At 50.0% G+C, this 116892-nt stretch overlaps 5 protein-coding genes and 1 pseudogene across 8 annotated transcripts; 1 reads left to right on the top strand and 5 right to left on the bottom strand.

The window, feature by feature from the left end:
- Nucleotides 1-5277: 5277 nt before the first annotated feature.
- CDC42EP2 (CDC42 effector protein 2) lies at nt 5278-11547 on the bottom strand. Its single transcript, XM_081240383.1, has 2 exons — nt 11322-11547; nt 5278-6763 (listed from the first exon to the last, which is right to left on the bottom strand). The coding sequence occupies exon 2, from the start codon at nt 6429-6431 to the stop codon at nt 5787-5789; it is 645 nt and encodes a 214-aa protein (XP_081096509.1). The 5' UTR covers nt 6432-6763; nt 11322-11547; the 3' UTR covers nt 5278-5786.
- Nucleotides 11548-26380: 14833 nt separating this feature from the next.
- On the bottom strand, nt 26381-51812 carry POLA2 (DNA polymerase alpha 2, accessory subunit). 3 transcript variants are annotated; one of them, XM_081239530.1, is made up of 18 exons: nt 51366-51812; nt 47760-47884; nt 47154-47245; nt 46908-46965; nt 43547-43653; nt 41151-41344; nt 40439-40527; nt 39038-39193; nt 38055-38117; nt 37303-37345; nt 33756-33880; nt 33136-33174; nt 32368-32441; nt 29293-29404; nt 28910-29016; nt 28023-28082; nt 27630-27756; nt 26381-26880 (listed from the first exon to the last, which is right to left on the bottom strand). In XM_081239530.1, the coding sequence occupies exons 1-18, from the start codon at nt 51442-51444 to the stop codon at nt 26731-26733; spliced, it is 1800 nt and encodes a 599-aa protein (XP_081095656.1). In that variant the 5' UTR covers nt 51445-51812; the 3' UTR covers nt 26381-26730. The 3 variants fall into 3 exon arrangements, with proteins under 3 accessions (XP_081095656.1, XP_081095657.1, XP_081095658.1); XM_081239531.1 differs by having other exon boundaries at nt 29293-29401; XM_081239532.1 differs by lacking the exon at nt 51366-51812 and adding an exon at nt 50967-51084.
- A 635-nt stretch (nt 51813-52447) lies between these two features.
- On the bottom strand, nt 52448-75509 carry LOC308620856 (solute carrier family 22 member 20-like; the record flags this gene model as incomplete). Its single annotated transcript, XM_081240746.1, is given in 4 exon segments — nt 52448-52483; nt 74996-75064; nt 75142-75404; nt 75407-75509. Coding segments are annotated over 4 exon segments (471 nt in total).
- A 1653-nt stretch (nt 75510-77162) lies between these two features.
- On the bottom strand, nt 77163-100155 carry CAPN1 (calpain 1). The gene is made up of 22 exons (XM_081241029.1): nt 99579-100155; nt 98563-98830; nt 98339-98408; nt 97955-98073; nt 96257-96390; nt 96001-96169; nt 95072-95155; nt 94637-94722; nt 94204-94278; nt 93905-94065; nt 83913-84094; nt 83006-83017; nt 82002-82213; nt 81864-81903; nt 81222-81287; nt 81078-81135; nt 80223-80287; nt 79755-79823; nt 79419-79497; nt 78685-78801; nt 78337-78395; nt 77163-77967 (listed from the first exon to the last, which is right to left on the bottom strand). Exons 2-22 carry the CDS (start codon nt 98827-98829, stop codon nt 77941-77943), a joined length of 2151 nt encoding a protein of 716 aa, XP_081097155.1. The 5' UTR covers nt 98830; nt 99579-100155; the 3' UTR covers nt 77163-77940.
- Nucleotides 100156-108547: 8392 nt separating this feature from the next.
- Nucleotides 108548-110440, bottom strand: SPDYC (speedy/RINGO cell cycle regulator family member C; the record flags this gene model as incomplete). The annotated part of the gene is made up of 6 exons (XM_081240234.1): nt 108548-108745; nt 108924-109266; nt 109350-109521; nt 109626-109711; nt 109974-110032; nt 110299-110440. 6 exons carry the CDS (start codon nt 110438-110440, stop codon nt 108711-108713), a joined length of 837 nt encoding a protein of 278 aa, XP_081096360.1. The 3' UTR covers nt 108548-108710.
- A 1336-nt stretch (nt 110441-111776) lies between these two features.
- LOC308620855 (small ubiquitin-related modifier 1-like) lies at nt 111777-113344 on the top strand (annotated as a pseudogene). The gene is made up of 2 exons: nt 111777-111927; nt 112357-113344. The product of its transcript is annotated as a small ubiquitin-related modifier 1-like (transcript).
- Nucleotides 113345-116892: the final 3548 nt, after the last annotated feature.

Raw genomic sequence — 116892 nt, 5'->3', positions numbered from 1 at the left:
GAAAGAATGTACTGTCATCCAAGGCCTCAAATTATTTCTAAAAATACTTTTTCAGATACAATATCCAGCTCTTAGTCAAAGATAATCAGGCACACAAAGAAACAAGAAACCTTGCACAAGAACTGACTGCAGGCCTTCCCTGATAGTGCAGTGGTTAAGAATCTGCCTGCCAACGCAAGGGACACGGGTTTGAACCCCAGTCCAGGAAGATCCCACGTGCGGCAGAGCAAATAAGCCCATGTGCCACAGCTACTGAGCCTGCACTCTAGAGCCCGGGCTCCGCAACAAGAGAAGCCACCACAATGAGAAGCCCACGCACTGCAACAAAGAGTAGCCCCTGTTAACAGCAACTAGAGAAAGCCCGCACGCAGCAACGAAGACCCAACACAGCTAAAAATAAATAAAATTAAGAAAGAAAAAAAACTAACTGCAAACAATATAAAGCACAGATTGACCCACACAGATTTAAGATGCTGGAATTATCTGATACCAACCGTAACATAACACTGCTTATTGTGTTTAAAGAAGATAAAGACAAGTGTAAAAATATCTGCAGGCCACAAATTTCCATTAAGAAGTGTCACAACAGAATTTTTAAAGAACCACATAGAACTCCTCCAACTGAAAAATACCAACACCAAAATTAAGAACACAATAAATTGGTGAAAAAGCGAATTAGGCACTGCTGAAGAGAGAATGAGTGAACTACAGGATACATAGGAAGACACTGTCTTGTCCTTAATACAGCATGGAAGACAAAAGAAAAGAAAATACAGAATTAGACTAGAAACATAGAGGATATATAGAGAGATCTAAGATACATTTAATTGGAGTCCCAGAGGGTAAGGAGAAAGAAAGGGGGTAGAGGCAATATTTAAAGAGAAAGTGATCAATAATTTTCCAAAAATAATGAAATACACAAATTCACACGTTGCAGAAGCCAAATAAAGCCCAAGCAAGCTAAAGAAAGACAATGGAAATAAATACTGAAGTGTCATGATGTCTGCAACTTACTTTCAGAAGGTCAGAAAGAAAGTTTTTATATTAAAGAGATAGAGCAAATGAGGCAAAATGGTAATAACTGGCAGATCTAGATGAAGGTGTACGGGTGTACACTGTACTATCCTTCTAATACTTCTATGGGTTGGAAATGCTCCAAAAGAAAAAGTTTGGGGGAAGTGTCTATACAGGGAGATCCTCCAAGAACTCAAATTCTTTAAAAAAGAAGGTTTAGGACATGTCACCTGGTAAAGAAGCCTGAACAGGCAAGATGCAGGTTGAAGGCAAAGGTATCAAGAACTGGGTAGTGAAGAAGGGAGGTTATTCATACCAGACAAAGCTTTGTTGTAGAAAAGTCTACATATATTTCTTTTCTTGTTGTGTCAAGTGTATTTTTTATATATTTTAATTCTCCCATTCTTCTCTCTTTCTCTCCACTCTTGTGTATAGGGTATATTGGTGGTAATTAACTTTACAGTGTAGTTTATAGTTTGCAAAATATTGCGATGGGCTGGTAAAGGAATTGCAGGGGGAATGGACATCATCTCAAAATCCTGGACTTGGAAGTGGATGTGATCATTGACAAGACTGTGAGTTGTCTCCCTTTGGGAAATGAGTGAATGTATTTTGGACAGAAAGAGGCATAGATGTATTATACCAGGGATGACATATATATATATATATATATATATATATATATAAAATAATACCTATGATATTTTTAAGAGTAAATACTGGACGTTGGACATCTAAAACAGTGGACTGTAGGGATATTTGTCTTTTTTTTTTTTTTTGGCTGTGCCGTGAGGCTTGCGGGATCTTAGTTCTCTGACCAGAGATTGAACCTGAGCCCGCAGCAGCGAAAGCGCAGAGTCCTAACCACTGGACCACCAGGGAATTCCCGTGGCATATTTGTCATGTTTTTGGCTGTCCAGCGACAACTTGTCCTCCTATTTGTGGGAGGTGGTACCTGTAGGATATGTATAACGCTATCCAAGTTGAAGAGGGAAAGTCCTTCACTCCGCCTCTGGCTGCCTTGGTGAAGCAGGTATCCCGAGTTTAGTCTGATGCTTCAGTTTCGCCATCTAGTCCCCTTTCTCCACCCAGACATGGCAACCCTGAGTGGTTTCCCAGGGTCCTTGGTCTGATGCCTGATGCAAGGTAGGTGGGGAGCACTTCCAGGGGACCCGGGACAAGAATGTCCCTCTTTCATGGCCACTCTGAGGTGCCTTCTTCCAGCTGGGTGAAGCTATAAGGAAGGTGTCCTTTTTCTTGTCTTCCCCTCCTGGGCAGATGGGGACAAGCCACTCAGGCACTGAGGGGGAACCTGCAGGTAAGACGGTGCTGGCCTTCAGCTCCCCACCCTTTGCCTTCACACTTTACCAGGGTCTGAAACTGAACCCCTGTTGGGGGAGAGGGTTGCAGTTGAGTACAGGCTTTGGGGTCTCACAGTGGGTTCTAAATCTCTAAATGATGGCAAAAATTTCAGATTAAAAACAAAAATTTTGGTGGAAACGTAAAATGGTGCAGCTCCTATGGAAAACGGCAGTTCCTTAAGAAATTAAATATAGAATGATCATGTGATCCAGCAATCCCACTTCAGTGTACACACCCAAAAGAAATGAAAGCAGGGACTCAAACAGATATGGGTACACCCACGTTCAGAGCAGCATTGTTCACAATTGCCAAAGACAGAAGCAACCCAGGTGTCCATTGATGGATGGATGGATAAACAAAATGTGGAATATACAAACAGTGGAATATTATTCAGCTTTTTAAAAAATATTTTTTATTTATTTATTTTTGGCTGCGTTGGGTCTTTGTTGCTGCGCGCGGGCTTTCTCTAGGTGTGGTGAGCGGGGGCTACTCTTCGCTATGGTGCGTGGGCTTCTCATTGCGGTGGCTTCTCTTGTTGCGGAGCACGGGCTCTAGGCGCGTGGGCTTCAGTAGTTGTGGCTTGCGGGCTCTAGAGCACAGGCTCAGTAGCTGTGGCGCACGGGCTTAGCTGCTCCGCAGCATGTGGAATCTTCGACCAGGGATCAAACTCGTGTCCCCTGCATTGGCAGGTGGATGCTTAACCACTGCGCCACCAGGGAAGTCCTCAGCTTTTAAAAAGAATGAAATTTCAACACATGCTACAGCACGGATAAACCTTGAAGACGTCGTGCTAAGTGAAATAAGGCAGTCACAAAAAGACAAATAGGGAATTCCCTGTGGTCCAGTGGTCAGGACTCGGTGCTTTCACTGCCCTGGTTCAATTCCTGGTCTGGGAACTAAGACCCCATAAGCCGTGAGGCTCAGGCAAAAGAATAAAACAAACCCCCAAACTCAATACCGTATGATTCCACTTGTATCAGTTCCCTAGAGTAGTCAAATGCATAGACACATAAAGTAGAAGGGTGGTTGCCAGGGGCCGGGGCAGGGGGTGTGGGGAAATGTGGACTTAGTGTTTAATGGGTACAGAGTTTCACTTCGGGAAGATGAAAAAAGTTCTGGAAATGGATGGTGGTGATGGTTGCAGAATAATGTGAATGTGCTTAATGCCACTGAACCATATGCTTAAAAATGGTTGAAATGGGGGCTTGTCTGGTGGCGCAGTGGTTAAGAACCCGCCTGCCAATGCAGGGCACATGGGTTCGAGCCCTGATCGGGAAGATCCCACCTGCTGCAGAGCAACTAAGCCCGTGCGCCCTAGAGCCCGTGCTTCGCCGCAACTAGAGAAAGCCTGCATGCGGCAACAGAGACCCAACACAGCCAAAAATTAATTAATTAATTAATTAATTTTTAAAATGGTAAATTTCGTGTTATATGTGTTTTACCAGAATAGAAAAAAACGCATCACCTTTAAAAAAAAAAAAATCAGTGTAGTCAAGAAAAATGCCTCCTGGTCTAATTCTGCCTCTGCCTCTGGTATGAAATCTCTGCCTAGAGGTAGAAAAGGCGGGGGGTGAGGTGGGAGTCTGAGATTTGTAGGGTCAAAAGGATGGAAAAGAACCAGCAGAGAATGGAAGAGGGGATCACCGAGGGCGGCATTGGCCTCCAGCTGCCCACGTGGTCTGTACCAGTCAGACACCAAGCCCCACCCCAGCACCTTCCCCTCCTCTCGGTCCCCACTGTCCCCACGCAGAGCCAGCCCTCTTCCTACAATGGCTCCTTCCTCTTTGATCTTTGGTCCGTCTCCCACTCGGCCTGGCTGGTGACCCTTCTAAAACCTGGGTCTGACCCCACGTCTCTCCTGCTTTAACTCTTTCAGCAGCTCCCATGGCCTCAGCTTCAGCCTTGCAAGCAGAACTGTTCTAAGCCAACTCCGACCCAGTTTTCCAGCTTCACAGTCCTGCCTTTCCCGAGCCCCGGGTTCCTTTATGTCTCACACCATGACCATGTTTGAATACCTTCCGTGTGCAAGCTAATAAACGTTATCCCTGATTTGCTTAACAACTCTGCAAGGTTGTTAGGTAGGTATCACTGACTGCATTTTAGAGACGGGGAAACTGAGCCTCACAAGGCTAGGTTGGACTCAGAGACCTTTGCTCTTTTTGCCACGTGTCACATCCTCTCTGTCATTCACTCTGGTGCCTCAGTGCCTTTGCTTATGCATGAGCATAAGTCCGTCAGCCCTCAGGTTTGGCTCAGAATCACGACACCACTGCACCCTTGCCCCAGACATTACCGATCTTGGTGTTTTCTTCATAGTGTTCAACACTATTGGAAATTTACTTGCTTACAGATTTGATATCCTTCCCCCCACTAGACTGTGAGCTCCGGGAGAGCAGAGGTTGCATCTGTCTGATGCCCCAGCACTTGGAGCATGTCTGATGCACTGCAGGTGCTCAATAAGCAGCGCTGATGAGATGGGTCTGCTGATGAGCAAGGCTGATCCCTCTCAGCCCCAGGCCCAGCCCGCCCTCCCGTGTGCTCCCTCAGTCCTCTGACGCCTGAGAAGCTGTTGGTTCCACTGCACCAGGCCTGTGGTTATTCCTTGGTTCTTGGGCCTCCCTGACAAAGCCCAGCCCCCGGGGCCAGCTCCTGGCCTACGCCGGTGCTTGGCCGCCTCTTGTCAAACACCCGAATTAACGTCAGAATATCCCCAATTGGCACTTGGTTCGTTCCTGCTTCATTCTCACTATGGGCTAGGAATGAGGTACCATCTTCCAGAAGGCAGGCCCCGCCCTGTTCAAGGCCCTCTGGGGCTGGGGTCTCCCCCAGGGTCAGCCCACAGCTCCCAGAGCCTGGCCTGACTTCAAGAGGAGCCTAGGGGCAGGGTACGGCAAGCACAAGTACCAGCAGCAGCAAGTTTTATTGCAACCAGAATCCCCTGGTCATGTGGGAGGGGTGGGACGGAGGGACATGGGTCACTGATGCCATATTCCCAGTTAAGGACACAGAGCCAAAGATCCAGCTGGCCGTGCCCCACGTCTTCCCTCACCCTCCGCCTCCTAGCAGGGCGTTGATGGGGCTGAGGCAGAGGGAGGTGAAAAGCAGAGTCCATTTCAGCAGAGCCTTAGTCCAAGGGGTCTGAGGAGCCGTTGGCGGTGGGGGTCCGGGTGGCCCAAGAGGCACAGGGCACTTTGGGCTGACGTCTACACATATCCTCGTGGGGCTTAGGGGAAAGCAAAGAGGCCACTCTGTCCACGGGGAGAGGGTGGGAGGGAGGGAAACAAAGGCTCAAAGTGAGAAATCACTGGCCAGCAACCACGCAGGTGGGACCTTGGGACCCCATCTTCTAGATCAGGGCCGTGTCCACCAACTGCCTCTGGCATTCACCCCAGCCTGGCCATTCTTGGGTCCTATGTGGGGATCTGCAGGTGGCCCAGGTCCTGGTCCATGATCTGGAGAACGTCGTCCAGGATGGAAGGCCCCAGGTCTACGTGCAGGGAGAGCAGGGAGCTGGCGTGGGACAGGAAGGGCTCCTCAGCCCCAGACTCGGGGCTCAGCCCACTGTGGGCCGAGGCAGCCTCTGGAATCCGCCAGATGTCCACACTCCCTGCCTCCTGCGGGGAGGGCTGTGGGGAAGGCTGAGGGGTCTCCAGGTGCAGGCGAGGGGGTTTGGGTGGGGCTTGGGCGGCAGGCAAGGTGAGCGCCTGGGGCCCGCCGATGACCGGGAGGGAGATGGCGTTCTTGAGCAGAGGGGACGGCCCGTCAGGGAGCTCCCGCCCGTACAGGGTGGCCGTGCGCGTGAACTGGAAGGGCAGCTCAAAGCCACCATCCTCCTCGGCCTCCTCGACCGCCGTCCCCGGCAGGAGGTGGAACTTGCCTTGCAGGAAGGAGATGTCACCGAACATGTCACTGCCGCCACCGCTGCCGATGTGAATGGTGTGGCGGAAGTCCCCCAGTGGTGGGCTGATCATGTCTGAGGACAGCAGGTCCCGCAGCTTCTCCTTCTTGCCTTTGCGGCTGCCGCGCTTCAGATAGATGGGCACCTTGGTGGACATCGCGACCTCACCACCCAGGCCGGGAGAGTCTGCTCGCAGGACCGCGGCCTCCGCTGCCTCCTCTCACCACCCTCAAGAAACACCTAGAGGGAGGTTTCCAGACACCAAACACTTGCCAAGTGCGTGTGGTGTGACCAAAGTTGGCCCAAGGAATTTGGAAAAGAAAGATAAACGATCAATGAAGTCAGAGGATCGAGATAACAAAAATCACTTTCTCCCAAGAGGGTTGAAAACTCGTCTGAAAACTGGAAGCAGGAAGGCTCAGAGCTCGTAGGCAGTGGTGCTCTCTGGGCTCGTCCTCGCCAGCTTCTCTCTGGTCCAGGGCTGAGGAGCTGAAACATCAAGGGTACAAGTCAGGGACGGACAAAGGCAGAGGCATCCGTCTCGTTTCTGGGTCTCTTTCATCAGCCCTGGGAGCCCACGTGGGGCTGCACTCCCGTGGGGAGCCCTCCTGGCCGAAGCCTGTGTTCACTCACGGGCTTGTTGCACCTCAAGGCCTGGATCAGCAGCGCCAAGCCCCTCCCTCCGTAAGTGGGGAACCGAAGCGACAGGACTGGAGTCACATACGAAGCCCTGGCTCTGGTCTCTTGCCCTGAATCCCCAGCTCTGCTCATTACTGTGGTCTGCACTCAACTGTGCCCAAGACATGACCAGTGCCAGATTGTCTGGGGGTCTCACAGATTTGTCTCAGCTCCCGACCTGACGGAGGATTGAGATCTTGTAACCTCTGTCTCGTCCTCCCAGGCCTGGCACAGCAGGAGTTCAGCCAACAGTGCCTAACGACCCACACCTCCCATTTGGCCCAATCACATCCTACTGGAAGTGAGGTCACCTGCTCAGAGCTTTCGTTTTCTCCTCCTCTCCGTTAGGAGTTCCTTATGGGCAGGGCCTAAGCTTAATGTAGTTTCTGCCCCTCCTCCCTGCCCCAGCGCCTAAGGGGAAGATGGAATGGGGGATACAAATATTTAGGGGGTGGCAGCTCTGCTCTGTGCCTGGAATTTCGTTGAGTTCTTTGCACACACATCTCATTTAATCATCACAACCACCCTCCTATCATTCCCATTTTAAAATTAGAGCTATCAGGGAACTCCCTGGTAGTTCAGTGGTTAGGACTCGGCGCTTTCACTGCTGTGGCTGGGGTTCAATCTCCGGTCGGGGAACTAAGATCCCACAAGCCACCAAATAAATAAATAAACAAACAAATAAATAAATACATAAAATTAGAGCTATCGGACAGTTTGGAGGGATTCCCATAAGGCATTGCAGAGAGAGAGAAGAAAAATGAAAAAATGCAGTCTAGAAGATTCCATTTTGTGAAAACATTGACCAGCTCTCCTCCCCACTCCCTGAACATGCATGTATGTGTACCTACATATACAGGTCTGCATAGGATTACATTCGATACAGGAACAGAGAAGAATATAGAAGGCTGGCACTAGGTTGTCATATGGGCTACCTAGACTGGGGTAGAGGGCAGGGATGGGGTGTGGGGCTTGTGACATGGGAGGAAAGTTGTCCTCAGAAAAAATTAATATCGGGGGCCCATTACTAAGAAACGATATATGTAAGCCAAATATGAAAGGAAGGTCACCAAAATGTTGATGGTGGTTCTCTCAAAGTGGTAGAATTTCAAGTGACTTCCCTCTCTTTCTTGTTCATACTTTTATAAGCTCAAATTCTTTTTTTAAATTTTTTTTAAAGGAACTCCTTTATTTATTTGTTTGTTTGTTTGCTTGTTTGTTTGTTTTTGGCTGCGTTGGGTCTTCGTTTCTCTGCACGAGGGCTTTCTCTAGTTGAGGCAAGTGGGGGCCACTCTTCACTGCGATGCGCGGGCTTCTCACTATCGCGGCCCCTCTTGGTGCGGAGCACAGGCTCCAGACGCGCAGGCTCAGCGGCCATGGCTCACGGGCCCAGCCGCTCCACGGCATGTGGGAACTTCCCAGACCAGGGCTCGAACCGGTGTCCCCTGCATTGGCAGGCAGATTCTCAACCACTGCACCACCAGGGAAGCCCTATAAGCTCAAATTCTTAATAAGAAGCATGTATTATTTATGAGCACGTATTATTCATGTAGTCAGACAAAATAAAGATATTTTAAATGTGGAAAAAGTAAATACACTCTGGAAGGGTGTCGTGCAGGTTTGACAGAAAAAGGAAGCGGAGCAAGCACTTCCTCTAGTTCCCACAGTGGGGGATTGGCCTGATGTGTAGAATCAGAGCAGGGAAGGCAAAGAAACTTGTCCAAGGTCACCCAGCAGGTAACTAGATGAGCCCACTCTCCCCAGGCCAACAGGGGCTGAGCAGGTGGGAAATCACTGGGGAAGCACCGGAGCAGCAGCAGGGAGGCCTCTGCCAGTTCCTCTGCCCCATTCTTCACCCAGGGCCAGGCCGGGCAGGGCGAGGGAAGTGTGAGGGAACTGGCAGGAGGGAGCAGGAAGGAGGAAAGAGGGTGCAGGAGAGGCTGAGTCCCAGCCACACCCACCCCCAGACCAGGCCCTTACTCAGGAAACCCCACCCCAGGACCGGACACCCTGGGTCAGTTGAGCTGAGCCACAGAGACCCGACATCTTGCCCCTCCCAGAGCACCTGCAGCTTAATAGGAAACAAAGGAATGACTCTCCCCTGGCAGAATTCCAGCTAAGCTTGGAAGGAGCTGGAGAGAGGGAAAGGGAGGCAGGGAGTGAGTGCTCTGAAGTTGAAGTCTTGGACTCCCATCACTCCTTTATCTAACAAACATTTATCTGTGCCCACCATGCCAGGCCTGGGGGCATGCTGACACACATCCTATCTGTCCCCTTGGCAGGAGAAGTCTTGGGGTAGCTTTTCCTTCTTTTTCACTCACGGAGAGGGGGGCTAACTGATGGGATCTGCCCAGAACTTGGGCCAGTTCCCTCCCATCATTCAGGGGTGCCAAGACAGCCTGAATGTTTCCACAACAAATCCGGCGTCCCTGACAGCTCTCTTGCTCTGAGCCAGATGTACCCACCCAATTCCAGATGTGGGGAGAACTGAGGCTGGGGGGAAGGGTTGGGCCAGCCTCAACCACCAGCGGGGAGCTGGGAATTGCAACCGTCAAGCCCCAAGTATTCAGATTTGGCAATTACAAGACCCCAGGCTCCAGCTACCCTTGCATGGTTTCCATTTTAACGTCCCAGGCACGGCACGGTGGGTGTCATTACTGGCCTTTACAGAGACAGAAGCTGAAACTCAGAGACGTTAAGCAACTTTGCTGAGGTCACCCAGCTAGTAAGAGGAAGAGTGGGCACTAGTACGTAGCTGGGTCCCAGTGGCTCCGATGCAGTGGGCCGTGTTAACCTCTGTGAACTGCTTGGGGAGCAGGAGAGAAATAGGCTCCCACCTGGGCTGGGGCCACCGGGTCCCCAGGCCTCCTCCATTTAAGTCCTACCTCTTGGTTGGCCCCCTCTCTCAATTTGCAAGCGTCCAGACATATGAGAATGAGTTCTCTATTAGGACAAGGCTCTGGGGGCCTGGGACGGGGGGCTTTCTGCAGCTTTGGGAGGAGCAGATGGGAGACATCCCAGCTCTGTGGGCTTGCTCTGGAAGGAGCCTGGGGCCTCCTTTAGAGAAAATGACTTCCTGGATGCAGAACCCCTCCTGTCACAAGGAATACTAGGCCACTCTCCACCAGGAGTGTTCAAAAAGCAGGCCTCTGACCTTGAACCCATCTCTACCTGGAACTCACCCTAATCTTGGGAAGACACCTTTCCTCTCTGGGCCTCACCTTCCTCGTCTGTGAAATGGGATGACAATAAAGCCATTACCAGGGGGCTACTGGAGACCCTACTGCCATACTGCAAGTGAGAGAGAGCGCTGATGTACAAAGACAGGGTTAGCGGGTCACTGTCAGCCCCGATATTTATTCAGCAAATAGCTGTAGGGCCTTCCTCAAGCATTTTGGTTCTCCGGGGACAGTGCTTCAAACAAGACCAAAAATGAACAGCCCCCGAGCGGAGGGGTCCGCCTCCGCCTGCCGGCCAGGACTTAGCCTGCCTGCGTAGAGTCCCCCTCGCTGGCAGCGGGGTCTCCCAGCGTCGCTGTGCGGAGCGGCGCTCGGCTCCGTGGCCATTAGGTGGCGCGCGCTCTCCCTCTACTGCCCCTCGTCCCGGAGGGGTTCCCGGCGCGCACCCGGGTCTCCAGAGCGTCTCCTGCTCCAGGCGAGCGTCCCCCAAGGAGCCGCACGTTGACGGACCAGGTGAGGATTGTCTGCAGGATCTTCTTCTCTTGGGGGGTTCTGGTCTCACAACCCGACAAAGCGGGGAAAAGGGAGAGATCCGGGACCCTGCCCGGGTATCCAAACTCAGGGAGGAGCCTCCCCCGTGCTTTCCGGCCTGGGCGATGTCCGAGTGTCCGCTCGGCTCAGGGCCAGAGCTCTGGCGTGCAGCCCCCGCCCCTGGCTCCCGTGGGTCCGGCTCCTCAGCCCCAGCTCGGGTTCCGGCGCCGACCCCTCCCAGCCCTCTGCCCGAGTGCAGCCCAGCGCAGTCCGGATCCGTTTCAGGACACTCGCGGCCACGGCTAAAGATAGGAGGACACCTCACCATCGACTAAAAATACGACCCTGAGCCCGGGCGGGGATGGCGGCGGGAGGGCACTCCCGGGTCCCGGGGTGGGGGGCGGGGGCTCTGGCGCAGTGTGGAGGGCTGGACCGGGAGTTCAGGTTCGGGATGCGCGGCGCCCCGCAGGCCGAGGGGGAAGCGGGCGTGGCCGCCGGGACCAAGGCGCGGGCGGGAAACATGGTGCAGCCCGAGGCACCCGGGAAAGGATCTACGTGGAGGTGAGTCGGGGGCTGGGGCGCGAGCTGGGATGGGGCGCCTCAAGGATGGCCCTTCCTAGGAGCCGCGGTCGGGCCGCAGAGTCCCGGCCTGAACTCACCTTGAGCGCGTTCAAGCGACTGACCGGCGGGCGGCGAAAGCTCAGGAGCTGGACCGCGCGGCGATGGGACAGACCTGGGCTGTGAACTTACAGTGCTGACAGTGGCCCCTAAAGCCCCGCCCCCTGCCGCGGAGCCAATGCCGGGGCCGCCCCAACCAGGCCCCGCCCACAGCCTCGCCCTACTCCCTGGGCCGCCTGGGCTCCCCCTTTGGAGGCGCAGCGCGGGGGTCCAGCAGCCGCGCTGGCCCGGGGGTCCAGTCCAAGCTCGGGCGGCTGCGGGCCAGGCGGCGTCGGGTGCCCGGGCTGGACTCCGCGGACTCTGGCTGTGCCCGTCGGACCCAAAACTCTCGGTTCTAGGAGGGCCAGGTCCGGGGAGGCGCCCGCACAAGTGTATTCAGTGACTACTAAGGAAATGAATGAGGCCTTAGAGGCGCCTATGTTAAAATATTACAGACTTCCGAGAGCTTTCAGGAGTTTGCCGCCCCTTAGAAAAGAGGGCATTGAGGGTGTGTGCGGGCGGAGTGGCCGGGCCATGCCCGTATTTGCTGTCAGGCTAAGTGGCTTCCGGGGCTGGGGTGGGACCCGTACTTAGACTCATTCCAACATTAGTTGATTGGCTGGCTGGTTGGTTCATTCATTCTTTCATTCATTCAGTACGAGCAACATTTACTGAAGGGCAGACCCTACACAGGAGCTGGAGACAGACTGAAGGGAACTCTGCCCTTGCTCCTTTCAGTGATTCGGCAGACACTTGCGCATCTATAGGTGCCAGGAGCTGTTCTTGTCGCTGGGGATGCAGCCCCCTCCGGACAGAGACCTACTGTCCAATGAAGGGAAATGGAGGAAACCCAAGTCCCCAAGTAGACTGTGATACCCTTCTGAGGGAGAAAGTGCTAAGAAGAGTGGGGCGAAGGAAGGGGGGATGGTAATGAGGTGAGGGGACCTTGCTTTCTGGAGGGTGACAGCTGTGACCGTACAATGTGACCAGGATGATGAAAACTTCCATACTGTAAATGTGGGAGGGACTCTTAGGGAGAGGGGGTCAGGAAGGCATCCTGAAGGAGGGAAGGATGCTGGGGGTGGAGGTGGGGATCAGCCAAGTCAGAAGGGAGGGAAAGATGGGGAGAAGGGGAGTGGAGTAGGCAAATGGCCCCTTCCTAAAGATGTCCATGTCCCAGTCTCTGGAACCTGTGAATATATTTCGTTACACAGCAAAGAATAATTAAGGTTGCCAATGGAATTACAGTTACTAATCAACTGACTTTAGAATAGAGAGATTATCCTGAATTATCTGGGTGGGCCCAATGTAATCATGATGGTCCTTAAAAGTGGAAGAGGGATGGGGCTTCCCTGGTGGCACAGTGGTTAGTTGGGAGTCCGCCTGCCGATGCAGGGGACGCGGGTTCGTGCTCCGGTCCGGGAGGATCCCACATGCCGCGGAGCAGTTGGGCCCGTGAGCCATGGCCGCTGAGCCTGCGCGTCCGGAGCCTGTGCTCCGCAACGGGAGAGGCCACAACAGTGAGAGGCCCGCGTAACACACACACACACACACACACACACACACACACACACACACACACACACACACACACACACACACAGAGTGGAAGAGGGAGACAGGAGAGTCAGAGAAAGAGATGTGATGACACAGAAATGCTGTGTTGCTGCTTTTGAAGATGGAGGAAGGGGCCACAGACAAAGGCATGTGGGTGGCCTCTAGAAGCTGGAATTGTCAAGGAAACAGATTCTCCTCCAGAACCTCCAGAAGGAACATGGCCCAGCTGACCGCTTGATTTTAGACCCATGTTGGACTTCAAATCAACAGAACCGTAAGTTAATAAATTTGTGTTGTTTTAAGCCCCCAAGTTTGTGGTGATTTGTTACAGCAGCAATAGAAAACGAATACAGGGAAGTTTCAGGTTTTCACCTTGAGCCTTCCAGGCCCCTCCTTTAACTCCCGGGGGAGCATCAGTCAGGTGGATTCTGCCAGGACTGGCCTGGTGGCTCGGAGGAAAACTGAGGCCTGGACAGTGGAGGAATGGGGCCCTGGGCCAAATTGTCGTGTGTGTGGATAAGTATTGTACCTCTCTCCCTTCCTGCCACCCAGGCTCTGCCAAGCATCCACCCACCCAGGCTTGCCTGTGCCCTTTACCAAGTGCCTCTTGCCCCTGAGCTCCTCGAATCCCCTGAGAGCCCAGCAAGGTGGGCAGAGCCAGCATCACTATCCCCCTTTACAGAAATGGAAACCGAAGCTCGGGCCGCGACAGTGATCTACTTAGCCTGAAAGTGGCAAGACATGCTGGCTCTGGGCCCTCGTCCCCACTCAGTCTTCTCACCCAGCCATTGTCACCCCCCCACCCTGCCTTCCTTCCCACACACAGCCAGGTAGGGGGACAGCTAGGTGCCAGGCCCTGAGCACTGCTTCTGAGCCACAGACCCAGGTTCTGAGCTGGCTGTGCTGCTGACTTGCTCTGTGGCCATAGACGAAGAAAGGACAGTCCCTTTCTGAACCTTCTTGCCTGTAAAATGGGAGTTACATGAGTCCCAAGCAAGATAAGGGACTTGCGCGTGTATTGTTGATGGGAACACACAGTCCCCGCAGGCAGGAGTTTCATGGAAACATAACAGGAGCTTTGGGGGGTGGCAACTGGCCTTGCCACCTGACCTGGAATGAGTCTAATGATGCATAGATGACTCTAATAATGACTCCCTTGAGCCTGCGAGAGTGAGGCTGAGGCGCAGCCCTGCCCATCAGCTGAGCGTCCTCCATTGGAGGAAGGGGCTCGGGGAAGGTCAGGAGCTCCATTCAGGGCTGGTGGCAAAACAAAGTTACAGGGATGAAAGCTTGCAGAGGCAAAGACCCTCATCCAAGGTCACTCAAAGCCAGGAACGAACTCCAGAGCACTTTGGAGAGGTTCTGGGGTGTGTGTGTGTGTGTGTGTGTGTGTGTGTGTGTGTGTGTGTGTGCAGTTGGGGAGCATTGGGGGATGGATAGAGAGCAGCAGGTTTGGCCCCCAAGCCTGACCCAACCCCCGGACCCCTCCCTCAGCGACTAGCCATCCTCCCAACCAGGACCCAAAGCCACAGGAACCGCGCTCTGGGGACTGTTTTAAGCCCACCTGGCTGTGACGTGGTTCCGCCCAGTGCCGGCTCCCTGTGCTGCTCTCCTGCCATCAGCCAGAGATCCGGCCCCCACAGAGCTACATTCAAGGCCCACGTTGTGCCGGTCACTGGGTTCTGTGCTTTACAAGCGCTCAGGTAGGTGGCTCATTCCCCCCATTCACAGGTGCGGCCATGTCACTTGGCTGGGGCCTGAGGAATCCCTGGGGACCCAGCTGCTGGCAACTCTCAGCTCTGCTGAATGGACAGGATCTTCGCAGAGACGCCCAGTGTTGCCATGGCAGCCCTGCAATTAGTGAGCATTTATAAAACAGGATTTCATTGACGGACACTGGCTTTTTTATGCAACTTCTCAGGCAGTGTGTAAAGGCCCAAGTATGGATGGTGAGGCTGGGATCCTGAACCAGAGGGCCAGGGTGTCCTGCATTTCTGACCCAGTAGACACTCAGGCCAAGTGCCCCCTGCCCAGCCTCACTGAGGGTCTGCTGCCCCAGCCAGGGCCTGGACTATTCTTGCTGGAAGGACTCCTGGACACCCTGGTGTCTGAGGGGGTAGGACCCTGAGGGACATTCAGGACAGGTTAGAGGCAAGGAAGCCTGGGTGGAGCAATGCCCCAAGGGGCTTCCCTGGAGGTCCAGGGGTTAAGACTCTGTGCCTGCAATGCAGGGAGTATGGGTTCGATCCCTGGTCGGGGAACTAAGATCCCACATGCTGTGCGGCACAGCCAGAAATTTTTTTTAAAAAGCCCCGAATGCGGTATGCAAATTCCTTCTCAGCCTGGAGCCTCGCCTTGATCCTGAGATAGGCCTAGTCCCCACCCCTCTGCCCCCCAGTCCCACAGCTACTCCCCCCCACACACAGGACCTGTAATCACCACACAGGGACTGACTCAGCCCTTCCTTCCCCGCCCAGCCTCTTCTTCCTGAAAATCACCCACGTCAACAGCCCCAGCCCCCAAAGGCTCTGGGAGATAGAGTCCAAGGCCCCCTTCTCCGAGGTTAGCCTGGAAGAACGGAGGAACTGAGCCGGAGGGGTAGGACTCCCAGGCCAGAGCCAGCTCTCCTCGGCCCCACCCACCCGGGGACCTAGGGAGGCAGGTGGGATGAGGGGGACCAGGAGTCTGGGGACAGATCTGAGAGCAGGGAGTCACAAGGGAAGGGTGGTGATACTCTTGGGGGCGTCTAGGGGGCAGTGCGAGGAGACAAGGTCTCTGGAAGGGCCTCAGCCCCCTCCATCCCGATCCCCTGCCACAGGGAGACAGGGAGCAGGGCAGGAGCTCCGTCCACCCCTAGGAAGCCTCCTCCGCCCCAGCCTGAGCTCAGCCTGCAGGGCTCCGTGGCCTGAGCCAACCCCAGGCCTGGTTTGGATTTTTCCTTGATTGTTTCTTGTTTCCTTCCTCCCCTGGGCTCCTGCCAACTCCAGCCCTGCCCTCCTCGCTTTTCACTTGCCTTCATAGAACTCTGACCCGGCAGAGGCTGGGATTCGAGATGAGAGTCCCTTGGAAGCTACCCCCAGCTTCTGCCTCTGCCTTGGACCCCTCCTTGGTAGTTGGGTGGCAGGGCTTTACTTGGGGGACTTTCCTTTGGGTCTGGATTTTTGGCCCCAGGCCCAGGGCCATGGGGGTTTCCAGAGTGGTGACAGCCCTGTCCTAGCAGGGACTGAGGCACTTCCTCCCAGAGGCCTCTGGGAGCATCCAAGCCACATGGCTGTCTTTTGGCCTGGGGAACACAGAGTTAGCAGGGATTGTTTTCAACACTTCCCACCCCTTCAAGGCACCTTGTCATTATTCATTTTGAAAACTCATTTGCATCTACCTTGTGCCTAGAGCTGTGCTGACTGGAGAAGACACAGATGGTCAAGGCTGGGCCCAGCCCTCAGAGAACAGATACCCTGAGTAAAACAAATAACCAATTCTAAAACAGCATATTCTGTGCCATAATGAAGGTCCTTGAAAGCAGAGGCCAATTCTGATTTTCCTCTTTCTATCCCAGGCAGCACAGATGAGGCTCAATGAACGACTATGGATTGAGTGAAGAACCAAAAAGAACAGCAGTAAGAAGGATTTGTTCTGTTAGAGGTGGGGAAACAGATGGAAGAGTTAGGAAGGCTTCAGGAGGAGGTAATATTTGAGCAGGGTATTAATGGATGAGTAGGAATTTGCCAGGCAGAGAAAGGAAGGGATATTTCAGGGGGAGCAGGCAGAGGCAGAGGCAAAGCCCAGAAGGAGTGCAAGTAGATGCATGGTGTGAGCGGGAAACAAGATACATTATGTCCAGCAGACCATGGCGTAGGAGAGGGGGAAAGACCAAGAGGGTAGTGGACGAGCACCGTTTTCCTTGCCCAGCTCCCATTCCTCTTATTCTTCCTACCACCCCTCAACTTTCCAGAGTCTCCAGTATGATTGACCTTGCCTCCAAGCTCTAAAAGTGGGTCTGAGGCCCCAGCCTACCCAATCTGAGTCATCGGGATGGTTTAGGGATGGGCATGTCAACAGTGGGCTTCAGCCTGGGAACTTGCGTTGACTATTAGGGTGACAGATGCCAAGATGTCAACTCACGGAAGAGCTTGTCCGAGAATAAAGCCAGCACAGAGAAAAGCAGAGCCAAGAGAATGACTCTCAATAACATTGCTTGTGCTTCTGGATCCAGCCATGCCTGAGTCAGACATCCATTATATGAACCAACAACTTACAATTTTGGTTTAGTCCTGTTGGAATTGGGTTTCTGTCACTTGCCCATTAAAGAATAATTAAAAGCAGACAATAGCTCACGATAGCTGCCGAATGCTGTGGGAGGGAATCAAGGATCTGTGCAGAAGTGCGACATGACTGGAATTGCATTTTTTTCATTTAAATTATCTTTTTGACATGGTAATGCTTTCGTGTGGTTCACAATTTAGAAATCACAGCAGGCCGAAGAGCCCGCGTGCCACATCTAAAGATCCTGCGTGTTGCGACGAAGATCCCGTGTGCTGCAACTAAAGACCCGAAGCTGCCAAATAAATAATAAATAAATAAAAATGTAAAAGAAGAAATCACAAGAGACAAAACATCTCCCTCTTACCCCTGTTCCCCAGGCACCAGTTCTCCTCTCCACAAACAACCAGTGTTATGTTTCTTGTAAACACTTCTAGAGATACTCTTTGCACACGCAAGCAAAGCCCCACCCATCTTTTTTACACAAATGGCAATATTTAGACAAGTAGAGCCATAAAGTACGGCAGACCTTGGTGGGAGTGGGGGGAGGACAGGCCCCCCTGCTGGGGGCGATGGGGGTGACTCTGCAGGAGCCATGGGAAGCCACATTTTATTGAGCCTCTGCTACTCACATTGTCCGGCACCTTCCTTTCTTCAGTTGACATTATATCTATGACCACTTCACGTCAGTTCAGAGTATATTGTCAGTTTCATTTTCTCACAGCTGCGTAGTATTTCACATGGGGTGTACCATAATTTATGCAAATTATGGCCTCTCTAGCCTCAAGCCCCCTCTCCACTCCCTCTGTTCCGGACAAGGGCCTTTCAGCCCAGCAGCCACCCCCATGGCCTCAGTTGACGGACGTTTAGGTTGACCCCAGCCCTTTCCTGTGACAAGCAGTACTGCCATGTGTCATCTTGCACAGATGCTGTTTCACACTCGTGTGAGCACAGCTGAAGAATAAGTTCATAGGGACTTGGTGGTCACAGGACACTCGCTGTTGTCATTTGGTCAGCTCTGTCCACTTGTCTTTCTCAGGTGATGTGCCAGGTCCAGGCCCCCATAGGGACCACAGGGCCCATTTCTCCTCAGCCTCACTGGCAACTGGTTCTCAGCCTTTTTGATTTGTGTCTCTCTGGTAGGTAAACACTAACTAAAGACAAAGGAGCCTCAGTGTGGCTTTAATCTGTGTTTCTCTTATAAGTGAGTTTGGCCATTTTTCATAGGCTTCAGAGCCATTTCTATTTCCTTTTCCATGAACTGGAAAAGGAATTAGAGAATTATGCTTAAGAGGGTTGATTCAGAGAAGGGGACGTGGAGGGAAGCCTGATTGGAGGCAGATGCCACTTTGGGGTGGATGGATCAGGAGAGAGACGGAACTTGGCTCTGAGCTGTGGTGTGAAAGACGGCGCTGGAGATGATGAGGTCAAAAGATTGGAATTTGGTGACAGATGGGCCACAGTGGCCAGGGAAGAAGGACCGGGGTCAGGCCGGTCCAGCGTGGTGACTTGGGTGATGAGCGGGGGCAGGGAGGAAAGGGAGGACAGTGGGGCCACCAAGGGAGATGGAGGATCCCAGCAGGGGCCCTGCTCACTCTCCACCCCACATCGTGACTGATGCAAAACACCAACCTGATGGCCACACGCCCCTGCTCACATGCTTCAGTGGCCACAAACCCTGGTCAGGGACCCTGCTGGCCTCCAGCCTCCAGCCACCTCTCGGCTCCCTCTTGTCCGGCCTTGAGCACACCCAGCCTCCAGGAAGGGCTCCTTACACGGCTCTTCCCTTCACTGGCCGCCTCCTGTGATTCCTGCAGGTCTCAGCCATGGTATCTCCCCTCGGGGAAGCATTCCGGACCCCCATCGATGTCGAGTTCACTCAGAGAAACTCCAGACCACGGTCCTCTCTGAGCCATCGTCATCTGATTCATGTCCATCCCCCACTGGACTGTAACCACTATTGCCTCCCCAGAGTGGATGCCAATGAATGTGAATGAATGAACAAATGAATGAATGAAGGGCAGGGTGTCATGGGTAGCAAACAGGGGGCAAATAGGAGACGAGGGTTTAGGAAGTAAAAGAGCCTGGAGTTGAGACTTCCCTGGTGGTGCAGTGATTAAGAATCCACCTGCCAGTGCAGGGGACAAGGGTTCCAACCCTGGTCTGGGAAGATCCCACATGCCGTGGAGCAACTAAGCCCGGGCGCCACAACTACTGAGCCTGCGCTCTAGAGAGCGAGAGCCACAACTACTGAGCCCACGTGTTGCAACTACTGAAGCCTGTGCGCCTAGAGCCCGTGCTCCGCAACAAGAGAAAGCCTGCATGCAGCAACAAAGACCCAATGCAGCTAAAAAAAAAAAGACCCTGGAGTGGGCCACCTCTGTTGGAGGCACAGTGGCTCTCGGTGTTTCCCTGGCGCCCCCTCTAGGCGGAGCAGGAATTCTGTCCATTTGGTGGTACACGTCTGCATCCCGACGCTGAGAAGAGATCCCCACACAGAGCCGGCACCCCTGCAAGTGTCTGCGAACAGGAGCAGGCGTGGGAACAGGCGTGGGAACTGATGGACTGGGGCCCAGGTGGATGTTTCATGACAAGGCATCCCTTCAGCAGGTATCTCTTGTGGGCCTACTGTGCGCCAGGCACTCTACAGGGACGGGACAGGGTCCCTGCCCTCAGGGAGCGGCATTGCGGAGCAGAGGGGCAAGAGAGTTGTGCGTATACACGCACACACACACACACACACACACACATCATTTTTTCTTTCTTTTAAAATAATCCATGCACATGGCAAAAGATGTCAAACAGGATGTGAGAATGGACGTGACAAATAATTCTCCGAGCCCTGACCCCTGGTTCTCCAACACCCATCCCCAGAGGTAAACCACTGTGACTGGAAATATTCTAAGGTCAGAACATTTGGGGCTTCTTTGTTCATTTATTTTGTTTTTAATTTATTTTACTGAAGTATAGTTAATTTACAATGTTGTGTTACTTTCTGGTGTACAGCAAAGCAATTCGGTTATACATATATATATATAATGGTTTGCATCTGCTAATCTCAAACTCCTAATCCATCCCTCCCCCACCTCCCTTCCCCTTGGCAACCACAAGTCTACTCTCTATGTCTGTGAGTCTGTTTCTGTTTCGTAGATAAGTTCATTTGCGTCATGTTTTAGATTCCACATATAAGTGATATCATATGGTATTTATCTTTCTCTGTCTGACTTACTTCACTTAGTGTGACAATCTCTAGGTCCATCCATGTTGCTGCAAATGGCATTATTTCATTCTTTTTTATGGCTGAGTAGTATTCCATCATATATATATATATATATATATATGTATATATGTATATATATATATATATATATACACACACACACATATATACCACATCTTCTTCATCCATTCATCTTTCGATGGACATTTAGGTTGTTTCCATATCTTGGCTATTGTAAATAGTGCTGCTATGAACATAAGGGTGCATGTATCTTTTTGAATTATCGTTTTGTCCAAATATATGCCCGGGAGTGGGATTGCTGGGTCATATGGTAGTTCTGTTTTTAGTAACCTCCATACTGTTCTCCATAGTGGCTGCACCAACTTACACTCCCACCAACAGTGTAAGAGGGTTTCCTTTTTTCCACACCCTCTCCAGCATGTGTTATTTGTAGACTTTTTAATGATGGCCATTCTGACCTGTGTGAGGTGATACCTTATTGTAGTTTTGATTTGCATTACTCTAATAATTAGCGATGTGGAGCATCTTTTCATGTGCCTGTTGGCCACCTGTATGTCTTCTTTGGAGAAATGTCTATTTAGGTCTTCTGCCCATTTCTTGATTGGGTTGTTTGTTTCTTTGTTATTGAGTTGTTTGAGCTATTTGTATATTTTGGAAGTTAAGCTAAGAAGAAGAACATTTGAAGAGGACTCCAGATCTCAAGGGAAAGTGGGCCTCGGGGGCAGCCCCCCAGGACTCAGGCATGGCTGAGCCTTCCAGACACTGGCCCAGGGCTCCTCCAGCTCCTGGAGCAGCGAAGCCGGAAGGGGCTGCTACGGGACTGCCTCTGCCCGCCCTGCTCTTCCCCTTCCCTTTCCTGGGGGTAGGGCCTGCTGACTCGGCCCTGCAGGCCTTCAGTTCTCTTTCTCAGTGAGAAATGCTCAGACCCTGGGAAGATCTGGGAGCCACGGGAGCCAGCAGGAGAGATGGGGCTCTGCGGGGCCTCGTCAGGCTCGGGGCAGATGCCCAGGCTCTCAGGGAGCAGTGCACGGGGACAGGGGTCAGCAGGGTCACGGACCAGCAGCTGTCCCCAAGACCCCCGAGGGGCCCTGGGCCCCGGCAGCTGCACGGCTCTCAGCTGTTAGGCGGGCTCCATGCTGACAGGAGAAGGAGGGTGGGTCTGGGTGGGGAGTCTGGAGCTGGCCGTGGGCCCAGTGGGTCCTAGAGCAGACCAGCCCTGAGGCCCATGGGGCCCTGGCATTTCCAGGGCAGACCCAGAGGGAGCAGAGATAGATAGGCCTGGCCGCTCAGGGAAAGAAGATCTAGCATGACGAGGCCAGGGTGACAGAGGGGCCCAAATGCCTGAGCGCGGGTGATTAAGTCCCACCCCAGCAACCTCCGGACTTTGAGGCCAGGCGTGTGAGCTCCCCCTCTGGTCTCCCCTCTCCTCGGCCAGACTCCCAGTGCTCCGGGTTCTCTTGAGCGTAATGAGTTCTACGCGGGCGACCCGACCCCTGGATCAACCCCTCCAATCCTCACGCCTCACCAGAGCCCGGATCTGTCATCCCTGATGTCCTGGGAGGCTGGGCCCACCTGGGTGCCCCCTTCATCCCAACCTGCCCCAACAGACCCAGGCACCCCCTCCTCCCACATGCTCCCAGGCACCTGGGTTGCTCCCTGGGACTCCTCTGAAGTCTGTCCTTGCTGGGTGGCCAAGCTGGTCAGTATGGCACAAAGGAGAGACAAGGGATTGGAGTTCAAATCCCAGCCCCATTGCTTACTTCAGCCGGTGATCCTGAACCTCTTAGAGCCTGCCAGAGGGTTAGATGTGATCTCTATGTCAAAGTACACACAGTGGGTCCTCAGAAATGGTAATTCCCTTTCCTTCCTACCCAAGCTGTGTTTTCTCCTCCTCAACTTAAACTTAAGAAAAAAAAAAGGGGTGTGGGGGGGAATTCCCTTGTGGTCCAGTGGTTAGGGCTTAGGGCTTGGCACTTTCACCACGTGGCCTAGGTTAAATCCCTGGGCAGGGAACTAAGATCCCGAAAGCCGGGCAGCATGGCCAAAACAAACAAACAAAACCCGGATGGTGGTGGTGGTATTTGCTCTTTCTCTTTTTGTTTTCTAAATGGAAGTATAGTTGATTTACAATATTAGTTTCAAGTGTACAACATAGTCATTCAGTACTTTTATAGATTATACTCCATTTAAAGTGATTACAAAACAATGGCTACACTTCCCTTTGCTGCACACTACATCCTTGTTGCTTACCTATTGTATATATAGTAGTTTCATCTCTTAATCCCATACCCCTATCTTGCTTCTCCTCCTTCCTCCTCCCACTGGTAAGCACTAGTTTGTTCTCAGTATCTGAGTCTGTTTCTGTTTTGCTATATACATTTATTTGTTTTATTGTTTAGATTCCACATATAGGTGCTAACATAGCGTATTTGTCTTTCTCTGACTTATTTCACTAAGCGTAATATTCTCTAGGTTCACAGACATTGTTGCAAAGGGGGGTTGGTATTTGTGCTTTAGGTTTGGGAGCAGGAGGCTCACTTCGCCAGAGCTCGGACACTGTAGCCTGGTGCTGACCTCTCTCCCCAGCTTCTGGCTCTCTGACCTCTGGTTTGATCCATACTCGGGAGGCATTTCCCCTCATGGTGGCAAGATGGCTGTAGCAGCTCCACCCTTATGGTGTCTTTTCTCCCACCTCCAGCAGAAGCCTTAGAGTCATTGTGTTTGGCATGTCTTAGGTTGTGCCTATACCTGGCCAATCACTGAGGCCAGAGAAATGCAACGTGCGGTTTGGTTTGGGCAAGGGAGGTGGGGGGAGGACAGGCAGTTCCTCCACAGGGGAACTGGGGTACTGTTTCCATAGGAACAGGGAGAGACTGCTGGGGGGGCTCTGTCCTCTGGTGGCTCTGAAAGTGCCTCCCGTCTCCCACCTCTCCCAGCTTCACTTTGCCCTTTGTGGCACTGCCAGCCCTTTCCTAAGACACAGATTGGATGTTGTCCTTCCACTACTCAGAAGCCTTCAAAGATTCCCCAAGGCACAAGAATCGATCCAAACTTCTTAGCAAGGCAGTCTAGACTCCTTGAGTCATCTGGCTCCTAAGCACAGTTCCAGGCCCATCACTTCTTTCCTTCTTTTCTTTCTTCTCTTCTCCCTCCCTTCCCTTGCATTCCCTTCTTCCATAAATCTAAAGCCCCTTCCCCTACCATACCTGGGTATATAATATACCCAAGAGCACTGAGAACATGTTCACACAGAAACTTGTACAGAGTGTTTATAGCAGCACTACTCGCAATAGCCCCCAAGTGGAAACAACACTAATGTCCATCAACTGATGAATGGATAAACAAAATATGGTCTATCTGTACCGTGGAATAGTATTCAGTCATAAAAAGGAACGAAGCACTGACAATGCTACAACATGGGCAAACCCTGAAAACATTATGCTAAGTGAAAGAAGCCAGACACAAAAGACTACGTACTGTATGATTCCATTTATACGATATGCCCAGAATAGGTAAATCTATAGAGCCAGAAAGTAGTTTAGCGTTTGACAGGGGATGGGAGTGGGGTGGAGATGGTGATTGAGTGCTAGTGGGTATGGGGCTTGTTTCTGAGGTGATGAGAATATTCTAGAAATAGTGATGTTTGCACAACATTGTGAATGTACTAAAAGCCACTGAACAATCTATACACATTAAAATGGTGAAATTTGGGAATTTCCTGGCGGTCCAGTGTTTAGGACTCCGCATTTCCACTGCTGGGGGCCCGGGTTCAATCCCTGGTCTGGGAACTAAGATCCCACAGACCTCGCCGGCAAAAAAAAAAAAAAAAAAAAAAAAAAAAAAAAGGTGAAATTCGTGTTATTATTGTATCTCAGTAACATTTTTTTTTAATGTAAAAAAAAAAAACAACCCCTACCTCACCCCCACCCGAGTCAGTCAGGACCTTTCACATCTACTTAGAGGGCCGTCTGGAGGGAGAGGCCACGTGTGTCCAACCAGAATTGGCTCTCAGGTGGCTCAGCCAGGAGCCCCAGGATCGGAGGAAAGGAAGCATGTATCAAATAGAGAAGAGAAAAATCAGCCCAAATGGCTACGCCCAGCACTAGGGGAAGCCACAAGGCTGGGCTGAGCCGGGCTAGGTGACCCTGAGTGAAGGGAAAGGAAACACCTAGGCCAGGGCTGGGCAGGGCTGGGGCATCGAGGCCTGGGAGCCAAACGTGGTAAGAGGGCAGGACTTTGCTTCTTCAGAACCATCTGCTTCATCCTTGGGCTTGTGTCTTGAAGGCCCAGGGCATGACCAGGACGAGGGAAGATGTCATCAAAGGGGATTCTGAAGGAGGTGGATCCCAGGAGTCCAGGCCCAGCCAGGTTCCTCCACTTCCTCCACCCCCGTCACCAGTGCCCCCTCCCAGAGCCTTATTTCAGAGTCCTGAGCCCCAGTGAGGGGAGGGGGGAAGAGATCCCCCCATGAGCAAGTGGGACGAGGCTTCAGGAAACCGGTGACCCAGGTGAAGAGGGGCCGAGGAGCAGTCAGCTGGTAGTCGCTGGGCACCGACTTCCCGCCAAGAGCAAAAGGGAAGCGTCTGGTGTCAGAGGGGCACAGGTCGCCAGACCTGTCTGCAATCTGGGGTTCTCATCTTGCTTTGTTTGTGTGTTTTAAATGCCCGCTTGGGTCCTCCCAGAGCGTTGCCAACAGTCACGCGACTTGTATCCAGGCAACGGGCTCTTGCTCCCATTCACGCGGAGCACCAGCTTTCTTTCCCGGGAAGCCGCACACCACCGCCTGCCTGCCCTGCACACGCCTCCCTCCCACCAGGATACAGGTCTTTTCTCCCCTCTGTAAACTGCCCCATCCCACTGGGGCCTCTGGATCATCCTTGACAAATGGGCACCAAGACATTACCATTCCCCACAAGCCTGCTTCAGCAGCAACAGAAGAAAAATTGCCAGAGCCGTGACACTCAAGGAGCCACACATGGGCTCAAACGGTAAGGGAGGAGCCTTGTCTATTGTGGCCAAAGGCTTGTAATCTTCCCAGGCAAGGGTTTTCCAAGGCACGGAGGGGTGGGTTTTTAGCTGATACGTGGCTTGATAGAAATACAAATGACATTCTCGAACTGCGGCAACTCTATCAGGTTGTGGAAGAGGGGCCCAGGCTCCAACAATGCCACATCCCGAGGCTGCTAAGTCACAGTGGCCCTTTGACTGTGGCTGGATGCTTCCTGTGTGGGGGATCCTGGGGAGGAGGGAAAATCAGCTCCCCAGGCTGGGGCTTGTTTCCAATTCCTGCCTTCAGAGGAGGCGCTTATAAAACGAATGAAACAAAGCAGCAACTGCTTGTTTTCAGAGGGAGACCAGTTTTACCCAAGCCCAGTCCGATCTGTTGTTGATTCCACTTCACCATCAGAGGAGGAAGGCACAGGTTGGACACTGTTAGGTTACCTATTTATCTCTGACTCAAGGCATCTGCACGGGCTGCTCCCTCGGCCCGACAGCTGCAGGTTTCCAGCCTTGGCTTTGGCGTGTGAGGCAGGACGGCCGCCAGCTTAGGGCAGGAACCCACTCCACCTTCAGCCAGCGACAGCCCCTCCCCAGATGCCAGGACACACAGGTGCGGGGACGTGTTGGGGATCCTGGAAGGCCTGGCCTTCCAAGTGTTCTGGGCTAGAGGTGAGCCCCAGGCTGCTGGTGACTCGGCTGAGCCAGCGCCAGGGCATACAGCTCTGGCACAGCTCTGGGAGGCCGCCTCCTCCCGATAGAGGGGTCAGGCTGGGACCACAGCGGGCTGGCCCGGCCCACAGCCAGCTGCTCGCTCCGTGGCCCGAGCCCGGCGCCTCCTCAGCACAGAGGCTGCGGGGGCCTTGGGAGCAAGCAGCCTTAGGAGGATCGGGGCTGGGGCTGGGCGGAACCCAGTGTGACAGACGCTCTGCCTTCTCTGCACAGAGGTCCAGGAGGGCAACATTCTTTGTTCACTACCAGGAAAAAGACGGAGCGGAAGAAAGATTAAACTCAGAAGTCACAGAATTTACTTTCATATCTCCAAAAGTTGTTTCTATGTCTGACTCAGTAGGAAATCGCAAAGCCTTGACCTTCCTGAGCGTACTGCGTCCACGGCCAGTTCTCGCTGGGCTCCTAGCGTCCATGAAGAAACAACAGCTTCCTTCCAGAGAAGCTCGATGCGGAGCAGGGATCCAGCTGCCCAGGGTCTTCCCGCTGGGCCCCCGGCCCGCAGCCCTGTCCTCCCCAGCTGGCTGCCCCCTCTCCTTCCACGGGTGGGATCTTGGCAGAGGTCTACTCCCGGGCTCTCGGTGTCTGGGAGGCCCGCACGACGGGGGATGACAGAGGACCGAGCCTCAGATCCTGACCACCTGGGCGGCAGTACATGGGCTCCGCCTGCCCTCGGTGCCCGCAGCCCGCCTCCTGAGGTAGAGTCGGCCGAAGGTGCCCCCCACCTGCCCTTTGGTGAGGCGCCCGGGATTCACACAGACGCAGCCAAGGATGTCCTGGGGGAAGGAAAGAAAGACTGTGGGTCTGGAAAGGCCAAAACCATCGGGACTGATGTGAAAAAGCTGGACTCATCTAACGATTAGACCCTAAAGAGGACTTTATAAAATGGAAATGCAGGCCAACAAAACGCATCTTAAGTCAAATATGTTAATTTATTATTAGAAAACTCAGAACCTTTTGAGTCTCTGACACAAAATAAAGAAGATGACTCGGCGGGGTGACAATCAGCTCCCAAACTTGGAGACAAACTTGATCTACTTGTTTCCCAACGTGAAAAAAAGTTTACCTCTCGAGGTTGGACTGGCTCTGGTTTGGCAAGAGGGGATTGATCAGGTGGATTCCCTGTGAGGGACCCGATCCCCGGGCAGGGCCTCAGGCGGCAGAGATGAGAATGACCAAGAGCTGCTTGGAGGTCATCTCAGAATTCAGGAGGGGGCAGGCAAGCCCAGGGCACCTGAGGTGGCCTCAGGTGTGAACCATGGTTTGAGGGCCTTCCTACCTGTCTCCGGCGCTCCCAGGCTGGGCTGACTGAGTACCATGCCCTGGGGCGGGGAGGGCAGCAAGGGGATGCTGCTTACTTATGCGTTTTACTAACAGATTTGGTTTCTAGTCCTACCCCCTCCCCCAAAGAAATGAGGCCACCGTCCCCATCAGCAGACCCGCGAGGTCTGAGTGCCCGGGGTCCAGAAGGGAAAGTCAGAGACTGGTTCTGGCGCTTCTGGGAAATGGTGGAGTTCAAACCTACCTTCACAAAGTATCTCAGCTCTGAAGGGGCTATGAAGACGTCGGGGGTGACGGGCAGCTGTGCATAGGCATAGAAATTCTCATAGTCAATGGCCATGTCCTCCTGGGGAGGGTAGAGTGGATAGTAGCTGCAGAGACGGAGAGAGACAGTCAGCAGCTGCTGATTCAGGGACCCCCCCCTCCCCAGATGGATTTCCTCTATGTCACTGGTTTCCACGGTTTCACAGACTGTCTCTCCCTTTCCTCTGTGTTTAGGGGACAGGACACAGGCTTGTCATCCCAGGGTGGAGTTCCCTGGTAGTGGCCTGGGGAAGGTCTCGAGGTCAGATCTATCAGAGCTCCCTGACCCCTAAGCACTCTCTTCACGGTCAGCTACTCCGTCGGGCAGGCTCACCTCCGCTGGGTCAGGATGTGCTTGAGTATTCGGCTGAACCTGTCTGAAGTTCCGGAAGAACTAGGGGAGGAAGAAAAGCAAGAAACAGAAAGTGGAACCTTGTTTATCAGTGCCTGTTTCTCCTCGGGGAGGATTTATTAAACTAGAGAGAAGCGACGTGGCCAAGGCGCGTGACAAGAAGGTACCTCTGGGGAAGTTTAAAGACCGGCCCGCAAGTGCTCGGTCTGCCGAGCAGGACACTGGGTTGAGAAGGGAAAGAGCAGGAATCCCTTGCGATCAGGGCCCAGGCAGGCTGTCACCAGCTCCACAACGTGCCAGAGAATGTGGAGTCTGTCCCGGCACGAGGCCAGCTGTAGCCGGGGTGACCCCTGCACCTCCAACCGGAGCCAACAAACACACACCCATTCTCGCCTAAGACGCAAATCGCTCCACACTCCTTCCCATCACAGCGATGCGAGAAGTGAACTGCTGAGCCTCAGCTCAACACATCTGGCTGTGTCTGATCCTCTGCAGAGCTACACACTGTTCTGGAAGGGGGAACGCCCTGCGGGGTAAATTCACAGTCACCCTCTACAAGCAGGGACATCTTGTTTAGGTCACAAATGTGGCAAACAAAGAAAAGTAGATGAACTTCTATGACTAGAAATTAAGTGCAAAGGCAGAACGGATGTGGTCCTTCAGGGTCTCAAACACCACAGAAACAAGCGGTAACAGAAACACATGCATCCCACCGCTCCCCTTGGGTGCAGAGAAACTCAGTGGCCAAAGGCTTTGGCAGGAAGTGCTGCTCTAGGGGCTGCCCTCTCGACCCTGCCAAGCAACCCCTTGGCCAAGGACAGGACCAGGATCCAGAGGAACTGCCTGCGGGACAGAAAAACCCTTCTCACCTACTGATCTCCTCAGCCCCCATGTGGAGCAGCAGATCGGTGGATGTCAAGCCAAAGATCATTCCATTTATGGAGAGCGTGCAGGGCTCGGACACAAACTGCACTCGCTAAAATGAGAAGGGTGGGACAGACGTTTGCACACTGAAGCTAGAAACTTCTTCCCCATGAAAATGGGGGGTCTGCAAGGGCTGGGGGAACCAGTGAAAGGGGGACCAACCCAACGGACAGTAAATCACACGTCTGCCTGTTACAAAGAGAAGCTTAAGACGCAGGCAACCACGTGTGCCTCAAAAAGGCGCCCCTGCCCTCTGCTTCTGGGACAAGCTGGGTCGCCTTGGGCACGTTCGACTATGGCTGCCTGGCCGAGGAGGGGACGCTGGTACCTTTCTGTCCTCCCGAGGCAGGTCGGGGCAGCTGAAGGGCGGCTGTGGGTACACGGGCTCGTGGTGCACATCTCGCAGCGATGGGACGAAGATGAGGTGTGAGCCGGAGCTACTTTGCCAAGAAAAGCATCAGAACAGGAAGGAAAATGAGTGCAGCTGAGTTGGCATAGCTGGGCGACAGGCTTAAAGGGTCAGAGCTGGATACAAGAGCCTACTTCCAGGGAAGGAGTTCCGAATGGAGCTCTCCTACGAAGGGGGGGGTGCCGTTCCCCACGGGACACCAGGAACGAGAGACGATCTGTCCTAATTTACACACAACCACCTCGATGGGGCTCATGGCTCTCTCCCAGGACATGCTTTCTCCTGGCTTCGTATGATGCTCTACTCGAGAGAGGAAGAGGACTACTGTTTCGTAGAAAAAGGGGAGAAGAAACGGAGATCTAGGAAATCAGGAAAGACAAGGATTTGACTGAAAATCCTCAGAGCCAGATCTGAAGCCAAAGTTCTGACTCTTCCCACTGTGTGAACAGACGTGGCTTTTAGGCGTCACGTAGCCTCCCTGGCTGGGGGCCTCTTCCCTCGGGAGGGACCCAGCAGGCTGAGCAGATCTGGGAGGGGAAGGCACGGCAGGTTCTGGTTTGCCAAGAGCCCACCCGGCCCTCCCCTCCCACACAGGGAATCAACACCCTTGGTTTTTCTTTCTCAGCAGCCTGTCTTACAAAGATGAAAGAAATATCTAACAGCAACAGTAAAAGCAGAGATGACAGACGTTTCCTTTGACAGAGGCAGGAGAATCTCTAGGGTTACATGATGTGAGTGAAGAAAACCCCCGTAACTCTAGGGGCCAACTCTTTAACCTCTCCAGCCACGCAAAAGAAGAAAGGGGGAAAAAAAAAACCTGTCCTTGGCGGGGTGGGGCCTATTGTAAAGACGGAAAGTGTTACTTTGGGGCGAGTTTAACAGCCACCAATAGCTCTCACTTCTAGCACCCTCTCTTGCTTAAGACGCAGTGGCTTCCCAGAGGCAGGTACAGGCACCTGTGCAGGTATAGGGATGTGGCTGCCTCTCACACGGGATAAAGGTGTTGGTGATGGTTGTCACACTTGTCACTTGTTTGTCATGCCCACTCAAAGCGTGAACTGAGACTTCTGCAGCGGAAATTCAGTCTTGAGACCAAAGGCACTTTGCGAATTAGTTATAGCCCCTTTGACATTGAAAGTTAAGTCCCTGTAAGTAGCCAAGTGTACCGATTTGGGTGCTGAAGTCTGGCAGACAGGCCGGGGGGTGACCCGAAGGGGACAGTCTGTGTTTCAGATCCCCGGGGCTCAGTCCGTAATGGACACGAAGGGCGGAGGCACGGCTGGCCGCCGTTAAGAGATGGACTTGCTCTGCTTCTGTGCAGGCTCTGGCAGAGCAACAGTTAAGGAGGAAACGGGCCTCTGGCTCAGGGTTATAGGCTGGCTGTAGGGGGAGGGATCCGAGAGAAAATTCCAACTATGCTGAGCATTGCACAACTTCATACATCACGGTGGGGAGGGGCCTTGCAGCCGCTCCCTCCCTCAAGCTCCCTCAAGCTCCCTCAAGCTCCCGGGGCTCTGCTGGGCTCTTGCGAGGGGAGGTGCTTCCTCACTGGCTCTGGTTTTCACTGATAAATCAGCTTAATGCTCTGCGTTTCTGACCTCTCAGAATAAAAATAAATTCCCCCCAAAGGAGGGCCATTTTTATACTGTTTTGGGAAGGGTGGGGCAGCCCCGCTCCCCCGAGGCACACACTGGCCTCAGATGAAAGTGCCTGGTGGTGCTGGGAGCTCACCCCCAGGGTAACAATGCCTGGTTTGTTCTTTGTTTGTAGCACTGCTGTCAATACCATATGGGGTGAGGAACCAAAAACAGAACCCCATCTCAAATTGAAAGCACCCAGCCAGCGCAAGGGCACTGCCCCACAGTCCCTGCCTATCCCGGAGGGGACCTGAGGGCTGATAAAACAAGGACACCAGCCCTGAGGAGTGCTAGGAGCCTCCAGGTCTGACAACTCATTCAGGGTCACAACAAACCTGGGAGGCAGAGGGAAGGCACCTATGTTATCTCACTTGGAGGGAGGGAGGGGCAGATCCAGCTGCAGGCTGTCACCCTCACGATTCAAGCCCCCTGACTCTGGGGCAATTGGGGGTGTTTTTCCCCAGTCCGGGAGGCCTACGACACTGGCCCGTGCTGCCGGTACAAGAAGGTAGAGTTACAGCTAATCAAGCCTGAGATCAGTTCTCACGGCCAAGGGGCAGAAGATTATACATCTTGTTTTAAAAACCACCTTTGTTACAGACTTATTTTTAAAAGCTTAGCCTCGGGAATGTTTGTTTTTGATGAGCTCAGCTACAGGGAGGCAGATCCCCAGAGGAGGAGATCCACCACCAAGGGCCATTTCTCTCAAACCCTGGCACTGGAGGGAAGGGACAGGAAGTGGAGGTGTCAGCTTCCTGAAAAACTTTCTACTTCTAGCTTAGACTCTTCCTGGAATAGAGGCTTTTCTCTCAATTTAGAACTGCCCATCTCTCATCATGGCTATGACCTTTCCCAGTGCCGTCCCTAGGGTCTGGGGCAAGCATTCAAGATCCCCACCCTCGTGAGTTTCTACGATGGCTCATACAAGCCGGCGGCGGCGCCCGTGAAACGGGGGAAGCACTGACTCGGGAAAGGACTTGGGCTCACCCCAAACTCTCACTCACACAAGGGATTTTGTGGTGTAAGTCATCCAACACTCCTCAGCACCACCCTGGGAAGATTCCCGTGGAATGAGTTTATACAAAAGGGAGTGGGAGGAGGAAGGAAGTAAAGAAAGAGCAAGGGAAGAGCGAAAGTCTGTGCAGCCTTTTCAAGTGTGTTTATCTTTGTGTTTTACAAAGATGCCTCTTCACTCAGCATCTGTGCACTTGAAGTTCAAGGGTTCTATCTGATCTTTGTAGTTCAAAAGGATATAAGGATGGGAGCTACCACGACTTTTGAAGTTTCAGTTTCTTAACGAGAAGCCCTGGAGAAACTTAAGAAGCGTAAGGTTCTGCCCAGTATTTTGAACTCTGACCTTCGTGTGCCTTCAATAATCGTTCGTAGACATTGCTTGAAAACTTCTTCAAATGGGCTTGTCAGTAGACAGCTCTGCAAGAAAAGAGGAGACAGGTTTACAGGGGAGACGTCTGGCGTTTATTCACTTGTTGAGCGCTTGTCAGATGACCCTGGGGGCCGGCCCCTGAGCGAGGAGCTGAAGGAGTCACAAAGATACACTAGACGTGGTCTCTGGGCTCCAGGAGCTGAGTCTAGCTGGGGGCAGGAAGGAGGCGGGGGAAGATCAGTCCTCCTGAAAGTGAGCCGAGGGGAAGACTAGGAAGAAGAGCGTTTTGAAATCTTTTCTGTGGCAGGTAAAACCTCCTGAGACAAAGGGAAGAAATGTCCTCAGAGGGGTCATTCGTGTTTTAAGTTCAAAGGATGGCAAGATGATGTGGGTCATGGAGCTGAGGGTAGCAGTCAGGAAGGTACTTTCACAGGCGCACGTCTGGGACCCGTGGGCACCTGCCTCAGCACCAAGGGTCGGTCGCGCACGAGGAGGACTGGGACGCGGATATCTGGACCCCCCTCCCCCAGCTTCCAAACAGCTCTGTATTCTGGTGAAATGAAGCCCTCAAATTCAGTACCTTCATTTAAAATGCCCTGTGATAATGTTTTCCTGATCAGCCACAGGGATTCATTTAGGTTGTTACAGATGCAGGATAAACTCCAAGAGACGAAAGTAACAGTGGGGGCTTGACTGAATGTGAGTATCCGGTACCTCCCCCTCCCAACCCCAGTCACTCACCTCTACCTGTTCATGCTTAGCATCCAGGAAAGGTCCAAACTGCAAATAAGCCCGAGGGGGGGAAACAAAGGTACCAAAAGAACAAATCAGAACCACACGTGTCTGTGAGTGCCCTCACATATCCTCTCCTAGCAGTTCTCTGTCCAGGGTCCATTGTCCCTCCGAGCCATCTGTACAGCCTGGGACAGGCAGCAGATGGGGCAAGGGCGTCCAGCTAATATCACAGGCAGAAGGACCTGACTCCTGGATGCTAGCTGTTTTACCTCCTACAATACTGGGCTTTTTTCTTTCTCAACCCAGCAAGGGAAATCTACCTCCATGCAGTTGTATTTTGAGTTTTCAGAAGAGGTGAGTTCACAAACTGGAGTAATGAGACAGAGGCGAGAATACTGTAAAGTCAACGCAGGGTGGCAAGACAGCTTGGGCTTCTGAATTAATTCCATGCACACCTCACCTCGCCAAAGATGTAGGCTGAGCACTAAAAAATATTTTTAAAAAGGAGGAGAGCCCCACACTCTTCCTAAAAATTTAGAACCTCATCAGACCTTTTTCTAAGACTGACCCCCCAGTTTTCCCGTTGGCGCCTCCCCCGGTGCAGCTGTCCCAGGAGGGCCTCCTACCAGGATGCAGACGTCGGGCCGGTCGCGGTTGATGATGGTGATCAGGTCGAGCAGGGGGTCAAAGGTGATGCTGTCAGATGTGGTGTATGGCCCACAGGCCACCAGGACCATGATCTGCTCAGAATCTAAGAAAGAAAAGGTGGTTAAGATGCTGATGAGAGGACACTGGGATGGTGGGAGAAAGGACAATTAGGGAAAGCTGCCACAGGACTCAGTTCACTGAGAGTCTCCTTACGTGTGCTACTCCAGGAATCCAGGAGGAGCAAGACCTCATCCTGCCCTCAAAGAACCCTCCATGGCTGGCAGAGACAGGTAAGTATGCAAACAACTAGAACTCGATAGATACTTAGCAGCAGTGCACGAGGCATGGTAGGGAAGTGGGAGTCTGGAGAGACTTGATCAAAGTGGCATTTGCTTACATGGTTTTCCTCCCAACATTTACTTCCGGGGGGTGGGTTGGGGGTGTGGTAAAATACATATAACACGAAACTTACCATCTTAACCTTTTTTTTTTTTGGCCACGCTGAGAGGCTTGCGGGATCTTAGTTCCCCAGCCAGGGATCGAACCCATGCCCTTGACAGTGAAAGAGCGGAGTCCTAACCACTGGACTTCCAGGGAATTCCCTCACATCTTAAGTAAACATTTCAGTGGTATGAAGTAAACTCATAACGGTGTGTAATTCTCACCACCACGCCTCTCCACAACTCTATCCCGTAAAACCGAAAACCTGTTCCCGTTAAACACTAACTCCTGCTCCCCTCTCCTGGCTCCCACCCTCCCACGGTCTGTCTCTATGATTCCGACGGCTCTAGGAACCTAGTCTGAGGGGAATCTCGTGGTATTTGCCTTTTTGTGACTTTGCTTACACTTTTAAGTAGAGTGTGCCGGAAGCCAGGGCAAGGCAGGGTCCCGATGGCCCTGAGATCTGAGTGCTCAGTGTAAGGGATCATCCGGTGGTGAGTGCAGCTAGAGAATCTCGTACCTCGAGGAGTCCAGAAAGACAGGCTGGGGTGCAAGGCTTGGGACGGGAGACTCTTGTGTGATGGGGTGCAGGGCCATTGTTTTGGGGCACCCTTTTCCTCATAGCGTCTGCTTTCCTTTCGGAGAATCAGCCTCGTCCTCCATAAGCGCCCCCCTCCACCAGGGGGCGCTGTAAATTAGGTGCACTGTCCTCCCATAGCCAAGGAGCAGGTACGGGACCCAGCTTAAGCCATTCACACTCTCCTCTGGATTCTGGAATCTCAAGGTGAACTATCCAAGGACAGAAGAAGACTGGCGCTGACCCATCCCAGCAGAGGTGCCTGGAAGAGACAGCGGGGGACTCCCTGCTACCTGGACACCTAGAGTTACTAAGCCCTAATCCGGGTTGTAAGCCTGTTCCAGCCACCTGTCCAGTCTGTGAGCTACCTGGATTTCCCCTAACAAATTCTCTTTTTCTTAAGTTAGTCTGAACCTGGTTCTGTAGCTTACAACAACAAAACCCAAAGATCCCTGACCTCTTTTTTTTTCTTTTTTTAATTAATTTATTTTATTTTTGGCTGCTTTGGGTCTTTGTTGCCACACGTGCAGGCCTTCTCTAGTTGCAGTGAGCGGGCGTTACTCTTCGTTGAGGTGTGTGGGCTTCTCATTGCAGTGGCTTCTCTTGTGGCAGAGCATAGGCTCTAGGTGCACAGGCTTCAGTAGTTGTGGCGCACGGGCTCCAGAGTGCAGGCTCAGTGGTTCTGGCGCACGGGCTCAGTTGCTCCACGGCATGTGGGATCTTCCCGGACCAGGGCTCGAGCCCGTGTCCCCTTCATCAGCAGGTGGATTCTTAAACACTGCGCCACCAGGGAAGCCCCCCTGACCTCTTAACAGGCAGTTTTATTAGTTTCCTATGGCTGCTGTAACAAATTACCACAAGCTTCGTGGTTTAAAACAATACACATTTATCATCTTACAGCCCTAGATGTCAGAAGTGCTAAAATCACGGGGTGGGCAGGGCAGCATTCCTTCTGGAGTCTCTGAGGCGAATCTGTTTTCTTGCCCTTTCCAGCTTCCAGAGGCTGCCTGCAGTCCTTGGCTCACGGCCCCTCCCCCACCTTCGAAGCCAGCGGCCTAACATTTCTAATCTTTGTGACTCTCACCCTCTCCTGCCCTCCCTTATCAGGACCCCTGTGATTACACTGAGCTCACCTAGACAATCCCCATCTCGAGAGCCTTAACTCAGTCACACCTGCAAAGTCCCTTTTGCCATATAAAGTAATATGTTCAGGAATATATTCCAGGAATGAGGACCATTGTTCGCCTACCAGAGCGGCAATAACTCAACTGAGACAGAGAATTCAAGGGGAAGCGTAACACTCGCAACACCCAGCAGTGCCGTGCTGGGGCGGGGGACACAGCTAATGGCTCTGAGGAGCCTACAGGAGACGTCAATCCCAGGTAAACGGTGAGAGCCAGGAGGGCCAGGCTCATGTCCTGTTCTGTGTGTCCACACCCAGGGTGCTGTGAGCCCAGACGCTGCTCACAAACTGTCTGTTAACAACCTACTCAACTGCTTCCAAAGGCTTCCCTGGCACAGCTCAGGCTCCGGGCATTTCAGCCCTGTCTGTTTTCTTCGTTACCTGAAGTCGATCCAGTACCAGCACCCTTGCTTCCGTAAACACTTATTTTCTGAGAGAATGTGCAATGTCACAAACTCCTAGATTTCGTTCCTGATTCCAGGCCGCCTCTAAGAATGACCTCACACGATATTAACGTGGAGGGGGTGTTGACAATGTGCTAGTGTCAGCCGTCTCCCTGCTAATCCTCAGCAGTCTTCTGCTTTGCTTACAAAAATGCTTGGAACTGTTCTGAAGCAAAGTTTATTAAAATGTTCGTCTTTTCCCATCTGGGTTAGTGACCAAATAACTCTAGGCTTCCTGAGAAATTTGTCTAATTTTTAAATACATTTTTTATTTTGGAATAACTTTAGAATTGTAGAAAAGTTCCAAACGTAGTCCAGAGTTCCCACATGTACACCTTCCACCCAGCATCCGCTAATGTTAATGCTAACGTCTTAACATAACTATGGTACATTTGTTGAAACTAAGGAATTAATGCTGGTATATTACTGCTAACTCCTGACTTTATTTAAATGTCACTAGTTTTCCCACTAATGTCCCCTTTCTCTTCCAGGATCTAGTCCAGGAGATCACATGGCATTTACAGAAATTCTTTTAAAAATGGCTGCTCTTTAAAAAAATTTTTTAAATTTAAATAAATAGCTGCTCTTTTCCCTTTTCAAAGCTACCTTCAAATACCTGTTAAACATTAGTCTTTAAACGACAGGCCTTGTGGAGTCAGAGCACAGGCGATAATGCTGACAAAGCCATGTAGGCTCAGACCCCTGGCCTTCCACAAAGGGCCAGTGAACCCACCAATTCACAGTCGCCCTTGGAGCTCCGGCATGGTGCTCTCAAACAGCTTGTGTAGCTTCCCTGGGGCCTGAGGAACTGCGCTCCTGTACCCTTGTCCACCACCCTCCACCCGCATTGTTAGCAAAATAATGTTTGACGCAAAGTTTACCTCCATCCTCTTCAGTGGGCTGATGGAACGGAAGTGGCACGCCCTTCAAACAGGAGAGAAGCTACGGTGAGGTCTTGCGCCCGGCACCGTCTTTGGTCAGGAATGGGGTGAGCACTGAATGGTGGTGTGTTTGCAGGTGTCTTGCCCCTTGGAGCTAAAAGCCCACAGAGTTGATGGTCCTGCCATTTTTCTTTACTGAGTGGCAAAGAAACCTGGGTAGCACAAGGTCACGGCTAAACTCATAAAACACCCAGCGAAAAGCAGGAGCAAAACAGGTGCCTGTAGGATCAGGGTCCTGCTAGGCGAGGATGGGAGAGTAGGATCCTGCTACTTCTCCTTGCATCCTCTGGAAATCTGTGGAGGATTATTGCTAGAGCAGGGACTGCTAAGCTATGGGCTATGGGCCAAATCTGGCTACCGCCTGTTTTTGTAAGTAAACTTTTACTAGCACACAGCACACTCGTTGGTTTATGGGTTGCCTATGGCTGCTTTTGTGCTACGATGGCAGAGCTGACATTGTGACAGAGACCATATGGCCTGCAAGAGCCTGAAATATTTACTGTCTGGCCCTTTAGGGGAACAGTTTGCGAGGCCCTGACCTAGAGGTAAGTCCCACTCTATAGACAGAGAACTGAGAAGCAAATAAATGGGCCATTACAAAGGACGGGCTCTAGGACAGACAGAACTGCACACACTGTGCCTGCAGCAAACCGGGGGGGGGAGTGGGGGGGAAGGTGAGGGGACACCGGTACCTCGTAGAGTCTGGTGGCAACAAGTTTTCTACCAGTGGTGTTGATTCCTTCCATAACCACAACCTGAAAGACAGGCAGCAGACAGGCTTGCATCACAGGGGAGATGAACGGGAGGTCTGGAATAAGTTACTCTGATAGAGTTAAAAGTATGTCCAGGACTTCCCTGGTGGCACAGTGGTTAAGAATCCGCCTGCCAATGCAGGGGACGCGGGTTCGAGCCCTGGGCCGGGAGGATCCCACATGCCGCGGAGCAACTAAGCCCATGCGCCACAACTACTGAGCCTGTGCTCTAGAGCCCGCGAGTCACAACTACTGAGTCCGCGCACCGCAGCTACTGAGACCATGTGCCGCAACTACTGAAGCCCGTGCGCCTAGAGCCCGTGCTCCGCAGCAAGAGAAGCCACCGCAATGAGAAGCCCGCGCACCACAAGGAACAGTAGCCCCTGCTCGCCACAACTAGAGAAAGCCCGCACGCAGCAACGAAGACCCAACATAGCCAGGAAAAAAAAGAAGTACTGTCCAGCTACTCTCATTCTGTAATTGTAAACTTGGAGGTATTTTTCTAGAAAACAAATCAAGGGGGTTATGTTGGCGTAATAATAATTGTACTTTACACGAGTGACCTCATTTTACCTCTCTCCTGTGAGGTAGGAATTATCATCTCCATTTCACAGGCAAGGACACTCTGGTTTTGAGAGGTCAGTAACATCTCTGTAATCACCCGCCTTGTGGGGTGGAGCTGGGGTTTGAACCTGGCAGCAGATCCCAGAGCCAAGGTCCGAGCATATGGGGGAAGATTGAAATCCCTATCCTGGTGTCCCGTCTTGGGCCTGAGCTCCAGCTACACCTCACGGCATCAGACGTCACAAGCGAGGGGCAGCTGGCCAGTGACGGAATGCTCACTCTTGGAGCCACAGCCCTCTACGCACACTACGGAGCAAACAAGCACGCCCGTGCCCAGTGGGAGACACCCCTGATCTCACCTGTCCAGGAAACAGAGAATACTCTTTGAGCTCAGATAGATCCACTGGAATCTGAGCGCCTGAGGAATGTTCCCGATCTCCCTCAAGAATCACCGACTTGTGGTTCAGCTTCCCGTTGCTGTCACAGCCGATCTGGCCCAGCAGGGTGACGGGCTCCTGCCAAAGGTACACATAAGAATGACAGTCTTTGGGACAGGAGCTCAAAATCTGGTCAAAGTGATGAAGAGCAAAACAGACCTTTTCAAACAACAACACACATTTTTTTTGTCGGGGCATCATTTTGAGCCTGAGGCGACCACAATCATCACTGGCTCCTTGGGGTGGAAGGACCCTTAAAGGGCATCTAGTCTGCCCACCACCTAATGCCTGAGCCCCTCTAAGTGGCTGCCTGAGCCAGAGCACCTCTAGTTAAGGGGAACTTGCCCCCTCGCCCCCCCAGCAGCCCACGCACCGCATCCCTGGATAACCGTTAACAATAGCTCTCATTTACTGAGCTCACTAAACACCAGGCACCGTTCTAAAGGCTTATGTGTATTAACTCATTCAATCCTCACAACAACCGGAGGTGGATGCTATTACTGCATCCATATTACAGATGAGAAAAACCAGTAACAGAAAGGTTAGATAATTTACTCAAGGTCAAACGGTGGGAGAAGCCTGGGTTTGAAGCCCAGAAGTTTGGCTCCAGGGCCATATCCTGAACCACACACCAGAGTGCCTCTTAACAGGAAGTTCTTCGTTAAACTGAGCTGAAATTTCTCTCTGTGGCTTCCTCTATCCTGTTCCCACTCCCGGGGGCAAACTGAGGAAGTCTAATCTTTCCCCACGAGACCGTACATCCCAGCCTCCCCTCCACTACTTCCTCCCAAATTCCCCCAAAACTTCCTTATATGACATGGTTTTGCCTATCTTCCCCAACTGGCCATTCTTCTCTGAATGCAAACACATGACAGAGGTACCATAAAGAATCTTTGAGAACACGTCTCCCCTTAAAGTACGTTCTAGAGAGAAAGCACTGGTGCACGTGCCAGATTAAACTATGACATAAAGACACGGTTGACAACACTTGGTCCCTAATGACAGAGGCCAGAGAAGGGGAGACACTGTGAGTCACCGTTTCTGGAGATGCTCACCTTGCTGTTGTCCTCATATCCTGACACTTGAATGCTTGAGGCCCTCAATCTTCGTTTACATGCAAGACTCTAATCCAAGTGCAAAGGAAATGACTTTCTCTGGTCACAAAACCAGAGAGCACGTATAACCCATTTTACCAAATTCATCCCAGATAGATGTTCTAACTAGAAGGCAGACGATTAGTGAAAAGGAAGCAGGAGGCTGCTTTTTCATCATTGATTTAAAAAAACAATATCATTCAGGAGAGATTATGAGAACAACTCTTACTTGTGCTGTGACTAGAACAGGAGTAAAAGCCTCAATCTTGTAATGCTCCTTGAGTTCACTGCCAAGTTCTTCTATCTTACAGGTCAGAACTGAAATCCCAGAGGGCAGAAAGTGTGTTTAAGACATTTTACTTGCCGAGGAGAGAAAACATAGCACCTCGTAAAACATTAAAGTCAGTCATTTTACAGAAGCAGGAAGGGTACCTAGGACACCGGCCGGTTTGTAACTTTCTGAAGGCCGAGCCGATATCCTGATATCGGGCTGCTGAACCCGGCCTTCCACTTGGCCACAGGGGGTCACGCAGCACAACCCCAGAGTCAGTCCAGCTCCCACCCTAGCCTTCCTCTCACTCAGGTCGTCAGGGAGGCATACGGGAAGCCAAGCCCAACCTGGAGAGCCTTCCATTCTTCACAAGGAAGAAGCCATAAATGTCTTTGCTTCCTTTAACACTTTAATTGGCTTTCTTTACACAGTTCAAGTGGTTGTTACTGGGAAATGGTTATGTGCTTTCTCTTTAGCAAAGTGATGTGATTTGGGAGAATTATTGAGAGTTATCATCTCATATCCTTTTACTAATAGGGGCACCCGGAGGACATCTATCAAAGGCAACCTTGAAACTTGTTTTACCAGCCTAGCTGAAGCTTTGCTACTGACTCGAGACCCTTCCGGGTGGTTTTATATCCTCCAGAATTTCAAAGAGAAAAACAATTACCTTCTCGAATGTCTGGGAGCTTCTGAAACATGGATTTGTAGCTCCCGGTTAGTGGCTCTGGATACCCCAAGACCTTCAGGCTGATGTTACTGGCTCCTTCTCTCCCGGACCAAGACATCACCTGTGCTGAGCCAAAGGAGGTAACCACTTCTCCTCGGTTACTTCTCGAGCTGTATTTCTGAGAGGGAGTAGCACTAATTGGAAGCAAAAGACATTAGTGTTAGTGTGTTCATATCTAAAAGGAGAGAGGAGTAGGATGAGGTTACCTTTTGAAAATGGAGATTTGGAGGAACGTCAGGCTGGCCTCACATTTTATAAATCTAATCAGCTTAATGGGGTTGGACATTCTGGACCTTTAAGGAATTTCAGGAATGAGGGGATTGAGGAATACCAAACGTGTTCAGAGAAGTTTAGATGCAAGGACACATTTTAAAAGGGCTTCTCCTGGCTTAAAACTAAACAAAGTAAAACAAAACCCAAACTCTGAATTGATTAAAAAGCAAGTTCCGAGTACTATTTTCTTCTTATGAATTTTTAGCATTTGTTAGAACATCATCAGAGCCTGGAACTGTGGATAAGCCAAAAGTTGCTGTGCATACACATAAGACCTCGTGATATAGTGCAAGGTAGAAACAGCAATGAAATGAAGTTAAATGAAATGAATCAGCTTTCCCCAGTGTCTCTGGAGGTGGACGCATAATGAGTTCTGTCAGCTGGTGAACAAACACTCCCATTCTCCGAGTCTCAACCGACAAGTTCTCATATTTCCACTCAGTGACTGATAAATTCCACCTCCAAGGGCACACGGGTATTGCTGATCTGCTTAGAGGACAGCAAGGTCTTCTAACCCTTCGGTCATGAACACAGCGTACAGAGAGGTCCAATTAAAACAGGCTTCATTTAATGTTCCGAAATTCTGCAGGAACAAGTTCTATGGGGGCACCGTTGCAATGGGTGCCGCCAGTTCCTCCTTTCCAGGGAGGCTACAGAAAGTGAGCTTGATTAATTACCTCTATCTCCAATGCTGCCTCTACCTGAATAATTTAGAAGTTACTTTCATAAATTACAAAGCCAGTTTCTAATGTCAGCTTCATTGGCGTGCATTAAAAAATGACTAGGCGGCACATCGCCTACTGCTCCAAGCTCCTCCCTGTGAAGCTCCACGGGGTGGGTGTTACAGCCGGCCCTTTAATGCAGAGGGTCACTCACAGGGGGTCAGCTGTAGACAGATCTACGAGTTGCAAAGGCTTGCTTGTTGAGAGGATAGAACTGCTGTCGTGGTGCCAGCACCTATGAGAACCATCTCTGTGCATCCAAAGATGCCCTTCTAAGTCTGGAAAGCTCACTTCGGAAGGCAGTTTGAGAACTCCCGAAAGCAGGAGGGGACCACACTAAAGTCACATCATCCCTCAGAACCCAACCACCGTTCAGCTTGAATGACGGCTAACACCTCGTTTCTTTTTTTCTTTTTTTAATATTTTTTGGCCATGACGCGTGGCTTGCGGGATCTTAGTTCCCCGATCAGGGACTGAACCCAGGACCACGGCAGTGAAAGCACCGAGTCCTAACCACTGGACCACCAGGGAATTCCCTATCATCTCCTTTCTAATGTGACAGGGCTAGAAAGTCTTAAGCTCTGCTCAGTCTAGAAGAAGTGACCCCTAGCAGCCAAGTGTTTCCCTAACTGGTTAACGTTACTGTTCCTTTGCCTCATCCTGATGTGGCTGGCAGTGCCTAGAAACCTTTCTTCTCCTCAGTAGAGCTCTCATCTATGGAATTCTCTCACAGAAGACATGTCATTTATGAATTTCCAAAAGTCACATGTGATCTTTGTGGATTTACGTGCAGAGGTGGCAGAGATAAAATACCAATTAAGTTGGTGTAGATTCACAGTGACAAGAAAACTCTCAGAAACTAGTTGTAACCCGAGTGAGGGACAAAAAACAGGTTACGCAACATTATGAACAAAGATACGTGCTTTTCTTTTTTAAAAATAAATACTTCAGATGAAAGAAAAGAAGAAACCCAACAACACACGAACTAACAGAAGCAGGTGGAAACCTATTCGCCTCTCCTGGCAAGACTCGAAGGCCTCCCAACTTCTGAATAGACAGGTTGTTTTCAGTAGAAGGTATCAGTTCCTGATCTAGGAAATGAGCCCCAGAAAAGCGGGTGGAAAGTGAGTTTCCTTAATTACCGTAAGAAACAGTAATTTTCCACACAGGACAAGAAAGCGGGGAGGGCAGACAGCCGTAGGCTTTCCAGCCAGCTCACTGCAGAGGTAACCGTCCACTCATATTCATTAAGTCACGCTGTAGAGTCAGCCGCCACCAGATAACCAGAGAAAGGGAAGGGCAGGCCTGCTACCTGGCAGCTGAACTAATGATGAGCCATACCTTGGAGAGAAACTTGATGGAGACAGGAGCTGATGGGGGCTTCGAGTAGACACACTCCTTTTTGTGAGGGGGGTTTCCGGAGTGGTGATAGCTCGCTTCTGAGAACCCTAGAAACAAAACAGGAAAAGGGCCCAGTCACTCTAGATCCAGGCTGCTAATTAAGTGTACAGTTCCTTAGGAAGAAAGGGAGAACGGTGCCCGAATGAAGGGCACAGATAGGATAGGGTTGGTTTTCTTCTTAAGGCCCCATTTTCCAAGTAAAATCTCAGAGAGAAATCCTCATCAACTGTAACCCAGTATTCATCAGTACAATGTCTCCATTTTGGAGGCAATTATGAAAAAAATGGCAACATTCCCCAAAAAGGATTGCCAAGCAGGCGATCTGTCCTCTCAAATCACTCACGTGTTCACTTTCCTTCCCCACCTCTCTTTGCTTTACAACAGCTGTGAGTTTTGCTATGCATACGGTTCTGACCTGCGTGGACACATTTTCCTGACAAGGGATGGGACCACGTTACTATTTATTTTGGCAAAGTCTACCACGCATTTTCAAAATTAAAGAAGGGAGTGACTCCAGGCAGATAACATGAGTGAGCTCACATTTGGAGAGGATTTAGCAAATGCCTCACTGACGGTCACTTCTGTTTTCTGGGTTTTGCTCATCAAGAATCCAGAGATGCCCAGAGTAGAGGGTGAAACCCGCAAGTCCCTAGATCCATTGCTCCCCAGAGTCTGGGACGACCAACTGTGGCTGAGGAATGACAAAATCCTCGCCTGGACAGCAACCAGGCGGCCAGCTAGTCTGCAGACATTCCCCTACCCTCGGGCTCCTCCTGGCTGCAGGTTTAAGTTATGCCACCAAAGCTGCTTACAGGGGTGACGACAAACAGATGGGAGAGAAAGGATTCAAAACCACCATTAAGGAGCTGGAATGGAAACTAGACCCTTATGCTACCACCCTTATACAATAGCCATTTAAAAATATTCCTTCCTAGGGCTTCCCAGGTGGCGCAGTGGTTGAGAGTCCGCCTGCCGATGCAGGGGACACGGGTTCGTGCCCTGGTCCGGGAAGATCCCACATGCCGCGGAGCGGCTGGGCCCGTGAGCCGTGGCCGCTGAGCCTGCGCGTCCGGAGCCTGTGCTCCGCAACGGGAGAGGCCACAACAGTGAGAGGCCAGCGTACCGTGCAAAAACAAAAACAAGAAACCTTCCCTAGTATTTCAATATTTTTCCAATTAAAAAAATCCTAATAGCTGTAATCTTATTTTGAATGTGAACCTTCACTTAAGTAATACATACACTGAATTTTTTGCTCTATATTAATTATGAGCATTTTCCCACATTGTCACAATCTTCATCCTTTTTAGTAGTTGTGTTGATTGAACTGATATACAATAATTTATTTAACTACTTCTCTATTGCTGGGTGCATTTGTAATTTCTGTTGACTATAAATAATGCTGAGATGCCCATTTTCACACACATAGCTTTTCCTAGAATTTGGATTATTTTTTTAGGAGAGACTCTTACTAGGGATGATTATTGGGCCATAGGATGGTAAAGACTGTACGGTTTTGATGTATTTTCTCAAACTATTTCCCCCAAAGACCCTTCTAATATACAGTGGGCTACAGAACTCTAGGTCTCCCAGGACATGGACAGAGGATGGGACTCTGGGAGAGAGCAGAGCCTCGCGGCTCTCATCCTCAGACCTTGAGGTGAAACCTGATTGTGTCAGCGAACCAGCTCCAGCTACGCTCCTCGGGGCTGTGCTCACTCTAACCAAGCTTAGGAGACTCACTGCTAATACTACGTGCCAGTTCATTCACCTGTAATGAGAAATACCGAGGGACCACAGTCTCATATCCTGGGGTGAGCATATCCTCACACCACACAGGAACCCAAATTATAGCCAAGGATGCCAGCTTATTCACTTATTAGAAACATAATGCCGACATCATGGGAACTCAAATCCTCAGGCAAACGCATCTCCCCCTGTCAGGAAGGACACGTGGAGAGCCAAATTATAACCAGAAGATTTATGGTGAGCATGGGAGCAAAAGTGCAGCTGTCAATTGCACGAGCCAAATATTTAATGGTGACAAGCTAAGACCACTGACATATGCACCTCTGTAACAGGGGCACTCCTGCCCCTAAGACCTGACACTGGCACTGTTTGGGTGGGAAAGGCCAAGGTTTGGCTCTGACTCTGTCATCATGCTGCCACTGAAGCCACACAGTTCCCGTGTGATGGGCACTGTTTTAAGCATTTTTCCTGTTTCTAGCCCAGCCCCATTCTGCCTCTCCTCTGAGCTTTGGACACATATTTCAAATTGTTTGCTCATTTCAACCCAACTCTCTCAGCTCTGATTCCATGGTCACAAATTTTAATCCGTGATTGAGCCTCCTAGGTACTTTTGTAGCAGGAATGGGGTGTCCTCGATATGGTATTTCAGCCATCAGAAGGGTGTATACTTCAACAGTAAATTAAGTAAATTTGCATCTGACTTATGCATCAGTCTACTGAGAGTTGAATTACCATAAGTCAGTCCTCCAAAACACTGTGAACATTTTAGCTTTCTTGCTCGGCATAGGCACACCTAAACTACTCACCTTCTTTCTTACAATGTAATTTACTTTGAAAAATTAAGGCTTACTCCCTGGTTAAGGATTTCCACAAATGTATTTTCTATAAAGAGTGACTACTATTGATATTACTGAATACATTGCTTTGGGCTTGGCGCTTTACACATTCGTTTAATTTTCAAGCCCTCTGAGATAGGAGATATTATCGGCGCTGGCTGCCAGCTTCTTGAGGGCAGAGCACACCCAAACCTGTTTCATTCACCAGTTCACCTAGTGCCTGGCACATAGTAGCTGCTCAATAAATGAATGAATGGATCCTGATTTTAAAGGAAAGGAAAAGGCAGCTCAGAGAGATAAAAGCAACTCACTCAAGGTCACTGAGGTCTCTGACTCAGGCGTGGAGGGCAACGCTTTCCACTGCCGTACTCCACCTCTCACAATGGGGTCCAACACCCAACTTGGATCATTGAGTTACAGTCCACTTGATACAAAACTAGGCAACCATTAAAGAAGAGTAATTATGGAGAAAGTGCATTTATAAAAATTTTATATGTTAACTGAAGAAAGCAGGACAACCATGTGTCCACAAGGACTGCCATGATGCAAAAACATCTATGCATGTGATTGGAAAGGAAGACGCATACATGCAAGTAGAGCAGGAAACTGTATGAGCGGTGAATTTTCTCCCTTAGACCTTCAAATGCTGTGCTGATATTTTTAGACTAAAGAAAAAAATGCTATGTGTAGAATGTAATTTCCAAACACGGTACACGCACCTTAGAGGGTGTGGTGTAAGCGTTCAAGAGGGTCTCCTCTTCCTCCTCCACTTCAATTCTAAGAACACTGGTTAAGAGAAACAATAAACTTCCACCCGAAATCTAAGGCAAGGGTTGATCAAATAAGAAATCTAAGTATTAGTTACCTTTGTTGCTCGTTTCTAAAATTATTCACGCAACAGATAACCATAACGCAACAATAACAATAGATAACAATAACGATAAGATAAATGATGAAGAGGATACAGCTCTTGTATGGAAACAATGTCTCTGGCTCCCGCATGCCCACTGTCCTTGGAGGCACCGAGCCTGGCTTTGGACAGTCTTTTGCTCAGAAACTGAGGAAGAAAAGATAATGAATATATTATTCCATAGTCAAGTAATAGAGGAGGCGTTCCCCACAGCCATGAGGTAATAATGGGCATTTGAAACATAATCAAAGATACAAAATTCCTCAAAGGAAGAAGCAGAAGATGCACGATAGACCAAAAATGAAAGACTTCACCTGTGACTGTTTCCCTACAACACATAACAGTTCTAATATTAACACCAATTATTTGTTGAAGACACAGTTGTAGGTGATTTACGTCCATTCTCATTTCATTCAATAACCATAAAAAGTACAGATCCAGAGAACCACTGAGAGGAGAGGAAACTGAGGCTCGGAGCCATTAGGTTAGTTGGTCCAGGCTCACACTGGGACTGAAATCCAGGCCCGACGTCAAAGCCCACACTCTTCTCAATACAGCGCACTGTCTTCCGACTGAGTAGACACGGAGAGTTACGTTATCAGTTTGCCTACAGTTTGTTCTTTTTTCTTCTCTTTTCTTTTTTTTTACAGTTTGTTCTTACCTCGTGCTCAAAAGAGTTCAGGGTCTCTGAGGTGAGGCAGTCTTTATGTGTGCTGGTGCAGAAGGCTATAAGCTCGCCAGCCATTCCCTCCTCATCCTGTCCATACAGAACACACAGCTCTATCACTGCAGGGGGAAATTGGACACGTAAGAACTTAGTTCATTGCTTGCAGCTTTCATCTTGAAAAGTGAAAACAGTCCTCTACTTAAATTCAATCGAAATTTATTCAGCACCTACTAGGGACAGGCACTGTTCTAGGCCCAAGGACACAGCAGTGAGTAAAAAGAGACGCACCCTTGTCCTTACGCAGCTCACTATGGAAGGGAGACAGAAAACAAATAAGTAGGGCTTCCCTGGTGGCTCAGTTGTTGGGAATCTGCCTGCCAATGCAGGGGACATGAGTTCGAGCCCTGGTCCGGGAAGATCCCACATGCCACGAAGCAACTAAGCCCGCGTGCCACAACTACTGAGCCTGCACTCTAGAGCCCGTGTGCCACAACTACTGAGCCCACGTGCCACAACTACTGAAGCCCGCGCGCCTAGAGCCCCTGCTCCTCAACAAGAGAAGCCACCGCAATGAGAAGCCTGTGCACCGCAACTAGAGAAAGCCCGCGATCAGCAACAAAGACCCAATGCAGCCATAAATCAATCAATCAACAAATAAATTTTTAAAAAAGAAAAGAAAACAAATAAGTAAAAGACGTACGTTAGATAATTAAATGTGCTTTGTAGGAAAATAAAGCTTGGACAGGGATGGGGGAGTGGGGGGAGGAGCTGGCAATTAAAAAACATTTCTTTTCCCTGCGCCACCAGGGAAGCCCTGGGCTGGCAATTTTAAACCCAGTGATTAGGGCAGGCTTCACTGAGGAGGTGACATTTGAGTAAGGACTTGAAGGAAGTAAAGGAGCGAGTCAGGCAGTGTTGAGGGGAAGAGTTTTCAGGCAACGATCCTGAGGGAGGAGCAAGATCAGTAAGGCCTCTGGGGCTGGGAGGCGCTGAGGAAGGAGGCGACAGAAGATGAGTGGAAAGGGTGGGGGGTGCAGACCGTTGGCCACTGTAATTATTCCGAGCAAAAGCTAGGAAATCACCAGAGGGTTTGAACAGAGCAGTAACACGATCTGACTTCCACTCAACAGGGTCGCCCTGGCTGCTGCGTCAAGCAGATTGAAGGGGACAAGGGCAGAATCAGGGGGACCAATTAAGAGAACCACGGCAAAGCCCAGGTGAGAGATGCTGGTGGCTTGGATCAAGGTGGTGGCAGTGGACAAGGGGGAGAAGTGGATGGGCTCTAGGTGGGAAACACTTTTTGTTTTTTTGTTTTTGTTTTCTGCAGTACGCGGGCCTCTCACTGCTGTGGCCTCTCCCGTTGCGGAGCACAGGCTCCGGACGCGCAGGCTCAGCGGCCATGGCTCACGGGCCCAGCCGCTCCACGGCACGCGGGATCTTCCCGGACCGGGGCACGAACCCGTGTCCCCTGCATCGGCAGGCGGACTCAACCACTGCGCCACCAGGGAAGCCCATAGGTGGGAAACACTTTGAAGGTAAAGCCAGTAGGATTTGCTGACTGGATATGGGGTGTGAAGAGAGAAAGGCGACAAGGATGATGCTGTGGGTTTAGCCTGAGCACCTGGAAGGGGGCAGTTAACTGAGCTGGGGAGGCAGCAGGAGGACCTATGAGGAGAGGAAGCAGGAGCTTAGCTTCAGACACGTGGAGTTTCGATGCCAATCAGACACCCAGCTGGAGACATCTAGGAGGCAGACCAGCCCGCAGATCGGGCAAAAAAAGGTCTGGGCTGAGACATAATTCGGGAGTCATCAGCAAGCACACGAATGTAAACCCAGGAGACTAGGTGAGATCACCAAGGAGCCGAGTGTATCTCGGGGTTCGGGATGCGGGTGAATCCGCAAAGGCTGAGAGGAGAACATGGTAGAGAACGCCTGGGAGGAGCATCCAAGCAGCTATGAGAAAAAACGTGTTCTAAAGGAGAGGACACGACAAACAGCATCAAATGCTGCTATTCATCCAAACGAAGACTGAAAATGCATCCCTGGCTTTAGCCAGGTGAAGGTCGTCGGTGACCTTGAGAGGAGCAATTTCAGTGAAGTGGTGGGGATGAAAAAGCTGACTGAAATGGCTTAAAGAGGAAAAATTTGAAGAACAGGTAATCCTGAGGACGAGGTCTGTTGTAACTGGGAGAAAATAACTGGAGTGGGAAGGCGGGACAATGGAGTATTTAAACGGAGGGGGTAAGGGTCACATTCCTAGGCTATTAGGAAAAAAAACCTTATAGAGAGAAAAACGGAAAATAAGTAGGGAGAGAATTACTGGAGTGATGTCCTTGAGGAGGAGAAGGAATGGGATTTAGGACTCAACTGGAGCATGTGGCTTTTGCTAGGAATATGGAGAATTTATTTACTGTAATGGGAGGAGGCAAGGAATATGGCACAGACACAGGTCAGTGGGAAGAAGTAATGGGGGTAGCTTAAAGAAGTTTTCTAATTCCTTCTATTCTTCTCAGCAAAACAGGAAGTAAGTTCATTGGCTGAGAGTGAGAGTGGAACAGAAGGTTGTTAAAGGTGCAGAAGGTGACGAATAATCATAGGAGACTCAGGGTGAACAGACCAGGGAAATATGGTATGACTGTCAGGCAATATTAAAGTCCCAGCGAGGTCAGCAATTATGAATTCCAAGTCTAGAATTCCAACAGCACTGCCAATATAGTCCTACCTGAGATGGAAGCCTTTATAAATTCTCTTGTTTTGATTTCAGGCTCACCAAATAAATTTCTGACTATGATGGGCTTTCTCATTCAAGTCTCCTGTTAGGAAGAGAATGCCCTGGAGATAAAAACTTGGAGTATTCTGGTCTCTCATAAATTACCATGTTTGCGTCCTGGTTTTATATATTAAAAAAGAAGTTCAATATGCTGATGAATGATTAAGACAAGTGCACAATCACCCTGATTCTAAAACTGAGACTGTCCACACCTCCAAAGGCTTTGCTTCCAACAACTCCTTACACTGCCCCAGACCCTGACCGATACGATGGACCAATACAATGCAGCACCGGACTCGGGCACAGGAGACCTGGTTCACAGACCAGCTCAGGCAATTAATTAACTCTCCTCATTTGTTTCTCCATCTGTAAACAGCTGACAAGCTCCTTAAAGTTCCTTCCAAAGCTAAAATTCAATTTTAGGAACCCACCTCAAGGGGCTCATATTTGCACAGACCACCAACAGTTTTGATGAGAAGTGATGGTTCAGCAGAAGTTTAGGTGGAGGCTGGAGGCTGGGAAGGGAGGAGCCAGGAATAAAAAGCTACTTTTCAAAACCCCAACATCTCTTGCTTTGTTATTGAGCTTTAAACATGTTCCAAACTCGGTGAAACTGCGCCGATTTAAAATCGCTCTTCATATTCTTATTTTTGATTTGGGAATCCAAGCAGTACCCTGTGAGCGTTTCACAGTCCTCACACCCCAAATCTCAACACTCAGTTTAACTCATCTCACAAACACCGAGAAGCCCCACCTAGGGGAGGTGAACCTCGGAACCGAGCGGGAGCGTGAACCTGGGCTGGGGTCCGGGGAGGGGGCAAGGGACTCACACTTCTCAACCAGAGCCTCCTCGCATTCTAGGCCGAAGATCTCCAACTCCTCCACCAAGAGCTGGGCGGACACGGCCATGATGACCCAGGAGGGGGGCCGGGGCCGGGCCTACCCAGCTCCGACCTGACGCCAAGAAACCCACAGGCGTGGAGATCGATGAGCAGGACGAGGTCCCTCTGATCCTTTCACCTTCCGAGGGACCGAGACGGAGAGTGACCAAATGGCCCAAGACCTCAGGCCGTCAGAAGGCCCCAGCGGTCAGTCACGGAGAAACACGTTTTCTTTTTCTTTTTTTTGAGGCCCCCAAACGCCTGAAGGAAGAGAGCAGAAATCTTGAGAAGTCGTTCTCCTGGGGAGAACGTCCAGCTTCCTAAAAGCCACCACTGAACATCTCAAGGACGGGATCAGAGCAGAGCAGCCCGGAAAAACCCGCCAAATGCTTTGTATGGCGCCCGCATGCGCGAGACCCGGGTTCAATCCCACCCCTTCGCCTCTGCTTCCTGTTCCCAGTTCCCGGACCACACGCGCGCGCGCGCGTCCGAGGGCGCGTGCGCACAAACGCCTGCGCGCCCGCTCGCGCGCCCGCGCCTGGCGATCGGCCCGCCCTACGGCGGCTGCGCAGTTATCCCCAGCCGGGCGCGAAAGCAAGGCCTGGGTGCACGAAAACCCGGACTCCCAGAACCGAAACCGCGGCTCTGCACCAGCTGCCGATGCCTTGTTTTCCGGGCTTCGCGAAGCTCCGTGACGTACGTTCGCCACCCTTTCGTCCCGTGCCATGGTGCGCAGGCGATGTCGTGTATATGCCCTTAAATGTCCCATTTTTGTGCCCAACGCGGGAGAGGACAAGCTTGTCGTCCCTCTGTGTCTCCTGCTTCATGTCTGCACTCCATGTGACTTCGTTAGGGAATCTGGTTGCCATGGTTATCGTCATGGTTACCACCGTGGTCCCAGCCACAGCGATAGGTCAGTTTTCTGGATCTGGAGCATTTCAGTGGAAAAGAGGTGGAAAGGTGACAGAAGTGATCTGGTTTTGGACACATCAAGTTTGGGTACCTTTGGAATTTCCAGGTAGAGGTTCCCATTAGGCTACTGGAAGCTTGAGCGTGAAGATGGGTCCCTAAGGGGGAGAGAGTTCAGAGGTAAAATGAGAAGAGGGTCTTCCCCCGAAATATCTCCTAATTCTTTGACCCAAAATCTCCACTGGCTCAGCTTAGATAAAATAACCTTAGGCATCATACTTGACTAATGGGATGGTAGATGGGTGGAGTCTCTAGAAAACTTTGGCGGTGTATGTCAGGAGCCTTAAAAATGTTCATCCGCTTTGACTCAGCATTTCTTATCCTAAGAAAACCAGCCAAAATTCAAAGTTTTATGAACAAAGATGCTCTTCGTTTTTAAATTTACGATAAAAAAGTACAATTAAAAAATGGAAACTGAGGGCTTCCTTGGTGGCGTAGTGGTTGAGAGTCCGCCTGCCGATGCAGGGGACGCGGGTTCGTGCCCCGGTCCGGGGAGATCCCACATGTCGCGGAGCGGCTGGGCCCGTGAGCCATGGCCGCTGAGCCTGCGCATCCGGAGCCTGTGCTCCGCAACGGGAGAGGCCACAACAGTGAGAGGCCCGCGTACCGCAAAAAAACAAAAAAAGGAAACTGAGCATCCAAAGGTAGGAAAGTATAGGGTATCACTAGAGCAGTAATTCTCACGACTGCACTAAAGAGACCAAAGACTTTTAGCGGGCACCTCAGGACATGAGATGAGCCAGGCAGAGCCCTGTCTTGTCCTCAGTCCGGCCGTGTGAAACAGGGTGTAGTCTGCATACTAACCACAGTTGGGGGAGGGCTGGAGAGGGAAAACCACCTTACATTCCCCTAAGGCTTTTTACTGGTGGGTACCAAGGGCAGAGGGTGGGAGCAGTCCACCTGGGTATGGGCAGTAGAGCGTATATTTGTTTTCTATTGCTATGTAATAATTTATCACAAATTTAGTGGCATAAAACAACATTCATTTATTAGCCCACAGATCTGTAGGTCAGAAGTCTGGGCACAGCATGTCTGGGTTCTCAGTAAGGCTGAAATCAAAGTGTCGGCTAAGTTGCATTCCTTTCTAGAGGTTTCTTCCACCAGCCAGAGACACTGCTTTTAATGGGCTCATGTTATTAGGTTAGGACCACATTGATAATGTCGCTTTCTTAAGGTCATCTGATTTGGGCACATAACTACATCTGCAGAATCCCTTTATAGCATGTGAAGAGGGCACTGTTCCAACAGGAAAAGACATTGGCCCAATAGAGCACAACAAAGAAAAAAAGCAAAAGAGGAAGTTACTGGAACAATGACATGATCTATTTTGAAATATGTAATGTCTTCAATATTGGGTATAGCTTCATTTCATGATAATTACCAAAATAATCTCGTAAAGTGGAGAGAGAGTTTAAAAATCATCTGTTCTGGGTGTCAAATAGGCTAAGTATGACACTGACCCCCTTCTCTTTCCTTTTCTGAATCATTAGCTGTCTGTTATTATCTGGAGGTGGGTGATGGGGGTTGATAGTCAAAGGACTGGTTCTGGCGTCTTCTAGAAAGCTTTCAAGAGCATGTCAAGACCCTCCCTCTAGAATGTGGGATTATTTGTCATATATTTACTCTGTTAACAGGAAAAAAATCTCTCCATATCCTGTTACAAATGCTTACTGACCATTTGGATTTCCTTTTCTGCAGGTTTACATCCTTTGTCCTTTGCCTTTCTTACCAAGTAGCAGGAGTTTTTGTATATCAAAGATCAGGGGTTGTAAACTACGGCCGTTAGGCCAAATTTGACCAGGTACCTGTTTTTATGAGGCCTATAAGTTAAGAATAGTTTTTACATATTTATTCAGTTATTTATTTATTTGGCCACGCTGGGTGTCTTGCGGGATCTTAGTTCCCTGACCAGACATTGAACCCGGGCCCATGGCAGTAAAAGCGTGGAGTCCTAACCACCGGACTCCAGGGAATTTCCAGTTTTTACATTTTTTAATGGTTGGAGAAAAAAAGAATAATAATATTCCATGATGTTATGATGTATGATGGAAATTATATGAAATGCAAACTTCAGTATCCATAAAGTTTTCTTGGAACACAGCCATGCTTATTTGTATATGAATGGTCTATGGTTGCATTTGTGCTACAGAGACAGACTTGAACAGTGGTGACAGAGACCTTGTGGCCCTCAAATATTTACTGTCTGTCTCTTTACAAAAAATGTTTGCAGACCCCTGCCATAGACAATAACCACTGTCCATCAAATGTGTTGCACACATTTTTTTTTCCCAACCTGTCTTTTTTTTTTTTAGCAGAGGTATTTTTATTTTATTTTCTTCCAATTTTATTGAGATATAATTGACATACAGCATTGTATAAGTTTAAAGTGTACAGCATAATGATTTGACTTACATACATCATGAAATGATGACCACAAGAAGTTTAGTGAACATCCATCTCTCCTAGAGATACATTAAAGAGATAGAAAAAAAAAAACCCCACCAAACTTGTGTATGTGATGAGAACTCAGGATTTTCTATCATAACAACTTTCATATATAATGTACAATGGCGTTAATTACATTGATCATGTTGTTCATCACATCCCTAGTACTTATATATCTTAACTGGAAGTTTGTAACTTTTGACCACCTTCATCCAATTCCGTATCACCCCACCCCTGCCTCTGGTAACCACAAATCTGATCTCTTTTTCTATGATTTTGTTTGTTTTTGAAGTATAGTTGACCTACAACACTATGCCAGTACCTGTTGCACAACAGAGTGATTCGATATTTCTGTACATTTCAAAATGATCCCACGATAAGTCTAGTTACCATCTGTCACCATACAAAGATATTACAAAATTATTGACTATATTCCCCACCCTGTACATTTCATTCCTGTGACTCATTTATTTTGTATTGGAGGTCTGTACCTCTTTATCTCCCTTACCTATTTCTCTCCTCCTTCCACACCCCTCCCCTCTGGCAAATGCCTATTTATTCTCTGTATCTATGACTCTGTTTCTGTTTTGTTATGTTTGTTCATTTGTTTTGGGTTTTTATTTTATTTATTTATTTATTTGGCTGCATGAGGGCTTTCTCTAGCTGCAGGGAGCAGGGGTTTCTCTTGTTGCAGAGCACGGGCTCTAGGCTTGTGGGCCTCAGTAGTTGTGGCTCACGGGCTCTAGAGTGCAGGCTCAGTAGTTGTGGCCCATGGGCTTAGTTGCTCTGTGGCATGTGGGATCCTCCCGGACCAGGCCTCGAACCCATGTCCCCTGCATTGGCAGGCGGATTGTTAACCTCTGCCCCACCAGGGAAGTCCTGTTTTGGTTTTTTAGATTCCACATATAAACAAAATCATACAATTTTTGTCTTTCTCTGTCTGACTTATTTCACTTAGCATAATATCCTCTAGGTCCATCTATGCTGTCACAAGAGTTCATTCTTTTTTATGGCTGAGTAATACTTCCTTGTGTGTGTGTGTGTGTGTGTGTGTATGTGTATGTATATGTATCTATATCTGTCCATCTATCTATATATATATATCACATTTTCTTTATCCATTCATCTATTGATGGACACTTAGGATGCTTCCATATCCTGGCTATTGTAAATGATGCTGTTATGAACATAAAGGTGCAGAGAGCTTTTTTAATTAGTGTTTTCCTTTTCTTTGGAAAAATACCCAGGAGCGGAATTGCTGGATGTTATGGTAGTTCTACTTTTAATTTTTTGAGTAACCTTCATACTGTTCTCCATAGTGGTTGCACCAATTTACATTCCCACCAACAGCGCACAAGTGTTCCCTTTTTCTACATCCTCGCAAACGCTTATTTGTTGTCTTTTTAAAAAATTTTATTTATTTTATTTATTCATTTTTGGCTGCGTTGGGTCTTCGTTGCTGCACACGGGCATTCTTTAGTTGCAGAGAGTGGGGCTACTCTTTGTTGCAGTGTGCGGGCTTCTCATTGCAGCGGCTTCTTGTTGCGGAGCACGGGCTCTAGGTGCACGGGCTTCAGTAGTTGTGGCACGTGGGCTCAGTAGTTGTGGCTTGCGGGCTCTAGAGTGCAGGTTCAGTAGTTGTGGTGCACAGCCTTAGTTGTTCCGCGGCATGTGGGATCTTCCCCAGACCAGGGATCAAACCCATGTCCTCTGCATTGGCAGGTGGATTCTTAACCACTGCACCACCAGGGAAGTCCCTGTTGTCTTTTTGATAATAGCCATTCTGACAGGTGTGAGGTGATATTGTGGTTTTGATTTGCATTTCTCTGATGTTTAGTGATGCTGAACATTTTTTCATGTGTCTGTTGGCCATCTCTATGTCTTCGGAAAAATGTCTATTTGGGTTTTCTTCCTACTTTTAAAATTGGGTTGTTTTTTGATGTCGAGTTATATGAGTTCTTCATATAGTTTGTATATTAACATCTCATCAGATATATCGTTTGCAAATTTTTTCTCCCATTCAGTAGGCAGCCTTTTTGTTTTGTTGATAGTTTCCTTCACCATTCAAAAGCTTTTTAGTTTGATGTAGTTCCATTTGTTTATTTTTGCTTTTGTTTCCCTTGCCTGAGGAGACATATCCAAAAAAAAATATTGCTAAGACCTATGTCAAAGAGCATCTTGCCTGTGTTTTCTTCCCCAATCTACCTTTTAACCACGTTTCTTCATCCAAAGTTTTACAACTTTTATGTCTATCTTTTCCCTTATGACTTTTAGGTTTCCTACTTTGCTTAATAAGATCTTCCCAACCTAAGCGTATGCAACTATTCTTCTAAATTTCTTTAGTTAATTTAATTGCTTTACCTTTTACACTAATCCAAACCTTGAAAACATTATTGAATCACAGCGGACATCCTTGTCTTCTTCCTGTATCTGATGGCAGTGTTTTCAGGATGACCTCATTTGGCTTGATGGTTGCTACTGGTTTGTGTTAAGAATGCACAATCAGAATTTAGTTATTTTCTTCTAGTTCTATTTTACTTAGAGTTTATTAGGAACGGCTGCTGAATTGTACTCAATACCACAAGAGAATGATTTCCTCTTTTAGCTAATGGATATAATAGCATGTCAGTTTTAAAATGATAAAATATTCACTTTAATTTAAAAATTTGTGCATCAAAGGACACTATCAAGAAAGTGAAAAAATAATCCACAGAATAGGGGAAAATATTTGCAAATCATATATCTGATAAGTGTCTATTTTCCAGAATACATAAAGAACTCATAACTAAATAACAAAAAGACAAACAGCCCAATTTGAAATGGGCAAAGGACTTGAATAGACTTTTTCCTAAAGAAGATATATAAATAGCCAATAAAACATGAAAATATGTCTAACCTCATTAGTCATTAGAGAAATGCAAATCATATTACTTCACAATAGAATGGCTATAACAAAAAAAGATGAACAACAGCTAATGTTGTTGAATTTGTGAAGAAATTGGAACCCTCAAACATGCTGGTGGGAATACAAAATGGTGAAGCAAACAGTCTGGTGGTTCCTCAAGTAGTTAAACATAGAACTACCCTATGATCCAGCAATTCCTCTCCTAGGTATGTACCCAAGAGAATCGAAGGCATATGTGTACACAAAATGCTTCTATAAAAATATTCATAGCAGCACTATTTATAATAGCCCAAGAGTGGAAACAACTCCAATGTCCATCGACATGAATGGACAAATAAAATATGGTATATCCATACAATGGGATATTATTCAGTAAATAAAAGGGAATAAAGTTACTGATATATACTGTAACATGGCTGAAACTTGAAAGCATTATGTTACATGAGAGAAGACAGAAACAAAAGGCCACATATTGTATATTTCCATTCATGTGAAATATTCAGAATAGACACCGGTGGAGACAGAGAGTAGATTTGTGGTTGTAGGGGCTGGGGAGGGGAGAATGGGGAGTGATTGCTAATCGGTACAGGGTTTCTTTTTGGGGTGATCAAAATATACTAGCTGTTGATAGTGGTGATGGTTGCACAATAGTGTGAATATACATCATTGTGAATATACTAAAAAACATCAAATGGTACCCTTTGAAAGGGTGAATTATCTCAGTAAAGCTTTTATTTAAAAAAATTCATGTAGCTGTGTTTTGTAAGCAATATAGTCCAATATAAGTGCTCGTTATATAGTATCTCACATTAAAGAAAATAATATAATTCCTGTTAAGCCATAAAAAACCTTCATATCCTGAAGGACTGAGGTGGGTAGGGTTTATCGTTATTTTTTCGAGTGGCTTGTCATCTCAAAGGAACAGTTTGGTCAGGGAATAAAATACAATGTTTCATGCAGTGACATGCTGTTCTCTCAATATAAAGTCTGTCTGTGGGCATAAAACCCAGGCTATCTATGGTGGAGAGAGGCGCAGCTTCTGGCCCACGTGGCCGTGTGGCCAGTCAGGGAACAGCCACTCTCTGGGGGGCCTTCCAGACCAGCCTGTGCTCTAAGAGAGCCCTTGGCTACCAGGTACTGCACACCTGCTCTGGGACAGCTTTGACCTTCACTGTGTCATGTAATGATGATGCAATCCCTGAGTTATTGGTGTTGTTACCTCTGTTTCCCACATGCAAATAAGGAAACTCAGAGAGGGAAGTGACACGTCTGGAGAGAGTTCTAGCTTAAAGGTTGAGGCAGATCCAGCCCAGCCCAGGTCTCCAACACAAGTTTATGTTTTAACTGCAGCCCCAAACAAACAAAACCCCCCAAAACCAAAAAAGCAGAGAGAATCCCATCTTAACATAGGAATACAATATTTGCATAGTGCTTTACAGCTTATAATGCTTTTACTATACCTTATCACTTTATTTTTTGCACATTTTTAGCACATGCATGGAAGACGTTGTTAGTCCCATTTTACTGATAGGGATTCTACAAACTTGGAGAGTTTAGGTAATTTGCTGGAGGTTGCATTGCTGATAAGGAACAGACTAAACTGTGGGCCAGTTCTTTTATATTGCAGCTGTGAGTAGGTGTAGCAAAACTATTGTGGGGAACTCCCAGGGAACAATGAGGTGAGATTTCAAACCATCTCCTGTCACGGATCCTGGACTTTGATTGCAAATGGGGACCTCATGGACCTCACATTTGCTAGAAATGATTGAAAGCCTTAAGGTCAGGGCCAATTGTACACTGCTGTTGGCACACACAGGGTGGATAGGTCACATGTATTCTGTACCCCAGCAAGAGCTGACGCAAAGTGGAAATCATATGGGACACGATGCTGAGAATCTGTTTGGAAAATGCAAACTTAATAAAGGGTGGCTTTTGAGCCAAGAGCAGCAGTATATATAAATATAGCATATAATATTTTATATACTATATAGCATAATTAATAATACATGTATAATAGTATATAGTTATATACACCCCCCCGAAGTTTGCCAAATAAAATTTTAAAGAGCTTGAGGGAAGTGTAGAGATAGGACAGAAATACTTTGAACTGTCATGTAATAATGTAATTTATAATAATGAGAAGTAAATTTTGAGACTACAACATAATCCCAAGATTAAGCAATGTTATATCCTAAGTCAAGTGAGAAAGGACTTATTTTACACTTTTAATTTATTAAAATTTTTTTATTCCATTCTATATATAATAATTTTATTTATTTTATACTTTTATCATTTTATTTATTTTTATTGTGGTAAAAAACATAACCGAAAATTTACCATCTTAACCATTTTTATTTGTACACTTCATTAATGTTATCTTTTATTTATTTTTGACACTAATATTGCCTGGCGGGCACTGCTCTGCAGTGTGGACATGTTACCACCAGGTGGCGGTAGTGTGGTACAGTCCCAGGGACTGCGCTTCTGCAGGATTGTTATTCAAACCCTTCCCAGATTCCCCATGCTGTTGCTATGGGAAACTAAGGCTTTCTGGAGAGGGGGAGGCAAGATTTTAAAAAACAAAGCTATGAACCTTGAACCAATTAACTACAGTTTATTGACTTACTACCACGTCTGAGGCGCTGCGTTGGCCCCGTGGTGCGGAGGTGGTGGGAGGGGGAGGGGTGTTACAAAGACTGTACATCCGCGGAGGACTGAGGGCCGGGGCCATACCAGCAGCTGATGTCTAGTGCGCACTCATCCTACTGGGTGCCTCTCCTGTGTAGTCCTTACTCCTAAGGCAACCCGGTGTGCATTACTGCGACTAGCCTCTACTGCCCAGATCGTTTCCTTATTATGGCCACTGCGATCTGTCTGAAATTCAAGTATGGTCATGTCAGCCCCAGCTCCTGCGTAGAACCCTTTCAGTGGGTTCCTCTCACCTTTGGACCCCCAAGGTCCAGCCTTTGTTCTCCTGTCTCAGGCCACACTGGTCCATCTGCCACAGAGCTTTAGTCCCTGCTGTGGTCCAGCTCCTCTTTTTCAGGCCTTCTTCCTTGACCTCCAGAGTCTCTCCTTCATGACCCTTATCACAGCTTTAATTTCACATTTTTCCTTCTTGGATTCATATCTCTCCAGCTCATTTTACTGTAAGCTCCCTGGGGCAGATTACATGTCTGTTCTTGTTTTTTAATGTTTTTTTTTTTTAATTAATTTTTGGCTGCGTTGGGTCTTCATTGCTGTGTGCAGGCTTTCTCTAGTTGCAGTGAGCAGGGGTTACTCTTCATTGTGGTGAGCGAGCTTCTCACTGCAGTGTCTTCTCTTGTGGAGCACGGGCTATAGTCACGCGGGTTTCAGTAGTTGTGGCTCGCGGGCTCTAGAGTGCAGGCTCATTAGTTGTGGTGCACGGGCTTAGTTGCTCTGCGGCATGTGGGATCTTCCCGGACCAGGGCTCGAATCCGTGTCCCCTGCACTGGCAGGCGGATTCGTAACCACTGCGCCACCAGGGAAGTCCCACATGTCTGTTCTTATATTCTGGTGCCTGACGTGTGGCAGGTAGATGCTCTCAGGACGTGTTTATTGACCAAAGGAAAGAAGTGGAGGTTGGAATGCCTTGCTTAGGGTCCAGCAGCCAGTAGAGATGCCAGCGTAGACTGGGTGCAGATTTCCACTCTGTCCATTCAAGTTGGCTTTGAGCCCTTCAGTTTCCCAGTTTGTCAAATGGGTATAAAACCAGGTGGACTCCAGGATGGCTGTGAAAATGAAATGAGTTGACACATGTGAAGGAAGCATCCGGGCATTGGAGTGTTGGCTAGAGACCAACGAAAGAATGTAAAATATCTCATTAATAATGCTTTATATTGGTTACATATTTAACCCAAAATATTGGGTTAAAATGTTATATTTTACTATAATGTATATTATAAATTAATTTCTTTTAAAAAAATAATGTGCCTATTTATTCATTTTTCTGACAAGTCACAATAGATTAAAAAAAATATTTATTTGTTTGGCTGCATTGGGTCTTAGTTGCAGCACGTGGGCTTCTTTCTAGTTATGGCACGCAGGCTCCAGAGCACGCAGGCTCAGTAGTTGTGGCACGCAGGCTCTAGAGCGTGTGGGCTTAGTTGCCCGTGGCATGTGGGATCTTAGTTCCCTGACCAGGCATCCAACCCGTGTCCCCTGCATTGAAAGGCGGATTCTTAAGCATTGGACCACCAGGGAAGTCCCTATAAATTAATTTCTTTTTACTTTTTTTAATGTGGCCACTAGAGAACTTTAAATTACACATGTAACTTGCGTTATATTTCTACTGGTGCTGTTCTAGATCATGGTTCAGATGTGGAATATTAGCTGGGTGGTCCAAATGCAGGCTTTGCTTGCACTATTGGGTGGACTGGAAAAATTTGCCGATATTCCTGAATCTCAGTAAGTGTAAGGCTTGTGAAAATTGTGTGATAATGTAAGTGAAACCCTTGCACAATGCTTGGTGCCTGGAATGCTCTTGATAAATGTAAACTATCCTACTTATGCGCGTGGCAGGGATTAGACAGAACTCTGATGGTGGGAACAGCTAGTTGCCCCATATCCATATTTTTCTTCTTATGCCAAGACACTCCTGCTTTTTAGCTGGGCCCATTGCTCCCCAGAATCAGGACTGCATCTCCCAGCCTCCCTTGCAGCCAGGTGTGGCCATGTGACCAGGCTCTGTCCGATAGCATGTGAGTGGGCATCCTCTGGGCTGTGCCCTTAAGAGGAAGAAAGGGCATGCCCGCACTTCCCCTTCTTTCCCTTCCCTGTGGCTGGAATGGGGACGTGGTTGTAGCCATCTGGAATGGGGACTCTGAGAACAAAGGAAATGCTCAAGGGACGACAGAGCTACAAAGAGAATAACCTTGGGTGTCTGATGCTGTAGAGACATATTCTTCCCAGCCCTGAGGCTTATGCCTGGCTTATTACAGAAGAAATTAATTTTTTAGGGAATTCCCTGGTGGTCCAGTGGTTAGGACTCAGTGCTTTCGCTGCCAAGGGCCTGGGTTCAATCCCTGGTTGGGGAACTAAGATCCCACAAGCTTCCCGGCGTAGCCAAAATAGTGATCACAATAATAATACAATTTTAAGGCCACTATTATTGTGGCTTTCTGTGTACTCTAACTCATGCAGCTCTGGTGCCCAGAAGTTGCCCAAGCTGGCACCTTGGATATGAGGATTCCCATGCTCACCTTGGTCCAGATTGGTTCAGAACCAGGCAAGACTGAGCTTGTGTCTTGAGGTCCTTGGTGTGGCTGGAGGAAGCTGGGCATGGACATTGTTGCTTCTCCAAGGGCATCCATCTCTACTCCTTTGTCCTGCTTCCTGAAGGAAGAGCCCAGCAGGCTGGGTGTTTGGATGCAATTAATCCCTGGTGGCTGACCAGGTCCTCTTGGAGATGCCCAGAGTGGCTCCGTATGGCCCTAGGTGGACCTGCATTCATAAGGCCTAAAAGATTCCTGGGAGGCCACAAGCACAGAGGTGTTCTGGTTTATGAATTATTCTAAGTATTTATAAAGTAATCTCTCAAAAATGAGTTTAGCGGGGACCACTTCTCCAGATCCTGGTTATCTCTGAGGATGTGATACATGTTGTATGTTGTTTCCATCACAACAAACATGTGATGCATGTTTGTTGTTTCATGCAAAGCTGAGGACCAGAATCTGAAGGATGAAGGAGCTGTGAAGAACCAGTGTAGACAGTTAGGGCTTCATCAGTGTCAGTTCCCAGCTCGCAACTCACCTTTTGTGTTCTCAGAAGGACAAAATGAAAGCCCTGGGCTTAATTACAGGTGGTTACTGAAGAGCCAAGGAAATCAGTGGATATGGGTACAACAGCCACTCCCTCTGAATGTGGAAGGCCATGGAGAAACCCAGAGGAAGGAGTTGATTCTTGTCAAAGAATTTGACTGTGTAATTTCAGTTTAGAGGTTTAAAATATGTCCACAAGTTCGTTGATACTTCTCCCTTTAAAATGTGAAGCCTCGGGCTTCCCTGGTGGCGCAGTGGTTGAGAGTCTGCCTGCCGATGCAGGGGACACGGGTTCGTGCCCCGGTCCAGGAAGATCCCACATGCCACAGAGCGGCTGGGCCCGTGAGCCATGGCCTCTGAGCCTGTGCGTCCAGAGCCTGTGCTCCACAACGGGAGAGGCCACAACAGTGAGAGGCCCGCGTACCAAAAAAAAAAAGTGAAGCCTCATCCCCCTCCCCTTGTGTGTGGCCTGGACTTAGGGACTTGTTTTTAGTGGACTGAATGTGGTGGAAGAGCCCGTGTGTGACATCTGGAATGAGGACATAAAAGCCAGCCTCTCTCCGTTCACTTGCTCTGAGGGAACCAACTGCCATGTCATGAGGACACCCAAGCAGTCCTAGGGACAGATGTACACAGCAAAGACTGAGGCCTCCTGCCCATAGCCATGAATGAGCACCTTGGAAGCAGATTCTCCAGCCCCGTCCAAATTTCAGATGATGCCACCCCAGCCAACATTCTGTCTGCGACCTCATGAGGGACCCTGAGGCAGAAGCACCCAGCTCAGCTCCCCCCAGCTCCTGACCCATAGAATCTGTGAGATAGTATGTTTGTTGCTTTAAGCTGCTGAATTTGTTTCATGGCAATAGATAACTAACATAGGTTTTCTGAGATTTCTGTGCGTGGGAGCTTCCCTTGAACTCACATCCTTCTTGGCTGGATGAATTCTTATATTGTATAAAATCTTTAGGAGTAAAAAGTTTAAAATATTTATTCGGTGATTTGATTACAGAACAAGCATACACAAGAAGGTATATCATTTTTTTAAGTTTACAAATGATCCAAGTGGTGTGGAGGCAGTCTCACCCCAGGCGCCACCTCTACATGGATGACTCATGGAGTTTTCTTTTTTTTTTGGCCGTGCCGCACAGCTTCTGGGATCTCAGTTCCCCAACCAGGGATTGAACCTGGGCCACGGCAGTGGAAGCCTGGAATCCTAACCACTAGGCCATCAGGGAACTCCCAACATGGATTTTTATCTCTAGCTCAGACATTTCCTCTGAGGCAGAGATACAGGCACAACTGCTTTTTTCGTGCCTCTTTTAGAGAGGAAGCATCTTAAATTCAGCATTCCCAAAACTAAATTAGGGTTTCGCATATAACCTGGTCCTCTTCTAGCATTGTCTGTCCCAGAAAATGACACTAGTGTCCACCTAGGCCCACACATCAGAAGTCTGGAAGTCCCCACGACAAAGCTCTCATCCCCTCCCGCCACATCACCTATTCTGTTTATAGGCGTACCTCATTTTATTCCACTTAAATTGAAGGTTTGTGGCAACCCTTCAACAAGCAAGTCTATCGGTACTATTTTTTTCACAGCATTTGGTCACTTTATGTCTCCGTGTCACATTTTAATTCTCGCAATATTTCAAACTTTTTCATTATTGACATTTTTTAATTTAATTTTATTTAATTTTATTTTATTTTTTTGTGGTACGCGGGCCTCTCACTGCTGTGGCCTCTCCCGTTGCGGAGCACAGGCTCCGGACGCGCAGGCTCAGCGGCCATGGCTCACGGGCCCAGCCGCTCCGCGGCATGTGGGATCTTCCCCAACCGGGGCACGAACCCGTGTCCTCTGCATCGGCAGGCGGACTCTCAACCACTGCGCCACCAGGGAAGCCCTGACATTTTTTTAAACAAAATATTTATTTATTTTTGGCTGCGTTGGGTCTTCATTGCTGTGCACGAGCTTTTTCTAGTTGCAGTGAGCGGGGGCTACTCTTCGTTGTGGTGCACGGGCTTCTCATTGCAGTGGCTTCTCTTGTTGTGGAGCACGGGCTCTAGGCGTGCAGGCTTCAGTAGTTGTGGCACATGGGCTTAGTTGCTCCGCGGCATGTGGGATCTTCCGGACCAGGGATCAAACCCGTGTCCCCTGCACTGGCAGGTGGATTCCTAACCGCTGCACCACCAGGGAAGCCCCAGTCATATTTTTTATGGGGATCTGTGATCAGTGATCTTTGATGTTACTACTATGACTTGTTGAATGCTCAGATGATAGCATTTTTTTAGCAATAAAATATTTTAGAATTAAGGTATGTACTTTTTTTAGACATATGCTATTGCACATTTTTTTTTTTTTTTGGTACGCGGGCCTCTCACTGTTGTGGCCTCTCCCGTTGTGGAGCACAGGCTCTGGACGCGCAGGCTCAGTGGCCATGGCTCACGGGCCCAGCCGCTCCGCGGCATGTGGGATCTTCCTGGACTGGGGCACAAACCCATGTCCCCTGCATCGGCAGGCGGACTCTCAACCACTGCGCCACCAGGGAAGCCCCACTACTGCACATTTAATACACTACAGTATAAACAAAATTTTTATATGCCCTGGAAAACCAAAAAATTCATGTGACTCGCTTTATTGTAATATTCGCTTTATTGTAATATTCACTTTATTGGGGTGGTTTGAACCTGAACCTGCAGTATTTCCAAGATATGCTTATTTCACTCTTCTCTTCCCAATGAAACCGCCTTCCTCTTTCCATCACCACCATGCTAGTCCAGGCTACCATCCTATCTCACCAGGATGGCTGGAGTGACCTACCAATTGGTCCCCACACCACTCTGGCTCCCTTCCAATCTATTTTCTACTCTGCAGCCAGAGCAATCTTTTCAAAAAGCAATGTAATCCTGTCACACCGGCCATGTCTCACCTCTTGCCCCATCTAACGTAAGACCAATCTTTCATTTCCCATTGCTTATAGGATGAAGAACCACATCCTCACTGAGGCCTGAAGCCTCTGCCCAGTCTGGCCCCAGCTACCTCCCTCCAGCCGCCTCTGATATTACTCTTCCCCTTGATTCCTGTGCTCCAGCCCCAGTGGTCTAGCTTCCATGAATGAGCCAAGCTTCCTCCTGCCACAGGACCCTTGCACATGCCCTTCCCTCTACTTGGGTCTCTCATTGCCTGGTAGCTCCCACTCTTTCTCCAGATCACAGACCAACAAGAAACTCTCCTCGACCCACCTGACCAGGCCAATTACCCTTCATCATACTCTCTCATAACTCATCTTAATGGAAACTTTATACAATTTTTTTGTGTGTGTGTGGTCCGCAGGCCTCTCACTGCTGTGGCCTCTTCCGCCGCGGAGCAGAGGCTCCGGACGTGCAGGCCCAGTAGCCACAGCTCACGGGCCCAGCCACTCCACAGCACGCGGGATCCTCCCAGATCGGGGCACGAACCCGCATCCCCTGCATCAGCAGGCGGACTCCCAACCACTGTGCCACCAGGGAAGCCCTATACTATTTTTGACCCCATTCTAGATGGTAGGGTCCCTATATATATATTCACAGTTGTGTTTCAGTGCCTGGCATGTAACAAGTGCTAGTAAGTGTCAGTTGAATGAATGAATGAATGAATAAATGAATGTTACCTCCTTTAATCTTCAGAATAGCCCGATGAGGTGCATGTTATCATCTCCATTTTCCAGATGGCAAAACTGAGGCTAAATGACTTATCAAGCTCATGTAGCCATAATCTGAACTCACCTCCAGCTGACTCTGGAGACCAAGTCATCTATCCCTCTGTTGCACCTTTGCCCAAATATCTTTCTAAGTCTTGTCTCATTTTGTTCACTTTCTTTTACATAACCAGAAAATTTCCTGAGACTCTCTTGAGTTAACAGCCTCCTCTTTAAAAAAAAAAAAAAAAGAAAGTAGCTATTACTGTGAGGCTTTAAGAATTATCAGTAAACTGTACATGATAGGAATTGGGCCAGGCAAATTGCTTTCCGCCTATTGTAGAACAGCTTAATGTTTAGTGATTAAGCAGAACCTCTGAGTGCAGTTGTGCAGGCTGTTCACTGAGCAAGGAGGCCTGGCCAAATGGGTGAGGACAGGCTGCTGAAATTGGGCCTATGTTTTACTGGCCAAGCTGTGCATCCTACTGTGAAGCTGTATCTCCCTGGGAGTGGGGTGGGCACCATTCACCCACCAAGCTGGGTGCCCAGGATGCTGCATCTTCCTGGAGGGGGTACCTTTTTCAAGTTCACTCAGGTGTGGTGTATGGACTAGGTGGCCCTGCATTTATGGTCAGTTGTGGTCAGTCCACTCACATGTTTTATTTTTTAATTTTTTAAAAATTAATTAATGTATTTATTTGGCTGCACCAGGTCTTTAGTGTGGCATGCGGGATCTTCGTTACCACGTGCAGGATCTTTAGTTACAGCAAGAAGGATCTAGTTCCCTGACCAGGGATCAAACCCGGGCCCCCTGCATTGGGAGCGCGGAGTCTTAACCACTGGACGACCAGGGAAGTCCCCTCACATGTTTTAATTGAATCAAGCGCTTTGTACTGTGAGAATTTAGGAAGAAAAGGCAACGTGTTTGTTTGGGGAGTGTTGTGCATAAAAGGGAAAATACAGAAACGCCATCAATCTTTCTCCCCCTCACTGTCCCAGCCCTGCTCGGAGGTGCACGATCCTCAGCATCTAGACATTCTTCCTTAGGATGTGATGTGAACTAGAACCAGGGTTGGCCTGAGCTGGGCCCCAGGTTTGGCTGTTTATCCTGTTTATCCTGTCCTTACAGGTGGGAGATGAGTTGTGTCTCCAAGGATCATGTGAGCGTACAAGACGAACTGTGCTTCTCCCTTTAGGAAGCACTCACTGAAGGGAAGCCCGAGGCGACTCCTTTTTCCCCTGTGGTCCTCTGGCCTCCCCCCACCCCCACCCCCATTTATCAAAGAAGAACTGTTCCTCCCCGGCCCCTCTCCCTCAAGGCTGGCGAGTGGGTGGGGACAGCAGCCGAGGAGGAGTGCTGTTCGCCTTCTAAGGTGTTTCACCCCGAGGTCCAGCCAGAGGAGAGCTGTTGTCCCAAGCACTTCAGCTTCTTGGGCTGGAGGGGTGGGCAAGTTTAATGAGTCCAAATGTTCTTCTGGCTGGTTGTGGGCACAGTATAAGCTTTCAGGAAGCCACGCTGGGAAGATGGAGCTATGAGGAAGGCAAGTTTTTTTCTGTTTTGTTTTGTTTTTTAGAATTAGCTGATTTTTTTTTTTTTTTTTTTTTTTTTTTTTTTTTTTTTTTTTTTTTCAGTACGCGGGCCTCTCACTGCTGTGGCCTCTCCCGCTGCGGGGCACAGGCTTCGGACGCACAGGCTCAGCAGCCACGGCTCACGGGCCCAGCCGCTCCGCGGCATGTGGGATCTTCCCGGACCGGGGCACGAACCCGTGTCCCCTGCATCGGCAGGTGGACTCTCAACCACTGCGCCACCAGGGAAGCCCCTGAATTAGCTGATTTTTTATTAATGAACAAAGCAAAACAAATACCGAAATACCTGCGTGCATGTAGCTAGCAAGTGACCACAAGCTGTAGTGCATTTTTAGCTCCATTTATATGGAATTAAAACTACAGTTGTTATACATCCTCCAACTTTAGTAAACAGCAGATTTTCAATTTGTGTTAGTAGTTACAATAGCTTCCTCATCAAAATTAGCAGGCTGACTCTGACATTCTGTTCTTTCCCGTTTCTTTCTTTTTTTTTTTTTTTGTGGGCATAAAAGAAAAGTTTTATTTTTTTTTAATTAAAGTATAGTTGATTTATTTCCTGTTTCTTTATCTTGTTTTCTTTTAACTAATGTATTTACATAGTTTATTAGTTATTTCTTCTTTCCTAATCGGGCCAAAAGAAAAAAAAAATCTAGAACATTTTGAGTCTTTTTCAGATACAAGAGGACATTTAGCTATTTCTTCTTCTGTGTGTAATATTTAAGTATTCCTTTATGTTCTAAAGTCACTTCGCTGCTTTTTAAACCATCAAAAATGTATTGCATGTAGTATGGCTTGCTGTTAAATAGCAGTGTCTTGTTTGGCATATTGAATGAAAAATTATCCTTACAAGTTTGTTGGTTGAATTTCCTTTCAAACACTTCTTAGCTTTTACCTGTTAACATGAAACCAGGCAAAAGTTTGGGAAGAGAATAAACTGTTAACATCACGGTAAGACAAAGTTACAACATGGAAACCTTTGTTATGTGTCATTACAATTTCTCTGAAGAGGAGGTCCCTGGTGGTCCAGTGGTTAAGACTCTGCGTTTCCACTGCAGGGGGTGCGGGTTCGATCCCTGGTTGGGGAACTAAGATCCCACAAGCTGTGCATGTGGCCAAAAAAAAAAAGAAGAAAAGAAAAAGAATTTCTCTGAATAGTTATGTTTCTGCAACAAGCAAGCATTTACCCCTTAAATGCCTGGACCCCAGGGGCCCCTGAGGTGGCTCTGCAGCTCGCTGACCCCTGCTTGTCTCTCCATGGCTGCTGGCCAGCTCTTCACTCCCCTCATCTCCCTGCCTGGCCTGTCTCTTGCTCGAAGATTAATGCCTTCCATGGAAAAGGTCAGGACCAGCCACATAGTTTGCAAGGCTCAGTGCAAAGTGAAAATTCAGGGCTCCTCGTTCAGAAATGATTGAGAATTTCAAGATGGCAGCAGCAGAGCATTAACCCAAATGTGGGACCCTTCTGGGCGTGGGGTCTCAAGCAACTGCAAGGTTGCACACCCATGAAGTCAGCTGTGTTCACAGTCATTCTCGCTAATGCCAGAGCCTTCCTTGGCTTGAAGCCAGCACTGGGCCAGGACCACGTGGGCTGGCTGCCCTTCTCCTGACTTGGGCTTCTCAGCTGCTTCCTCTCTGCTTGATGGGCCTATTTTATAATCCTCACTAAGTCTTTCGGAGATGGGAGGCTGGTCTGTGAGAGGGGAGGGGTGTTCTGGGAGCAGCCCTGGCTGGGGAACCAGGAGACCTGGCTGGGTTCTCTCTCCAGGTAAGGCTGGGTTGTGGCTAGGATTATATGACGACTGACCTTGGGGTGAGTGCTTGATAAAGAGAGAAGTGGTCCTGGTGCCCCGGGAGCTGATGAAAGGCTGCCCCGAAGAGATAACAATGGTAGCATTATTTAAGGTTGTTTTTTTTTTCTTTTTTTGTATTTTGCACAGTCATCCTCTCTGGAAACTTTTGTCTAGTAGTTGGAAATCACCCAGGAAAATCATATTCTTTATCCATTACCTTATCATTAAAACTAATCAGGGGACTTCCCTGGTGGCGCAGTGTCTGCATGCCAATTCAGGGGACACGGGTTCGATCCCTGGTCTGGGACAATCCCACATGCCTTGGAGCAACTAAGCCCATGCGCCACAACTACTGAGCCTGCGCTCTAGAGCCCACGAGCCACAACTACTGAAGCCTGCATGCCTAGAGCCCGTGCTCCGCAACAAGAGAAGCCACTGCAATGAGAAGCCCACGTACCGCAATGAAGAGTAGCCCCCGCTCCCCGAAACTAGAGAAAGCTCGCTTGCAGCAACAAAGACCCAACACAGCCAAAAATTAAAATAAAAATAAATAAATAAATTTTAAAAAAAGTAATCAGGACTCATTAAAAGAGCTGCCTCCTTGCAAATGAAGGAGAATCTATGCCCAGTGCCCCTTCAACTTCCCAACAGTGATGATCCTGTGCTCTGAGACAGCTGGAGAGGAACTATCTAGAGCAGGGTCATGGTGGAAATTTCTAGCTCTGTGCCTCTTGATAGAGTAGCCACTAGCCACATGTAGCTACTGTGCACTTGGAATGTGGCTAGCGAAACCAAGGAACTACGTTTTAAATTTTATTTAATTTTAATTAATTTCAATCTCAGTAGCCACAGGGACCCAATAGCAACCACATTGGACAATGCAGACTAAATCTGGAGTCTAGATTCAGAACATCGTAACCCAAAACAACTTTAAAATATTTGTAAAGACCCAAATAATGTCCCAAGTGGTTATATTAAATGTTTTTTGTTTTGTTTTGTTTTTGTGTTACGCGGGCCTCTCACTGTTGTGGCCTCTCCCGTTGCAGAGCACAGGCTCCAGACGCGCAGGCTCAGAGGCCATGGCTCACAGGCCCAGCCACTCTGCGGCATGTGGGATCTTCCCGGACCGGGGCACGAACCCACGTCCCCTGCATCGGCAGGCAGACTCCCAACCACCGCACAACCAGGGAAGCCCATATTAAATGTTTTAAGCAGGCAAAACACAGTGCTGGAAACCAGAGGGACGGCTGCAAAGCAACCCACCGTTCCTGCTTCTAGAAGCTTGTATTGACAAGGAGACAGGATATGGAACATTAACTAAGATGTAAAAGTTATAGAATCTATGAGCTGATGGGATCTAAAATGTACTCAGTCCCTTTCCCACTGTGCTGTTAGAGTCTGTTGTATAACAGAAACAACCTTGCATCATGATGATGGGGGTAATGTCGTCAATGCCGTCCACCAAGAGTGAGCAAGGACAGTGGGCCTTACGGCGGAGTAAGGATCTGCAAAATCTTCTCCTGCATAAACCATGTGAACACTGGCAAAAGATGTTAAAATCAACTTTCCCAGAACTCTGAAAATTAATCAAAATTATTCAAAGGCTTGCAACAGATTAGTCATTAAGGACACGCAAATCAAAACGGCAGTGAGATACCACTTTACACCCACTAGGATGACCATAATTTAAAAAATGGAAAAGAACAAGTATGGGCAAGGATGTGAAGAAACTGGAGCTCTCATACATTGCTTCGCTGGCGGGAATGGAAAACGTTGCAGCCACTGTGCAGTTGCTCAGAGTTACCTGATGACCCAGGAATTCCCCTCCTGGGTATATAACCAAAAGAACTGAAAACAGGTATTCGAACAAATACTTGTACACGAATGTTCAGAGCCACGCTATTCACAATATCCTCAAAGTAGAGACAACTCAAATGACAGCTAACTGATGAATGGCTAAACAGAGTGTGGTTTATCCACGCAAAGGACTATTATTTGGGCATAAAAAGGAATGACACACTGATACATGCTACAGTGAGGATAACCCTCGAAAGCATTATACAAAGTGAAAGAAACCAGACACAACAGACCAGATTTTATATGGTTCCATCTATATGAAATATTCAAAATAGGCAAATCTATAGAGACAGAAAGTAGATAATTGATTGCCAGGTATTAGGAGAAGGGAGAAATGGGGAATGACTCCTAACGGGTACTGAGTCTCTTTTTGGAGGTGATGAAAATATCATAAAATTAGACAGTGGTGATGGTTGCACGCCTCTGTGAATACACTAAAAACCACAGAATTATGAACCTTAAAAAAGTAAACTTTATGATAGGTGAATTATACATCAATAAAGCTGTTATTAAAAACCATCACCTAAAGCTACCAATTAAAAAAACTAGTTTGTCCTTTAGCTTTTTTGTTTTGTTTTGTTGATTGTTTTTTTTTGGGTTTTTTTGGCAGCTTGTGGGATCTTAGTTCCCCAACCAGGGAATGAACCCAGGTCACAGCCATGAAAGTGCTGAGTCCTAACCACAGGACCGCCAGGGAACTTCCCTGTTTTATTTTTAATTATTTACTTTTAAAATTGTGATAAAATATACATAACATAAAATTGACCATTTTAAACATTTTTAAGTGTACAATTCAGTGGCATAAGTACATTCATATTGTTGTACCACCATCATAACCATCCATCCATAGAACTGTTTTCATCTTGCAAAACTGAAACTCTGTACCCATTAAGCAATAACTGCCCATTCCTCCCTCCCCTCCAGCCCCTGGCAACCACCATTCTACTTTCTGTCTCTGTGAGTCTGACTAGTCTATGTACTTCCTATAGGTAGAATGATACAATATTTGTCCTTCTGCAACTGGCTTATTTCATTTAGCATAATGTCCTAAAGATTCATTCATGTTGTAGCATGTGTCAGAATTTCTTTCCTTTTTAAGACGAAATAATATTCCATTGTATGTATGTACCACATTTTGTTTATCTCTTCACCCATTGATGGACACTTGGGTTGCGTCCATGCTTTAGCTATTGTGAATAATGCTGCTATGACACTTGGCGTACACATACATCTTCTTATCCCTGCTTTTAATTCTTTTGGGTGTATACCTAGAAGTGAAATGGCTGGCTGATATGGTAATTTTATTTTTAATTTTTTGAGGAACTACCATACTGTTTTCCATAGTGACTGCACCATTTTACATTCCCACCAGCAGTGCACAGGGTTCAAACTTCTTCACATCCTTGACAACACTTGTTGTGTGAAGTGGTATCTCATTGTGGTTTTGACTTGTATTTCCCTAACGATTAGTGCCTTAGTCAGTTTGGTCTACTATAACAGAAGACCATAAATTGGGTGGCTTAAAAACAAACATTTATTTCTTACAGTTCTGAAGGCTGGGAAGTTCAAGATCAAGGTGCCAAACTGGTGTCTGGTGAGAATCTTCTTCCTGGTTTGCAGGTGATGGCCTTCTTACTGTATCCTCACATGGTAGAGAGAGATGAATCTTGTGGTCCTTCCTCTTTCTATTAGGGCTTTAATCCCTTCATAAGGGCCCTGCCTTCATGAACTAATCTAATTACCTCCCAGAGGCCCTACCTTCAAATAACATCACATTGAGGGGTAGGGTTTCAACATATGAACTTTGGGGAGGGCACAAACATTCGGTCCATAGCACTTAGTGATGCTGAGCATCTTTCCATGTGCTTATCAGCTATTTGTATATCCTTGGAGAAATGTCTATTCAAGTACTTTGCCTGTTTTTTTTTTAAATTTATTTATTTATATTTTTGGCTGCATTGGGTCTTTGTTGCTGTGCGTGGGCTTTCTCTAGTTGCGCTGAGCAGGGGCTACTCTTTGTTGCAGTGCGCGGGCTTCTCATTGCGGTGGCTTCTGTTGTCGCAGAGCACAGGCTCTAGGTGCGCGGGCTTCAGTAGTTGTCGCGCTTGGGCTCTAGAGCGCAGGCTCAGTAGTTGTGGCACATGGGCTTAGTTGCTCCGCAGCATGCGGGATCCTCCTGAACCAGGGCTCAAACCTGCGTCCCCTGCTTTGGCAGGTGGATTCTTAACCACTGTGCCACCAGGGAAGTCCACCTTGCCTGTTTTTGAATTGGTTTGTTTGTTTCTTGTTGTTGTTGAGTTTTAGGAGTTCTCTTTAATCCCTTATCAGATATGTGATTTGCAAATACTTTCTCCCATCCTGTAGGTTGTCTTTTTACTCTGTTGACAGTGTCCTTTGATGCACAAAAGTTTTTCATTTTGATATGTCCTTTAGCTGTTAGGTTCAATTTACAAGCCTTATATAACTTATATAATTGTTAATTTAGTTAATTAAATTTACAGTTTAAATATTTTATAAATGTAAGCACTTAATTGCCTAACAAGTAGGATCTTAACAAGTTCTTAAGTAATTCTACCATCACCCCAGCCATGTAGACGGACTGAGCCAGGTCTCGGAGAGCGCGGGCCTCACACACCAGATCCCAGTGCGGGGAAGGGAGGGACGCTCTAGCCTCGGCCTCGGGCAGCAGCCCCACGGCCCCCCCCGCCCCCCTCCCCCGACCTCTATCACCATGGTGGACAGGAAAACACTGCGGTCATAGACCGAGTCGTCCTTGCGGCCCTTGGTGGCCACTCCGTGGACGGAGGTGTTGGGGTCCAGGAGGGCCCACTGAGGAAGTGTGAAGTGCTGGCATGGCTCGGGGGCCCCAAGCAGGTCCAGGGGTACGGTGGCCCTCAGCCAGGCCACCGAGCCATTGACAGTGGCCGCAGTGTGGTTGGCGGGCCTTTGGCAGTTGTGGCGGGGCACGGAGGCTGTGAAGTGCAGTTGTGGCAGGCCAGCAGGCTGCAGGGCAGCAGCAGCAGGGCTGTGTAGACCAGCTGGAAGCCACCCATGCCACCCAGGGCGTCCAGCGGGTCTGTGAAGGCCATGGCCACGGGCCTGACCTGAGGCCCAGCCTTGGAACCTTATGTAAAGGGGCTGGGACGGGCCCTGAGAGGTGGAGGAACAGGCCAGGGTTAGGACCTCAGATGCCCCATGTCCCGAAACTCAGAGGGGTCGGGTTATACCTCACAGGAGGCCTCAGGTGTCCCCAGGTCTGCAGGGCTCCCCCTCCTGCGAGGCCCTTTCTCCTCAGTTCTCCCAGCCTCTCACCTGCGGGTTAGAAAAGCGAGGGGTCCTAGAGGGCCGCCTCACATCCCACTGCCCAGATCTGCAGGCTCAGTCCCCTGCCCATGGCCCTCGCAAGGGGGACCCCAGCAGTAAATGTGGCACCATCACCACCCTCCCCTTTTCTCTGGAGGCCACTCTGAGGCATCTTCAAGAGCCCAATTCCAGGGGACTTCCCTGGCAGTCTAGAGGTTGAGACTCTGCGCCTCCAATGCGGGGGACGCGGGTTCGATCCTTGGTTGGGGAACTAGGAGCCCACAAGCCGAGTGATGCGGCCAAAAAAAAAAAAAAAAAAAGGCGCCGACCCCGGAGCCTTAAATGCTTGGAGGTCACATGAGGGAGTGCCAGTGATTACAGCTGCTTGCCCCTCCCCCACTTCCCTGGAAGTCTGAGGCTGCATAGGAGACACTTGGAAAAAAGTCCTTGAAAAATGCCCAAATAGGGCAACCAAGAGGAAGCCCTGCTCTCCCTGCCCCGATCCCAGGTACTCTCAGGCTGGGGGTGTGGGAGGGGGCAGGGTCTTCACTCATCCAGACCCACAGTGTTCCAACCTCTCATCAAAGGAAACCCAATACAGAGAACTAAGCGGGTGGGGCCTGGTGCACCAGGCTCCCCACCCCTCCACCTGGCCCCTCTCACAAACCAGCCCAGGATCCCAGGAAGTGATGGACCATTCCTCTTACTGATGAGGATGCTGAGGCCTAGCAGGACTTGCCCAGGGACGCCCAAAGGCAAAATGCAGATTCCAGGCCCTGTGCCCGACAGTCTGCCACTCGGGGCTCCACCTGGGGCTCCTAGTGGCCGAGGGCAGCCCCCACCCCCAAGCTGGGCTCCTTCAGTCTTTGCTCTGCAGACGCTGCCCCGGTTTGCGGCTCACCCCTCCCCACGCTGTCCCAGCCCCTCCTCTACCCCCACCTCAACCTACTCTTTGTCTTATCTCTGGTAAGAACAGCTGGGATCCCAGAGGGGCTGGAGCAGCTTATATAAGCTGCGGGTGTCTGGGTCACAGGGGCAACTCCCCTCCCCCACCCGAGAAGACTTAAAGGAGGCTCTGTGTTCTGGGGAGCTTCCTGGGAGTCAGGTTTGCGCTAAGTAGGGGTTTGGGTTTGAGCCAGAGCCACATGGGCAGAGTGTGCAGGGAAAGAAGGGGTCAGGGCTTAGAGGAGGGGGGCATGGAGGACCAGCAGGGCCATGTGGGACCTCAGCAGTATGGCCCTGTCCCTGCAGCGGGGGCCCCATCCTCCCCTCCCAGATGCCCAGGACTCCAGCAGAGGTGCGAGCCTCCAGGGCGATGGGGAAGGGGATGGAGGGCAGGGCAGGGGCGGGGGTGAGGCCCTGAGCAGTCCCTGCAGGACAAGGCTTGCTGTGCCCTCCTGGGCAGCAGGTTTAGGCAGAAACACACTCCAGAGTCAAAGGTGGGGCCGTTTCCTTTATTATTTGGGGTTTCTCTGCATGGAAACATGAGACTGCCCCACCCCATGCCCAGGTGCCTCTGGCACCCCCATAGGTGGTACATCAGTCCCCACAGAGGCCCCTTTGAAATCACCAATATAAAAAAGGAGGGAGGGAGGGAGGGAGGGAGGGAGGGAAGGCCTGACCACCCCGCAGGCCAGGCCGCTCCTGGTCGGCAAGTGGGGACAGGGCTGGGGGGAATGTGGGGCAGAGGGGGGCACTGGCTCCGGCACAGGAAGGAACAGGCATTCATTCCCAGCCCTGCGGAGGACGCCCCAGCTGGGAGGGTGCTCCGCACGGCTACGTGGCAGGTGTGCAGAGCTAGTGGTTATAGTTTAAAGGCTGCAGGTGGGGCATGGTGGGCTTGGGGGTGGAATGGGTGGCCTGTGGAGGGAGGGGAGGGGACACATCAGGATGTCCAGAGGCCTGGGGCTGTCTGCTCCCCCTGGGGCCTCATCCTGAGGCAGGAACTAGCAAAAGCTGCCTTCCCGGTTTGGCAACCAGAGGGGATGGGGGAGTCCATCTGAGCCCGTGGCCAGTGGAGGCAGGGAGGGCCACACAGCTCTGCCCAGAACAAATGAACCGGGGCGGCCGGGAGGTGAGGACGAGGAGGACGAGGCCGCCTCCTGCTCCAAGGAAGGCACTTGCAGCTGGTGTGGCCTGGTGTGGCGTGGCGGGAAGGCACGGCCCGGCAGACGAGGAGGGCAGAGAAGCACAGCAAGGGGCTCATGCAAGAGCCCCTCATGCGAACATGGTCAGCTGTAACCACTGCCGGGCAGAGGGCGGAGAGAGGGGTCAGCCAAGGCAGAAACCCCAAGTCCGGCCTCCCAGCTCCATGGCTCGGGAGTCGCCATCGCCTCACCCCCTTGAGGGTAGGTGGGAGAGGGACCCTCCCGGGGGAGGGGGGCGGGGCACCCTCTTACCTCCTTGACCCCTGGGAGCCCAGGCTGCTGGCTCCTGTACAGGCCTCCAGGGGTCTGGCCCATCCTTCCCAGGACCCAGACACCCAAGCGTGTCCTTGCAGGACCCAGGTGGCCGGCCTTAGGGCTGGCGCTGAGGCCGCAGCCTCCAGCCCAGGAGGGTAAGAAAACACTGCCCCTGAGCACCTTCCCCAACCCGACCGGAGGACAGCCCTACCTTAAACAAGTCAAAGGTCACGACTCCATCCAGATCCGTGTCCAGAGTCTTGAAAAACCCTGTGTGTTCAAGAAATGATGACATGGGGCTGAGAACTCAGTGGGACCTTCAGGCAGGGCCAGGACCGGGCCCCACCTCCTGCCTCACCCCCACCTCCCCAAAGCCGCAAGCTCTCTCACCCTCACAGCAGGGGAACAGCCCTTCCTGCTGCTCGAGAGCCCCCTCCAGAGTTCCCACCCAACTCCCTGTCGCCTGGCACTCAGCCTGCCTGGACCCCACCTCCCCGAGACCCTCGTTGGGGACGAGCTGGGGACCGAGCTGGAGGGGGGAGCCGACGGGGACACTCACGGAACATGGTCTCCAGCCGCACTAAGCAGCACACGAAGTTATCAAAGTCCACAGCCAGGTCGGGCTCCGAGTAGCGGGTGATGATGAGCTCGTAGAGCTTCTTGTTGAGCTTGAAGCCTGGCGCAGGAGAGCAGGTGAGGGCCAGGGAGGTGCAGCCGGGCCAGAGGGGGCGGAGAGGGGGACTGAGGCTGGGCAGGGTGAGCCCCAGGGCTGGGGGGCATGAAGACCTCCTGGGCAGGGCCGGGAGCTGGGCAAGTGCTGGTCCAGAGGGAGCTTGAGGACCCAGACTGTGCCAGGGAAGCAGGTGCTGGCCATCAGGGCCCAGGGTCCAGTTTCATTTGTTCTGACGTGGGACTGAGGATGAGCCCTGCACTGCTCCCTCTGGAAGCTCTGGAGGCCAGCTCCACTCCTCCCTGGCTGTGTGGCCTCAGGCCAGTCACTACCCCTTTCTGAGCTGCACTTTTCTCTGCTCAATGGGATAATAATTAAAGACCCTATCCTCATCAGGCTGCAGTCAGAACAAAAGGAAATGCTGATTAAGCGCTTGGCTCAGTCACCAGGAGAAAAAGGCAGTAGATGGCTGTTACTACTTCACCACCATTGCCATCACCCCCCCACCCAGGGACAAGGGCTAGTGGGCGGGCCACCGCCCTGGGTAGCTGTAGCTGTCAAGAGAAGCGAGCCAGGGCCATCTCCCTGGGGCTCCACGAGTGCCACCAGCCCTCAGGCCTCACCTGCAGACTCGATGGCCATCCGCATCTCGTAGGCACTCATGCTGCCCGACTTGTCCAGGTCAAACTTCCGGAAAATGGACTGGGGGGGTGGGGGTGGGGGGCAGAGGGTGAGGGCTTGGCGAGCATCCAGCCCTTCCCGTCTGCCCAGGGTGGAGGGCTGACGAGGGTGGAGGGGAGAGGCCCGAAGGGGGTCAGCCACTGGGATATGTGGGCTCGGAGAGGCAGACCCAGGGCAAGGGCCTAGTCCACACAGCTGGTCTGGGAGCCGGAGCCCGGCCGCCTGCTGTGACTGAGGCTGCAGAGGAGGGGAGGGTGCTGCCAGCAGGGACCACCTACCAGGTAATTCCGGATGCGGTTCCACAGGATGTTGAACTCCACCAGGCCCAGCTTCCCGTTGCCATCACGCTGGGCGGCCGTTAAGAAGAAAACTCCACAGCTTAAACCAGGTACTGGGTGAGTGAGCACCGGGGACAGCAAGACGAGGAGGGGGAGGGGAGAAGCGGCAGGAGCCCGCAGATGGCTGCCTGGGGCCAGGCCTGAATCAGGGTGGCTGGGAGGGGCTCAAACAGAGCACCAGCCTCAGGGTCACCTGCAGACGAGGCCCTGCCCGCCTCTCAGTGGACACGGGCCTGTGCCTCGGGCCCCGCCCCACCCCGATCAATGGGAAGATGCCAGGAAGGAACTGGTCTGTCCACACTTGTCCCTTTCTCTGTGCTGCTCCTGGGATGGGTCACCCAGGGCTCTCCCCATGCCTCCATCCCAACCCAAAGCCCGGCTCAGGGGGCAAAAGCAAAGGGAGGATACGTCCATGAGATTCACCATGCTGCGGCAGGACTCCAGGCTGAAGCCCTTGGTCCGCAGGTCTTTGTCTGCAAGAAAAACCAGCCCCGACACCTCAACCCAGCCGGCTCCCTGGGCCTGCCCCGTGCTGGGCACACTGGTGGGACAAGGGTCCGGGAGGCACCATTCCCGTCCCCTGGTGTGTAAAATCTAGGCCAGTAGGTGTGTAGGATTGTTTCCATCATCAGAAAGAAGAGTTTAAGGCATTTTAGCAGTCAAGCCGGTGTCCCAACAGGCACGGCAACACCACCATTAGACCCGAGTGAAAAGGAACAGTGCTAAATAGAAGTGAAAGAAACACAGTAGAAACGTGCAGCATAGGTGGTCACGGCAGGGGTGGGGTTTGCTGCAGGCCTCGAAGGCTGAGAAGAGCAAGAGAGGGGTTCTGGGCTGAGGGAACAGCATGGACAGAGGTCGGAGGTGAGAGGTCAGAGGCGGGGGCAAAGGGAAGGTTGCAGGGCAGTTGCCTTCAGTTTTGCACATTGGGGAGTGAAGCCGGCCACCTGCCTTCTGGGAGGAAGGGGCGCCCACACACTGGCCCTAAGGTGCTGTCAGCCGGCTAAGCTTCTAATTACACCAGGCACAGCGCTGAGGCACGGAGAACAGCAAGACGGCACGAGGAGTTTGGGAGGAAAAAGGGGGTGAGCAGGCCTCAGAAAGGTGGTGGAGGGTGCCCCACCCACGAAGACCAAGGGGTTGGGTTCAGCCCAGGGTGGGAGCCGAAGGCTAGATTCTGGAGTTTGGAGGAACGGAGGCGGGGGGGTAGGGGGGTTGGGAAGCAGGACATGGGGTGGAGGGCGGCCACTCAGGGATGCTCACGTTTGCTGATGATCCTGTTGAGGATGGTCTGCAGCTCCTTGACGCTGATCTCCATGTCCTGGGGGAAGAGGGAGGATGGCACCCACTCTGGGGAAAGGCTGCCCCTCGGTGCCCTCGAGCACCCGTCCACCACGCCCAGCCTACCTCCCCTGCCAGTTGTCTGAAGAGGGATTTGAAGTTCTCATCAATCTCCTCTTCTGAGAGCACTTGCTGGATGGAGAAGCGGGGGACAGCAGGTCAGGGGTACCCCAGCCTGGCCCCTGCATGGGCAGCTGCTGGAGGCAGGGCTGGGACCACTTATCAGCTATGTGTCACTTCACCTCTGAGCCTCGCTCTTCTCATCTGTAAAATGGGAACCTGGCCCCTACTCTATCCCTGCCCAGGCCTCTGTGGCCTAAATGTGGAGGGTGAAGTTCAGCTCAATGATGAACAGTGAGGCTTTGATTCCCTGCTGCACGACCTTGGGCAAGTTCCTTAACCTCTCTGAACCTGAGTTTCCCTCTGAGGGGGTAGTGACAGCACCGTGACACAGCTGTTATGGAGGAAACGGGGCGACCCAGGTAAAGAGCTCAGCACAGACCCAGCAGAGAGCAAGAACCCAGGGACCCTGTGCCATCATTACCACAAAGTCCTTTGCAAACTGTAAAGTGCGGGGCAAATGAGGGTTTAGTATTACTCTTACGGCTCCTGCCAGGAGGGGCTCTGAGCTGCCAGCCGGAGCCCAGGGCACAGGACACCCAGGGTGAGGGAGAGGAGGAGGGTGGCTGGTGGGGGCAGGGCACGTACCTCGTCAGGGAGATTGGCCTGGATCTGGTCGTCCAGCTCTCTGCAGAGGGTGGGGAGACAGGGGGCCAGTCAGCAGTGGCGGGGGGGCAGGAGGGGCGTGGGGGGGTGCAGAGAGCGGGGAGGGGGGCTTCTACTCACTGGGTCCCAGCGCTCTTCTCTGAGAAGAAACGCAGCACAAAGTCGCCCTCCTTGTTGGGCTCGAAGGTGGACGGCACCACCACATACTCCCCGGGTGGCAGGCGGAAGCGGGTGCTGACCTCCCGCAGGTTGATGAACTGCTCGGAGCGGGCCCGAGACGCGTTGGCCAGGAAGAAGTCCCGCTTCAGGTGCACGGCCGGCTGGCCCATCAGCTGGCGAGAGGGAAGGAGGGAGCGGGGGCCGCAGCTGCCCACTCAGCCCACCCTTAGGAGCTGCCCCCAGACCCAGATCCAGACCCAGACCCAGATCCAGACCCCAGGCTCCAGGTTCCGGCCAAGCAGCTGGAGAGCTGTGTCACGGCTCAGTCACCCAGAGGCTACCCGACCCTGACAAGTCATAGTACTTGTTGCCTCATCCGTAAAATGGGGGTAACAGCCCTGCCTACTGCACCAGGTGGAGGGGGAGGAGACACCATGAGGTGAATGTAGATACTGTGACACCATGAAATAACTTTTTCATTATCCTTACCCGGAGCTTCCCCTATGTCAGACACTGCAGGGCCTTTTACACATGTCACCTCACTTAACGCTCGTGACAACTCATTTTACAGACACTGACGCCAAGGCTTAGAGCCTAAGCGACTTGCTCAAGGGTACAGAACACTCAGCCCACTACCAACCTGCTCCGAACCAGCACCCCAGATGGCCTCAGCGTAAACAGTAAGACAGGAAGAGCCTCACGGGTGTGTGTCAGGTGGGGCTCTGAGGGCCAGGGTTCAAAGCCAGCTCCCTTACTTATTACCTGCTCTGACCCCCAGGAGGACAGTGCTTGCTCTGCCCACTGAACAGCGGGCAGGGGGGTGGGGGCACTGTGTTAGCCCCAAAACGAGGAGACTTCTTAGCTCTCTACGTGTGGGCTTGCCGCCGTCCTGCTCCCTCTGGGCACCATCGGGCCATGTGTGTTCAAGGGTGTGTAAATCCAGGCGAGTCAGATGCCACACCTACCTCCGGAGGGACCTGCCAGAGAGACGAGGGAAGTTAGAGATGCTTGCTTGGCCCAGGGGCAGACGCTGTGGTGTGTGCTGGGCAGTGGCCCTGAGTTCTTAAGATGAAAATGATGGGATGAGGAGACCAGGAGACAGGGTCCTGGACAGGGGCCAGTGTTGACCCAGACCTGTATTCATGCCAGAGAGGGACCCCAGCGACCCCAGGAGGGAGTCCCAGGCGGGGCCCTCTTTGTCTCTGGAATGCCCTGCACCTCAGCTCTGAACCAGAGCCTCCAGGACTGCCCCCCAGGGCGGCCAACTGCAGAGTCCTCCAGCCCAGGGACATTGGAGGTCCACCCCAATCTGCTGCAAGGGGCTGTGGGCCTGGGCTGAGGCTGCAACTGTCCTTTACCCCCACCAGGGAGATCCAGAAGTTTCTGTCTTGAATACAGTGCGTGAAGCAGGGCCCTCCATGGCCAGCCTCGGCATACATACTTCCAAGACAGGGAACTCACTACTCCTTCAGGGAAGACCACTTGCCTACTTCTTTCTGAAACTGAGTCAAAGTCTTCCTCCCAGGTGTCAGCTAAGGCAGATCCCTCTGCCCAAAAGCAGCCATGCAGCCTCTAAGGACAGGGGAGAATCCCAGAATCCTCCCCTCTCCTAGCTAAACATCTTCCTCATCCTCCATCTGCCCCACGGGCTGAATTTTAGGCCCCTGGCTGCCCCAGTCCTGGCGGAGGGCCTCAGCAGGTGCTTCCCGAAGGCTCTGTCTAGGGCTGCGTGCCTCAGGGGTGTGACTGGCCCCGGTGGCTCAGGATGGGTGGGCGCCGCCTTGTCCTCTGGCGCCCCTGGCGCCCCCTGGCGGAGCTCGCCGGGAGGCCGCTTTCTCTGCCGGGTGCTGGGCGATCCGCCCGCTCTCTCACCTCGTAGACAGCAAAGCCTATGGTCTCCATGTCGCGGCCAAATCGGCGCTCCCGACGGCGGTGCTTCTGCATGAGGGCGAGCAGGAAGCTGCAGCCTGACTCCCGACCTCTGTAGTCGTCGTCGTCTGGGTCATCCGTCTCCTCCAGCCGGATCTTGAACTGGGGGTTCACCCAGAAGGTGGCTGCAGGAGGTAGGGAGGCGGGAGCAGAGGAGAAGCAGAGCAGTCCCCTCAAGCCTCCCCTCCCCCATGTTTTCATTCATTCATTCATTCAACAAATATTACTGTGGCCACTGTGTGCCAAGTGACAGATGTGCCACAGGGACACACAGGGTCCCTGCCCTCATGAGCTCCCATTCCAGAATGAACCAGAGGCAAAGCATGAACAAGTCAGGTTAGTTAATGGAACAATTACAAAGAAAGCAAGCTGAAGTCGGGCAGGGAAGGAATCTTCGAGGTGACATTTGAGCTGAGACCTGAAGGGGAAGCCCTGGGAAGCCTAGGCAGAGGGAGAAGAAAAGACCCACACCTGGGGCTCCAGTGAGCACAGGGGATCCAGGGAGGTTGGCAGACGTTGGGGGAAGCAGGGTTGGTGATAAGAAGTATGGATTGAATCAAAGAGCAAAAGGACTCCCTGACAGGTTTGCACTGGGAGGGGCATGATTGGATCAGGATTTTAGAAGGTGGCTGCAGGAACTTCCCTGGTGGCGCAGTGGATTAAGTCTCTGTGCTCCCAGTACAGGGGGGCCGGGTGCGAGTCCTGGTCAGGGAACGAGATCCCACACGCATGCCGCAACTAACAGTTCATGTGCCACAACTAAGGAGCCCTCCTGCTGTAACTAAGGAACCCGCCTGCTGCAACTAAGGAGCCGTCAAACTGCAACTAAGGAGCCCTGGAGCCACAACTAAGGAGCCTGCCTGCTGCAACTAAGACGTGGCACAACCAAATAAATAAATATTAAAAAAAAAAAAAGAAGGTGGCTGCTGTGTGGACAGTGACTTAGAAGAGGGCGAAAGAAAGCAGGCTCTGAGAGGAGGCCACTGAGCTGCAAGGGCTGAGGGGGACTTGCATTTCTGGCAATTTAGTGATTCAGCTACCTGAACAATCCTCCTGACTAAAACAACCAAGTGCTGCAAAACTTCTTTTTTTTTTTTTGCGGTACGCGGGCCTCTCACTGTTATGGCCTCTCCCCTTGCAGAGCACAGGCTCTGGACGTGCAGGCTCAGCGGCCATGGCTCACGGGCCCAGCCGCTCCACGGCATGTGGGATCTTGCCAGACCAGGGCACGAACCTGTGTCCCCTGCATCGGGAGGCGGACTCTCAACCACTGCGCCACCAGGGAAGCCCCCAAAACTTCTTCTTAAAGGCACCAATAAGTCCAGCATTTCCCCCTCCCCACATACAAAATTAACATTAATCAAAAAGATAGATAATAAGCAAGGATGTGGGGACTTCCCTGGTGGTGCAGTGGTTAAGAATCCGCCTGCCTATGCAGGGGACATGGGTTTGAGCCCTGGTCTGGGAAGATCCCACATGCCACGGAGCAACTAAGCCCGTGCACCACAACTACTGAGCCTGTGCTCTAGAGCCCATGAGCCACAACTACTGAGCCTGTGTGCCACAACTACTGAAGCCCACACGCCTAGAGCCTGTGCTCCACAACAAGAGAAGCCACTGCAATGAGAAGCCCGTGCACTGCAACAGAGTAGCCCCCGCTCTCCACAGCTAGAGAAAGCCTGTGCACAGCAATGAAGACCCAATGCAGCCAAAAATAAATAAATTTATAAAAAATTAAAAAAAATAAACGAGGATGTGGAGAAATCAGAACCTCAGGCATAGCTGGTGGGAATGTAAAATGATGCAACTACTTTGCATAATAGTCTGGCAGTTCATCAAATGGTAAAACACAGAATTACCATATGACCCTGCGATTCCACTCCTCTGGGGGTGGGGTGTGTCTGTATATCCAAGATTAATGACAACATACACCCACACAAAAAACATGTGACTGTTCCAAGTAGCATTATTTATAATTGCCAAATGGTAGAAACAACCCAATTTAAACAAAATGTGATATAACCAAACAATGGAATATTATTCAGCAATTAAAAGGAATGGAGTACTGACACATGCTACATAACATGGATGAACCTTGAAGACATTATGCTAAGTGAAAGAAGCCAGTCACAAAGGACAACGTGCTGTATGATTCCATTTATATTAAATTATTGTTGGGAACAAGCAAATTCAGAGAGACAGAAAGTAGATTAGTGGTAGCCTGGAAATGAGGGGGAGGAGGGGCTTGGGAGTAACAGCCAGGGGGTACAGGTTTTCTTTTGGGGGTAATGAAAAGGTTCTAAAATTGATGTGATAATGGGTGCACAGCTCTGTGAATATAGTAAAGGCCACACTGGACTTTACACTATAAATGGGTGAATTATGTGGTATGTGCATTATATTTCAATAAAGCTGTTTTAAAACATGGAAACTGGGAGCCATGAAAGGTAAATAATGTCAAAGGATTTCTGCAGACTCCTAGAGGTCTTGAGTCCTGCCTGGGCTCAGGGGCAGGAGATGAGGTCCAGTAGGAGATCACAGCCATAAAACTGGAAGCTCCATGAGGAATGCCAGCAGCGTAAGTGTGAAAGAAAAATAAAACCACTGGGAGGAAGTGAAACATTCTCTGAGGATTTATAACCACAAGCCAGCCTTCTCATGAGCTTGCAGATTTAATTCAGGCTGCCCATGAGGTCAAAAAAAAAACCTTAAGGAGAAAACTTATTTTTAAGAGTCCTGGGTTGGGAGTATCCCAGGTGACTGGCAGAAACACTAGAGGAACTTAACTTCATCCAATAACTCAAACAACTCCTGAAGATAAACTTCTAGGTCAAAAAAGCCAAAAACCTCAGAAGGCTGAGAACCAGCAGCCACAATGGATGAACCTCATGATGGCTGAGAATGAGCAGCGATGAACAACAACTCACCAAGACTTCAGATACTGAAATTATCAGACACAGAATATGAAAGACTAGGTTTACTATACTTAAAGAAATAAATGAGATGCTTAAATATATGAGCAAGAATGAACAGATTAGAAAAAGAGCCATTAACACTTCCAGAAATAAATTTTTCAAGTGAAATTAAGTATTTGTTGGAACGATTAACCAACAGCAAAAAAGAAAATTAGTGCATTGAGAATGGATCTAAAGAAACTACCCAGAATGCAATCCAAGGAGATTCAGAGATGGAACATTTAAGAGATGTTAAGAGATCTGGAGGATTGACTGAGGAGGTCCAGCTTACATTTGATTGGCACTCCAAAAGGAGAAAATAAAGAGAGTAGGAAGGTGATATTCTAAAAGATCATGGCTAACAATTTTCTAGAATTGTTGAAAGACATCAATCTTCATACTCAGGGAGCTCGACCAATCCAAAGCATAATAAAAAGAAATCCCCACCTCAACACATCATGGTCAAATTGTAGAATATCAAAGAAAAAGAATCTTAAAAGTGAGAAAAGACAAACCATTTCAGAAGGCATGGTAGACAATCAGACTCCCGACTCACACAGTGACAGTGGAAGCAGAGTGAAGAGTAATAGCATATTCAGGTAAGTGAAAGTAATGTCAATTCAGAGTTCTATATCCAGAGAATTGTCAAGAATGAGCACACTATAAAGGCATTTTATACAAGTACTGAGAAAGTTTATCGCCAAAAGACCCTCAGTAAAAGAAATTCAAAAGGATATATTGCAGACAGACAGAAAATGATCTCCGATGAAAGGTCTCACCATTCATGAGAATAGTGAGCAAAAATACTGATATTATGTGGGTAATCAATCAAATACGGGCTATACCAAATAATGGGGATGATGATGGTGCTTAATTTAGGACAGGCAGAAAACTGTTAAGAATTAAAATACTAGCTAAAGATAGCAGATTGAACAAAGGGAGGGTGTGATCCAACTTAAATACTCTCAAGTCTTTACATTATTCAGGTGGAGGGTAAAGATACTGATCGACTAACTTTGGAACTTATTAAGCAAGCCCTTCTGTCTTCCAAACTCAGAGGGAAAAACTAGCAGAGGGAAAAGAAAAAATTCAATCCAAAAGAAGGCAGAGCAGGAGGGACAAATCAAAAATGCATAGTAAGTCTGCTGAAATAAATACAAATATATCAGTAATCACTATGAATGTAAATGGATTAAACTTTCCAATCAAAGGACAATGTTTTCCAAATTCAACTATTAAAAAAACCAGTTATATGCTACTTATGAGAGATAACTAAAACACTGAGCTATAGAAACGGTATAACAAGACATACCACAAAAGTACTAGCAGTAACTAACAGAAAACTGCAACAGCGTAGTAACACAAACTGAAACAGACTTGAAAGTACAAAGAATTATTAAAGATGAAGGTGGTCACTAGATAGTAAAAAAAAAAAGTTTAATTCACTAGGAACTTATAACAATTTTAAACTTGATGTACCTGGCTCAACATATGCAAAGAAAAAGAACTGACAGAAATAAAGGGAGAAATTGGCAAAGCTAGTAAGATGGTGTGAGATTTTATTATCCCTCTTCCAATAATGGATAGATTAAGCAGACAAAGTAATCAATAAGTTTGATATAATGAACAATTATAGAAGATTCCCCCTAATATTCAGAGAACAGTATACTGGTCAAGAGAACAGACTCCAGGTTCCCACTGACAGGGTTCAAATCCCAGCTTTGCCACTTATTAGTGAGTTTGGCAAATTACTTAATCACTGTGTCTCACTTTCCTTATCTGTAAAATAAAAACTCACCACATGCTGGGCCACAGCACCAGCTTCTGTTTATTTCAAACCTATGATCTCATATAGATCATATTTTCTGACTGCAAGGAAATTAAGTTAAAAATCAACAATAAAATAATAACTGGGAGGTTTGATTATTGATTCAATCTCTTAAGTGTTACAGGTCTATCCAGATTTTTTATTTTTCTTGAGTCAATTTTCGTAGTTTGTTTCTTTCTAGGAATTTGTCAGTTTCATCTAGGTTATCTAATTTGTTGTCATACAATGGTTTACAGTATTTTCTTATAAATCATTTATTTCTGTTGGGTTGATAGTGATGTTCTCTCTTTAATTCCTGATTTTAGTAATTTGAGTCTTCTGTCTTTTTTCTTGTTCAGTTTGGCTAAAGGTTTGCACTTCTTGCTGAGCTTTTCAAAGAACCAAATGTTGGTTTCATTGATTTTTCTCTATTGTTTCTCTGTTTCATTTATTTGGCTTTCTTCTGCTTGCTTTGGGTTTAGTTTGCCCATTTACTAGTTTCTTAAGGTGGAAAATTAGGCAATTGTTTTCAGTTCTTTCTTTTTTAATATAGGTACACAGTGCTTTGATTACTATTCTATGTGATTTCTCATTTACATTACTATTTCTTTTGATAAACTAACTCATTCTACGGGGCCAGCATTACCTTGATACCAAAGCCAGATAAAAACATCACAAGAGGGCTTCCCTGGTGGCGCAGTGGTTGAGAGTCTGCCTATCGATGCAGGGGACACGGGTTCGTGCCCCAGTCTGGGAAGATCCCACATGCCGCGGAGCGGCTGGGCCCGTGAGCCATGGCTGCTGAGCCTGTGCGTGCGGAGCCTGTGCTCCACAACGGGAGAGGCCAAAACAGTGAGAGGCCCGCGTACCGAAAAAAAAAAAAAAAAAAGAACTACCATGACATCCAGCCATTCCACTCCTGAGTATTTTTCCAAAGAAAATGAAAACATTAATTCAAAAAGACAAACACTGGATGATTTTGTTTATATGTGGAATCTACAAAAAACAAAACAAATGAAAAAACACAGCTAAACAGTAACAGAGTCAGAGATACAAACAGATGGTTGCCAGAGAGGAGGGGGAGAGAGAGAGAAGACAGATAGGTAAGAGAGATTAAGAGGTACAAACTTTCAATTACAAAACAAATGAGTCACAGATATGAAATGTACAGTGTGGGGAATATAGTCAGTAGTTTTGTAATATCTTTGTATGGTGACAGATGACAACTAGATTTATTGTAGTGATCGTTTTGAAATGTACAGAAATATCGAATCACTATGTTGTGGACCAGGAACTCACATAGCATTGTAGTTCAATTATCCTTCAAAAACAAACAAACTCATAGGAAAAGAGATCACATTTGTGGTGATCAGAGGCAAGGGGTGGGGGCAGAGGGAATTGGATGAAGGTGGTCAAAAGGTATACATTTCCAGTTTTAAAGTGAATAAGTGCTAGGGCTGCAATGTACAACATGATAAATAGAATTCACACTGCTATACATTATATATGAAAGCTGTGCAGAGAGTAAATCCTAAGAGCCTAAGAGTGCTCATCACAAGGAAAAAATACACTTTTTCTATTTCTTTAATGTTGTATCTATATGAGATGATAGATGTTCACTAAACTTACTGTGGTCATCATTTTATGATGTATGTGAGACAATTCATTATGCTGTGCATCTTATACAGGGCTGAATGTCAATTACATCACAATAAAACTGTAAAGAAAAAAAAGACGTCATAAAATAAAGTCTAAAAATAAATCCAAAGAAAGCAGAGGAATAAGATAACAAGCAAGAAAGCAAAGATTAATAATATAGAAAAAAATACTAAAAAGGATCAATAAAGTAAAAAAATCATTTCTATTTAAAGACTAATATTGACAAACCCCTCACAGGATTAATAAAAACAAAAGAGACAATGCCAACAAGCAACATTATCAATAAAAGAGATGATATCATTACAGAAGAGGTATGGTATATTAAGCATGACTTCACGCTAATAATTGTGAAAACAATATGCAAAGGATAAACTTCTAGAAAATGAAACTCATCAAAATAGTCTCAAGAGGAAATAGAAGACCTGAATAATTCAATCACCATTAAAGATACTCAATAACAAAAGTTAATGTTCACACAAATAAAAGAGCGGGCCTGACAGCTTTATAGACCAGTTCCACCAAACATTCAAGCAAAAAATCATACCCACCTTATGCAAACTCTTCTAGAAAACAGAAAAAGAGAAAACATTTCCCAGTTCACTTTACCAGCCAAATACAGCACCAATACCAAAACCAGACAAGGTAAGCATGAGAAAGGAAAACTACAGGCAAATCTCAGTCATGAACATGGATGTAAAATTATTGTATAAAAAAAGTTATGTCATGACTCTGTTGTTTCTATCTCAGGAATGTAAGGTTAATTTAATATTAGAAAAGTGATCAGTGTAACTTACCTTTTTAACAGATAGAAGAAAAAAGCTAATCTAATAATAAAGTATTTAATAACATTAAGCTTCATTAATCTGATAAAAGGTGCATACAAAAATGAAAACAAGGGCTTCCCTGGTGGTGCAGTGGTTGAGAGACCGCCTGCCAATGCAGGGGACACGGGTTCGTGCCCCAGTCCGGGAAGATCCCACATGCCACGGAGCAGCTGGGCCTGTGAGCCATGGCCGCTGAGCCTGTGCGTCTGGAGCCTGTGCTCCGCAACGGGAGAGGCCACAACAGTGAGAGAGGCCCGCGTACCGCAAAAAAAAAAAAAAAAAGAAAAGAAAACAAGGGGCTTCCCTGGTGGTGCAGTGGTTAAGAATCTGCCTGCCAATGCAGGGGACACGGGTTTGAGCCCTGGCCCAGGAAGATCCCACATGCCGTGGAGCAGCTAAGCCTGTGCACCACAACTACTGAAGCCTGCGCACCTACAACCAGTGCTCCACAACAAGAGAAGCCACCGCAATGAGAAGCCTGCGAACCACAACGAAGAGTAGACCCCGCTCACTGCAACTAGAGAAAGCCTGTGCACAGCAACGAAGACCCAAAACAGCCAAAAATAAATAAATAAATTTATAAGCAAAAACAAAAACCCAGAGTAGAAAAGTTTTTAGTGATGAAATCTACAGTCAACATTTACTAGTAAAAACTTTTCCTTTGAGAGAGGGGTAATACCAGGACATAGCCAGTGCTAGTCAGCATGCTGCAGGCCTGGCCAGCACACTAAACAAGAAAATGCAACAAAAATAATAAGAATTGGAAAAGAAACAAATTCATCACTCTTCTCAGGTTCTATACTGTCAGTTAGAAAAGCAAAAAGAATCTACAGAAAAATGAGTAAAGTTAATTACAGTTTAACAAGTTTGCTGGATACAGAATAAACTTAAAAGGTCAGCTGCATGCTACAGTATCAGCAACTACTTGGGAGAGGTAATTTTAAAGGAGATACCATTTACAACAGCAACAAGATGATAATGTATCTAGGAATAAATCTCAACAGATGTATAAGCCCTTTATGATGAAAGACATTAAAGAAGGCCTAAATAAATAAAGAGATATACCACATTCTTGGATAAGAAGACTCAAAATTGTAAAGATATCAATTCTCCCCAAATGGGTCTGCAGAGTCAATCCAATTCCAAAGTAAAATCTCAAAAGGGCTTTTTGTAGGACTTGGTTAACTGATCCTAAAATTCACATAGAAAAAACCAAAAAAAGCAAAGAGCACGAAGAGCTAAGAGACTCCTGAAGAAGGAATTCATCCTGTCCAATTTCAGGACTTATAAATCTATAGCTACTAAACCAATGCACTCTTGGCAGTGGGATAGGCCAAGGGACAGAAAAGCAACTCAGAAACAGACCCACACATACAGTGGGGACTGTATGACGGGGCTGGTGTTGCAGGGCAAGGATGGACTTCTCAATAATTGGTACAGGGAACAGTGGTCATCTGTTTGGGGAAAAACTGAAATTAGATCCCTGTGAGGGAGAAGAATGCTTGAAAACAGAGGGCTGTGAGCCAGCCTGAGAACTGCAAAGGGGGCAGGTCATGAGAGCAGAGCTGCAGTGGTGGACGCGGCACAGCCGAAGCTGGCCAGTGAGACGCTGCAGCACCGGGGTGGGGTGGAAGCTGGACTGGAGGGGGTTAAACACCAAACTGGAAGCGAGCAAGGAAATGCCGAGGGCTGCACTCCTGAGAAATTTCACTTTGCCGGGGAGCAGAGAAATGGGCCGGGGAGTGGGTCTGAGAGTGGGTCGCCGGAGAGACGGCGACTGTTCTGAGGCAGGCAGTTCTCTCATCACGACACAGAGTGAGAGGTGACAGATGAAGGAGCGGGAGGCGTTCGGAGTGAGGGGGAAGGGAGTCTGGGGCAGAGGTGGGGGGTCCCCACGAGCAGGGACAGTTCTGCCACTGTCCCAGGCGGCAAGGCAGCAAAGGCGGGCACAGGTCCAGACAGGCTGGGGGATTTGGGGGTGGGAACGGGACGGGTGTCCCATGAAGTCAGATGAGAGTGACAGTGGAGGCAGGTCTGAGGAGAGAGTGGGAACGTACTCATAGGAGCTGCTGGGGTCATGCAAAGTGCATGACTGAGGTTTGTGTCTGTGAATTTACAGGGAAAATGCTGCCCCAGGTGTGTAACTTCTCTCCAGGCACAATCAGCGGTTCTGGAGCCGGTGGAGAGCGTTCAACTAGGGTTATGGTTGTACCAGGGAAGAGGAGCAGAGGGACCCAGGGGCCGGGAAGCTCGAGCGTTTGCAGGGGGAGGATTAAAATGGTGACTCCAACCTGGTAAGGATGAGGACTCTAGCCTGGCAAGAAGAGAAGGCGAGATGGGAGAGGAAGGATACCCCACGGATCTAGACGCCCAGGGAAAGGTGACAGAGAATCAAGGAGGGAGACAGTGGGCCAGGAGGAAGGTCTCGGAATGAGGAGTGACAGGAAGGTGGCTGGACAGCAACGAAGCCTTCTCCCCTTGTCAGCACTCTGGCTCAGACCCCAGCAAGGGAATCAAATGTGGCTCTTTGGAATTTACAAGGACATTCAATATTTCATCCTCAAAGCAAACTCGCGAGGTCAGCACAACTACCCCTACCTTACAAGCGAGGAAACTGAGGCTCAGAGAGAAGACATGTCCGGGGCAGCACGGCCCAGACCCCGCCCCCCTGCGCCCTCAAGGCCAGGTCACCTGGGTAGTTGCGGCAGCCCCCCGCGGTGCTCCCCCGCCGCCAGGTGCCCTCGTACAGGGTGGTGTTCCAGTTGCGGAACCTCTGGCTCTTGAGTGTGTCGGGCGTCAGGTTGCATATCTCCAGGCGGGTGAACTCACGCAAGAAGTCTCGGAAGGACATCCTGGGGGGTGTCGAGGTGAGAGGTGAGCCAGGGCCCCCAGCCAGGGCACCGAGGGACGTGGCACGGCTGGGTTTGGGGGGATTGGGAGCTGGGGTGCCTGTCCCCAAGAACGGCCAGACTGAAGAGGGGGCTGCTCACCAGAACTCCCCGTCCTCCATCTTGACCCGGAGCTGCTCCCGAACATAAGGGTCTACGCTGCTCCACTCCGGGGAGCTGTGGGGAAAGGGCACTGCCAGGGGCTGCCGGCCACTGACCTGCCTAGCCTCTGTCCCCGAGGCCTGTCCTCCCCTGGCCCGGGTCAGGAGGCCTCCTCCAGGCCAAGTCCAGAGATCCCAGTCCCAGGGGTTGTCTTACAGGGGCCGGGTCAGATGCCCCGAGGATGCTCACAGGCTGGGCACAGAGGCCCACACAGCCTGAGCTCTGTCAGGGCAGCCCTCAGACCCAGTCACATGCAGATGGGCCCCTCTGTCCAATCCCGAGCCCACCCTGGGTTGGCAGAGCCCCCAGCAGAAATGCCAGTGGCACTGAACAGCCTCCCCCAGCCTCCCTGGCCAGTGTCGCGGCCCCTCACCCGTCACTCCAGGCTCCTGTCCACTCCACCTCGCCCCAGGGGTTCCGCATCCGGATCAGGTTCACCATCTGGCCCCGGTAATTCACCTGTTCCCCAGAGCTCCCATCAGTGCCTGCTTCTGGAACACACTTTTAGCACCCCTTCCCTCCACCTCACCCTCGCCGAGCCCAGCTCAGCACCCAGCACCCACCATCGGAAGAACAGCTGAGAAGCCTGATGGGGAATAACCTGCTGAGGAAGGCAGCTATGTGCACAAATTAGAGTAAGTCAGGGTGGCACAAGATAAACATCTCTGGATGAGAGTCCCCAGGAGATAGAAAAGGTGCTGCAGGAGGTCAAAGGAAGAGTCGGCCTCTCCCACAGCCCTGGCCACGGGCCAGAGAGACTAGGAAGCAGGAACGGCCCTGAAGGGAAGACCTCCACGTGGGGAAGTACCTGCTTGGCCCCAGTCACAGAGTAGGCGTGGCCCTTCACTAGCTTCTTGAAGGTGACAGCCTCCATATCCAGAATGCTGGAGATCTGCAGAAAGACACACATACTATGGCCAGTGTTCCCATCCCTGGTCAGGAGATGAGCCCCGAGTCTTGGCGTTCCCTTGCACACACAACAGCTATGGAAAGTGACAGGCAGGAACCCTGACCCCATCTCAGCCCCTGGAAGGGGTGCTTCCTGCTACTCCACCAATGTTACCACTGGTGGCAGGGCCTGGGCACCCCACTGACACTGCTTTTGGCCAGAGCTGGCCAGACCCTATGCAAACATGCATGAACACATACATGCAGGCATGCATAGCCCCTGGCCTCACCACAGAGCCACGAGGTCCTCAGAGGACCTCGTGTGGAGGGACACAGTGAGGAGGAGAAGAGGGCCGAGAACAGACTAGAGTCGGGTGGGACTGGGGAAGAGCATGGGGGCGGGGTTAGAGTGGAGGAGGCAGTGATGGTGGGGGTGGAGGCTGAGATCAAGGATGAAGGAGGTCTGAGGATGAACCGTGGCAACAGAAAAGCAACTGAGGGAGTGAATGGAGTACGGGAAGAAGCGGGGGCTCACGGGAGCCGGAACTAGAAAGGAGCTGAGGTCTGAGGCTGCAAACTGGAGAGCAGACAGGCAAGGCCTTAGACGACAGGAACAAGGAGCTGAAGTCAGGAAAACAAGCTGAGGTCTGAGGTTTTGGGGACCAGGGTGATGCCAGGCATGGAGGTGGAAGATGGGACTGAAGTGATGGGTGAGGCTGGGTGAGGATCCGGGGATGGTGTGAGGTGAAGGATGGGGTCTGGAGCCAAGCCTGCAGCGAGTCTGAGGCTGGGCTGGGTAGGGAGAGGGAACCACTAGGAGACTCAGGTCACAGGATGGAGCACACTCACATCAATGGAGCAGCCCAGCAGGGAACCTCGCTCCAGCGCCTTGAGGATGATGCTGTAGAGGTCGCTGGGCGCCTTCCGCAGCTCGTACCATTCGGTGACCCCACCTGTGAAGTCCTCAAAGCCCTCGGAGGTGCTGCCTCCTGAAAGGGCCTCGTAGCTGCCATTCACCCTGTGGGAGGCCCCGGTCAGCGCTCTGTACCAAGCGGGACCCCACACTCTGGGGGTGGCCTGGAGCTCTCGCTGGGCCCCTACTCACTTGGCATAGGCCTTCTCCAGCAGGGCACTCCAGAACTCGTTACCTTGGGCAGAGTGCACGAACACCAGCTTCCCGTCCTTGGTGGGCAGCAGGTCATCCACCACCACGTCCACCCAGTCCCCAAACTGCCACAGCTGGGGGAAGAGGAGCACAGTGAGTACCTGCTTTGAGATCCCCCGGGCCTGAGCTCAAGCCTCAGCAGCTCTCCCACTTACTAGATACCTGATTCTAGGTCATATAATCCTAGACACGGGATCTGAGCAAGTTATCCTCTCTGAGCCTCACTTTCCCTGTCCACAAAAGGGAACAGCAATGCCTTCCTCATGGGAAAACTAAAGAAGATTAGGAAGGCAGTTTTTAGGGCAGCATTGTTGATATTTTTTGAAACAGACCAAGGTGCCTTTTTAGGTATGGAGAGGTTGCAAAGCCCTTGGGCCTTGGCTCTCCCGGACCCTTTTAAGGCCATGACCCCTGCCTTTCCTCCTCCCCATTCTAGGCCATGGGGGTGGGGTGGGGTGTGTGTGTGTGTGTGTGTGTGCGCGCGCGCGCGCACGCGCGTGTGTGTAGGGGGGGTTGCGGATACCTATGTAAATTAGGTGTGGAATGAAAATGTGTCATCCTGATCCTTCAACCACAAGGTGGACAGCAAACCGCAGGGTTTGCTTCATAGATGCCTTGAGGGGCAAGTTTCCCAGAGAGGTAGGAGTCGGCCCACCCAGGCCAAAAGTGACTCAGTCCTACGGCACTGTCATTCGGGGCTGTGTGTGTGCGCGCGCGGGGAACAAGGGGGCGAAGGGAGTCGGTACGCCCACCGCACTGTCTGTGAGGGAGTGAACGGGCCAATCAGAGGCCGGGGAGGAGCAGATTGGAGGAGTGAGGGGAGAGGATGGGGAAAGGGCGGTGAGGCCACGCCCCGGTGGGCCAACGCTGGCAGGTGCCACACTTGGCCAAAGTAGTTGTCACCGCACGGTGGGTCCTGCAAGTCAAGCCGTAGGCGCCGAGGCTGGTGAGGACGAGGTAGGGCAAGGGGCTCCCTGGCTAGGTGGAAGGAGAGGACACTGGGGCCAGAGATTCTCATCCAGGCTTCCTGGGGGTGTGTCTCTCCCAAAACCAGCCTACTGAGAATTCATTAGTGTGATTCGAAAAATGGGCCCTGTGCTCAAACAACATCAGGAAACGCTGGTTTAAATAGGCTTAATCCCGAGTCTCTCTTTTCTGCAAGGCTCTCTAAGAGGCTGGCGATTGCCAAAGTGCAGGCGGAGTCGGGAGTGGGTGGGTGGGTGGACTGATGCCAAGGGTGTAGATGGCCACATGTGCTGGTCGATTTTCCCCGGCAGAACACTCTCTGTTTCTCAGATAGGGAAACTGAGACCCTGAGGAGGAAAAGGAGTTGTCCCACAGGATATAACACAGAGATCTTTCTACTCTTCTAAGCACTTTTTTCCCCCGATGTGCACAAGCATCCAGGAAAACTGCCAGCCGAAATACCTGCCCAACCGTTTCACACATGACAGATTTTCACACATGACAGATCAGAGATGGAATCAAGAGGTCAAATACAATACTTTCGAGAGGGAGGACTGGCCCTGCAAGGTGTGGCCCTGAGCCACCCTAACTTCAGTGTCCCCACCACCTCCAGTGCCTGCTACCCCTCTCTCCCTCACCCCCCTTGCCCAAGGTGCATGTGGGGCTCCTCACCTGGAAATGGAAGATGCCGACATAGCCATCCTGGAAGCTTTGGCCATGTGGAACTACTCGGTGCAGCAGGGTGTCATTGAGGGTAAGGGAGGCGATGGCCGCCAGGAGCCAACAGTCCCCTGGGATGGGAAAGAGCCACGTCAGGCCTGCTCTACCAACCTGCGCCCAATGGTGCACACGAGCGCCATGCTGGGGAGACGCTGGGGTTCCCTGGGCAGAGTGCCCCTCAACTTACAGAAAAGACCCAGGAATCTGGGCAAACCAGCCCCAGCCCTGATAGCCAGAGCCTGCTTGGGCTTGCAGAAGGGAGGGGCTGAGGCAGAGCAGGAGGAACGGGTACAGGGAACCACTTCAGAAAAATACTCAAAACGCCCCAGGGCCTACCCAGTGCTCCCTGGCAGATGTCTGTGCGGGTGGCTCCATCCACGATGAACTGGGGGTTTGAGAACAGCTCCTGCAAGAGACCCAGAGTCCTGTCTCTGGGCCAGCCCCTCCTAGAAACTGGAACCCAGGTATCCCAGACCCCACTCTAGGGACCTGGAGTCCTATTCCCACTCCTCGCCCCGGAAGGGTGTAAACTGAATCCCACCCAGGGTGGCCCCTCTCACCGTGGGACGCTTCCACTTGATGCCATAGGTTTTGGAGGAGTTAGGGCCCAGGTCCTTGAAGCCCAGGCTCTGGGGCACTGGGGGGAAAGCCTCATCACGGAAGAGGGCCCCACTCTGCAGGCAGTGAGCCCGCAGCTGATCATAATCCTGGCCCAGGTACTTGATGGCGTTTTCATGGCGGCCCAGGCCCAGCTCCTTGGCCCGCTGCTTTTGCACTTGTGCAGACACCCCGGTGCAGTACACCGGAATGATGACCTCCTCAGCCATCCTGTGGGACAGATGGGCCTGCTCAGAACCCAGGCCTTCCCAGGACTAGAGCTGGGGCTCCTGTCTGCTAACACTGCCCTCCAGCCCGCTGCCAGCCTTCCTCCCCACACCTGGGGTTTCCCCCCCTCACTGTTCCTCTCACTGAATCAGGGCTGCCACCTCCCTTTGCTCCCAGAACCCTGGAGAGGGGGCTTCCCATCCCCCCAGGTATGCTAGCCACCATCTCCCTACCCCCACCCAGTGCTAACCACCTCTCTTTTCCCAGATGCCCATTGTCCTGGGTCTGCAGTCCTGTGGTCGGCCAGTCAGGGTGGGGAAGGGCGGAGCCCGAAATAATAACACAAGGAACCAAGACGGTGGGAGACCCTAGGGAAGGCCTCTTTGACTGTTTGCCTGCCTGTAACCCCCCTCCCCAAACTAGCCGAGCTCCTGTACACTGGCCCCTTTCCCTGGCTTGGGGGCTGAGTACTCCAGGCAGTCGGGGTCCCCCTCCCCAAGCTCCTGAGACAGGTTGAATGATCAGGGTTGCTGCGCCTCAGTCCTTCCCCTCCGGCCCTCCTCCAGCCCAGCGCAGCCCGGCCCCTGCGGGCAGTGAGCAACGCAGGCTGGGGCGGGCGCCGGAGCTGTGCGGCTTCCCCAGCCCCCGCCCCAGTCCCAGGCACTGAGAGAGCCCGGGGTAGAGGTAGCCCCTCAGCCCGGGAGCAGTGGCCAGGCTCCGGAAACAGCGGCCCGGGCACCCACCTCCTTACCTGGGGGAGGAGTGTTCGGGGGGTCGCTGCGGTCCCTGCGGCTGGCTTCCCCGGTGGCAGCTGAGGACAGGGCCCAACCAGGAAGAGCGCTCCTCCCCGCCCTCCTCCCGCGGCCCCTCCGCCCTTCTCCCTCCCTCCCTCCCTCCTTCTGCCCCTTCTCTTCCTCCTCCTCGGGCTCCAACCCCGCTTCCTCTCTGCCCTTCCTTATCTCTCGGGCACCTTCTCAGACTATCTCTCTAACTCACGGCGTCTCCCCGCCCCTCCCTCCGCAGACGCCGGGCCAACTGCGCGAGAGGACAAATTAGTAAAAGGCAGAGTTGTCCCCGGGGAGGGGCCAGCCCCAGTCTGGGTGGGGAGGGCTGGGGCCCGGACAGAAGGGCACCGCGGGGGATGGGGAGGGAGAGGACAGGACAGGCGGTATTTTTAACCAGGGGCAACAGCTCGAGTTGCAGGGCCGGGCGGCCCCACCCCACGCGGCGCCCCCAGAGGGCATTCCCGGGAGTCCGGCCCGGCAGCGCCGCCGCCCGCAGCCCGGGTCCGTCCCCCCGGCGCCCCTCCTCCGCGGGGCCGCAGCTGTCCCTCCGCCCCCGGCCCCGCGCGCCCTAAGCGCGGGGCCGAGATTACCTCGGGCTGAGGCAGCTGCTCGGAGGAGGGGCCGGGCTAGCAGCGAGCCGACCCCTGCCGGACGCTCTGCAAAAGGCAGCCCCACCCTGCCGGGTCCTCGCCGCAGCCTGGCTCCTGGTCAGGGCCGGCTCCCCACCCACGCCACCCACGCCACCCCCGCGCCCAGGGGCGCAGGCTCCGGGCGCCGCCACCCCGCCTTAGCGGCTCTGGGCGCCGGGCGGGGCTCGGGGAACCGGTCGCCCACGCCCGGGCTGGCTGCGTGACCTTGGGTGAGTCCCTGCCCCTCTTGGCCTTAGTTTCCCCATTCGCTCAGCGACTGTGATGAAATGAGGAACTGTGGAAGCCCATCTTTCTCTTGCTCTCTGAGGTTTCTTGAACCTGGAAGTTGCGAGGCCGGCATCCCTGCCCTCTCCTCCAAGCCCTCCCTCTCCCATCCACCTGGGAATGCCCGTGTGCCGCTTTACCCAGGAGGCGGCGGGAGAGACTGCGAGCAGGACAGTAGGCCCACCCGGGACCGGAGAGACCCCACCTCCCGAGATGCAGAAGGTGGAGAGGCGAGAAGCAGGAGGGAGCGAGACTGCAGCGGTCCAGTCCCCCAACTCAGGGCTTTTGATTGACCTTGGGGGCCCCGACCCAGCAGGTCAAAGCCCTTATATGATGTACACACAAGCATTTTGTTGGGGAAACAGTGCATAGCCTTCCTAGGATTTGAGGGCCCATGACCCCAAGAAGGTTAAGAGCCACTGATCTAATCTGACTCCATTCTCCTACTTTACAGATGAGGAAAACTGAGGCCTAAGAGAGTGTGACTTGCTCAGCTCCTTCAACTGGTGAGTCAGGGCTAGAACCAGCTTCTGAGCTCTTTGCTGTTCACCACTGGGCATTAATGTGTCCAATCTTGACTAAACCCCCGACAGGTCTTTGCCTAACAAAGACCCATGACTAAGGCAGACCAGCTCATGCTAGCGGAGGCTGCTCTCCTGGTTCAGCTTTGGGGATTAAGGAAGGTGAATCCTATTGGAAAAGTCGGAATTAACTAGTCAGTGAGGTGCTGGAAAGGGCGTTCTTAGCTGAAAGAACTGCTTGTGCAAAGGTCCAGAGGCTGGGGGAACAGGCCAATAAGGGGAATTGCAAGTGTTCCTTGTGACTGGATCACAGGGAGCAGGGGCCTGGGAGAGGAAAGATGCTCTGGAGAGGTAGCAGAGGCCACCCCTCCCCTCAAAGCCCTCTGGCTCAACCTATGTGTCCCACAGTCCTCAGAATTACTTCCACCAAACTGTCACTCCTGCTGACTGCGTTTGACTGTTCATGGGCACTGACCACCTCCTGTATGCGCAAGGCACTGTGCTCACCTGGGCATATGATGGTGAAGACCTATGGCCTTGGCTCCTTCTGAAGGAAGCAGACATCGCCTCAACTTTTAGACCCACAATTAATTGGGAAGAAGAATGGTGTGAAGGAAGCCCATAACTGACGCCTTAGCTAATCTAGGTGTTAGAAGAGGCATAAATCAGACAAAGAGAGTTATGGCAGGGGTGGGCGAGATGCCAGTGAGGGGAATTAATTGCCTTGGCATATGGAGGAACTGAAATATTCTTAGTGTTGCTTGAGCACAGAGAGAGAGAGAGAAGAGTTGTGGCAGGTCTGGGTCAGGCACGGAAGATGGATTTTGTTCTACATAGAAGGCTGATCATATTTGTACAAATGAAGGAGAAGGATGCCTGGGAGTGGGTGGATCAAACCAGGGAGATGGTAGACACAAGTGGGAAATAGATGGATTTGATAACTATTTAGGATACACCATATCAAAATGTAACTCCAACTGGATTATATACCTAAATATAAACTCTGGGCCTATAAAACCGCTAGAAGAAAGCATAGGAAAAATCTTAGCAATCTTGGGCTTGGCAGAGATGTCTTAAATATGACACAAAAAGCTGAAACAATAAAAGAAAAACATTAAATTGAACTTTATCAAAATAAAACACTTTGTTTTCAAAAGGCACTATTATGAAAATGAAGAGACAAGCCACAGACTAGGAAATAATTACAAATATATATATGTGTATCTGATGAAGGACTTGTATTTAGAATATATAAAGAACTTTTACAACTTAAAAAAATAATCCGGCTTCCCTGGTGGGGCAGTGGTTGAGAGTCCGCCTGCCAATGCAGGGGACACGGGTTTGTGTCCCGGTCCGGGAAGATCCAACGTGTCACAGAGCGGCTGGGCCCATGAGCCATGGCCGCTGAGCCTGCACGTCCAGAGCCTGTGCTCCACAATGCGAGAGGCCACAACAGTGAGAGGCCGGCATACCGCAAAAAAAAAAAAAATCCAATAAAAATGGTTGAAAGATATGAATAGACATTTCCCAAGAAGATATTGGATGGCACATAAGCACATGAAAAAATGCTTATTCACTGGGAAAGTGCAAATTAAGTCAACTAGAAGGACCACCATTACAAACCTGGAATGGCTAAAATTAAAAAGACCGACCATGCCAAGTGTTGGCAAGGATGTGGAAGAGTTGGAACTCTCATACGCTGCTGGTGGGAATTCAGAATACCACCACTTTGTTAAACAGTTTGGTAGTTTCTTTAAAAGTTAAACATACATTCAGCAATAAATAGAAATAACCTATCAAGCTATAGAAAGATGCCAGAAGCTTAAATGCATATTGCTAAGTAAAAGAAGCCAGTATAGGGGCTCCCCTGGTCGCACAGTGGTTAAGAATCTGCCTGCCAATGCAGGGGACACGGGTTCGAGCCCTGGTCCGGGAAGATCCCACATGCCGAGGAGCAGTTAAGCCCGTGTGCCACAACTACTGAGCCTGCGCTCTAGAGCCCGCAAGCCACAACTACTGAGCCCACATGCCACAACTACTGCAGCCCGTGCGCCTAGAGCCCATGCTCTGTAACAAGAAAAGCCACCGCAATGAGAAGCCCGCACACCACAACGAAGAGTAGCCCCCGCTCGCCACAACCAGAGAAAAGCCAGCCAGCACGCAGCAACAAAGACCCAAGGCAGCCAAAATAAATAAATAAATAAATTTATTAAAAAAAAAAAAGGAGCCAGTATAAGAAAACTATATACTGTATGATTCCAACTATATGACATTCTGGAAAAGGTAAAACTAGAGACAGTAAAGAGAACAGTGATGGCCAAGATTTCAGGGAAGGTGGGGGAAGGGAGCACAGGGCATTTTTAGGGCAGTGAAACTCTTCTGTGTGATACTGTAGTGGTGGATACATAACATTATGCAAAACCCATAGAATGTACAACACTAAGAGTGAACCCTAAAGTGAACTATGGACTTTAACAACAATGTATCAATATTGGTTCATCAATTGTAACAAATACACCACACTAATGCAAAACGTTAATATGAGAAACTGTGTGCAGGTGGGAAAAGGGATATGGGAATTCTCTACATTTTCTGAGCAGTTCTTCTGTAAACTTAAAACTGCTCTAAAAAAATAGTCTATCTTAAAAAAAGAAAAATAAAGTTAAATACATACCTACGACATGACCCAGCCATTCCACTCCTAGGCATTTACCCAAGGGAAATAAAAGCATGTGTCCACACAAAGACTTGTGTGTGAATATTCATAGCAGTTTAATTGTAACAGCCCAAACTCGACACAACCAAATGTTCATCAACAAATTGTGAATGGATAAGCAAATTGTGGTGCGTATATATACAATAGAATACTACCCAGTAATGAAAAGGAACAACAATGGATGAATCTCAGAATAATTATATTGAGTGTAAGAAACCAGACAAAAGTACATCCTTCTATATAATTCCATTTCTATGAAAATTCGAGGAAAAGGATGGCAATTTAGTGACAGAAAGCAGACCAGTGGTTGCCTGGAGGGGCTGGCAGGTGGGAAAGGGTGGGAGGGAGAGATTACAAAGGGGCTTGAGGAAACTTTTTGGGGTGATGGATATGTTCATTACCTTGATTGTGATAATAGTTTCATGGGGGTATACATGTCAAAACAAAAATGTACCTTTTAAGTATACATAGTTTATTGTATGTCAACTATACCTCAATAAAGCTGTTAAAAACACCTATAGAACTTAGCCACTGATTGGATATGGCTCTTGGGAGATAGGGAGGAATCTGAGTGGATTAATGGTGTGGGGGACACTAATCTGGAGGGGATACTGGAGGATCAGGTTCCGGAGGTACCTTTGGGACCTACCCTCATCCAAGGGGAGATGCCTGGGGGTGGGACTAGCCCTCAGAATAGAGGTACAGATTTGGGAGTCACTGGCCATTGGTGCCACCTGAAAGAAGTATGTAGAGGCAAGGGACAGACACTTCATTCTGGACACAAAGATGCTTCATAAAGATGTCTGTTCTTAAAGTAATCTATAGATGTATTGAAATTAACAATTCTAGGGACTTCCCTGGCCATCCAGTGGTTAAGACTCCGCGCTCCCAGTGCAGGGAGCACAGGTTCCATCCCTGGCCGGAGAACCAAGATCCCACATGCAGCGTGGCGTGGCCAAAAAAATTTAAAATAAAAAATTCTAACAGATTTTTAAAAATTCTAACAGATTGTTTGAGGGGAAGAGGGACTAGAATAGCTGATTTAAACTTCATATGGAAAATTGAACAAGCAAGAATAGCCAAGAGGGACTTCCCTGGTGGCACAGTGGTTAAGAATCCGCCTGCCCATACAGGGGACACGGGTTCGACCCCTGATCCGGGAAGATCCCACATGCCGTGGAGCAACTAAGCCCGTGTGCCACAACTACTGAGCCTGCGCTCTAGAGCCCGCAAGCCACAACTACTAAAGGCCGAGAGCCTAGAGCCCATGCTCCGCAACAAGAGAAGCCACCACAATGAGAAGCCCACACACCGCAACTAGAGAAAGCCTGTGCACAGCAACGAAGACCCAATTCAACCAAAAATAAATAAATTTAAAAAAAAGAGAGCATAGCCAAGAGACTCCTGGAGACAGAGACTAACCCTATCAGATATTAAATCCAATCTATAATAATTAAATGTAATGAAGAGAGGTACTGATGCACAAAGATCATTGAAAGATAGAAAAACCTAGAAATAGATCCAAATGCATATAGAAATTTAGTATAAGAGCAGCAATTCAAATCTGTTGAGAAAAGATGAGTTTTTCACTAAAAGGCATTAGGAAAATGGGCAGGAATTTCGTATATGATAAATTCCAGATGAACTCATGATTTAAATGTAAAAAATGAAAACAAAAATACAGCCAGCAGCTAAGGGAGACATTCTTTTAATCATCTCAGTGTGGAAAAGGTCTTTTCAACTGTGACACAAAACCCAGCAGCCACAAAAATTTATTTACTATGCTAAAAAATCTGCATAGCAAAGTTAAAATGATAAACCAAAGAAAATACTTCCAGTTTATATCCTGAAAGGCTATTTTTCCTTATATGTGAGTCAGGTACCAAAAACAGTGGCGAAATGGGCAAAGACAAGGACAGTTCACAAAAAAGTAGACAAAGAGCTCTTAAACATATGAAACAATGCTTGAGCTCACTCAAAAGAAAAATACAAATTAAACCTTCACCAAGACACCATTTTCTATTTAGCAGTTTTGCAAACATAAAACAATCTGGTACCTCACTGATTGGTGAGTGTTCTGGAAAACGGCCTTCACATGCTCTGCTAGAGGTTGGGGGGGAAGGCGGTACAGGCATAGCCCCAACAGAGGGACATTTGGTGAAGTCCTTCAATTTTGACTTGACCTTTGGCTGGACAATTCTTCTAGGAATTCACTCTACAGATACCTTTTCACATTTGAATAATGCTGTTCTTACAAAGTCTTAGAGACTCTCTATAGCACCGTTTGGAATAGCAGAAGTGTGGAAACAAATGCCAATCAATAGGAAAAAAGAGGGGCTTCCCTGGTGGCGTAGTGGTTGAGAGTCCACCTGCCGATGCAGGGGACACGGGTTCGTGCCCCGGTCTGGGAAGATCCCACATGCCGCGGAGCAGCTGGGCCCGTGAGCCATGGCCACTAAGCCTTCACATCCGGAGCCTGTGCTCCGCAGCAGGAGAGGCCACAACAGTGAGAGGTCCGCGTACCGCAAAAAAAAAAAATAGGAAAAAAGATACATTATAGTACATCCACACAGAGGAATACCACAGCTGTCAAAAGGAATGTGCAGACAAGGAACCATCTTTAAAATACATTGATAAGTACACAGTAGGATGTATGGAATTCTCCCACTGGAGTGTTTTAAAAATGGGGATGGGACATATATGCATATTTGGTGTGGTATCTTTTTCCTGACACCACGTCTCACACCAAATATATTTTTTCCCGGATACCAAATACATGTGATGGGTCCACACCAACTCTCCAACACCATCTAGGTGCCTACAATTCAATTCGGACACTGATTGCCAGAGTTAGCACAGACCCCATGGGTTAAGAGCTCAGTTCCACAAGATGCCAGCCACAAATGGAATGCCCAGGTGACCCATACTCCTGTCTGGCCGACTACAGATTTGGGGATGCCCACAACACCCCTCCTCAGGCCTGATAATTCAGTAGAACACTCTCAGAACTCAGGAAGGTGCTTTACCTACTGTTAACAGTTTCTTATAAAGGATACTCAGGGTCTTCCCTGGTGGCGCAGTGGTTGAGAGTCCGCCTGCCAATGCGGGGGACACGGGTTCGTGCCCCGGTCCGGGAAGATCCCACATGCCGCGGAGCGGCTGGGCCCGTGAGCCATGGCCGCTGAGCCTGCGCGTCCGGAGCCTATGCTCCGCAACAGGAGAGGCCACAACAGTGAGAGGCCTGCGTAACGCGGAAAAAAAAAAGGATACTCAGGAGCAGCCAAATAGAAGAGATTCATAGGGCAAGATTGGGGGGGGCACCCTCCCCCCAAACTCCAAATCTCCAGTGCCCTGCCCCTCCTGCAGGAAGTAGGGAAGCTGAAAGTCCCCACCCTCTAGATCAGTTTTTCTGGTGATCAGTTTTCCCCCATCCTGAGTAACCTCATTAGCATAAACTCAGGTATGATCCAAAGGAGCTCATTATGAATAACAAAAGATACTCCTGTAACTCTGGAAATTCCAAGGGTTTTAGGAGCTCTGTGCCAGGAAAGACCAAAGACCAAATATGTATATTTTTATTACACACATTTGGTTATATACATTCAGATTCTTTCTCTGGAAGGACATGAATTATTACTTTCATTGCTTCCAGGAAGGGGAACCAGATGGCTGGGAGTCAGGTGTAGAAGGTGACACTTGGTGCAAAATTCAAAACATACATGTGAATATATTACCTATTTGAAAAACTCTTACAAATACTTTACAGTCCTTGTCTTGGCTTCTAATGTTTGCAGTCTCCAGGCTTTACCTCCTTACTTCTTGGGAGCCATTCATAGAGAGGCAGGGGAATCACGTCCAGATTCCTCTGCCACCTGACCCTTTAGACTTCTCTGTCTTGTGTTCCGGCCACTCCCCAAACATACATTCCCCTCTAGCCTTTCTCTGGGCAGCAGTTCCCTCTACTAGTAACACCCACATTTGAGCTCTACTCTTGAAACCTAGTTCTAACTCTTCTAGAATTAACTCATTCAAATCTCGGCCAACACCCTTTTTAGTGTAATACCCATTTTACAGATGAGGCAGTAGAGGAGATTAAATAACAGGCTAAAGTCACACATAAACCTGGACTTTGAACTTAAGCTGTCCGGCACCAGAGACCAAGTCTTAATCACTACTCTGGACTGTCTTTCCAAGAACACTGTTCCTCACCACCAGCACCCCAACACCACCACCCGAGCATGAGCAAACCTGACATTGTTCAAGGCCCCGTTCAAATGCCAGCTCCTCTGGGGAGTCTTCCCTGCTCCCCAATTAACAAACTTACTTTGGGGAAGGGAGAGGGGGTCTTGTATTATAATAATTACATTATATTCGATTGCCGCCCAGAGCAAGGACCAAGGCTCATTCCTAAACAGACCTGACCCTGCAGGCATTTCTAGACTGACAATGGAGCCGTTTTCCTTTTGAGCATTTTTTTGTCCAGTAGGTTCCAGACCCTCTTCTAAGGACTGCATATACCTCATCTCATTTAGTCCCATCTGCACTGTGTGGATCTCACCATCCACAAGGATGTTAAAAAGGGGAAACAGGCTCAGGATGACTGGTCACGAATGGGAGGAGAGGAGCCATTACAGGACCTGTGCTCATGGGTCTCCAACCACTGGTACCTAAACCTGGCAGATGCCCCTCTCCTGGTAGCTCCCTCCCTACCCCCACCCTGGGTCAGGGACCCAGACTAGGGCCTAAGCACGTTGGTGTCCTGTGGACATGAATTTATTTGAGGAGTCAGGTCAGAGTGGGTACAAGTTGAAGGTTGGGAGGAAGGGGCAGGGGGCATGGGCAGCCCTGCCAGCCTGAGGCCAAGAAGACAGGAGGCTGGAGGGGCCACAGCCAGTAGAGCACTGGGTCAGCAGGCGAGCAGATGGGCTGTTCTTCACCCTGCGAGTGTCAGCGCCGAGGGCACGGCAGCAGCTTTGAGAAGACTGGGGGAGGAAGGACGGAGAGAGGCTCAGAGGAAGCTTGCCAAGCCCAGGAGGCTAGGAGGTGGCAGGGCTGGACACATGCCCAGGAGTGCTGGACCCCAGGCCCCTCCTTCCCATTCTGCCGGCCCCGCACCTGCCCCCCAGCCCCTCCCAGCTCCCCCTACTGTACCCTACTCACTGTGGAGGGTGTAGGTGCCTGGCTCCAGTTGCAGCTGGGTGGGCAGGACAATGAGGAAAGCCCCACTCCAGGAGTCTCCAGCCACTGAGAGACAAGCTTGGGAGGGAGGGTGGTGCCGCTCAGGGTCTTGGGAAGGGCACTTGGATATGCCAGGCAACGGGCAGGGGTGGTGGCAGCGGTGGCTGCGGCAAGGGGGCAAGCCACATAGGGGACAGTGGGGTGGCGAGAGGCCGGGGCCCCGGGGGAGGGGGATCTGGGCCTTTGGGTAGCTCCTCTGAGCCCTGCCGTGGTGGGGATGCCTCTCCCGAGTCCAGGCCCAGTGGGTCGGCTCCTTGGCCATGACCTGGCATGAGAAGAGTGGATGGTAAATGGGAGGTGGGAGGTCCAGCCTCTTTCCCCCACCCCAGGGTGCTGGCGGGACCTCACCTCCTCACAGCTCTGGCGTCTCACAACGGCCCTGAAGCCCATCCGTGCCCACAGCTTGTCCCTCTGACACAGGAAGTCTGACACTCGATGATGCCAATCTTGGCCCAGGGCCCACAGAAAAATCACACTTTTGGGGTCCTCCAGGTCTTCCTCCATGTCATTTGCAAGGTACCTGGCCACAGAGGCAGGGGGCAGGGAACAGAGGCTGTAATCATCTGCCCTGCCCCACCCTGCCACTCCGAGTCAGGGCCCCCATCACGCGCCCGGGCCACTCACAGGGCCAGGAACAGGTTGCTGTGGGTGTACTCGCTGAGCTGCAGGTTGGCGCGCCGGAAGTAGACCAGTACCATGGCCAGGAGATACTGCAGACACAGAAATGGGGAGAGTTAGAGTGAGGCACTGGGTGGGGAGGGGCTGCGCCAGCCCCTTCTGCACCCGAGGAAGTTCTGGTGGGGCTAAAAAATCTGGGGTAACATGGTGGGGAGGGGCGTGCAAAGACAAGGGTTAGAAGGGAGGCGCTCCCTCCACCAGACCAGAGGACCCAATGAATTAGCAGCACCGGAGCCCCACTAATTCAATCTTCCCCAAGTGAGGCTGGCCTCTGCCCCCACTGTGCCCTCTCACCTTATCTGAAATCTGGAAACAGGGATCTTTGGAGAGGAAATCCTGGAGGAAACTGTGCTCTGGGGGGTAGAGAGGAGAAACGGTGGACTGGGGTTACCACCCCCCACACACAAGATAAGAGGGGCAGTAGCCGTTCCAAAGCCCAAGTCTCCCCTGATCCCACTTTCTGACATGACACCCCCCACCTGCCAAACTGGGGTCACCTGAGAAGAGAAGGGACACAGGCTGCAGGTGATTGCACGGGTGAGCTGAGATCCCACCTCCCCATACCTGCTCACGCTTGGTCTCCACGGCCCCTGCCGTGCCAGCCCCCAAGTGGACTCACCCAGAAGGCTGAGGAAGGCCTGGAGCTCCTGGTGCCGGCGGAAATGGAAAGACTCACCCCCCTCCCCTTGACGGCTCCAGCCCCTCAGCTTCACCTGGGTGCCAACCGCAGGGATTGTGGCAGGATCTTGGTCATCACTCATCTCTTGGGGGGTGGGGGTGGGTGAGGTGGGGTGGGACGGGGTGACCTGTAAAGGAAGCAGACCCAGGACTTAGCACCTACCCCATTGCCCCCCAGAAGTCAAGGGGACCAGTGTGCTGGCCTGACAGATGACCTCCAGGAAGTGGAGGCATGGGAAATGGAGAAATGGGGGCTCAGAACAGAAGGAAACTGAGATGTGGCGCGGCGGGCGGGGGGAGGGGGCAGGGATGGGGGCCAGAAAAGCAGCAGAGTTCCTGGAGGCGACAACACCCTCCCCCCTCCTCCTGGCACCCCAGACCAGGCCAGAGAGGAAGAACAGAAGCAACAAGCACCTCTGAGGGCTTCCTAAGTGCCTGGAGCTGTGTTAAACGCTTTAAGGACATTATCTTATTTCATCCTGGTAAGTAGACCCATTTTGCAAACACGGAAACTGAAGCATGGAGGTCTCACGGCCACTTCAAGGTGGAGCCTGTCTGACCCCAAAGCCAGAGTTTAACGGCTCCTCTTGTCTCCCACCTCACAACAACCTCCTCACGCTTCACCAAAGCGGCAGCCCTGAAAGAACCAGCAACCCTTTACCGCCCAGAGGGAAAACTGAGGCCCAGAGAGAGGAAGGTTATTGGACAAATACTGGGGTTTAGGGCAAGTTGAGGTGGGGCCACCTCAAACATTTTTAGCTACGAAGAGAGAGACTCCAACTATGGGGCTTGGGGGAGGGACCTCTCCACCACCCCTCAGTCAACCTAGGGCTCTCCATCTTGCTTCCCACAAGCAGCCCAGCCTCCTCCCTCTAGAAGAATTACCTGAGCTCAGGAGTTAACCTACAGCGTTAGCTCCAAGCCCTGCGAGCGCATTTATATAGCCCCAGGGCTGCCCCGCCCCCGCAGCCCTCCACCAATCAGGCCCCTTCCTGGGAAAGGGTGGGGCTTCTCACCATCACCACCCACCTCTACTTGGAGAAAATCCAGTCAGTTTCCACCACTCGCCTCCCAGCTGCGGCTCCCCAAGGTAAAAGCTCCTCCAAAGTCTCATCACCTACAAGAGGGGTGAAGGCAGGCTTGCTGGACCCCACAGCCTGAAAGGCAGCAGGAGCCCATCTCGGCTCTTTACAATTGCAGAGCCAAGGCGCGGGGCGAGAATGCGACCGACCTGGGCTGCGGCGAGCAGCTGATGAGTAAGATGTGATTCAGAGATTGGGCCTTGCTGGGGAAGGGTCGTTGGATGTGTCTGTGTTTGTTTCAGATCCAGGAATCCCCAAACCTGGGAGCCAGAGAGGAGATTGTCTTGGCGTGAGAATTCCCAGGGGCCACATCCCCCTCCTAAGGTCTTTTAGGGGTATGGGGAGCCCGGCCAGCGGCTCCAAGGTGGGGGAGGAAGGCTTTGCCCAGGACCACCTAGCTCATCCTCTCCACACCGCCACGCCCCGCCCCCGCCACACACAGCAGACCTTAAACCTCTTCATCTTCACTGGCTCAGTTACGCTTTACAGTCAGTTGTATTGGACAGTCAGCACCTGCATTACTTTCCACATGTGACAGGTGACATTTTTTCCCTATTTTTTTCTACTGTGATGAAATACACATAACATAAATTTAACAATATTTACTGCCTTAACTTTTTAAAAATAAATTTATTTATTTATTTTTGGCTGCGTTAGGTCTTTGTTGCTGTGCACGGGCTTTCTCTAGTTGCCGAGAGCGGGGGCTACTCATTAAGGTGGCTTCTCTTGTTGCAGAGCACGGGCTCCAGGCGCACGGGCTCAGTACTTGTGGCGCTCGGGCTTAGTTGCTCCGCGGCATGTGGAATCTTCCCAGACCAGGGTTCAAACCTGTATCCCCGGCACTGGAAGGCGGATTCTTAACCACCGCACCACCAGGGAAATCCCTCCCTTAACACTTTTAAGTTCACACTTTTAAGTACTCACTAAATGCCTCCCCATTTCAAAACCTTCAACTGAGGACTTGGGGGCTAAGAAGGAAGGAGAATATATAAAACTCAAAGTCATCGGACAGGATAGTAGTGAGATTCACTTCAAAGTGAAAATGACGACACATCTCAAGAAACTCAGAATCATAATGTCAAAGACAGGGAGTTCCCATGAATTCACTCAGGTTTCTCTTTGAAGGTCAGAGAATTGCTGATAATCACACTCCAAAAGAACTGGGAATGGAGAGAGCAGATGTGCTTGAAGTTTATCGGGAACAAACACGTGCATTCAACGGTTTCGATATTCTTATTTTTTGTTCTTTTCCCTTAATCCTTTTTTACTTTTTAAAATAGTTCCTTGTAACATGGTGTTCAAACCAGAATTGAAAACTGGCACCCCATCTCTTTAAAACATCTGGTAATTTGAATTCTAGGGCCCACCAGGGAAGTCCCTCATCCTTTCATTTTCTTTTTTTGTTTGTTTGTTTTTTTTTAAGAAGATGTTGGGGGTAGGAGTTTATTAATTTATTTATTTTAATTTTGCTGTGTTGGGTCTTCGTTTCTGTGCGAGGGCTTTCTCTAGTTGTGGCAAGCAGGGGCCACTCTTCATCGCAAGTGCGCGGGCCTCTCACTATCGTGGCCTCTCTTGTTGCAGAGCACAAGCTCCAGACGCGCAGGCTCAGTAGTTGTGGCTCACGGGCCTAGTTGCTCCGCGGCATGTGGGATCCTCCCAGCCCAGGGCTCGAACCCGTGTCCCCTGCATTAGCAGGCAGATTCTCAACCACTGCACCACCAGGGAAGCCCCTTTCCTTTCATTTTCTTAACATTGTTTTTCACAGAGCAAGTCTTTCATCTTGATGATGTGCAACTATCAATTTTTTTTTTTTGGTATGGAATGTGGGAGGGGTTTCAAAGGCAGGATTCTCCCATCCCCCAAGACCTCAAGAAGCCCCAGAGAGTAGACAAAACCCAAGAGAAGAGGCAGCCAAAGGCAGGCCACTGTAGAAGAAGGAGCCAGAGGCCTGGGGCTTCCAAGCTGCCCTGGTCAGATGTGTAGGAGGCCACGCTAGGGCAGAGAGGCCTGTGGGTGGGGAGGTGGGCAGGGCATGGGAGTTGTAGATGAGGGGGATGAGCCCTGAGTGGGTGTGGCCAGAGGACTGCCATAGATCACAGATCCAGGAGGCAGAGGGCAACCACCCTTTCAGGCCTGGTTCTGGCGCCCCTTGCCTCTGCACACCCTCCCTGATTTGCTCCCTGAATTGCCTCCTCTATTCCACTGGCATTGAATCCCTCCAGGCGTTCCAAAGTTTCTCGCAGCCCTAATGCTCCTCCAAGTCCACACCTGTACCTCCAGGTGCCTCTTGGACATCTCCATTTGTTTTCTCCGGTACCTCATTATCTGTCCCCACGAACCTGTTCCTTCCTCAGTTTCCCCATCTACTTATCAATAGTTGATCAAAAAATTAAAAAATAAACAAACAAACCTGAGAGTCATTGTTTTTAAGTAGACTTTTTATTACAGCACAGCAGCCAGACAGTAAAGTGCACAGATCAGAAATAACTAACTGGGGACTTCCCTGGTGGTCCACTGGTAAAGAATCTGCCTTACAATGCAGGGGACACAAGTTCAATCCCTGGTCAGGGAACTAAGATCCCACATGCTGAGGGGCAACTAAGCCCGAGCACCACAACTACTGAGCTCGCATGCCTCAACTAGAAAGCCTGTGTGCTGCAAACTACAGAGCCCACGTGCTCTGGAACCTGCATGCCACAACTATAGAGCTCAGGCGCCCTGGAGCCTGCATGGGCCACAACGAGAGAGAAACCTGCACGCTGCAACGAAGAGCCCACACACCGCAACTAAGACCCAATGCAGCCAAAAAAAAACTAAACTAAAATAAATAAATCTTAAAAAAAAAAAAAAACCTAACTAACTGGCTTGGGAATTCCCTGGTGGTCCAGTGATTAAGACTCTGTGCTTTCACTGCTGAGGGCCCAGGTTCGATCCCTGGTTGGGGAACTAAGATCCCACAAGCTGCATGGTACGGCCGAAAGAAAGAAAGAACTGGCTTGATGAATTTTCAGAACACTCCTGTGGAGCCAGCACCAGATGAAGAAACAGCACATCACAGCAGCCCCTCATGCCCCCTCCTAGGCTCCAGTCGTCCCCCCACCGCCAAGGTTAATCACCATTCTGGCCTCTATCATCATATTTAGTTTTGCCTGATTTTTTTTTTTTTTTTTTGGTTGTGTTGGGTCTTTTTTGCTGCACGCGGGCTTTCTCTAGTTGAGGCGAGCGTGGGCTACTCTTAGTTGCAGTGCGTGGGCTTCTCATTGAGGTGGCTTCTCTTGTTGCGGAGCACGGGCTTTAGGCGCACAGGCTTCAGTTTTGCAGCACGTGGGCTCAGTAGTTGTGGCTTATGGGCTCAGTAGTTGTGGCTTGCAGACTCAGTAGTTGTGGCTCGTGGGCTTAGTTGCTCTGCGGCATGTGGGATCTTCCCGGACCAGGGCTTGAATCCGTGTCCCCTGCACTGGCAGGCGGATTCCTAACCACTGCACAACCAGGGAAGCCCTCAATTTTTTTTTTTTAAACAGAGACTCTTGTTAAACAACATTTTCTCTAACTCCTCTAATAAAAAATAAACTTGTTTGTGAAAGCCACTGAGATTTTGGAGTTGGGTATTATTGTATTGGATTTCTATTTGCTGCTGTAACAAATTACCACAAACTCAGTGGCTTAAAATAATACAAATCTATTATCTTATAGTTCTGGAGGCCAGAAGTCCAAAGCGGGTCTCACTCTGCTAAAATCAAGGTGTCAGCAAGGTTTAATTCCTTCTGGTGGCCACTGCATTCCTTGGCTTGTGGCCTCCTTCCTCCATTTTCAAAGACAGCAGAATAGCATCTTCTGACCCTGACCCCTTTTCCACTTTTAAGGACCCTTGTGATTACATTGAGCCCACCTGGATAATCCAGGATAATCTCACCATCTCAAGGTCCTTAATCATATCTGTGAAGTCCCTTTTGCCGTGTAAGATAATATGTTCGTGGGTTCCAGGAATTGGGATGTGCACATATTTGAGAGGTCATTATTCTGCCTACTACATTTATCACAGCATAATTTCTACTGAGCTAACTAATATACTATTTGTAAAATAATTGCACTACAAGCTAGAGGCTTATGTCCATTTACAGCATTTTGCTTTATTGCACGTCACAGATATTGCATTTTTTACAAATCAAAGGTTTGTGACAACTGTCAACAAAAATAATGAATAAACAATCTATAATAGGAATAGAAGAGTTTGGGGTTTTTGTTGTTGTTGTTGTTTGTTTTTTTCTTGGCTGCATCACATGGCTTGCAGGATCTTAGTTGCCTCTGGCAGTGGAAGCGTGGAGTCCTAACCATTGGACCACCAAGGAATACCCTAGAAGAGAGTTTTATTTGAGCCAAACTGAGGGCTAGAGCCCGGAAGCCAGCTTTCCAGATTACTCGGAGCAACTGCTCTGGAGAAGCATGATTTTCAGCATGGTTTTATATCTTGCCAGAACAAAGAACATTAAACAAATCAGGAATACATTTCTTCATGGTTTCAAAAAAGAAAAAACAAAAAACAGACCAGCAAGTACACAGCAAGTCAGTATGGCCTTGGCACCTGGGAACCAGTCTTGTCATCAAAGGAGGATCAGCACTGACATCCCAGGAAGAGAGGCATTTAATAATAATTATTATTTTTAAAATATTTATTTATTTTTGGCTGTGTTGGGTCTTTGTTTCTGTGCGAGGGCTTTCTCTAGTTGCGGCAAGCGGGGCCACTCTTCGTCGTAGTGCGCGGGCCTCTCACTATTGTGGCCTCTCTTGTTGTGGAGCACAGGCTCCAGATGCACAGGCTCAGCGGCCATGGCTCATGGGTCTAGTTGCTCCGCGGCATGTGGGATCTTCCCAGACCAGGGCTCGTGCACCACAAGGAAGAGTAGCCCCCACTTGCCACAACTAGAGAAAGCCCATGCACAGCAACGAAGACCCAACTCAACCGAAGATAAAAATAAATAAATAAATTTAAAAAGATCAAGAAGATGCAAGAAATGTTTAACAAAGACCTAGAAGAATTAAAGAACAAACACCTAGAAGAATTAAAGAACAAACAAACAGAGATAAACAATACAATAACTGAAGTGAAAAATACACTAGAAGGAATCAATAGCAGAATAACTGAGGCATAAGACCAGATAAGTGACCTGGAAGACAGAATGGTGGAATTCACTGCTGTGGAATAGAATAAAGAAAAAAGAATGAAAAGAAATGAAGGCAGCCTAAGAGACCTCTGGGACAACATTAAGCACACCAACATTCACATTATAGAGGTCCCAGAAGGAGAAGAGAGAGAGGAAGGACCCAAGAAAATATTTGAAGAGATTATAGTCAAAAACTTCCCTAACATGGGAAAGGAAATAGCCACCCAAGTCCAGGAAGTGCAAAGAATCCCAGGCAGGATAAACCCAAGGAGAAACATGCCAAGACACATG

Source organism: Mesoplodon bidens (genome assembly GCF_964165515.1).
Source record: "Mesoplodon bidens genome assembly, chromosome: 7".
NCBI lineage: Eukaryota > Metazoa > Chordata > Mammalia > Artiodactyla > Ziphiidae > Mesoplodon > Mesoplodon bidens.
This window is presented reverse-complemented; position numbering and strand designations above follow the sequence as displayed.

Bases quoted from the DNA above. Each gene is read 5' to 3' on its own strand.
- POLA2 (XM_081239530.1), bottom strand. From the start codon at position 51,444: ATGGCCGTGTCCGCCCAGCTCTTGGTGGAGGAGTTGGAGATCTTCGGC. The intron at 41,345-43,546 runs GTATGGCTCATC...GCTTCCAATTAG, and splicing joins CCATCAAGTTTCTCTCCAAG to TGCTACTCCCTCTCAGAAAT. The intron at 40,528-41,150 runs GTAATTGTTTTT...CTGGGATTTCAG, and splicing joins GCTCCCAGACATTCGAGAAG to TTCTGACCTGTAAGATAGAA.
- CDC42EP2 (XM_081240383.1), bottom strand. From the start codon at position 6,431: ATGTCCACCAAGGTGCCCATCTATCTGAAGCGCGGCAGCCGCAAAGGC.
- CAPN1 (XM_081241029.1), bottom strand. From the start codon at position 98,829: ATGGCTGAGGAGGTCATCATTCCGGTGTACTGCACCGGGGTGTCTGCA. The intron at 98,409-98,562 runs GTGAGAGGGGCC...GGTCTCTTGCAG, and splicing joins TCAAGTGGAAGCGTCCCACG to GAGCTGTTCTCAAACCCCCA. The intron at 80,288-81,077 runs GTGAGCATCCCT...TTTTTCTTGCAG, and splicing joins CAACAGGATCATCAGCAAAC to ACAAAGACCTGCGGACCAAG.